A 143005-nucleotide genomic window follows, 5' to 3' on the forward strand; every position below is an offset into this window, starting at 1 on the left:
TAGACTCACTACACTGCATCCCCAGTGGTGCCAGTGCACTCTCTGGACTCACTGCACTGCATCCCCAGTGGTGCCAGGGCACTCTCTGCACTCACTGCACTGCATCCCCAGTGGTGCCAGTGCACTCTCTGGACTCACTGCACTGCATCCCCAGTGCTGACAGTGCACTCTCTGGACTCACTGCACTGCATCCCCAGTGGTGCCAGTGCACTCTCTGGACTCACTGCACTGCATCCCCAGTGGTGCCAGTGCACTCTATGGACTCACTGCACTGCATCTCCAGTGGTGTCACTGCACTCTCTGGACTCACTGCACTGCATTCCCAGTGGTGCCAGTGCACTCTCTGGACTCACTGCAGTGCATCCCCATTGGTGCCAGTACACTCTCTGGACTCACTGCACTGCATCCCCAGTGGTGCGAGTGCACTCTCTGGACTCACTGCACTGCATCCCCAGTGGTGCCAGTGCACTCTCTGCACTCACTGCACTGCATCCCCAGTGGTGCCAGTGCACTCTCTGGACTCACGGTACTGCATCCGCAGTGGTGCCAGTGCACTCTTTAGCGTCACTGCAGTGCATCCCCAGTGGTGCCAGTGCACTCTCTGCAGTGCATCCCCACTGGTGCCAGTGCACTCTCTGCACTCACTGCACTGCATCCCCAGTGGGGCCAGTGCACTCTCTGGACTCACTGCACTGCATCCCCAGTGGTGCCACTGCACTCTATGGCCTCACAGCACTGCATCCCCAATGGTGCCAGTGCACTCTCTGGACTCACTGCACTGCATCCACAGTGGTGCCAGGGCACTCTCTGGACTCACTGCACTGCATCCCCAGTGCTGACAGTGCACTCCCTGGACTCACAGCACTGCATCCGCAGTGGTGCCAGTGCACTCTGTTTACTCACTGCACTGCATCCCCAGTGGTGCCAGTGCACTCTCTGGACTCACTGCAGTGCATTCCCACTGGTCCCAGGGCACTCTCTGGACTCACTGCACTGCATCCCCAGTGGTGCCAGTGCACGCTCTGGAATCACTTCACTGCATCCCCAGTGTTGCCAGTGCACTCTCTGGACTCACTGCACTGCATCCCGAGTGGTGCCAGTGCACTCTCTGGACTCACTGCTCTGCATCCCCAAGGTGCAGTGCACGCTCTGGAATCACTTCACTGCATCCCCAGTGTTGCCAGTGCACTCTCTGGACTCACTGCACTGCATCCCAAGTCGTGCCAGTGCACTGTCTATACTCACTGCAGAGCATCCCCAGTGGTGCCAGTGCACTCTCTGGACTCACTGCAGTGCATCCCCAGTGTTGCCAGTGCACTCTGTGGACTCACGGCACTGCATTCCCAGTGGTGCCAGTGCACTCTCTGGACTCACTGCACTGCATTACCAGTGCTGCCAGAGCACTCTCTGGACTAACTGCAGTGCATCCCCAGTGTTGCCAGGGCACTCTCTGGACTCACAGCACTGCATTCCCAGTGGTGCCAGTGCACTCTCTGGACTCACAGCACTGCATCCCCAGTGCTGCTAGTGCACTCTCTGGACTCACTGCACTGCATCCCCAGTGGGGCAAGTGCACTCTCTGGACTCACGGCACTGCATCCCCAGTGGTGCCATTGAACTCTGTGGACTCACAGCACTGCATCCCCAGTGGTGCCAGTGCACTCTCTGGACTCACTGCACTGCATCACCAGTGGTGCCAGTACACTCTCTGGACTCACTGCACTGCATCCCCAGTGGTGCCAGTGCACTCTCTGGACTCACTGCACTGCATCCCCAGAGGTGCCAGTGCAATCTCTGGACTCACTACAGTACAGCTCCAGTGGTGCCAGTGCACTCTCTGGACTCACTGCACTGCATCCCCAGTGGTGCCAGTGCACTCTCTGGACTCACTGCACTGCATCCCCAGTGGTGCCAGTGCACTCTCTGGACTCACTGCAGTGTATTCACAGTGGTGCCAGTGCACTCTTTAGCGTCACTGCAGTGCATCCCCAGTGGTGCCAGTGCACTCACTGCAGTGCATCCCCACTGGTGCCAGTGCACTTACTGGACTCACTGCACTGCATCCCCAGTGGTGCCAGTGCACTCTCTGGACTCACTGCACTGCATCCCCAGTGGTGCCAGTGCACTCTATGGACTCACTGCACTGCATCCCCAGTGGTGTCACTGCACTCTCTGGACTCACTGCACTGCATTCCCAGTGGTACCAGTGCACTCTATGGACTCACTGCACTGCATCCCCAGTGGTGCCAGTGCACTCTCTGGACTCACTGCAGTGCATCCCCAGTGGTGCCAGTGCACTCTCTGGACTCACTGCACTGCATCCCCAGTGGCGCCAGTACACTCTCTGGACTCACTGCACTGCATCACCAGTGGTGCCAGTGCACTCTCTGGACTCACGGCACTGCATCACCAGTGGTGCCAGTGCACTCTGTTTACTCACTGCACTGCATCCCCAGTGGTGCCAGTGCGCTCTCTGGACTCACTGCACTGCATTCCCAGTTGTGCCAGGGCACTCTCTGGAGTCACTGCAGTGCATTCCCAGTGGTGCCAGTGCACTCTCAGGACTCACTGCACTGCATTACCAGTGGTGCCAGTGCACTCTCTGGACTCACTGCAGTGCATCCCCAATGTTGCCAGGGCACTCTCTGGACACAGAGCACTGCATTCCCAGTGGTGCCAGTGCACTCTCTGGACTAACGGCACTGCATCCCCAGTGCTCCTAGTGCACTCTCTGGAGTCACTGCACTGCATCCCCAGTGGTGCCAGTGCACTCTCTGGACTCACTGCACTGCATCCCCAGTGGTGCCAGTGCAATCTCTGGACTTACTACAGTACAGGTCCAGTGGTGCCAGTGCACTCTCTGGACTCACTGCACTGCATCCCCAGTGGTGCCAGTGCACTCTGTGCACTCACTGCAGTGCATCCCCAGTGGTGCCAGTGCACTCTCTGGACTCACTGCAGTGTATTCCCAGTGGTGCCAGTGCACTCTTTAGCGTCACTGCACTGCATCCCCAGTGGTGCCAGTGCACTCACTGCAGTGCATCCCCACTGGTGCCAGTGCACTTACTGGACTCACTGCACTGCATCCCCAGTGGTGCCAGTGCATTCTCTGGACACACTGCACTGCATCCCCAGTGGTGCCAGTTCACTCTATGGACTCACAGCACTGCATCCCCAGTGGTGTCACTGCACTCTCTGGACTCACTGCACTGCATTCCCAGTGGTGCCAGTGCACTCTATGGACTCACTGCACTGCATCCCCAGTGGTGCCAGTGCTCACACTGGACTCCCTGCAGTGCATCCCCAGTGGTGCCAGTGCACTCTCTGGACTCACTGCACTGCATCCCCAGTGGCGCCAGTGCACTCTCTGGACTCACTGCACTGCATCCCCAGTGGTGCCAGAGCACTCTCTGGACTCACGGCACTGCATCACCAGTGGTGCCAGTGCGCTCTGTTTACTCACTGCACTGCATCCCCAGTGGTGCCAGTGCGCTCTCTGGACTCACTGCACTGCATTCCCAGTTGTGCCAGGGCACTCTCTGGAGTCACTGCAGTGCATTCCCAGTGGTGCCAGTGCACTCTCTGGACTCACTGCACTGCATTACCAGTGGTGCCAGTGCACTCTCTGGACTCACTGCAGTGCATCGCCAGTGTTGCCAGGGCACTCTCTGGACTCACAGCACTGCATTCCCAGTGGTGCCAGTGCACTCTCTGGACTCACGGCACTGCATCCCCAGTGCTCCTAGTGCACTCTCTGGACTCACTGCAGTGCATCCCCAGTGGTGCCAGTACACTCTCTGGACTCACTGCACTGCATCCCCAGTGGTGCCAGTGCACTCTCTGGACTCACTGCACTGCATCCCCAGTGGTGCCAGTGCAATCTCTGGACTCACTACAGTACAGCTCCAATGGTGCCAGTGCACTCTCTGGACTCACTGCACTGCATCCCCAGTGGTGCCAGTGCACTCTATGGACTCACTGCACTGCATCACCAGTGGTGCCACTGCACTCTCTGGACTCACTGCACTGCATTCCCAGTGGTGCCAGTGCACTCTCTAGACTCACTGCACTGCATCCCCAGTGGTGCCAGTGCTCACACTGGACTCCCTGCAGTGCATCCCCAGTGGTGCCAGTGCACTCTCTGGACTCACTGCACTGCATCCCCAGTGGTGCAGGAGCACTCTCTGGACTCTCGGCACTGCATCACCAGTGGTGCCAGTGCACTCTGTTTACTCACTGCACTGCATCCCCAGTGGTGCCAGTGCGCTCTCTGGACTCACTGCACTGCATTCCCAGTTGTGCCAGGGCACTCTCTGGAGTCACTGCAGTGCATTCCCAGTGGTGCCAGTGTACTCTCTGGACTCACTGCACTGCATTACCAGTGGTGCCAGTGCAATCTCTGGACTCACTGCACTGCATCCCCAGTGGTGCCACTGCACTCTCTGGACTCACTGCAGTGTATTCCCAGTGGTGCCAGTGCACTCTTTAGCGTCACTGCAGTGCATCCCCAGTGGTGCCAGTGCACTCACTGCAGTGCATCCCCACTGGTACCAGAGCACGTACTAGACTCACTACACTGCATCCCCAGTGGTGCCAGTGCACTCTCTGGACTCACTGCACTGCATCCCCACTGGTGCCAGTGCACTCTCTGGACTCACTGCACTGCATCCCCGGTGGTGCCAGTGCACTCTCTGGACTCACTGCACTGCATCCCCAGTGGTGCCAGTGCACTCTCTGGACTCACTGCAGTGTATTCACAGTGGTGCCAGTGCACTCTTTAGCGTCACTGCAGTGCATCCCCAGTGGTGCCAGTGCACTCACTGCAGTGCATCCCCACTGGTGCCAGTGCACTTACTGGACTCACTGCACTGCATCCCCAGTGGTGCCAGTGCACTCTCTGGACTCACTGCACTGCATCCCCAGTGGTGCCAGTGCACTCTATGGACTCACTGCACTGCATCCCCAGTGGTGTCACTGCACTCTCTGGACTCACTGCACTGCATTCCCAGTGGTACCAGTGCACTCTATGGACTCACTGCACTGCATCCCCAGTGGTGCCAGTGCACTCTCTGGACTCACTGCAGTGCATCCCCAGTGGTGCCAGTGCACTCTCTGGACTCACTGCACTGCATCCCCAGTGGCGCCAGTGCACTCTCTGGACTCACTGCACTGCATCACCAGTGGTGCCAGTGCACTCTCTGGACTCACGGCACTGCATCACCAGTGGTGCCAGTGCACTCTGTTTACTCACTGCACTGCATCCCCAGTGGTGCCAGTGCGCTCTCTGGACTCACTGCACTGCATTCCCAGTTGTGCCAGGGCACTCTCTGGAGTCACTGCAGTGCATTCCCAGTGGTGCCAGTGCACTCTCAGGACTCACTGCACTGCATTACCAGTGGTGCCAGTGCACTCTCTGGACTCACTGCAGTGCATCCCCAATGTTGCCAGGGCACTCTCTGGACACAGAGCACTGCATTCCCAGTGGTGCCAGTGCACTCTCTGGACTAACGGCACTGCATCCCCAGTGCTCCTAGTGCACTCTCTGGAGTCACTGCACTGCATCCCCAGTGGTGCCAGTGCACTCTCTGGACTCACTGCACTGCATCCCCAGTGGTGCCAGTGCAATCTCTGGACTTACTACAGTACAGGTCCAGTGGTGCCAGTGCACTCTCTGGACTCACTGCACTGCATCCCCAGTGGTGCCAGTGCACTCTGTGCACTCACTGCAGTGCATCCCCAGTGGTGCCAGTGCACTCTCTGGACTCACTGCAGTGTATTCCCAGTGGTGCCAGTGCACTCTTTAGCGTCACTGCACTGCATCCCCAGTGGTGCCAGTGCACTCACTGCAGTGCATCCCCACTGGTGCCAGTGCACTTACTGGACTCACTGCACTGCATCCCCAGTGGTGCCAGTGCATTCTCTGGACACACTGCACTGCATCCCCAGTGGTGCCAGTTCACTCTATGGACTCACAGCACTGCATCCCCAGTGGTGTCACTGCACTCTCTGGACTCACTGCACTGCATTCCCAGTGGTGCCAGTGCACTCTATGGACTCACTGCACTGCATCCCCAGTGGTGCCAGTGCTCACACTGGACTCCCTGCAGTGCATCCCCAGTGGTGCCAGTGCACTCTCTGGACTCACTGCACTGCATCCCCAGTGGCGCCAGTGCACTCTCTGGACTCACTGCACTGCATCCCCAGTGGTGCCAGAGCACTCTCTGGACTCACGGCACTGCATCACCAGTGGTGCCAGTGCGCTCTGTTTACTCACTGCACTGCATCCCCAGTGGTGCCAGTGCGCTCTCTGGACTCACTGCACTGCATTCCCAGTTGTGCCAGGGCACTCTCTGGAGTCACTGCAGTGCATTCCCAGTGGTGCCAGTGCACTCTCTGGACTCACTGCACTGCATTACCAGTGGTGCCAGTGCACTCTCTGGACTCACTGCAGTGCATCGCCAGTGTTGCCAGGGCACTCTCTGGACTCACAGCACTGCATTCCCAGTGGTGCCAGTGCACTCTCTGGACTCACGGCACTGCATCCCCAGTGCTCCTAGTGCACTCTCTGGACTCACTGCAGTGCATCCCCAGTGGTGCCAGTACACTCTCTGGACTCACTGCACTGCATCCCCAGTGGTGCCAGTGCACTCTCTGGACTCACTGCACTGCATCCCCAGTGGTGCCAGTGCAATCTCTGGACTCACTACAGTACAGCTCCAATGGTGCCAGTGCACTCTCTGGACTCACTGCACTGCATCCCCAGTGGTGCCAGTGCACTCTATGGACTCACTGCACTGCATCACCAGTGGTGCCACTGCACTCTCTGGACTCACTGCACTGCATTCCCAGTGGTGCCAGTGCACTCTCTAGACTCACTGCACTGCATCCCCAGTGGTGCCAGTGCTCACACTGGACTCCCTGCAGTGCATCCCCAGTGGTGCCAGTGCACTCTCTGGACTCACTGCACTGCATCCCCAGTGGTGCAGGAGCACTCTCTGGACTCTCGGCACTGCATCACCAGTGGTGCCAGTGCACTCTGTTTACTCACTGCACTGCATCCCCAGTGGTGCCAGTGCGCTCTCTGGACTCACTGCACTGCATTCCCAGTTGTGCCAGGGCACTCTCTGGAGTCACTGCAGTGCATTCCCAGTGGTGCCAGTGTACTCTCTGGACTCACTGCACTGCATTACCAGTGGTGCCAGTGCAATCTCTGGACTCACTGCACTGCATCCCCAGTGGTGCCACTGCACTCTCTGGACTCACTGCAGTGTATTCCCAGTGGTGCCAGTGCACTCTTTAGCGTCACTGCAGTGCATCCCCAGTGGTGCCAGTGCACTCACTGCAGTGCATCCCCACTGGTACCAGAGCACGTACTAGACTCACTACACTGCATCCCCAGTGGTGCCAGTGCACTCTCTGGACTCACTGCACTGCATCCCCACTGGTGCCAGTGCACTCTCTGGACTCACTGCACTGCATCCCCGGTGGTGCCAGTGCACTCTCTGGACTCACTGCACTGCATCCCCAGTGGTGCCAGAGCACTCTCTGGACTCACGGCACTGCATCACCAGTGGTGCCAGTGCGCTCTGTTTACTCACTGCACTGCATCCCCAGTGGTGCCAGTGCGCTCTCTGGACTCACTGCACTGCATTCCCAGTTGTGCCAGGGCACTCTCTGGAGTCACTGCAGTGCATTCCCAGTGGTGCCAGTGCACTCTCTGGACTCACTGCACTGCATTACCAGTGGTGCCAGTGCACTCTCTGGACTCACTGCAGTGCATCGCCAGTGTTGCCAGGGCACTCTCTGGACTCACAGCACTGCATTCCCAGTGGTGCCAGTGCACTCTCTGGACTCACGGCACTGCATCCCCAGTGCTCCTAGTGCACTCTCTGGACTCACTGCAGTGCATCCCCAGTGGTGCCAGTACACTCTCTGGACTCACTGCACTGCATCCCCAGTGGTGCCAGTGCACTCTCTGGACTCACTGCACTGCATCCCCAGTGGTGCCAGTGCAATCTCTGGACTCACTACAGTACAGCTCCAATGGTGCCAGTGCACTCTCTGGACTCACTGCACTGCATCCCCAGTGGTGCCAGTGCACTCTATGGACTCACTGCACTGCATCACCAGTGGTGCCACTGCACTCTCTGGACTCACTGCACTGCATTCCCAGTGGTGCCAGTGCACTCTCTAGACTCACTGCACTGCATCCCCAGTGGTGCCAGTGCTCACACTGGACTCCCTGCAGTGCATCCCCAGTGGTGCCAGTGCACTCTCTGGACTCACTGCACTGCATCCCCAGTGGTGCAGGAGCACTCTCTGGACTCTCGGCACTGCATCACCAGTGGTGCCAGTGCACTCTGTTTACTCACTGCACTGCATCCCCAGTGGTGCCAGTGCGCTCTCTGGACTCACTGCACTGCATTCCCAGTTGTGCCAGGGCACTCTCTGGAGTCACTGCAGTGCATTCCCAGTGGTGCCAGTGTACTCTCTGGACTCACTGCACTGCATTACCAGTGGTGCCAGTGCAATCTCTGGACTCACTGCACTGCATCCCCAGTGGTGCCACTGCACTCTCTGGACTCACTGCAGTGTATTCCCAGTGGTGCCAGTGCACTCTTTAGCGTCACTGCAGTGCATCCCCAGTGGTGCCAGTGCACTCACTGCAGTGCATCCCCACTGGTACCAGAGCACGTACTAGACTCACTACACTGCATCCCCAGTGGTGCCAGTGCACTCTCTGGACTCACTGCACTGCATCCCCACTGGTGCCAGTGCACTCTCTGGACTCACTGCACTGCATCCCCGGTGGTGCCAGTGCACTCTCTGGACTCACTGCACTGCATCCCCAGTGGTGCCAGTGCACTCTCTGGACTCACTGCAGTGTATTCCCAGTGGTGCCAGTGCACTCTTTAGCGTCACTGCAGTGCATCCCCAGTGGTGCCAGTGCACTCACTGCAGTGCATCCCCACTGGTGCCAGTGCACTCTCTGGACTCACTGCAGTGCATCCCCAGTGGTGCCAGTGCACTCTCTGGACTCACGGCACTGCATCCGCAGTGGTGCCAGTACACTCTGTTTACTCACTGCACTGCATCACCAGTGGTGCCAGTGCATTCTCTGGACTCACTGCACTGCATTCCCAGAGGTGCCAGTGCACTCTCTGGGCTCACTATAGTACAGCTCCAGTGGTGCCAGTGCACTCTCTGGACTCACTGCACTGCATCCCCAGTGGTGCCAGTGCACTCTCTGGACTCACTGCACTGCATCCCCACTGGTGCCAGTGCACTCTCTGGACTCACTGCAGTGTATTCCCTGTGGTGCCAGTGCACTCTTTAGCGTCACTGCAGTGCATCCCCAGTGGTGCCAGTGCACTCACTGCAGTGCATCCCCACTGGTGCCAGTGCACTTACTGGACTCACTGCACTGCATCCCCAGTGGTGCCAGTGCACTCTCTGGACTCACTGCACTGCATCCCCAGTGGTGCCAGTGCACTCTATGGACTCACTGCACTGCATCCCCAGTGGTGTCACTGCACTCTCTGGACTCACTGCACTGCATTCCCAGTGGTACCAGTGCACTCTATGGACTCACTGCACTGCATCCCCAGTGGTGCCAGTGCTCACACTGGACTCACTGCAGTGCATCCCCAGTGGAGCCAGTGCACTCTCTGGACTCCCTGCACTGCATCCCCAGTGGCGCCAGTACACTCTCTGGACTCACTGCACTGCATCACCAGTAGTGCCAGTGCACTCTCTGGACTCACGGCACTGCATCACCAGTGGTGCCAGTGCACTCTGTTTACTCACTGCACTGCATCCCCAGTGGTGCCAGTGCGCTCTCTGGACTCACTGCACTGCATTCCCAGTTGTGCCAGGGCACTCTCTGGACTCACTGCAGTGCATCCCCAATGTTGCCAGGGCACTCTCTGGACACACAGCACTGCATTCCCAGTGGTGCCAGTGCACTCTCTGGACTCACGGCACTGCATCCCCAGTGCTCCTAGTGCACTCTCTGGAGTCACTGCACTGCATCCCCAGTGGTGCCAGTGCACTCTCTGGACTCACTGCACTGCATCCCCAGTGGTGCCAGTGCAATCTCTGGACTTACTACAGTACAGGTCCAGTGGTGCCAGTGCACTCTGTGCACTCACTGCAGTGCATCCCCAGTGGTGCCAGTGCACTCTCTGGACTCACTGCAGTGTATTCCCAGTGGTGCCAGTGCACTCTTTAGCGTCACTGCAGTGCATCCCCAGTGGTGCCAGTGCACTCACTGCAGTGCATCCCCACTGGTGCCAGTGCACTTACTGGACTCACTGCACTGCATCCCCAGTGGTGCCAGTGCACTCTCTGGACACACTGCACTGCATCCCCAGTGGTGCCAGTTCACTCTATGGACTCACTGCACTGCATCCCCAGTGGTGTCACTGCACTCTCTGGACTCACTGCACTGCATTCCCAGTGGTGCCAGTGCACTCTATGGACTCACTGCACTGCATCCCCAGTGGTGCCAGTGCTCACACTGGACTCCCTGCAGTGCATCCCCAGTGGTGCCAGTGCACTCTCTGGACTCACTGCACTGCATCTCCAGTGGCGCCAGTGCACTCTCTGGACTCACTGCACTGCATCCCCAGTGGTGCCAGAGCACTCTCTGGACTCACGGCACTGCATCACCAGTGGTGCCAGTGCGCTCTGTTTACTCACTGCAGTGCATCCCCAGTGGTGCCAGTGCGCTCTCTGGACTCACTGCACTGCATTCCCAGTTGTGCTAGGGCACTCTCTGGAGTCACTGCAGTGCATTCCCAGTGGTGCCAGTGCACTCTCTGGACTCACTGCACTGCATTACCAGTGGTGCCAGTGCACTCTCTGGACTCACTGCAGTGCATCGCCAGTGTTGCCAGGGCACTCTCTGGACTCACAGCACTGCATTCCCAGTGGTGCCAGTGCACTCTCTGGACTCCCTGCACTGCATTCCCAGTGCTCCTAGTGCACTCTCTGGACTCACTGCAGTGCATCCCCAGTGGTGCCAGTGCACTCTCTGGACTCACTGCACTGCATCCCCAGTGGTGCCAGTGCAATCTCTGGACTCACTACAGTACAGCTCCAATGGTGCCAGTGCACTCTCTGGAGTCACTGCACTGCATCCCCAGTGGTGCCAGTGCACTCTATGGACTCACTGCACTGCATCACCAGTGGTGCCACTGCACTCTCTGGACTCACTGCACTGCATTCCCAGTGGTGCCAGTGCACTCTCTGGACTCACTGCACTGCATCCCCAGTGGTGCCAGTGCTCACACTGGACTCCCTGCAGTGCATCCCCAGTGGTGCCAGTGCACTCTCTGGACTCACTGCACTGCATCACCAGTGGTGCAGGAGCACTCTCTGGACTCTCGGCACTGCATCACCAGTGGTGCCAGTGCACTCTGTTTACTCACTGCACTGCATCCCCAGTGGTGCCAGTGCGCTCTCTGGACTCACTGCACTGCATTCCCAGTTGTGCCAGGGCACTCTCTGGAGTCACTGCAGTGCATTCCCAGTGGTGCCAGTGCACTCTCTGGACTCACTGCACTGCATTACCAGTGGTGCCAGTGCACTCTCTGGACTCACTGCACTGCATCCCCAGTGGTGCCAGTGCACTCTCTGGACTCACTGCACTGCATCCCCAGTGGTGCCAGTGCACTCTCTGGACTCACTGCACTGCATCCCCAGTGCTGACAGTGCACTCTCTGGACTCACGGCACTGCATCCGCAGTGGTGCCAGTACACTCTGTTTACTCACTGCACTGCATCACCAGTGGTGCCAGTGCATTCTCTGGACTCACTGCACTGCATTCCCAGAGGTGCCAGTGCACTCTCTGGACTCACTATAGTACAGCTCCAGTGGTGCCAGTGCACTCTCTGGAGTCACTGCACTGCATCCCCAGTGGTGCCAGTGCACTCTATGGACTCACTGCACTGCATCACCAGTGGTGCCACTGCACTCTCTGGACTCACTGCACTGCATTCCCAGTGGTGCCAGTGCACTCTCTGGACTCACTGCACTGCATCCCCAGTGGTGCCAGTGCTCACACTGGACTCCCTGCAGTGCATCCCCAGTGGTGCCAGTGCACTCTCTGGACTCACTGCACTGCATCACCAGTGGTGCAGGAGCACTCTCTGGACTCTCGGCACTGCATCACCAGTGGTGCCAGTGCACTCTGTTTACTCACTGCACTGCATCCCCAGTGGTGCCAGTGCGCTCTCTGGACTCACTGCACTGCATTCCCAGTTGTGCCAGGGCACTCTCTGGAGTCACTGCAGTGCATTCCCAGTGGTGCCAGTGCACTCTCTGGACTCACTGCACTGCATTACCAGTGGTGCCAGTGCACTCTATGGACTCACTGCACTGCATCCCCAGTGGTGCCAGTGCACTCTCTGGACTCACTGCACTGCATCCCCAGTGGTGCCAGTGCACTCTCTGGACTCACTGCACTGCATCCCCAGTGCTGACAGTGCACTCTCTGGACTCACGGCACTGCATCCGCAGTGGTGCCAGTACACTCTGTTTACTCACTGCACTGCATCACCAGTGGTGCCAGTGCATTCTCTGGACTCACTGCACTGCATTCCCAGAGGTGCCAGTGCACTCTCTGGACTCACTATAGTACAGCTCCAGTGGTGCCAGTGCACTCTCTGGACTCACTGCACTGCATCCCCAGTGGTGCCAGTGCACTCTCTGGACTCACTGCACTGCATCCCCACTGGTGCCAGTGCACTCTCTGGACTCACTGCAGTGTATTCCCAGTGGTGCCAGTGCACTCTTTAGCGTCACTGCAGTGCATCCCCAGTGGTGCCAGTACACTCACTGCAGTGCATCCCCACTGTTGCCAGTGCACTCTCTGGACTCACTGCACTGCATCCCCAGTGGTGCCAGTGCACTCTCTGGACTCACAGCACTGCATCCCCAGTGGTGCCAGTGCACTCTATGGACTCACTGCACTGCATCCCCAGTGGTGCCAGTGCACTCTCTGGACTCACTGCACTGCATCCTCAGTGGTGCCAGTGCACACACTGGACTCCCTGCACTGCATCCACAGTGGTGCCAGTGCACTCTCTGGACTCACTGCACTGCATTCCCAGTGGTGCCAGTGCACTCTCTGGACTCACTACAGTACAGCTCCAGTGGTGCCAGTGCACTCTCTGGACTCACTGCACTGCATCCCCAGTGGTGCCAGTGCACTCTCTGGACTCACTGCACTGCATCTTCAATGGTGCCAGTGCACTCTTTGGACTCACTGCACTGCATCCCCAGTGGTGCCAGGGCACTCTCTGCACTCACTGCACTGCATCCCCAGTGGTGCCAGTGCACTCTCTGGACTCACTGCACTGCATCCCCAGTGGTGCCAGTGCACTCTCTGGACTCACTGCACTGCATCCCCAGTGGTGCCAGTGCACTCTCTAGAGTCACTGCAGTGCATCCCCAGTGGTGCCAGTGCACTCTTTGGACTCACTGCAGTGCATCCCCACTGGTGCCCGTGCACTCTCTGGACTCACTGCACTGCATCCCCAGTGGTGCCAGTGCACTCTCTGGACTCACTGCACTGCATCCCCAATGGTGCCAGTGCACTCTATGGACTCACTGCACTGCATCCCCAGTGGTGCCACTGAACTCTCTGGACTCACTGCACTGCATTCCCATTGCTGCCAGTGCACTCTTTGGACTCACTGCACTGCATCCCCAGTGGTGCCAGGGCACTCTCTGGGCTCACTGCAGTGCATCCCCAGTGGTGCCAGTGCACTCTCTGGACTCACTGCAGTGCATTCCCACTGGTCCCAGGGCACTCTCTGGACTCACTGCAGTGCATCGCCAGTGGTGCCAGTGCACTCTCTGGACTCCCTGCACTGCATCCCGAGTGGTGCCAGTGCACTCTCTGGACTCACTGCACTGCATCCCCAGTGGTACCAGTGCACTCTCTGGACTCACTGCACTGCATCCCCAGTGGTGCCAGTGTACTCTCTGGAGTCACTGCACTGCATCCCCAGTGGTGCCAGTGCACTCTTTGGACTCACTGCACTGCATCCCCAGTGGAGCCAGTGCACTCTCTGGACTCACTGCACTGCATCCCAATGGTGCCAGGGCAACCTCTGCACTCACTGCACTGCATCCCCAGTGGTGCCAGGGCACTCTCTGCACTCACTGCACTGCATCCCCAGTGGTGCCAGTGCACTCTCTGGACTCACTGCACTGCTTCCCCAGTGGTGCCAGTGCACTCTCTGGAATCACTGCAGTGCATCCGCAGTGGTGACAGTGCACTCTCTGGATTCACTGCACTACATCCCCAGTGGTGCCAGTGCACTCTCTGGACTCTCGGCACTGCATCACCAGTGGTGCCAGTGCACTCTGTTTACTCACTGCACTGCATCCCCAGTGGTGCCAGTGCGCTCTCTGGACTCACTGCACTGCATTCCCAGTTGTGCCAGGGCACTCTCTGGAGTCACTGCAGTGCATTCCCACTGGTCCCAGGGCACTCTCTGGACTCACTGCACTGCATCCCCAGTGGTGCCAGTGCACTCTCTGCACTCACTGCACTGCATCCCCAGTGGTGCCAGTGCACTCTCTGGACTCACTGCTCTGCATCCCCAAGGTGCCAGTGCACGCTCTGGAATCACTTCACTGCATCCCCAGTGTTGCCAGTGCACTCTCTGGACTCACTGCACTGCATCCCCAGTGGTGCCAGTGCACTCTTTGGACTCACTGCACTGCATCCCCAGTGGTGCCAGTGCACTATGTATACTCACTGCACTGCATCCCCAGTGGTGCCAGTGCACTCTCTGGACTCACTGCACTGCATTCCCAGTTGTGCCAGGGCACTCTCTGGAGTCACTGCAGTGCATTCCCAGTGGTGCCAGTGCACTCTCTGGACTCACTGCACTGCATTACCAGTGGTGCCAGTGCACTCTCTGGACTCACTGCAGTGCATCCCCAGTGTTGCCAAGGCACTCTCTGGACTTACAGGACTGCATTCCCAGTGGTGCCAGTGCACTCTCTGGACTCACGGCACTGCATCCCTTAGTGCTGCTAGTGCACTCTCTGAAGTCACTGCAGTGCATCCCCAATGGGGCCAGTGCACTCTCTGGACTCACGGCACTGCTACCCAGTGGTGCCATTGAACTCTGTGGACTCACTGCACTGCATCCCCAGTGGTGCCAGGGCACTCTCTGCACTCACTGCACTGCATCCCCAGTGGTGCCAGTGCACTCTCTGGACTCACTGCACTGCATTCCCAGTGGTGTCAGTGCACTCTCTGGACTCACTACAGTACAGCTCCAGTGGTGCCAGTGCACTCACTGCAGTGCATCCCCACTGGTACCTTTGCACTTACTGGACTCACTACACTGAATCCCCAGTGGTGCCAGTGCACTCTATGGACTCACTGCACTGCATCCCCAGTGGTGCCAGTGCACTCTCTGGACTCACTGCACTGCATCCCCAGTGGTGCCAGTGCACTCTCTGGACTCACTGCACTGCATCCCCAGTGCTGACAGTGCACTCTCTGGACTCACGGCACTGCATCCGCAGTGGTGCCAGTACACTCTGTTTACTCACTGCACTGCATCACCAGTGGTGCCAGTGCATTCTCTGGACTCACTGCACTGCATTCCCAGAGGTGCCAGTGCACTCTCTGGACTCACAAAAGTACAGCTCCAGTGGTGCCAGTGCACTCTCTGGACTCACTGCACTGCATCCCCAGTGGTGCCAGTGCACTCTCTGGACTCACTGCACTGCATCCCCACTGGTGCCAGTGCACTCTCTGGACTCACTGCAGTGTATTCCCAGTGGTGCCAGTGCACTCTTTAGCGTCACTGCAGTGCATCCCCAGTGGTGCCAGTGCACTCACTGCAGTGCATCCCCACTGGTGCCAGTGCACTCTCTGGACTCACTGCACTGCATCCCCAGTGGTGCCAGTGCACTCTCTGGACTCACAGCACTGCATCCCCAGTGGTGCCAGTGCACTCTATGGACTCACTGCACTGCATCCCCAGTGGTGCCAGTGCACTCTCTGGACTCACTGCACTGCATCCTCAGTGGTGCCAGTGCACACACTGGACTCCCTGCTCTGCATCCCCAGTGGTGCCAGTGCACTCTCTGGACTCACTGCACTGCATTCCCAGTGGTGCCAGTGCACTCTCTGGACTCACTACAGTACAGCTCCAGTGGTGCCAGTGCAATCTCTGGACTCACTGCACTGCATCCCCAGTGGTGCCAGTGCACTCTCTGGACTCACTGCACTGCATCTTCAATGGTGCCAGTGCACTCTTTGGACTCACTGCACTGCATCCCCAGTGGTGCCAGGGCACTCTCTGCACTCACTGCACTGCATCCCCAGTGGTGCCAGTGCACTCTCTGGACTCACTGCACTGCATCCCCAGTGGTGCCAGTGCACTCTCTGGACTCACTGCACTGCATCCCCAGTGGTGCCAGTGCACTCTCTAGAGTCACTGCAGTGCATCCCCAGTGGTGCCAGTGCACTCTTTGGACTCACTGCAGTGCATCCCCACTGGTGCCCGTGCACTCTCTGGACTCACTGCACTGCATCCCCAGTGGTGCCAGTGCACTCTCTGGACTCACTGCACTGCATCCCCAATGGTGCCAGTGCACTCTATGGACTCACTGCACTGCATCCCCAGTGGTGCCACTGCACTCTCTGGACTCACTGCACTGCATTCCCATTGCTGCCAGTGCACTCTGTGGACTCACTGCACTGCATCCCCAGTGGTGCCAGGGCACTCTCTGGGCTCACTGCAGTGCATCCCCAGTGGTGCCAGTGCACTCTCTGGACTCACTGCAGTGCATTCCCACTGGTCCCAGGGCACTCTCTGGACTCACAGCAGTGCATACCCAGTGGTGCCAGTGCACTCTCTGGACTCACTGCACTGCATCCCCAGTGGTGCCAGTGCACGCTCTGGACTCACTGCTCTGCATCCCCAAGGTGACAGTGCACGCTCTGGAATCACTTCACTGCATCACCAGTGTTGCCAGTGCACTCTCTGGACGCACTGCACTGCATCCCCAGTGGTGCCAGTGCACTCTTTGGACTCACTGCACTGCATCCCCAGTGGAGCCAGTGCACTCTCTGGACTCACTGCACTGCATCCCAATGGTGCCAGGGCAACCTCTGCACTCACTGCACTGCATCCCCAGTGGTGCCAGGGCACTCTCTGCACTCATTGCACTGCATCCCCAGTGGTGCCAGTGCACTCTCTGGACTCACTGCACTGCTTCACCAGTGGTGCCAGTGCACTCTCTGGAATCACTGCAGTGCATCCGCAGTGGTGACAGTGCACTCTCTGGATTCACTGCACTACATCCCCAGTGGTGCCAGTGCACTCTCTGGACTCTCGGCACTGCATCACCAGTGGTGCCAGTGCACTCTGTTTACTCACTGCACTGCATCCCCAGTGGTGCCAGTGCGCTCTCTGGACTCACTGCACTGCATTCCCAGTTGTGCCAGGGCACTCTCTGGAGTCACTGCAGTGCATTCCCACTGGTCCCAGGGCACTCTCTGTACTCACTGCACTGCATTACCAGTGGTGCCAGTGCACTCTCTGGACTCACTGCAGTGCATCCCCAGTGTTGCCAAGGCACTCTCTGGACTTACAGGACTGCATTCCCAGTGGTGCCCGTGCACTCTCTGGACTCACGGCACTGCATCCCTTAGTGCTGCTAGTGCACTCTCTGGAGTCACTGCACTGCATCCCCAGTGGGGCCAGTGCACTCTCTGGACTCACGGCACTGCTACCCAGTGGTGCCATTGAACTCTGTGGACTCACTGCACTGCATCCCCAGTGGTGCCAGGGCACTCTCTGCACTCACTGCACTGCATCCCCAGTGGTGCCAGTGCACTCTCTGGACTCACTGCAGTGTATTCCCAGTGGTGCCAGTGCACTCTTTAGCGTCACTGCAGTGCATCCCCAGTGGTGCCAGTGCACTCACTGCAGTGCATCCCCAGTGGTGCCAGTGCACTCTCTGGACTCACTGCAGTGCATCCCCAGTGGTGCCAGTACACTCTCTGGACTCACTGCACTGCATCCCCAGTGCTGACAGTGCACTCTATGGACTCACTGCACTGCATCCCCAGTGGTGCCAGTGCACTCTCTGGACTCACTGCACTGCATCCTCAGTGGTGCCAGTGCACACACTGGACTCCCTGCACTGCATCCCCAGTGGTGCCAGTGCACTCTCTGGACTCACTGCACTGCATTCCCAGTGGTGCCAGTGCACTCTCTGGACTCACTACAGTACAGCTCCAGTGGTGCCAGTGCACTCTCTGGACTCACTGCACTGCATCCCCAGTGGTGCCAGTGCACTCTCTGGACTCACTGCACTGCATGTTCAATGGTGCCAGTGCACTCTTTGGACTCACTGCACTGCATCCCCAGTGGTGCCAGGGCACTCTCTGCACTCACTGCACTGCATCCCCAGTGGTGCCAGTGCACTCTCTGGACTCACTGCACTGCATCCCCAGTGGTGCCAGTGCACTCTCTGGACTCACTGCAGTGCATCCCCAGTGGTGCCAGTGCACTCTCTAGAGTCACTGCAGTGCATCCCCAGTGGTGCCAGTGCACTCTCTGGACTCACTGCAGTGCATCCCCAGTGGTGCCAGTGCACTCTCTGGACTCACTGCACTGCATCCCCAGTGGTGCCAGTGCACTCTATGGACTCACTGCACTGCATCCCCAATGGTGCCACTGCACTCTCTGGACTCACTGCACTGCATTCCCATTGCTGCCAGTGCACTCTCTGGACTCACTGCACTGCATCCCCAGTGGTGCCAGGGCACTCTCTGGACTCACTGCACTGCATCCCCACTGGTGCCAGTGCACTCTCTGGACTCACTGCACTGCATCCCCAATGGTGCCAGGGCACTCTCTGCACTCACTACACTGCATCCCCGTGGTGCCAGGGCACTCTCTGCTCTCACTGCACTGCATCCCCAGTGGTGCCAGTGCACTCTCTGGAATCACTGCAGTGCATCCGCAGTGGTGACAGTGCACTCTCTGGATTCACTGCACTACATCCCCAGTGGTGCCAGTGCACTCTCTGGACTCTCGGCACTGCATCACCAGTGGTGCCAGTGCACTCTGTTTACTCACGGCACTGCATCCCCAGTGGTGCCAGTGCGCTCTCTGGACTCACTGCACTGCATTCCCAGTTGTGCCAGGGCACTCTCTGGAGTCACTGCAGTGCATTCCCACTGGTCCCAGGGCACTCTCTGGACTCACTGCACTGCATCCCCAGTGGTGCCAGTGCACTCTCTGGACTCACTGCACTGCATCCCGAGTGGTGCCAGTGCACTCTCTGGACTCACTGCTCTGCATCCCCAAGGTGCCAGTGCACGCTCTGGAATCACTTCACTGCATCCCGAGTGTTGCCAGTGCACTCTCTGGACTCACTGCACTGCATCCCCAGTGGTGCCAGTGCACTCTCTGGACTCACTGCACTGCATCCCCAGTGGTGCCAGTGCACTCTCTGGACTCTCGGCACTGCATCACCAGTGGTGCCAGTGCACTCTGTTTACTCACTGCACTGCATCACCAGTGGTGCCAGTGCACTCTGTTTACTCACTGCACTGCATCCCCAGTGGTGCCAGTGCACTCTCTGGACTCACTGCACTGCATCCCCAGTGGTGCCAGTGCACTCTCTGGACTCACTGCAGTGTATTCACAGTGGTGCCAGTGCACTCTTTAGCGTCACTGCAGTGCATCCCCAGTGGTGCCAGTGCACTCACTGCAGTGCATCCCCACTGGTGCCAGTGCACTTACTGGACTCACTGCACTGCATCACCAGTGGTGCCAGTGCACTCTCTGGACTCACTGCACTGCATCCCCAGTGGTGCCAGTGCACTCTATGGACTCACTGCACTGCATCCCCAGTGGCGCCAGTACACTCACTGCAGTGCATCCCCACTGGTGCCAGTGCACTTACTGGACTCACTGCACTGCATCCCCAGTGGTGCCAGTGCACTCTCTGGACTCACTGCACTGCATGCCCAGTGGTGCCAGTGCACTCTCTGGACTCACTGTACTGCATACCCACTGGTGCCAGTGCACTCTGTGGACTCACTGTACTGCATCCCCAGTGGTGCCAGTGCACTCTCTGGACTCACTGAAGTGCATCCCCAGTGGTGCCAGTGCACTCTCTGGACTCACTGCAGTGCATCCCCAGTGGTGCCAGTGCACTCTCTTGACTCACTGCACTGAAGCCCCAGTGGTGCCAGTGCACTCTCTGGACTCACTGCAGTGCATCCCCAGTGGTGCCAGTGCACTCTCTGGACTCACTGCACTGCATCCCCAGTGGTGCCAGTGCACTCTCTGGACTCACTGCAGGGCATCCCCAGTGGTGCCAGTGCACTGTCTGGACTCACTGCAGTGCATCCCCAGTGGTGCCAGTGCACTCTCTGGACTCACTGTACTGCACCCCCAGTGGTGCCAGTGCACTCACTGGACTGACTGCACTGCATCCCCAGTGGTGCCAGTGCACTCTCTGGACTCACTGCACTGCATCCCCACTGGTGCCAGTGTACTCTCTGGACTCACTGCACTGCATCCCCAGTGGTGCCAGTGCACTCACTGGACTCACTGGACACATCCCCAGTGGTGCCAGTGCACTCTCTGGACTCACTGCAGTGCATCCCCAGTGGTGCCAGTGCACTCTCTGGACTCACTGCACTGCATCCCCAGTGGTGCCAGTGTACTCTCAGGACTCACTGCAGTGCATCCCCAGTGGTGCCAGTGCACTCTCTGGACTCACTGCACTGCATCCCCACTGGTGCCAGTGCAGTCTCTGGACTCACTGAAGTGCATCCCCAGTTGTGCCAGTGCACTCTCTGGACTCAATGCACTGCATCCCCAGTGGTGCCAGTGCACTCTCTGGACTCACTGCACTGCATCCCCAGTGGTGCCAGTGCAATCTCTGGATTCACTGTAGTGCATCCCCAGTGGTGCCAGTGCACTCTCTGGACTCACTGCAGTGCATCCCCAGTGGTGCCAGTGTACTCTCTGGACTCACTGCAGTGCATTCCCAGTGGTGCCAGTGCACTCTTTGGACTCACTGCACTGCAGCCCCATTGGTGCCAGTGCATTCTCTGGACTCACTGCACTGCATCACAGGTGGTGCCAGTGCACTCTCTGGACTCACTGCATTGCATCCCCAATGGTGCCAGTGCACTCTCTGGACTCACTGCACTGCATCCCCAGTGGTGCCAGTGCACTCTCTGCACTCACTTCTCTGCATTCCCAGTGGTGCCAGTGAAGTCTCTGGACTCACTGCACTGCATCCACAGTGGTGCCAGTGCAATCTCTGGACTCACTGCAGTGCATCACCAGTGGTGCCAGTGCACTCTCTGGACTCACTGCACTGCATCCCCAGTGGTGCCAGTGCACTCTCTGGACTCACTGCACTGCATCCCCAGTGGTGCCAGTGCACTCTCTGGACTCACTGCACTGTATCCCCAGTGGTGCCAGTGCACTCACTGGATTCACTGCAGTGCATCCCCAGTGGTGCCAGTGCACTCTCTGGACTCACTGCACTGCATCCCCAGTGGTGCCAGTGCACTCTGTGGACTCACTGCACTGCATCCCCAGTGGTGACAGTGCACTCTCTGGACTCACTGCAGTGCATCCCCAGTGGTGCCAGTGCACTCTCTGGACTCACTGCACTGCATCCCCAGTGGTGCCAGTGCAGTCTCTGGAGTAACTGCAGTGCATCCCCACTGGTGCCAAAGCACTCTCTGGACTCCCGGCACCGCATCCCCAGTGGTGCCAGTGCACTCTCTGGACTCACTGCACTGCATCCCCAGTGGTGCCAGTGCACTCTCTGGAGTCACAGCACTGCATCCCCAGTGGTGCCAGTGCACTCTCTGGACTAACTGAAGTGCATCCCCAGTGGTGCCAGTGCACTCTCTGGACTCACTGAAGTGCATTCTCAGTGGTGCCAGTGCACTCTCCGGAGTCACAGCACTGCATCCCCAGTGGTGCCAGTGCACTCTCTGGACTCACTGCACTGCATCCCCAGTGGTGACAGTGCACTCTCTGGACTCACTGCAGTGCATCCCCAGTGGTGACAGTGCACTCTCTGGACTCACTGCAGTGCATCCCCAGTGGTGCCAGTGCACTCTCTGAACTCACTGCACTGCATCCCCAGTGGTGCCAGTGCAGTCTCTGGAGTAACTGCAGTGCATCCCCACTGGTGCCAAAGCACTCTCTGGACTCCCGGCACCGCATCCCCAGTGGTGCCAGTGCACTCTCTGGACTCACTAAACTGCATCCCCAGTGGTGCCAGTGCACTCTCTGGAGTCACAGCACTGCATCCCCAGTGGTGCCAGTGCACTCTCTGGACTCACTGCACTGCATCCCCAGTGGTGCCAGTGCACTCTGTGGACTCACTGCACTGCATCCCCAGTGGTGCCAGTGCACTCTCTGGACTCACTGTAGTGCATCCCCAGTGGTGCCACTGCACTCTCTGGACTCACTGCAGTGCATCCCCAGTGGTGCCAGTGCACTCTCTGGACTCATTGAAGTGCATTCTCAGTGGTGCCAGTGCACTCTCTGGACTCACTGCAGTGCATCCCCAGTGGTGCCAGTACACTCACTGGACTCACTGCACTGCATCCCCAGTGGTGCCAGTGCACTCTCTGGACTCACTAAACTGCATCACCAGTGGTGCCACTGCACTCTCTGGACTCACTGCACTGCTTCCCCAGTGGTGCCAGTGCACTCACTGGACTCACTGCAGTGCATTCCCACTGGTGCCAGTGCACTCTCTGGGCTCACTGCAGTGCATCCCCAGTGGTGCCAGTGCACTCTCTGGAGTCACAGCACTGCATCCCCAGTGGTACCAGTGCAAATCTCTGGACTCACTGCACTGCATCCCCAGTGGTGCCAGTGCACTCTCTGGACTCACTGCACTGCATCCCCGGTGGTGCCAGTGCAGTCTCTGGAGTAACTGCACTGCATCCCCAGTGGTGCCAGTGCAGTCTGTGGACTCACTGTACTGCATCCCCAGTGGTGCCAGTGCACTCACTGGACTCACTGGACACATCCCCAGTGGTGCCAGTGCACTCTCTGGACTCACTGCAGTGCATCCCCAGTGGTGCCAGTGCACTCTCTGGACTCACTGCAGTGCATCCCCAGTGGTGCCAGTGTACTCTCTGGACTCACTGCAGTGCATCCCCAGTGGTGCCAGTGCACTCTCTGGACTCACTGCACTGCATCCCCACTGGTGCCAGTGCACTCTCTGGACTCACTGCACTGCATCCCCACTGGTGCCAGTGCACTCTCTGGACTCACTGAAGTGCATCCCCAGTGGTGCCAGTGCACTCTCTGGACTCACTGCAGTGCATCCCCAGTGGAGCCAGTGCACTCTCTGGACTCACTGCAGTGCATCCGCAGTGGTGCCATTGCACTCTCTGGACTCACTGCACTGCATCTCCAGTGGTGCCAGTGCACTCTCTGGACTCACTGCACTGCATCCCCAGTGCTGCCAGTGCACTCTCTTGAGTCACTGCACTGCATCCCCTGTGGTGCAAGAGCACTCTCTGGACTCATAGCAGTGCATCACCAGTGGTGCCAGTGCACTCTCTGGACTCACTGCACTGCATCACCAGTGGTGCCAGTGCACTCTCTGGACTCACTGCACTGCATCCCCAGTGGCGCTAGTGCACTGTGTGGACTCACTGTACTGCAACCCCAGTGGTGCCAGAGCACTCTCTGGACTCACTGCAGTGCATCCCCAGTGGTGCCAGTGCACTCTCAGGACTCACTGCACTGCATCCTCAGTGGTGCCAGTGCACTCTCTGGACTCACTGCACTGCATCCCCAGTAGTGACAGTGCACTCTCTGGACTCACTGCAGTGCATCCCCAGTGGTGCCAGTGCACTCTCTGGACTTACTGCACTGCATCCCCAGTGGTGCCAGTGCACTCTCTGGACTCACTGCACTGCATCCCCAGTGGTGCCAGTGCACTCACTGGATTCACTGCACTGCATCCCCAGTGGTGCCAGTGCACTCTCTGGACTCACTGCACTGCATCCCCAGTGGTGCCAGTGCAGTCTGTGGACTCACTGTACTGCATCCCCAGTGGTGACAGTGCACTCTCTGAACTCACTGCACTGCATCCCCAGTGGTGCCAGTGCACTCTCTGGACTCACTGCAGTGCATCCCCACTGGTGCCAGTGCACTCTCTGGACTCACTGCACTGCATCCCCAGTGGTGCCAGTGCAGTCTCTGGAGTAACTGCAGTGCATCCCCACTGGTGCCAAAGCACTCTCTGGACTCACTGCAGTGCATCCCCAGTGGTGCCACTGCACTCTCTGGACTCACTGCAGTGCATCCCCAGTGGTGCCAGTGCACTCTCTGGACTCATTGAAGTGCATTCTCAGTGGTGCCAGTGCACTCTCTGGACTCACTGCAGTGCATCCCCAGTGGTGCCAGTGCACTCTCTGGACTCACTAAACTGCATCACCAGTGGTGCCACTGCACTCTCTGGACTCACTGCACTGCATCCCCACTGGTGCCAGTGTACTCACTGGACTCACTGCACTGCATCCCCAGTGGTGCCAGTGCACTCTCTGGACTCACTAAACTGCATCACCAGTGGTGCCACTGCACTCTCTGGACTCACTGCAGTGCATCACCAGTGGTGCCAGTGCACTCACTGGACTCACTGCAGTGCATCCCCGCTGGTGCCAGTGCACTCTCTGGGCTCACTGCACTGCATCCCCAGTGGTGCCAGTGCACTCTCTGGACTCACTGCACTGCATCCCCAGTGGTGCCAGTGCGCTCTCTGGAGTCACAGCACTGCATCCCCAGTGGTGCCAGTGCAAATATCTGGACTCACTGCACTGCATCCCCAGTGGTGCCAGTGCACTCTCTGGACTCACTGCACTGCATCCCCGGTGGTGCCAGTGCACTCTCTGGACTCACGGCACTGCATCCCCAGTGGTGCCAGTGCACTCACTGGACTCACTGTACTGCATCCCCAGTGGTGACAGTGCACTCTCTGGACTCACTGCAGTGCATCCCCAGTGGTGCCAGTGCACTCTCTGGACTCACTGCACTGCATCCCCACTGGTGCCAGTGCACTCTCTGGACTCACTGCACTGCATCCCCAGTGGTGCCAGTGCAGTCTCTGGAGTAACTGCAGTGCATCCCCACTGGTGCCAAAGCACTCTCTGGACTCACTGCAGTGCATCCCCAGTGGTGCCACTGCACTCTCTGGACTCACTGCACTGCATCCCCAGTGGTGCCAGTGCACTCTCTAGACTCAATGAAGTGCATTCTCAGTGGTGCCAGTGCACTCTCTGGACTCACAGCAGTGCATCCCCAGTGGTGCCAGTACACTCACTGGACTCACTGCACTGCATCCCCAGTGGTGCCAGTGCACTCTCTGGACTCACTAAACTGCATCACCAGTGGTGCCTCTGAACTCTCTGGACTCACTGCACTGCTTCTCCAGTGGTGCCAGTGCACTCACTGGACTCACTGCAGTGCATCCCCGCTGGTGCCAGTGCACTCTCTGGGCTCACTGCAGTGCATCCCCAGTGGTGACAGTGCACTCTCTGGACTCACTGCACTGCATCCCCAGTGGTGCCAGTGCGCTCTCTGGAGTCACAGCACTGCATCCCCAGTGGTGCCAGTGCAAATCTCTGGACTCACTGCACTGCATCCCCAGTGGTGCCAGTGCACTCTCTGGACTCACTGCACTGCATCCCCAGTGGTGCCAGTGCAGTCTCTGGAGTAACTGCACTGCATCCCCACTGGTGCCAAAGCACTCTCTGGACTCCCAGCACCGCATCCCCCGTGGTGCCAGTGCACTCTCTGGACTCACTGCACTGCATGCCCCAGTGGTGCCAGTGCACTCTCTGGACTCACTGTACTGCATACCCACTGGTGCCAGTGCACTCTGTGGACTCACTGTACTGCATCCCCAGTGGTGACAGTGCACTCTCTGGACTCACTGCAGTGCATCCCCAGTGGTGCCAGTGCACTCTCTGGACTCACTGCAGTGCATCCCCAGTGGTGCCAGTGCACTCTCTTGACTCACTGCACTGAAGCCCCAGTGTTGCCAGTGCACTCTCTGGACTCACTGCAGTGCATCCCCAGTGGTGCCAGTGCACTCTCTGAACTCACTGCACTGCATCCCCAGTGGTGCCAGTGCACTCTCTGGACTCACTGCAGGGCATCCCCAGTGGTGCCAGTGCACTGTCTGGACTCACAGCACTGCATCCCCAGTGGTGCCAGTGCACTCACTGGACTCACTGGACACATCCCCAGTGGTGCCAGTGCACTCTCTGGACTCACTGCAGTGCATCCCCAGTGGTGACAGTGCACTCTCTGGACTCACTGCAGTGCATCCCCAGTGGTGACAGTGCACTCTCTGGACTCACTGCAGTGCATCCCCAGTGGTGCCAGTGCACTCTCTGGACTCACTGCACTGCATCCCCAGTGGTGCCAGTGCAGTCTCTGGAGTAACTGCAGTGCATCCCCACTGGTGCCAAAGCACTCTCTGGACTCCCGGCACCGCATCCCCAGTGGTGCCAGTGCACTCTCTGGACTCACTAAACTGCATCCCCAGTGGTGCCAGTGCACTCTCTGGAGTCACAGCACTGCATCCCCAGTGGTGCCAGTGCACTCTCTGGACTCACTGACGTGCATCCCCAGTGGTGCCAGTGCACTCTCTGGACTCACTGAAGTGCATTCTCAGTGGTGCTAGTGCACTCTCCGGAGTCACAGCACTGCATCCCCAGTGGTGCCAGTGCACTCTCTGGACTCACTGCACTGCATCCCCAGTGGTGACAGTGCACTCTCTGGACTCACTGCAGTGCATCCCCAGTGGTGACAGTGCACTCTCTGGACTCACTGCAGTGCATCCCCAGTGGTGCCAGTGCACTCTCTGAACTCACTGCACTGCATCCCCAGTGGTGCCAGGGCAGTCTCTGGAGTAACTGCAGTGCATCCCCACTGGTGCCAAAGCACTCTCTGGACTCCCGGCACCGCATCCCCAGTGGTGCCAGTGCACTCTCTGGACTCACTGCACTGCATCCCCAGTGGTGCCAGTGCACTCTCTGGAGTCACAGCACTGCATCCCCAGTGGGGCCAGTGCACTCTCTGGACTCACTGAAGTGCATCCCCAGTGGTGCCAGTGCACTCTCTGGACTCACTGAAGTGCATTCTCAGTGGTGCCAGTGCACTCTCTGGACTCACTTCAGTGCATCCCCAGTGGTGCCAGTACACTCTCTGGACTCACTGCAGTGCATCCCCAGTGGTGCCAGTGCACTCTCTGGACTCACTGCAGTGCATCCCCAGTGGAGCCAGTGCACTCTCTGGACTCACTGCAGTGCATCCGCAGTGGTGCCATTGCACTCTCTGGACTCACTGCACTGCATCTCAAGTGGTGCCAGTGCACTCTCTACACTCACTGCACTGCATCCCCAGTGCTGCCAGTGCACTCTCTTGAGTCACTGCACTGCATCCCCTGTGGTGCAAGAGCACTCTCTGGACTCACAGCAGTGCATCACCAGTGGTGCCAGTGCACTCTCTGGACTCACTGCACTGCATCCCCAGTGGTGCCAGTGCACTCTCTGGACTCACTGCACTGCATCCCCAGTGGTGCTAGTGCACTGTGTGGACTCACTGTACTGCATCCCCAGTGGTGCCAGTGCAATCTCTGGACTCACTGCACTGCATCCCCAGTGCTGCCAGTGCACTCTCAGGACTCACTGCACTGCATCCCCAGTGGTGCCAGTGCACTCTCTGGACTCACTGCACTGCATCCCCAGTAGTGACAGTGCACTCTCTGGACTCACTGCAGTGCATCCCCAGTGGTGCCAGTGCAATCTCTGGACTCACTGCACTGCATCCCCAGTGGTGCCAGTGCACTCTCTGGACTCACTGCACTGCATCCCCGGTGGTGCCAGTGCAGTCTCTGGAGTAACTGCACTGCATCCCCACTGGTACCAAAGCACTCTCTGAACTCCCAGCACCGCATCCCCAGTGGTGCCAGTGCACTCTCTGGACTCACTGCACTGCATCCCCAGTGGTGCCAGTGCACTCTCTGGACTCACTGCACTGCATCCCCAGTGTTGCCAGTGCACTCTCTGGACTCACTGCAGTGCATCCCCAGTGGTGCCAGTGCACTCTCTGGACTCACTGCAGTGCATCCCCAGTGGTGCCAGTGCACTCTCTGGACTCACTGAAGTGCATTCTCAGTGGTGCCAGTACACTCACTGGACCCACTGCACTGCATCCCCAGTGGTGCCAGTGCACTCACTGGACTTACTGCAGTGCATCCCCACTGGTGCCAGTGCACTCTCTGGGCTCACTGCAGTGCATCCCCAGTGGTGCCAGTGCACTCTCTGGACTCACTGAAGTGCATCCCCAGTGGTGCCAGTGCACTCTCTGGACTCACTGCACTGCATCCCCAGTGGTGCCAGTGCACTCTCTGGACTCACTGCACTGCATCCCCAGTAGTGCTAGTGCACTCTGTGGACTCACTGCAGTGCATCCCCAGTGGTGCCAGTGCACTCTCTGGACTCACTGCAGTGCATCCCCAGTGGTGCCAGTGCACTCTCTGGACTCACTGCAGTGCATCCCCAGTGGTGCCAGTACACTCTCTGGACTCACTGCAGTGCATCCCCAGTGGTGCCAGTGCACTCTCTGGACTCACTGCAGTGCATCCCCAGTGGTGCCAGTGCACTCTCTGGTCTCACTGCACTGCATCCCCAGTGGTGCCAGTGCAGTCTCTGGAGTAACTGCAGTGCATCCCCACTGGTGCCAAAGCACTCTCTGGACTCCCGGCACCGCATCCCCAGTGGTGCCAGTGCACTCTCTGGACTCACTGCACTGCATCCCCAGTGGTGCCAGTGCACTCTCTGGAGTCACAGCACTGCATCCCCAGTGGTGCCAGTGCACTCTCTGGACTCACTGAAGTGCATCCCCAGTGGTGCCAGTGCACTCTCTGGACTCACTGAAGTGCATTCTCAGTGGTGCCAGTGCACTCTCTGGACTCACTTCAGTGCATCCCCAGTGGTGCCACTGCACTCTCTGGACTCACTGCAGTGCATCCCCAGTGGTGCCAGTGCACTCTCTGGAGTCACTGCAGTGCATCCCCAGTGGAGCCAGTGCACTCTCTGGACTCACTGCAGTGCATCACCAGTGGTGCCAGTGCACTCTCTGGACTCACTGCACTGCATCCCCAGTGGTGCCAGTGCACTCTCTGGACTCACTGCACTGCATCCCCAGTGGTGCTAGTGCACTGTGTGGACTCACTGTACTGCATCCCCAGTGGTGCCAGTGCAATCTCTGGACTCACTGCACTGCATCCCCAGTGGTGCCAGTGCACTCTCAGGACTCACTGCACTGCATCCCCAGTGGTGCCAGTGCACTCTCTGGACTCACTGCACTGCATCCCCAGTAGTGACAGTGCACTCTCTGGACTCACTGCAGTGCATCCCCAGTGGTGCCAGTGCACTCTCTGGACTCACTGCAGTGCTTCCCCAGTGGTGCCAGTGTACTCTCTGGACTCATTGAAATGCATTCTCAGTGGTGCCAGTGCACTCTCTGGACTCACTGCAGTGCATCCCCAGTGGTGCCAGTGCACTCTCTGGACTCACTGCACTGCATCCCCAGTGGTGCCAGTGCAATCTCTGGACTCACTGCAGTGCATCCCCAGTGGTGCCACTGCACTCTCTGGACTCACTGCACTGCTTCCCCAGTGGTGCCAGTGCACTCTCTGGACTCACTGCAGTGCATCCCCACTGGTGCCAGTGCACTCTCTGGGCTCACTGCAGTGCATCCCCAGTGGTGCCAGTGCACTCTCTGGACTCACTGCACTGCATCCCCAGTGGTGCCAGTTCGCTCTCTGGAGTCACAGCACTGCATCCCCAGTGGTGCCAGTGCACTCTCTGGACTCACTGCACTGCATCCCCAGTGGTGCCAGTGCACTCTCTGGACTCACTGCACTGCATCCCCGGTGGAGCCAGTGCAATCTCTGGAGTAACTGCACTGCATCCCCAGTGCTGCCAGTGCACTCTCTGGACTCACTGCACTGCATCCCCAGTAGTGCTAGTGCACTCTGTGGACTCACTGCAGTGCATCCCCAGTGGTGCCAGTGCACTCTCTGGACTCACTGCAGTGCATCCCCAGTGGTGCCAGTGCACTCTCTGGACTCACTGCAGTGCATCCCCAGTGGAGCCAGTGCACTCTCTGGACTCACTGCAGTGCATCCGCAGTGGTGCCATTGCACTCTCTGGACTCACTGCACTGCATCCCCAGTGGTGCCAGTGCACTCTCTGGACTCACTGCACTGCATCCCCAGTGCTGCCAGTGCACTCTCTTTAGTCACTGCACTGCATCCCCTGTGGTGCAAGAGCACTCTCTGGACTCACAGCAGTGCATCACCAGTGGTGCCAGTGCACTCTCTGGACTCAATGCACTGCATCCCCAGTGGTGCCAGTGCACTCTCTGGACTCACTGCACTGCATCCCTAGTGGTGCCAGGGCACTCTCTGCAGACACTGCAGTGCATCCCCAACGGTGACAGTGCACTCTCTGGACTCACTGCAGTGCATCCCCAGTGGTGCCAGTGCACTCTCTGGACTCACTGCACTGCATCCCCAGTGCTGCCAGTGCACTCTCTGGACTCACTGCACTGCATCCCCAGTAGTGCTAGTGCACTCTGTGGACTCACTGCAGTGCATCCCCTGTGGTGCCAGTGCACTCTCTGGACTCACTGCAGTGCATCCCCAGTGGTGCCAGTGCACTCTCTGGACTCACTGCACTGCATCCCCAGTGGTGCCAGTGCACTCTCTGGACTCATTGCAGTGCATCCCCAGTGGTGCCAGTGCACTCTCTGGACTCACTGCAGTGCATCCCCAGTGGAGCCAGTGCACTCTCTGGACTCACTGCAGTGCATCCGCAGTGGTGCCATTGCACTCTCTGGACTCACTGCACTGCATCCCCAGTGGTGCCAGTGCAATCTCTGGACTCACTGCACTGCATCCCCAGTGCTGCCAGTGCACTCTCTTGAGTCACTGCACTGCATCCCCTGTGGTGCAAGAGCACTCTCTGGACTCACAGCAGTGCATCACCAGTGGTGCCAGTGCACTCTCTGGACTCACTGCACTGCATCCCCAGTGGTGCTAGTGCACTGTGTGGACTCACTGTACTGCATCCCCAGTGGTGCCAGTGCAATCTCTGGACTCACTGCAGTGCATCCCCAGTGGTGCCAGGGCACTCTCTGGACTCACTGAAGTGCATTCTCAGTGGTGCCAGTGCACTCTCTGGACTCACTGCACTGCATCCCCAGTAGTGACAGTGCACTCTCTGGACTCACTGCAGTGCATCCCCAGTGGTGCCAGTGCACTCTCTGGACTCACTGCACTGCTTCCCCAGTGGTGCCAGTGCACTCTTTCGAGTCACTGCAGTGCATCCCCAGTGGTGCCAGTGCACTCTCTGGACTCACTGGAGTGCATCACCTGTGGTGCCAGTGCACTCTCTGGACTCACTGCAGTGCATCCCCAGTGCTGCCAGTGCACTCTCTGGACTCACTGCACTGCATCACCTGTGGTGCCAGTGCACTCTCTGGACTCACTGCACAGCATCCGCAGTGGTGCCAGTGCACTCTCTGGACTCACTGCACTGCATCCCCAGTGGTGCCAGTGCGCTCTCTGGAGTGACTGCACTGCATCCCCAGCGGTGCCAGTGCACTCTCTGGACTCGCGTCACTGCATCCCCAGTGGTGCCAGTGCACTCTCTGGACTCGCGTCACTGCATCCCCAGTGGTGCCAGTGCACTCTCTGGACTCACTGAAGTGCATCCCCAGTGGTGCTAGTGCACTCTGGACTCACTGCAGTGCATCCCCAGTGGTGCCAGTGCACTCCCTGGACTCACTGCAGTGCATTCCCGGTGGTGCCAGTGCACTCTCTGGACTCACTGCAGTGCATCCCCAGTGGTGCTAGTGCACTCTGGACTCACTGCAGTGCATCCCCAGTGGTGCCAGTGCACTCTCTGGACTCACTGCACTGCATACCCAGTGGTGCCAGTGCACTCTCTGGACTCACTGTACTGCATCCCCAGTGGTGCCAGTGCACTCTCTGGACTCACCGCACTGCACCCTGAGTGGTGCCAGTGCACTCTCTAGAGTCACTGCGCTGCATCCCCAGTGGTGCCAGTGCACTCTCTGGACTCACTGTACTGCATCCCCAGTGGTGCCAAAGCACTCTCTGGACTCCCGCCACCGCATCCCCAGTGGTTCCAGTGCACTCTCTGGACTCACTGCACTGCATCCCCTGTGGTGCCAGTGCACTCTCTGGACTCACTGCACCGCATCCCCAGTGGTGCCAGTGCACTCTCTGGAGTGACTGCAGTGCATCCCCAGTGGTGCCAGTGCACTCTCTGGACTCGCGTCAATGCATCCCCAGAGGAGCTAATGCACTCTGGACTCACTGCACTGCATCCCGAGTGGTGCCAGTGCACTCTCTGGACTCACTGCAGTGCATCCCTAGTGGTGCCAGTGCACTCTCTGGACTCACTGCACTGCATCCCCTGTGCTGCCAGGGCTCTCTCTGAACTCACTGCACTGCATCCACAGTGGTGCCAGTGCACTCTCTGGACGCACTGCAGTGCATCACCAGTGGTGCCAGTGCACTCTCTGGTCTCACTGCACTGCATCCCTAGTGGTGCCAGGGCACTCTCTGCAGACACTGCAGTGCATCCCCAACGGTGACAGTGCACTCTCTGGACTCACTGCACTGCATCCCCAGTGGTGCCACTGCACTCTCTGGACTCACTGCAGTGCATCCCCAGTGGTGCCAGTGCACACTCTGGACTCACTGCAGTGCATCCCCAGTGGTGCCAGTGCACTCTCTGGACTCACTGCACTGCATACCCAGTGGTGCCAGTGCACTCTCTGGACTCACTGCACTACTCCAGCCGCGGCAGTCGCTCCAGCCGCGGTAGCCGCTCCGTCCGCGGCATACGCGGCAGACTCTCCAACCGCGGCAGCCGCACCAGCCGCGAAAGCCGCGGCAGCCGCTCCAAACGCGGCAGGCGCTCCAACCGCGGCAACCGCTCCAGCCGTGGCAGCCGCTCCACTCGGTAGCGGCTGGAGCGGCTGCCGCGGCTGGAGCGTCTGCCGCGGCTGGAGGGGCTACCGCGGCTGGAGCGGTTGACGCGGCTGGAGCGGAAACCGAGGCTGGAGCGCCACTCTCTGGACTCACTGCACTGCATCCCCAGTGGCGCTAGTGCACTCTCTGGACTCACTGCAGTGCATCCCCAGTGGTGCCAGTGCACTCTCTGGACACACTGAAGTGCATTTTCAGTGGTGCCAGTGCACTCTCTGGACTCACTGCACTGCATCCCCAGTGCTGCCAGTGCACTCTCTGGACTCACTGCACTGCATCCCCAGTGGTGCCAGTGCACTCTCTGGACTCACTGCACTGCATCCCCAGTCCTGCCAGTGCACTCTCTTGACTCACTGCACTGCATCCCCAGCGGTGCCAGTGCACTCTCTGGACTCACTGAAGTGCATTCTCAGTGGAGCCAGTGCACTCTCTGGACTCACTGCACTGCATCCCCAGTGGTGCCAGTGCACTCTCTGGACTCACTGCAGTGCATCCCAAGTGGTGCCAATGCACTCTCTGGACTCACTGCAGTGCATCCCCAGTGGTGCCAGTACACTCACTGGACTCACTGCACTGCATCCCCAGTGGTGCCAGTGCAGTCTCTGCACTCACTGAAGTGCATCTCCAGTGGTGCCAGAGCACTCTCTGGACTCACTGCACTGCATCCCCACTGGTGCCAGTGCACTCTCTGGACTCACTGCACTGCATCCCCAGTGGTGCCAGTGCACTCTCTGGACTCACTGCACTGCATCTCCAATGGTGCCAGTGCACTCTCTGGACTCACTGCACTGCATCCCCAGTGGTGCCAATGCACTCTCTGGACTCACTGCTGTGCATCCCCAGTGGTGCCAGTACACTCACTGGACTGACTGAAGTGCATTCCCAGTGGTGACATTGAAGTCTTTGGACTCACTGCACTCCATCCCCACTGGTGCCTTTGCACTCCCTGGACTCACTGCACTGCTCCAGCCGCGGCAGCCGCTCCAGCCGCGGTAGCCCTCCAGCCGTGGCAGCCGCTCCACTCGGTAGCGGCTGGAGCGGCTGCCGCGGCTGGAGCGGCTGGAGCGGCTGCCGCGGCTGGAGCGGCTGCCGCGGATGGAGAGGCTGGCGCGGCTGGAGGGGCTGGAGCGGCTGCCGCGGCTGGAGCGGCTGGAGCGGCTGCCGCGGCTGGAGCGTCTGCCGCGGCTGGAGGGGCTACCGCGGGGTTGACTCGGCTGGAGCGGATGCCGAGGCTGGAACGGCACTCTCTGGACTCACTGAAATGCATTCTCAGTGGTGCCAGTGCACTCTCTGGACTCACTGCTCTGCATCCCCAGTGGTGCTAGTGCACTCTCTGGACTCACTGCAGTGCATCCCCAGTGGTGCCATTGCACTCTCTGGACTCACTGCACCGCATTCCCACTGGTGCCAGTGCGCTCTCTGGACTCACTGCACTGCATCCCCAGTGGTGCCAGTGCGCTCTCAGGACTCACTGCAGGGCATCCCCAGTGGTGCCAGTGCACTCTCTGGACTCACTGCACTGCATCCCCAGTCCTGCCAGTGCACTCTCTTGACTCACTGCAGTGCATCCCCAGTGGTGCCAGTACACTCACTGGACTGACTGAAGTGCATCCCCAGTGGTGTCAGTGCACTCACTGGAGTCACTGCACTGCATCCCCAGTGGTGCAAGTGCACTCCCTGGACTCACTGCACTGCATTCCCAGTGGTGACAGTGAAGTCTTTGGACTCACTGCACTCCATCCCCACTGGTGCCTTTGCACTCCCTGGACTCACTGCACTGCTCCAGCCGCGGCAGCCGCTCCAGCCGCGGTAGCCCTCCAGCCGTGGCAGCCGCTCCACTCGGTAGCGGCTGGAGCGGCTGCCGCGGTTGGAGCGGCTGGAGCGGCTGCCGCGGCTGGAGCGGCTGCCGCGGATGGAGAGGCTGGCGAGGCTGGAGGGGCTGGAGCGGCTGCCGCGGCTGGAGCGGCTGGAGCGGCTGCCGCGGCTGGAGCGTCTGCCGCGGCTGGAGGGCCTACCGCGGGGTTGACTCGGCTGGAGCGGATACCGAGGCTGGAACGGCACTCTCTGGACTCACTGAAATGCATTCTCAGTGGTGCCAGTGCACTCTCTGGACTCACTGCTCTGCATCCCCAGTGGTGCTAGTGCACTCTGGACTCACTGCAGTGCATCCCCAGTGGTGCCAGTGCACTCTCTGGACTCACTGCACCGCATTCCCACTGGTGTCAGTGCACTCTGTGGACTCACTGCACTGCATCCCCAGTGGTGTCAGTGCACTCTCTGGACTCCCGGCACCGTATCCCCAGTGGTGCCAGTGCATTCGCTGGACTCACGGCACTGCATCCACAGTGGTGCCAGTGCACTCTCTGGACTCACTGAAGTGCATTCTCAGTGGAGCCAGTGCACTCTCTGGACTCACTGCACTGCATCCCCAGTGGTGCCAGTGCACTCTCTGGACTCACTGCAGTGCATCCCAAGTGGTGCCAATGCACTCTCTGGACTCACTGCAGTGCATCCCCAGTGGTGCCAGTACACTCACTGGACTCACTGCACTGCATCCCCAGTGGTGCCAGTGCAGTCTCTGCACTCACTGAAGTGCATCTCCAGTGGTGCCAGAGCACTCTCTGGACTCACTGCAGTGCATCCCAGTGGTGCCAGTGCACTCTCTGGACACTCTGCACTGCATCCCCACTGGTGCCAGTGCACTCTCTGGACTCACTGCACTGCATCCCCAGTGGTGCCAGTGCACTCTCTGGACTCACTGCACTGCATCTCCAATGGTGCCAGTGCACTCTCTGGACTCACTGCACTGCATCCCCAGTGGTGCCAATGCACTCTCTGGACTCACTGCTGTGCATCCCCAGTGGTGCCAGTACACTCACTGGACTGACTGAAGTGCATTCCCAGTGGTGACATTGAAGTCTTTGGACTCACTGCACTCCATCCCCACTGGTGCCTTTGCACTCCCTGGACTCACTGCACTGCTCCAGCCGCGGCAGCCGCTCCACTCGGTAGCGGCTGGAGCGGCTGCCGCGGCTGGAGCGGCTGGAGCGGCTGCCGCGGCTGGAGCGGCTGCCGCGGATGGAGAGGCTGGCGCGGCTGGAGGGGCTGGAGCGGCTGCCGCGGCTGGAGCGGCTGGAGCGGCTGCCGCGGCTGGAGCGTCTGCCGCGGCTGGAGGGGCTACCGCGGGGTTGACTCGGCTGGAGCGGATGCCGAGGCTGGAACGGCACTCTCTGGACTCACTGAAATGCATTCTCAGTGGTGCCAGTGCACTCTCTGGACTCACTGCTCTGCATCCCCAGTGGTGCTAGTGCACTCTCTGGACTCACTGCAGTGCATCCCCAGTGGTGCCATTGCACTCTCTGGACTCACTGCACCGCATTCCCACTGGTGCCAGTGCGCTCTCTGGACTCACTGCACTGCATCCCCAGTGGTGCCAGTGCGCTCTCAGGACTCACTGCAGGGCATCCCCAGTGGTGCCAGTGCACTCTCTGGACTCACTGCACTGCATCCCCAGTCCTGCCAGTGCACTCTCTTGACTCACTGCAGTGCATCCCCAGTGGTGCCAGTACACTCACTGGACTGACTGAAGTGCATCCCCAGTGGTGTCAGTGCACTCACTGGAGTCACTGCACTGCATCCCCAGTGGTGCAAGTGCACTCCCTGGACTCACTGCACTGCATTCCCAGTGGTGACAGTGAAGTCTTTGGACTCACTGCACTCCATCCCCACTGGTGCCTTTGCACTCCCTGGACTCACTGCACTGCTCCAGCCGCGGCAGCCGCTCCAGCCGCGGTAGCCCTCCAGCCGTGGCAGCCGCTCCACTCGGTAGCGGCTGGAGCGGCTGCCGCGGTTGGAGCGGCTGGAGCGGCTGCCGCGGCTGGAGCGGCTGCCGCGGATGGAGAGGCTGGCGAGGCTGGAGGGGCTGGAGCGGCTGCCGCGGCTGGAGCGGCTGGAGCGGCTGCCGCGGCTGGAGCGTCTGCCGCGGCTGGAGGGCCTACCGCGGGGTTGACTCGGCTGGAGCGGATACCGAGGCTGGAACGGCACTCTCTGGACTCACTGAAATGCATTCTCAGTGGTGCCAGTGCACTCTCTGGACTCACTGCTCTGCATCCCCAGTGGTGCTAGTGCACTCTGGACTCACTGCAGTGCATCCCCAGTGGTGCCAGTGCACTCTCTGGACTCACTGCACCGCATTCCCACTGGTGTCAGTGCACTCTGTGGACTCACTGCACTGCATCCCCAGTGGTGTCAGTGCACTCTCTGGACTCCCGGCACCGTATCCCCAGTGGTGCCAGTGCATTCGCTGGACTCACGGCACTGCATCCACAGTGGTGCCAGTTCGCTCTCTGGACTCACTGAAGTGCATTCTCAGTGGAGCCAGTGCACTCTCTGGACTCACTGCACTGCATCCCCAGTGGTGCCAGTGCACTCTCTGGACTCACTGCAGTGCATCCCAAGTGGTGCCAATGCACTCTCTGGACTCACTGCAGTGCATCCCCAGTGGTGCCAGTACACTCACTGGACTCACTGCACTGCATCCCCAGTGGTGCCAGTGCAGTCTCTGCACTCACTGAAGTGCATCTCCAGTGGTGCCAGAGCACTCTCTGGACTCACTGCAGTGCATCCCAGTGGTGCCAGTGCACTCTCTGGACACTCTGCACTGCATCCCCACTGGTGCCAGTGCACTCTCTGGACTCACTGCACTGCATCCCCAGTGGTGCCAGTGCACTCTCTGGACTCACTGCACTGCATCTCCAATGGTGCCAGTGCACTCTCTGGACTCACTGCACTGCATCCCCAGTGGTGCCACTGCACTCTCTGGACTCACTGCAGTGCATCCCCAGTGGTGCCAGTGCACACTCTGGACTCACTGCAGTGCATCCCCAGTGGTGCCAGTGCACTCTCTGGACTCACTGCACTGCATACCCAGTGGTGCCAGTGCACTCTCTGGACTCACTGCACTACTCCAGCCGCGGCAGTCGCTCCAGCCGCGGTAGCCCTCCAGCCTCGGCAGCCGCGGCAGCCGCGGCAGCCGCTCCAGCCGCGGTAGCCGCTCCGTCCGCGGCATACGCGGCAGACTCTCCAACCGCGGCAGCCGCACCAGCCGCGAAAGCCGCGGCAGCCGCTCCAAACGCGGCAGGCGCTCCAACCGCGGCAACCGCTCCAGCCGTGGCAGCCGCTCCACTCGGTAGCGGCTGGAGCGGCTGCCGCGGCTGGAGCGGCTGCCGCGGCTGGAGGGGCTAACGCGGCTGGAGAGGCTGACGCGGTTGAAGCGTCTAGAGCGTCTGCCGCGGCTGGAGGGGCTACCGCGGCTGGAGCGGTTGACGCGGCTGGAGCGGAAACCGAGGCTGGAGCGCCACTCTCTGGACTCACTGCACTGCATCCCCAGTGGCGCTAGTGCACTCTCTGGACTCACTGCAGTGCATCCCCAGTGGTGCCAGTGCACTCTCTGGACACACTGAAGTGCATTTTCAGTGGTGCCAGTGCACTCTCTGGACTCACTGCACTGCATCCCCAGTGGTGCCAGTGCACTCTCTGGACTCACTGCACTGCATCCCCAGTGGTGCCAGTGCACTCTCTGGACTCACTGCACTGCATCCCCAGTCCTGCCAGTGCACTCTCTTGACTCACTGCACTGCATCCCCAGCGGTGCCAGTGCACTCTCTGGACTCACTGAAGTGCATTCTCAGTGGAGCCAGTGCACTCTCTGGACTCACTGCACTGCATCCCCAGTGGTGCCAGTGCACTCTCTGGACTCACTGCAGTGCATCCCAAGTGGTGCCAATGCACTCTCTGGACTCACTGCAGTGCATCTCCAGTGGTGCCAGAGCACTCTCTGGACTCACTGCACTGCATCCCCACTGGTGCCAGTGCACTCTCTGGACTCACTGCACTGCATCCCCAGTGGTGCCAGTGCACTCTCTGGACTCACTGCACTGCATCTCCAATGGTGCCAGTGCACTCTCTGGACTCACTGCACTGCATCCCCAGTGGTGCCAATGCACTCTCTGGACTCACTGCTGTGCATCCCCAGTGGTGCCAGTACACTCACTGGACTGACTGAAGTGCATTCCCAGTGGTGACATTGAAGTCTTTGGACTCACTGCACTCCATCCCCACTGGTGCCTTTGCACTCCCTGGACTCACTGCACTGCTCCAGCCGCGGCAGCCGCTCCAGCCGCGGTAGCCCTCCAGCCGTGGCAGCCGCTCCACTCGGTAGCGGCTGGAGCGGCTGCCGCGGCTGGAGCGGCTGGAGCGGCTGCCGCGGCTGGAGCGGCTGCCGCGGATGGAGAGGCTGGCGCGGCTGGAGGGGCTGGAGCGGCTGCCGCGGCTGGAGCGGCTGGAGCGGCTGCCGCGGCTGGAGCGTCTGCCGCGGCTGGAGGGGCTACCGCGGGGTTGACTCGGCTGGAGCGGATGCCGAGGCTGGAACGGCACTCTCTGGACTCACTGAAATGCATTCTCAGTGGTGCCAGTGCACTCTCTGGACTCACTGCTCTGCATCCCCAGTGGTGCTAGTGCACTCTCTGGACTCACTGCAGTGCATCCCCAGTGGTGCCATTGCACTCTCTGGACTCACTGCACCGCATTCCCACTGGTGCCAGTGCGCTCTCTGGACTCACTGCACTGCATCCCCAGTGGTGCCAGTGCGCTCTCAGGACTCACTGCAGGGCATCCCCAGTGGTGCCAGTGCACTCTCTGGACTCACTGCACTGCATCCCCAGTCCTGCCAGTGCACTCTCTTGACTCACTGCAGTGCATCCCCAGTGGTGCCAGTACACTCACTGGACTGACTGAAGTGCATCCCCAGTGGTGTCAGTGCACTCACTGGAGTCACTGCACTGCATCCCCAGTGGTGCAAGTGCACTCCCTGGACTCACTGCACTGCATTCCCAGTGGTGACAGTGAAGTCTTTGGACTCACTGCACTCCATCCCCACTGGTGCCTTTGCACTCCCTGGACTCACTGCACTGCTCCAGCCGCGGCAGCCGCTCCAGCCGCGGTAGCCCTCCAGCCGTGGCAGCCGCTCCACTCGGTAGCGGCTGGAGCGGCTGCCGCGGTTGGAGCGGCTGGAGCGGCTGCCGCGGCTGGAGCGGCTGCCGCGGATGGAGAGGCTGGCGAGGCTGGAGGGGCTGGAGCGGCTGCCGCGGCTGGAGCGGCTGGAGCGGCTGCCGCGGCTGGAGCGTCTGCCGCGGCTGGAGGGCCTACCGCGGGGTTGACTCGGCTGGAGCGGATACCGAGGCTGGAACGGCACTCTCTGGACTCACTGAAATGCATTCTCAGTGGTGCCAGTGCACTCTCTGGACTCACTGCTCTGCATCCCCAGTGGTGCTAGTGCACTCTGGACTCACTGCAGTGCATCCCCAGTGGTGCCAGTGCACTCTCTGGACTCACTGCACCGCATTCCCACTGGTGTCAGTGCACTCTGTGGACTCACTGCACTGCATCCCCAGTGGTGTCAGTGCACTCTCTGGACTCCCGGCACCGTATCCCCAGTGGTGCCAGTGCATTCGCTGGACTCACGGCACTGCATCCACAGTGGTGCCAGTGCACTCTCTGGACTCACTGAAGTGCATTCTCAGTGGAGCCAGTGCACTCTCTGGACTCACTGCACTGCATCCCCAGTGGTGCCAGTGCACTCTCTGGACTCACTGCAGTGCATCCCAAGTGGTGCCAATGCACTCTCTGGACTCACTGCAGTGCATCCCCAGTGGTGCCAGTACACTCACTGGACTCACTGCACTGCATCCCCAGTGGTGCCAGTGCAGTCTCTGCACTCACTGAAGTGCATCTCCAGTGGTGCCAGAGCACTCTCTGGACTCACTGCAGTGCATCCCAGTGGTGCCAGTGCACTCTCTGGACACTCTGCACTGCATCCCCACTGGTGCCAGTGCACTCTCTGGACTCACTGCACTGCATCCCCAGTGGTGCCAGTGCACTCTCTGGACTCACTGCACTGCATCTCCAATGGTGCCAGTGCACTCTCTGGACTCACTGCACTGCATCCCCAGTGGTGCCAATGCACTCTCTGGACTCACTGCTGTGCATCCCCAGTGGTGCCAGTACACTCACTGGACTGACTGAAGTGCATTCCCAGTGGTGACATTGAAGTCTTTGGACTCACTGCACTCCATCCCCACTGGTGCCTTTGCACTCCCTGGACTCACTGCACTGCTCCAGCCGCGGCAGCCGCTCCAGCCGCGGTAGCCCTCCAGCCGTGGCAGCCGCTCCACTCGGTAGCGGCTGGAGCGGCTGCCGCGGCTGGAGCGGCTGGAGCGGCTGCCGCGGCTGGAGCGGCTGCCGCGGATGGAGAGGCTGGCGCGGCTGGAGGGGCTGGAGCGGCTGCCGCGGCTGGAGCGGCTGGAGCGGCTGCCGCGGCTGGAGCGTCTGCCGCGGCTGGAGGGGCTACCGCGGGGTTGACTCGGCTGGAGCGGATGCCGAGGCTGGAACGGCACTCTCTGGACTCACTGAAATGCATTCTCAGTGGTGCCAGTGCACTCTCTGGACTCACTGCTCTGCATCCCCAGTGGTGCCATTGCACTCTCTGGACTCACTGCACCGCATTCCCACTGGTGCCAGTGCGCTCTCTGGACTCACTGCACTGCATCCCCAGTGGTGCCAGTGCGCTCTCAGGACTCACTGCAGGGCATCCCCAGTGGTGCCAGTGCACTCTCTGGACTCACTGCACTGCATCCCCAGTCCTGCCAGTGCACTCTCTTGACTCACTGCAGTGCATCCCCAGTGGTGCCAGTACACTCACTGGACTGACTGAAGTGCATCCCCAGTGGTGTCAGTGCACTCACTGGAGTCACTGCACTGCATCCCCAGTGGTGCAAGTGCACTCCCTGGACTCACTGCACTGCATTCCCAGTGGTGACAGTGAAGTCTTTGGACTCACTGCACTCCATCCCCACTGGTGCCTTTGCACTCCCTGGACTCACTGCACTGCTCCAGCCGCGGCAGCCGCTCCAGCCGCGGTAGCCCTCCAGCCGTGGCAGCCGCTCCACTCGGTAGCGGCTGGAGCGGCTGCCGCGGTTGGAGCGGCTGGAGCGGCTGCCGCGGCTGGAGCGGCTGCCGCGGATGGAGAGGCTGGCGAGGCTGGAGGGGCTGGAGCGGCTGCCGCGGCTGGAGCGGCTGGAGCGGCTGCCGCGGCTGGAGCGTCTGCCGCGGCTGGAGGGCCTACCGCGGGGTTGACTCGGCTGGAGCGGATACCGAGGCTGGAACGGCACTCTCTGGACTCACTGAAATGCATTCTCAGTGGTGCCAGTGCACTCTCTGGACTCACTGCTCTGCATCCCCAGTGGTGCTAGTGCACTCTGGACTCACTGCAGTGCATCCCCAGTGGTGCCAGTGCACTCTCTGGACTCACTGCACCGCATTCCCACTGGTGTCAGTGCACTCTGTGGACTCACTGCACTGCATCCCCAGTGGTGTCAGTGCACTCTCTGGACTCCCGGCACCGTATCCCCAGTGGTGCCAGTGCATTCGCTGGACTCACGGCACTGCATCCACAGTGGTGCCAGTGCACTCTCTGGACTCACTGAAGTGCATTCTCAGTGGTGCCAGTGCACTCTCTGGACTCACTGCACTGCATCCCCAGTGGTGCCAGTGCACTCTCTGGACTCACTGCAGTGCATCCCAAGTGGTGCCAATGCACTCTCTGGACTCACTGCAGTGCATCCCCAGTGGTGCCAGTACACTCACTGGACTCACTGCACTGCATCCCCAGTGGTGCCAGTGCAGTCTCTGCACTCACTGAAGTGCATCTCCAGTGGTGCCAGAGCACTCTCTGGACTCACTGCAGTGCATCCCAGTGGTGCCAGTGCACTCTCTGGACACTCTGCACTGCATCCCCACTGGTGCCAGTGCACTCTCTGGACTCACTGCACTGCATCCCCAGTGGTGCCAGTGCACTCTCTGGACTCACTGCACTGCATCTCCAATGGTGCCAGTGCACTCTCTGGACTCACTGCACTGCATCCCCAGTGGTGCCAATGCACTCTCTGGACTCACTGCTGTGCATCCCCAGTGGTGCCAGTACACTCACTGGACTGACTGAAGTGCATTCCCAGTGGTGACATTGAAGTCTTTGGACTCACTGCACTCCATCCCCACTGGTGCCTTTGCACTCCCTGGACTCACTGCACTGCTCCAGCCGCGGCAGCCGCTCCAGCCGCGGTAGCCCTCCAGCCGTGGCAGCCGCTCCACTCGGTAGCGGCTGGAGCGGCTGCCGCGGCTGGAGCGGCTGGAGCGGCTGCCGCGGCTGGAGCGGCTGCCGCGGATGGAGAGGCTGGCGCGGCTGGAGGGGCTGGAGCGGCTGCCGCGGCTGGAGCGGCTGGAGCGGCTGCCGCGGCTGGAGCGTCTGCCGCGGCTGGAGGGGCTACCGCGGGGTTGACTCGGCTGGAGCGGATGCCGAGGCTGGAACGGCACTCTCTGGACTCACTGAAATGCATTCTCAGTGGTGCCAGTGCACTCTCTGGACTCACTGCTCTGCATCCCCAGTGGTGCTAGTGCACTCTCTGGACTCACTGCAGTGCATCCCCAGTGGTGCCATTGCACTCTCTGGACTCACTGCACTGCATCCCCAGTGGTGCCAGTGCGCTCTCAGGACTCACTGCAGGGCATCCCCAGTGGTGCCAGTGCACTCTCTGGACTCACTGCACTGCATCCCCAGTCCTGCCAGTGCACTCTCTTGACTCACTGCAGTGCATCCCCAGTGGTGCCAGTACACTCACTGGACTGACTGAAGTGCATCCCCAGTGGTGTCAGTGCACTCACTGGAGTCACTGCACTGCATCCCCAGTGGTGCAAGTGCACTCCTGGACTCACTGCACTGCATTCCCAGTGGTGACAGTGAAGTCTTTGGACTCACTGCACTCCATCCCCACTGGTGCCTTTGCACTCCCTGGACTCACTGCACTGCTCCAGCCGCGGCAGCCGCTCCAGCCGCGGTAGCCCTCCAGCCGTGGCAGCCGCTCCACTCGGTAGCGGCTGGAGCGGCTGCCGCGGTTGGAGCGGCTGGAGCGGCTGCCGCGGCTGGAGCGGCTGCCGCGGATGGAGAGGCTGGCGAGGCTGGAGGGGCTGGAGCGGCTGCCGCGGCTGGAGCGGCTGGAGCGGCTGCCGCGGCTGGAGCGTCTGCCGCGGCTGGAGGGCCTACCGCGGGGTTGACTCGGCTGGAGCGGATACCGAGGCTGGAACGGCACTCTCTGGACTCACTGAAATGCATTCTCAGTGGTGCCAGTGCACTCTCTGGACTCACTGCTCTGCATCCCCAGTGGTGCTAGTGCACTCTGGACTCACTGCAGTGCATCCCCAGTGGTGCCAGTGCACTCTCTGGACTCACTGCACCGCATTCCCACTGGTGTCAGTGCACTCTGTGGACTCACTGCACTGCATCCCCAGTGGTGTCAGTGCACTCTCTGGACTCCCGGCACCGTATCCCCAGTGGTGCCAGTGCATTCGCTGGACTCACGGCACTGCATCCACAGTGGTGCCAGTGCACTCTCTGGACTCACTGAAGTGCATTCTCAGTGGAGCCAGTGCACTCTCTGGACTCACTGCACTGCATCCCCACTGGTGCCAGTGCACTCTCTGGACTCACTGCAGTGCATCCCAAGTGGTGCCAATGCACTCTCTGGACTCACTGCAGTGCATCCCCAGTGGTGCCAGTACACTCACTGGACTCACTGCACTGCATCCCCAGTGGTGCCAGTGCAGTCTCTGCACTCACTGAAGTGCATCTCCAGTGGTGCCAGAGCACTCTCTGGACTCACTGCAGTGCATCCCAGTGGTGCCAGTGCACTCTCTGGACACTCTGCACTGCATCCCCACTGGTGCCAGTGCACTCTCTGGACTCACTGCACTGCATCCCCAGTGGTGCCAGTGCACTCTCTGGACTCACTGCACTGCATCTCCAATGGTGCCAGTGCACTCTCTGGACTCACTGCACTGCATCCCCAGTGGTGCCAATGCACTCTCTGGACTCACTGCTGTGCATCCCCAGTGGTGCCAGTACACTCACTGGACTGACTGAAGTGCATTCCCAGTGGTGACATTGAAGTCTTTGGACTCACTGCACTCCATCCCCACTGGTGCCTTTGCACTCCCTGGACTCACTGCACTGCTCCAGCCGCGGCAGCCGCTCCAGCCGCGGTAGCCCTCCAGCCGTGGCAGCCGCTCCACTCGGTAGCGGCTGGAGCGGCTGCCGCGGCTGGAGCGGCTGGAGCGGCTGCCGCGGCTGGAGCGGCTGCCGCGGATGGAGAGGCTGGCGCGGCTGGAGGGGCTGGAGCGGCTGCCGCGGCTGGAGCGGCTGGAGCGGCTGCCGCGGCTGGAGCGTCTGCCGCGGCTGGAGGGGCTACCGCGGGGTTGACTCGGCTGGAGCGGATGCCGAGGCTGGAACGGCACTCTCTGGACTCACTGAAATGCATTCTCAGTGGTGCCAGTGCACTCTCTGGACTCACTGCTCTGCATCCCCAGTGGTGCTAGTGCACTCTCTGGACTCACTGCAGTGCATCCCCAGTGGTGCCATTGCACTCTCTGGACTCACTGCACCGCATTCCCACTGGTGCCAGTGCACTCTCTGGACTCACTGCACTGCATCCCCAGTGGTGCCAGTGCACTCACTGGACTCACTGCACTGCATCCCCAGTGGTGCCAGTGCAGTCTCTGCACTCACTGAAGTGCATCTCCAGTGGTGCCAGAGCACTCTCTGGACTCACTGCAGTGCATCCCAGTGGTGCCAGTGCACTCTCTGGACACTCTGCACTGCATCCCCACTGGTGCCAGTGCACTCTCTGGACTCACTGCACTGCATCCCCAGTGGTGCCAGTGCACTCTCTGGACTCACTGCACTGCATCTCCAATGGTGCCAGTGCACTCTCTGGACTCACTGCACTGCATCCCCAGTGGTGCCAATGCACTCTCTGGACTCACTGCTGTGCATCCCCAGTGGTGCCAGTACACTCACTGGACTGACTGAAGTGCATTCCCAGTGGTGACATTGAAGTCTTTGGACTCACTGCACTCCATCCCCACTGGTGCCTTTGCACTCCCTGGACTCACTGCACTGCTCCAGCCGCGGCAGCCGCTCCAGCCGCGGTAGCCCTCCAGCCGTGGCAGCCGCTCCACTCGGTAGCGGCTGGAGCGGCTGCCGCGGCTGGAGCGGCTGGAGCGGCTGCCGCGGCTGGAGCGGCTGCCGCGGATGGAGAGGCTGGCGCGGCTGGAGGGGCTGGAGCGGCTGCCGCGGCTGGAGCGGCTGGAGCGGCTGCCGCGGCTGGAGCGTCTGCCGCGGCTGGAGGGGCTACCGCGGGGTTGACTCGGCTGGAGCGGATGCCGAGGCTGGAACGGCACTCTCTGGACTCACTGAAATGCATTCTCAGTGGTGCCAGTGCACTCTCTGGACTCACTGCTCTGCATCCCCAGTGGTGCTAGTGCACTCTCTGGACTCACTGCAGTGCATCCCCAGTGGTGCCATTGCACTCTCTGGACTCACTGCACCGCATTCCCACTGGTGCCAGTGCGCTCTCTGGACTCACTGCACTGCATCCCCAGTGGTGCCAGTGCGCTCTCAGGACTCACTGCAGGGCATCCCCAGTGGTGCCAGTGCACTCTCTGGACTCACTGCACTGCATCCCCAGTCCTGCCAGTGCACTCTCTTGACTCACTGCAGTGCATCCCCAGTGGTGCCAGTACACTCACTGGACTGACTGAAGTGCATCCCCAGTGGTGTCAGTGCACTCACTGGAGTCACTGCACTGCATCCCCAGTGGTGCAAGTGCACTCCCTGGACTCACTGCACTGCATTCCCAGTGGTGACAGTGAAGTCTTTGGACTCACTGCACTCCATCCCCACTGGTGCCTTTGCACTCCCTGGACTCACTGCACTGCTCCAGCCGCGGCAGCCGCTCCAGCCGCGGTAGCCCTCCAGCCGTGGCAGCCGCTCCACTCGGTAGCGGCTGGAGCGGCTGCCGCGGTTGGAGCGGCTGGAGCGGCTGCCGCGGCTGGAGCGGCTGCCGCGGATGGAGAGGCTGGCGAGGCTGGAGGGGCTGGAGCGGCTGCCGCGGCTGGAGCGGCTGGAGCGGCTGCCGCGGCTGGAGCGTCTGCCGCGGCTGGAGGGCCTACCGCGGGGTTGACTCGGCTGGAGCGGATACCGAGGCTGGAACGGCACTCTCTGGACTCACTGAAATGCATTCTCAGTGGTGCCAGTGCACTCTCTGGACTCACTGCTCTGCATCCCCAGTGGTGCTAGTGCACTCTGGACTCACTGCAGTGCATCCCCAGTGGTGCCAGTGCACTCTCTGGACTCACTGCACCGCATTCCCACTGGTGTCAGTGCACTCTGTGGACTCACTGCACTGCATCCCCAGTGGTGTCAGTGCACTCTCTGGACTCCCGGCACCGTATCCCCAGTGGTGCCAGTGCATTCGCTGGACTCACGGCACTGCATCCACAGTGGTGCCAGTTCGCTCTCTGGACTCACTGAAGTGCATTCTCAGTGGAGCCAGTGCACTCTCTGGACTCACTGCACTGCATCCCCAGTGGTGCCAGTGCACTCTCTGGACTCACTGCAGTGCATCCCAAGTGGTGCCAATGCACTCTCTGGACTCACTGCAGTGCATCCCCAGTGGTGCCAGTACACTCACTGGACTCACTGCACTGCATCCCCAGTGGTGCCAGTGCAGTCTCTGCACTCACTGAAGTGCATCTCCAGTGGTGCCAGAGCACTCTCTGGACTCACTGCAGTGCATCCCAGTGGTGCCAGTGCACTCTCTGGACACTCTGCACTGCATCCCCACTGGTGCCAGTGCACTCTCTGGACTCACTGCACTGCATCCCCAGTGGTGCCAGTGCACTCTCTGGACTCACTGCACTGCATCTCCAATGGTGCCAGTGCACTCTCTGGACTCACTGCACTGCATCCCCAGTGGTGCCAATGCACTCTCTGGACTCACTGCTGTGCATCCCCAGTGGTGCCAGTACACTCACTGGACTGACTGAAGTGCATTCCCAGTGGTGACATTGAAGTCTTTGGACTCACTGCACTCCATCCCCACTGGTGCCTTTGCACTCCCTGGACTCACTGCACTGCTCCAGCCGCGGCAGCCGCTCCAGCCGCGGTAGCCCTCCAGCCGTGGCAGCCGCTCCACTCGGTAGCGGCTGGAGCGGCTGCCGCGGTTGGAGCGGCTGGAGCGGCTGCCGCGGCTGGAGCGGCTGCCGCGGATGGAGAGGCTGGCGCGGCTGGAGGGGCTGGAGCGGCTGCCGCGGCTGGAGCGGCTGGAGCGGCTGCCGCGGCTGGAGCGTCTGCCGCGGCTGGAGGGGCTACCGCGGGGTTGACTCGGCTGGAGCGGATGCCGAGGCTGGAACGGCACTCTCTGGACTCACTGAAATGCATTCTCAGTGGTGCCAGTGCACTCTCTGGACTCACTGCTCTGCATCCCCAGTGGTGCTAGTGCACTCTCTGGACTCACTGCAGTGCATCCCCAGTGGTGCCATTGCACTCTCTGGACTCACTGCACCGCATTCCCACTGGTGCCAGTGCGCTCTCTGGACTCACTGCACTGCATCCCCAGTGGTGCCAGTGCGCTCTCAGGACTCACTGCAGGGCATCCCCAGTGGTGCCAGTGCACTCTCTGGACTCACTGCACTGCATCCCCAGTCCTGCCAGTGCACTCTCTTGACTCACTGCAGTGCATCCCCAGTGGTGCCAGTACACTCACTGGACTGACTGAAGTGCATCCCCAGTGGTGTCAGTGCACTCACTGGAGTCACTGCACTGCATCCCCAGTGGTGCAAGTGCACTCCCTGGACTCACTGCACTGCATTCCCAGTGGTGACAGTGAAGTCTTTGGACTCACTGCACTCCATCCCCACTGGTGCCTTTGCACTGCCTGGACTCACTGCACTGCTCCAGCCGCGGCAGCCGCTCCAGCCGCGGTAGCCCTCCAGCCGTGGCAGCCGCTCCACTCGGTAGCGGCTGGAGCGGCTGCCGCGGTTGGAGCGGCTGGAGCGGCTGCCGCGGCTGGAGCGGCTGCCGCGGATGGAGAGGCTGGCGAGGCTGGAGGGGCTGGAGCGGCTGCCGCGGCTGGAGCGGCTGGAGCGGCTGCCGCGGCTGGAGCGTCTGCCGCGGCTGGAGGGCCTACCGCGGGGTTGACTCGGCTGGAGCGGATACCGAGGCTGGAACGGCACTCTCTGGACTCACTGAAATGCATTCTCAGTGGTGCCAGTGCACTCTCTGGACTCACTGCTCTGCATCCCCAGTGGTGCTAGTGCACTCTGGACTCACTGCAGTGCATCCCCAGTGGTGCCAGTGCACTCTCTGGACTCACTGCACCGCATTCCCACTGGTGTCAGTGCACTCTGTGGACTCACTGCACTGCATCCCCAGTGGTGTCAGTGCACTCTCTGGACTCCCGGCACCGTATCCCCAGTGGTGCCAGTGCATTCGCTGGACTCACGGCACTGCATCCACAGTGGTGCCAGTGCACTCTCTGGACTCACTGAAGTGCATTCTCAGTGGAGCCAGTGCACTCTCTGGACTCACTGCACTGCATCCCCAGTGGTGCCAGTGCACTCTCTGGACTCACTGCAGTGCATCCCAAGTGGTGCCAATGCACTCTCTGGACTCACTGCAGTGCATCCCCAGTGGTGCCAGTACACTCACTGGACTCACTGCACTGCATCCCCAGTGGTGCCAGTGCACTCTCTGGACACTCTGCACTGCATCCCCACTGGTGCCAGTGCACTCTCTGGACTCACTGCACTGCATCCCCAGTGGTGCCAGTGCACTCTCTGGACTCACTGCACTGCATCTCCAATGGTGCCAGTGCACTCTCTGGACTCACTGCACTGCATCCCCAGTGGTGCCAGTGCACTCTCTGGACTCACTGCTGTGCATCCCCAGTGGTGCCAGTACACTCACTGGACTGACTGAAGTGCATTCCCAGTGGTGACATTGAAGTCTTTGGACTCACTGCACTCCATCCCCACTGGTGCCTTTGCACTCCCTGGACTCACTGCACTGCTCCAGCCGCGGCAGCCGCTCCAGCCGCGGTAGCCCTCCAGCCGTGGCAGCCGCTCCACTCGGTAGCGGCTGGAGCGGCTGCCGCGGCTGGAGCGGCTGGAGCGGCTGCCGCGGCTGGAGCGGCTGCCGCGGATGGAGAGGCTGGCGCGGCTGGAGGGGCTGGAGCGGCTGCCGCGGCTGGAGCGGCTGGAGCGGCTGCCGCGGCTGGAGCGTCTGCCGCGGCTGGAGGGGCTACCGCGGGGTTGACTCGGCTGGAGCGGATGCCGAGGCTGGAACGGCACTCTCTGGACTCACTGAAATGCATTCTCAGTGGTGCCAGTGCACTCTCTGGACTCACTGCTCTGCATCCCCAGTGGTGCTAGTGCACTCTCTGGACTCACTGCAGTGCATCCCCAGTGGTGCCATTGCACTCTCTGGACTCACTGCACCGCATTCCCACTGGTGCCAGTGCGCTCTCTGGACTCACTGCACTGCATCCCCAGTGGTGCCAGTGCGCTCTCAGGACTCACTGCAGGGCATCCCCAGTGGTGCCAGTGCACTCTCTGGACTCACTGCACTGCATCCCCAGTCCTGCCAGTGCACTCTCTTGACTCACTGCAGTGCATCCCCAGTGGTGCCAGTACACTCACTGGACTGACTGAAGTGCATCCCCAGTGGTGTCAGTGCACTCACTGGAGTCACTGCACTGCATCCCCAGTGGTGCAAGTGCACTCCCTGGACTCACTGCACTGCATTCCCAGTGGTGACAGTGAAGTCTTTGGACTCACTGCACTCCATCCCCACTGGTGCCTTTGCACTCCCTGGACTCACTGCACTGCTCCAGCCGCGGCAGCCGCTCCAGCCGCGGTAGCCCTCCAGCCGTGGCAGCCGCTCCACTCGGTAGCGGCTGGAGCGGCTGCCGCGGTTGGAGCGGCTGGAGCGGCTGCCGCGGCTGGAGCGGCTGCCGCGGATGGAGAGGCTGGCGAGGCTGGAGGGGCTGGAGCGGCTGCCGCGGCTGGAGCGGCTGGAGCGGCTGCCGCGGCTGGAGCGTCTGCCGCGGCTGGAGGGCCTACCGCGGGGTTGACTCGGCTGGAGCGGATACCGAGGCTGGAACGGCACTCTCTGGACTCACTGAAATGCATTCTCAGTGGTGCCAGTGCACTCTCTGGACTCACTGCTCTGCATCCCCAGTGGTGCTAGTGCACTCTGGACTCACTGCAGTGCATCCCCAGTGGTGCCAGTGCACTCTCTGGACTCACTGCACCGCATTCCCACTGGTGTCAGTGCACTCTGTGGACTCACTGCACTGCATCCCCAGTGGTGTCAGTGCACTCTCTGGACTCCCGGCACCGTATCCCCAGTGGTGCCAGTGCATTCGCTGGACTCACGGCACTGCATCCACAGTGGTGCCAGTTCGCTCTCTGGACTCACTGAAGTGCATTCTCAGTGGAGCCAGTGCACTCTCTGGACTCACTGCACTGCATCCCCAGTGGTGCCAGTGCACTCTCTGGACTCACTGCAGTGCATCCCAAGTGGTGCCAATGCACTCTCTGGACTCACTGCAGTGCATCCCCAGTGGTGCCAGTACACTCACTGGACTCACTGCACTGCATCCCCAGTGGTGCCAGTGCAGTCTCTGCACTCACTGAAGTGCATCTCCAGTGGTGCCAGAGCACTCTCTGGACTCACTGCAGTGCATCCCAGTGGTGCCAGTGCACTCTCTGGACACTCTGCACTGCATCCCCACTGGTGCCAGTGCACTCTCTGGACTCACTGCACTGCATCCCCAGTGGTGCCAGTGCACTCTCTGGACTCACTGCACTGCATCTCCAATGGTGCCAGTGCACTCTCTGGACTCACTGCACTGCATCCCCAGTGGTGCCAATGCACTCTCTGGACTCACTGCTGTGCATCCCCAGTGGTGCCAGTACACTCACTGGACTGACTGAAGTGCATTCCCAGTGGTGACATTGAAGTCTTTGGACTCACTGCACTCCATCCCCACTGGTGCCTTTGCACTCCCTGGACTCACTGCACTGCTCCAGCCGCGGCAGCCGCTCCAGCCGCGGTAGCCCTCCAGCCGTGGCAGCCGCTCCACTCGGTAGCGGCTGGAGCGGCTGCCGCGGCTGGAGCGGCTGGAGCGGCTGCCGCGGCTGGAGCGGCTGCCGCGGATGGAGAGGCTGGCGCGGCTGGAGGGGCTGGAGCGGCTGCCGCGGCTGGAGCGGCTGGAGCGGCTGCCGCGGCTGGAGCGTCTGCCGCGGCTGGAGGGGCTACCGCGGGGTTGACTCGGCTGGAGCGGATGCCGAGGCTGGAACGGCACTCTCTGGACTCACTGAAATGCATTCTCAGTGGTGCCAGTGCACTCTCTGGACTCACTGCTCTGCATCCCCAGTGGTGCTAGTGCACTCTCTGGACTCACTGCAGTGCATCCCCAGTGGTGCCATTGCACTCTCTGGACTCACTGCACCGCATTCCCACTGGTGCCAGTGCGCTCTCTGGACTCACTGCACTGCATCCCCAGTGGTGCCAGTGCGCTCTCAGGACTCACTGCAGGGCATCCCCAGTGGTGCCAGTGCACTCTCTGGACTCACTGCACTGCATCCCCAGTCCTGCCAGTGCACTCTCTTGACTCACTGCAGTGCATCCCCAGTGGTGCCAGTACACTCACTGGACTGACTGAAGTGCATCCCCAGTGGTGTCAGTGCACTCACTGGAGTCACTGCACTGCATCCCCAGTGGTGCAAGTGCACTCCCTGGACTCACTGCACTGCATTCCCAGTGGTGACAGTGAAGTCTTTGGACTCACTGCACTCCATCCCCACTGGTGCCTTTGCACTCCCTGGACTCACTGCACTGCTCCAGCCGCGGCAGCCGCTCCAGCCGCGGTAGCCCTCCAGCCGTGGCAGCCGCTCCACTCGGTAGCGGCTGGAGCGGCTGCCGCGGTTGGAGCAGCTGGAGCGGCTGCCGCGGCTGGAGCGGCTGCCGCGGATGGAGAGGCTGGCGAGGCTGGAGGGGCTGGAGCGGCTGCCGCGGCTGGAGCGGCTGGAGCGGCTGCCGCGGCTGGAGCGTCTGCCGCGGCTGGAGGGCCTACCGCGGGGTTGACTCGGCTGGAGCGGATACCGAGGCTGGAACGGCACTCTCTGGACTCACTGAAATGCATTCTCAGTGGTGCCAGTGCACTCTCTGGACTCACTGCTCTGCATCCCCAGTGGTGCTAGTGCACTCTGGACTCACTGCAGTGCATCCCCAGTGGTGCCAGTGCACTCTCTGGACTCACTGCACCGCATTCCCACTGGTGTCAGTGCACTCTGTGGACTCACTGCACTGCATCCCCAGTGGTGTCAGTGCACTCTCTGGACTCCCGGCACCGTATCCCCAGTGGTGCCAGTGCATTCGCTGGACTCACGGCACTGCATCCACAGTGGTGCCAGTGCACTCTCTGGACTCACTGAAGTGCATTCTCAGTGGAGCCAGTGCACTCTCTGGACTCACTGCACTGCATCCCCAGTGGTGCCAGTGCACTCTCTGGACTCACTGCAGTGCATCCCAAGTGGTGCCAATGCACTCTCTGGACTCACTGCAGTGCATCCCCAGTGGTGCCAGTACACTCACTGGACTCACTGCACTGCATCCCCAGTGGTGCCAGTGCAGTCTCTGCACTCACTGAAGTGCATCTCCAGGGGTGCCAGAGCACTCTCTGGACTCACTGCAGTGCATCACCTGTGGTGCCAGTGCACTCTCTGGACACTCTGCACTGCATCCCCACTGGTGCCAGTGCACTCTCTGGACTCACTGCACTGCATCCCCAGTGGTGCCAGTGCACTCTCTGGACTCACTGCACTGCATCTCCAATGGTGCCAGTGCACTCTCTGGACTCACTGCACTGCATCCCCAGTGGTGCCAATGCACTCTCTGGACTCACTGCTGTGCATCCCCAGTGGTGCCAGTACACTCACTGGACTGACTGAAGTGCATTCCCAGTGGTGACATTGAAGTCTTTGGACTCACTGCACTCCATCCCCACTGGTGCCTTTGCACTCCCTGGACTCACTGCACTGCTCCAGCCGCGGCAGCCGCTCCAGCCGCGGTAGCCCTCCAGCCGTGGCAGCCGCTCCACTCGGTAGCGGCTGGAGCGGCTGCCGCGGCTGGAGCGGCTGCCGCGGCTGGAGCGGCTGCCGCGGATGGAGAGGCTGGCGCGGCTGGAGGGGCTGGAGCGGCTGCCGCGGCTGGAGCGGCTGGAGCGGCTGCCGCGGCTGGAGCGTCTGCCGCGGCTGGAGGGGCTACCGCGGGGTTGACTCGGCTGGAGCGGATGCCGAGGCTGGAACGGCACTCTCTGGACTCACTGAAATGCATTCTCAGTGGTGCCAGTGCACTCTCTGGACTCACTGCTCTGCATCCCCAGTGGTGCTAGTGCACTCTCTGGACTCACTGCAGTGCATCCCCAGTGGTGCCATTGCACTCTCTGGACTCACTGCACCGCATTCCCACTGGTGCCAGTGCGCTCTCTGGACTCACTGCACTGCATCCCCAGTGGTGCCAGTGCGCTCTCAGGACTCACTGCAGGGCATCCCCAGTGGTGCCAGTGCACTCTCTGGACTCACTGCACTGCATCCCCAGTGGTGCCAGTGCACTCTCTGGACTCACTGCAGTGCATCCCCAGTGGTGCCAGTACACTCACTGGACTGACTGAAGTGCATCCCCAGTGGTGCCAGTGCACTCTCTGGACTCACAGCACTGCATGCCCAGTGGTGCCAGTGCACTCTCTGGACTCACTGCATTGCATCCTCAGTGGTGCCAGTGCACTCTCTGGACTCACTGCACTGCATCCCCAGTCCTGCCAGTGCACTCTCTGGACTCACTGCACTGCATCCCCAATGGTGCCAGTGCACTCTCTGGACTCACAGCACTGCATGCCCATTGGTGCCAGTGCACTCTCTGGACTCACTGCATTGCATCCTCAGTGGTGCCAGTGCACTCTCTGGACTCACTGCAGTGCATCCCCAGTGGTGCCAGTGCACTCTCTGGACTCACTGCACTGCATCCCCAATGGTGCCAGTGCACTCTCTGGACTCACTGCACTGCTCCAGCCGCGGCAGCCTCTCCAGGCGCACCAGCCGCGGCATCCGCTCCAGCCTCGGCATCCGCTCCAGCCGCGTTAACCGCTCCAGCCGCGGTAGCTCCTCCAGCCGCGCCAGCCGCTCCAGCCGCGGCAGCCGCTCCAGCCGCTCCAGCCGCGGCATCCGCTCCAGCCGCTCCAGCCGCGGCAGCCGCTCCAACCGCGGCAGCCGCTCCAGTCGCGGCAGCCGCTCCAGCCGCTCCAGCCGCGGCAGCCGCTCCAGCCGCTACCGAGTGGAGCGGCTGCCACGGCTGGAGGGCTACCGCGGCTGGAGCGGCTGCCGCGGCTGGAGAGGCTGGCGCGGCTGGAGGGGCTGGAGCGGCTGCCGCGGCTGGAGCGGCTGGAGCGGCTGCCGCGGCTGGAGCGTCTGCCGCGGCTGGAGGGGCTACCGCGGGGTTGACTCGGCTGGAGCGGATGCCGAGGCTGGAACGGCACTCTCTGGACTCACTGAAATGCATTCTCAGTGGTGCCAGTGCACTCTCAGGACTCACTGCAGGGCATCCCCAGTGGTGCCAGTGCACTCTCTGGACTCACTGCACTGCATCCCCAGTCCTGCCAGTGCACTCTCTTGACTCACTGCAGTGCATCCCCAGTGGTGCCAGTACACTCACTGGACTGACTGAAGTGCATCCCCAGTGGTGTCAGTGCACTCACTGGAGTCACTGCACTGCATCCCCAGTGGTGCAAGTGCACTCCCTGGACTCACTGCACTGCATTCCCAGTGGTGACAGTGAAGTCTTTGGACTCACTGCACTCCATCCCCACTGGTGCCTTTGCACTCCCTGGACTCACTGCACTGCTCCAGCCGCGGCAGCCGCTCCAGCCGCGGTAGCCCTCCAGCCGTGGCAGCCGCTCCACTCGGTAGCGGCTGGAGCGGCTGCCGCGGTTGGAGCAGCTGGAGCGGCTGCCGCGGCTGGAGCGGCTGCCGCGGATGGAGAGGCTGGCGAGGCTGGAGGGGCTGGAGCGGCTGCCGCGGCTGGAGCGGCTGGAGCGGCTGCCGCGGCTGGAGCGTCTGCCGCGGCTGGAGGGCCTACCGCGGGGTTGACTCGGCTGGAGCGGATACCGAGGCTGGAACGGCACTCTCTGGACTCACTGAAATGCATTCTCAGTGGTGCCAGTGCACTCTCTGGACTCACTGCTCTGCATCCCCAGTGGTGCTAGTGCACTCTGGACTCACTGCAGTGCATCCCCAGTGGTGCCAGTGCACTCTCTGGACTCACTGCACCGCATTCCCACTGGTGTCAGTGCACTCTGTGGACTCACTGCACTGCATCCCCAGTGGTGTCAGTGCACTCTCTGGACTCCCGGCACCGTATCCCCAGTGGTGCCAGTGCATTCGCTGGACTCACGGCACTGCATCCACAGTGGTGCCAGTGCACTCTCTGGACTCACTGAAGTGCATTCTCAGTGGAGCCAGTGCACTCTCTGGACTCACTGCACTGCATCCCCAGTGGTGCCAGTGCACTCTCTGGACTCACTGCAGTGCATCCCAAGTGGTGCCAATGCACTCTCTGGACTCACTGCAGTGCATCCCCAGTGGTGCCAGTACACTCACTGGACTCACTGCACTGCATCCCCAGTGGTGCCAGTGCAGTCTCTGCACTCACTGAAGTGCATCTCCAGTGGTGCCAGAGCACTCTCTGGACTCACTGCAGTGCATCACCTGTGGTGCCAGTGCACTCTCTGGACACTCTGCACTGCATCCCCACTGGTGCCAGTGCACTCTCTGGACTCACTGCACTGCATCCCCAGTGGTGCCAGTGCACTCTCTGGACTCACTGCACTGCATCTCCAATGGTGCCAGTGCACTCTCTGGACTCACTGCACTGCATCCCCAGTGGTGCCAATGCACTCTCTGGACTCACTGCTGTGCATCCCCAGTGGTGCCAGTACACTCACTGGACTGACTGAAGTGCATTCCCAGTGGTGACATTGAAGTCTTTGGACTCACTGCACTCCATCCCCACTGGTGCCTTTGCACTCCCTGGACTCACTGCACTGCTCCAGCCGCGGCAGCCGCTCCAGCCGCGGTAGCCCTCCAGCCGTGGCAGCCGCTCCACTCGGTAGCGGCTGGAGCGGCTGCCGCGGCTGGAGCGGCTGCCGCGGCTGGAGCGGCTGCCGCGGATGGAGAGGCTGGCGCGGCTGGAGGGGCTGGAGCGGCTGCCGCGGCTGGAGCGGCTGGAGCGGCTGCCGCGGCTGGAGCGTCTGCCGCGGCTGGAGGGGCTACCGCGGAGTTGACTCGGCTGGAGCGGATGCCGAGGCTGGAACGGCACTCTCTGGACTCACTGAAATGCATTCTCAGTGGTGCCAGTGCACTCTCTGGACTCACTGCTCTGCATCCCCAGTGGTGCTAGTGCACTCTCTGGACTCACTGCAGTGCATCCCCAGTGGTGCCATTGCACTCTCTGGACTCACTGCACCGCATTCCCACTGGTGCCAGTGCGCTCTCTGGACTCACTGCACTGCATCCCCAGTGGTGCCAGTGCGCTCTCAGGACTCACTGCAGGGCATCCCCAGTGGTGCCAGTGCACTCTCTGGACTCACTGCACTGCATCCCCAGTCCTGCCAGTGCACTCTCTTGACTCACTGCAGTGCATCCCCAGTGGTGCCAGTACACTCACTGGACTGACTGAAGTGCATCCCCAGTGGTGCCAGTGCACTCTCTGGACTCACAGCACTGCATGCCCAGTGGTGCCAGTGCACTCTCTGGACTCACTGCATTGCATCCTCAGTGGTGCCAGTGCACTCTCTGGACTCACTGCACTGCATCCCCAGTCCTGCCAGTGCACTCTCTGGACTCACTGCACTGCATCCCCAATGGTGCCAGTGCACTCTCTGGACTCACTGCACTGCTCCAGCCGCGGCAGCCTCTCCAGGCGCACCAGCCGCGGCATCCGCTCCAGCCTCGGCATCCGCTCCAGCCGCGTTAACCGCTCCAGCCGCGGTAGCTCCTCCAGCCGCGCCAGCCGCTCCAGCCGCGGCAGCCGCTCCAGCCGCTCCAGCCGCGGCATCCGCTCCAGCCGCTCCAGCCGCGGCAGCCGCTCCAACCGCGGCAGCCGCTCCAGTCGCGGCAGCCGCTCCAGCCGCTCCAGCCGCGGCAGCCGCTCCAGCCGCTACCGAGTGGAGCGGCTGCCACGGCTGGAGGGCTACCGCGGCTGGAGCGGCTGCCGCGGCTGGAGAGGCTGGCGCGGCTGGAGGGGCTGGAGCGGCTGCCGCGGCTGGAGCGGCTGGAGCGGCTGCCGCGGCTGGAGCGTCTGCCGCGGCTGGAGGGGCTACCGCGGGGTTGACTCGGCTGGAGCGGATGCCGAGGCTGGAACGGCACTCTCTGGACTCACTGAAATGCATTCTCAGTGGTGCCAGTGCACTCTCAGGACTCACTGCAGGGCATCCCCAGTGGTGCCAGTGCACTCTCTGGACTCACTGCACTGCATCCCCAGTCCTGCCAGTGCACTCTCTTGACTCACTGCAGTGCATCCCCAGTGGTGCCAGTACACTCACTGGACTGACTGAAGTGCATCCCCAGTGGTGTCAGTGCACTCACTGGAGTCACTGCACTGCATCCCCAGTGGTGCAAGTGCACTCCCTGGACTCACTGCACTGCATTCCCAGTGGTGACAGTGAAGTCTTTGGACTCACTGCACTCCATCCCCACTGGTGCCTTTGCACTCCCTGGACTCACTGCACTGCTCCAGCCGCGGCAGCCGCTCCAGCCGCGGTAGCCCTCCAGCCGTGGCAGCCGCTCCACTCGGTAGCGGCTGGAGCGGCTGCCGCGGTTGGAGCGGCTGGAGCGGCTGCCGCGGCTGGAGCGGCTGCCGCGGATGGAGAGGCTGGCGAGGCTGGAGGGGCTGGAGCGGCTGCCGCGGCTGGAGCGGCTGGAGCGGCTGCCGCGGCTGGAGCGTCTGCCGCGGCTGGAGGGCCTACCGCGGGGTTGACTCGGCTGGAGCGGATACCGAGGCTGGAACGGCACTCTCTGGACTCACTGAAATGCATTCTCAGTGGTGCCAGTGCACTCTCTGGACTCACTGCTCTGCATCCCCAGTGGTGCTAGTGCACTCTGGACTCACTGCAGTGCATCCCCAGTGGTGCCAGTGCACTCTCTGGACTCACTGCACCGCATTCCCACTGGTGTCAGTGCACTCTGTGGACTCACTGCACTGCATCCCCAGTGGTGTCAGTGCACTCTCTGGACTCCCGGCACCGTATCCCCAGTGGTGCCAGTGCATTCGCTGGACTCACGGCACTGCATCCACAGTGGTGCCAGTGCACTCTCTGGACTCACTGAAGTGCATTCTCAGTGGAGCCAGTGCACTCTCTGGACTCACTGCACTGCATCCCCAGTGGTGCCAGTGCACTCTCTGGACTCACTGCAGTGCATCCCAAGTGGTGCCAATGCACTCTCTGGACTCACTGCAGTGCATCCCCAGTGGTGCCAGTACACTCACTGGACTCACTGCACTGCATCCCCAGTGGTGCCAGTGCATTCTCTGGACACTCTGCACTGCATCCCCACTGGTGCCAGTGCACTCTCTGGACTCACTGCACTGCATCCCCAGTGGTGCCAGTGCACTCTCTGGACTCACTGCACTGCATCTCCAATGGTGCCAGTGCACTCTCTGGACTCACTGCACTGCATCCCCAGTGGTGCCAATGCACTCTCTGGACTCACTGCTGTGCATCCCCAGTGGTGCCAGTACACTCACTGGACTGACTGAAGTGCATTCCCAGTGGTGACATTGAAGTCTTTGGACTCACTGCACTCCATCCCCACTGGTGCCTTTGCACTCCCTGGACTCACTGCACTGCTCCAGCCGCGGCAGCCGCTCCAGCCGCGGTAGCCCTCCAGCCGTGGCAGCCGCTCCACTCGGTAGCGGCTGGAGCGGCTGCCGCGGCTGGAGCGGCTGGAGCGGCTGCCGCGGCTGGAGCGTCTGCCGCGGCTGGAGGGGCTACCGCGGGGTTGACTCGGCTGGAGCGGATGCCGAGGCTGGAACGGCACTCTCTGGACTCACTGAAATGCATTCTCAGTGGTGCCAGTGCACTCTCTGGACTCACTGCTCTGCATCCCCAGTGGTGCTAGTGCACTCTCTGGACTCACTGCAGTGCATCCCCAGTGGTGCCATTGCACTCTCTGGACTCACTGCACCGCATTCCCACTGGTGCCAGTGCGCTCTCTGGACTCACTGCACTGCATCCCCAGTGGTGCCAGTGCGCTCTCAGGACTCACTGCAGGGCATCCCCAGTGGTGCCAGTGCACTCTCTGGACTCACTGCACTGCATCCCCAGTCCTGCCAGTGCACTCTCTTGACTCACTGCAGTGCATCCCCAGTGGTGCCAGTACACTCACTGGACTGACTGAAGTGCATCCCCAGTGGTGCCAGTGCACTCTCTGGACTCACAGCACTGCATGCCCATTGGTGCCAGTGCACTCTCTGGACTCACTGCATTGCATCCTCAGTGGTGCCAGTGCACTCTCTGGACTCACTGCACTGCATCCCCAGTCCTGCCAGTGCACTCTCTGGACTCACTGCACTGCATCCCCAATGGTGCCAGTGCACTCTCTGGACTCACTGCACTGCTCCAGCCGCGGCAGCCTCTCCAGGCGCACCAGCCGCGGCATCCGCTCCAGCCTCGGCATCCGCTCCAGCCGCGTTAACCGCTCCAGCCGCGGTAGCTCCTCCAGCCGCGCCAGCCGCTCCAGCCGCTCCAGCCGCTCCAGCCGCTCCAGCCGCGGCATCCGCTCCAGCCGCTCCAGCCGCGGCAGCCGCTCCAGCCGCGGCAGCCGCTCCAGCCGCTACCGAGTGGAGCGGCTGCCACGGCTGGAGGGCTACCGCGGCTGGAGCGGCTGCCGCGGCTGGAGAGGCTGGCGCGGCTGGAGGGGCTGGAGCGGCTGCCGCGGCTGGAGCGGCTGGAGCGGCTGCCGCGGCTGGAGCGTCTGCCGCGGCTGGAGGGGCTACCGCGGGGTTGACTCGGCTGGAGCGGATGCCGAGGCTGGAACGGCACTCTCTGGACTCACTGAAATGCATTCTCAGTGGTGCCAGTGCACTCTCTGGACTCACTGCAGTGCATCCCCAGTGGTGCCAGTGCACTCTCTGGACTCACTGCACTGCATCCCCAGTCCTGCCAGTGCACTCTCTTGACTCACTGCAGTGCATCCCCAGTGGTGCCAGTACACTCACTGGACTGACTGAAGTGCATTCCCAGTGGTGACATTGAAGTCTTTGGACTCACTGCACTCCATCCCCACTGGTGCCTTTGCACTCCCTGGACTCACTGCACTGCTCCAGCCGCGGCAGCCGCTCCAGCCGCGGTAGCCCTCCAGCCGTGGCAGCCGCTCCACTCGGTAGCGGCTGGAGCGGCTGCCGCGGTTGGAGCGGCTGGAGCGGCTGCCGCGGCTGGAGCGGCTGCCGCGGATGGAGAGGCTGGCGAGGCTGGAGGGGCTGGAGCGGCTGCCGCGGCTGGAGCGGCTGGAGCGGCTGCCGCGGCTGGAGCGTCTGCCGCGGCTGGAGGGGCTACCGCGGGGTTGACTCGGCTGGAGCGGATGCCGAGGCTGGAACGGCACTCTCTGGACTCACTGAAATGCATTCTCAGTGGTGCCAGTGCACTCTCTGGACTCACTGCAGTGCATCCCCAGTGGTGCCAGTGCACTCTCTGGACTCACTGCACTGCATCCCCAGTCCTGCCAGTGCACTCACTGGAGTCACTGCACTGCATCCCCAGTGGTGCAAGTGCACTCCCTGGACTCACTGCACTGCATTCCCAGTGGTGACAGTGAAGTCTTTGGACTCACTGCACTCCATCCCCACTGGTGCCTTTGCACTCCCTGGACTCACTGCACTGCTCCAGCCGCGGCAGCCGCTCCAGCCGCGGTAGCCCTCCAGCCGTGGCAGCCGCTCCACTCGTTAGCGGCTGGAGCGGCTGCCGCGGTTGGAGCGGCTGGAGCGGCTGCCGCGGCTGGAGCGGCTGCCGCGGATGGAGAGGCTGGCGAGGCTGGAGGGGCTGGAGCGGCTGCCGCGGCTGGAGCGGCTGGAGCGGCTGCCGCGGCTGGAGCGTCTGCCGCGGCTGGAGGGCCTACCGCGGGGTTGACTCGGCTGGAGCGGATACCGAGGCTGGAACGGCACTCTCTGGACTCACTGAAATGCATTCTCAGTGGTGCCAGTGCACTCTCTGGACTCACTGCTCTGCATCCCCAGTGGTGCTAGTGCACTCTGGACTCACTGCAGTGCATCCCCAGTGGTGCCAGTGCACTCTCTGGACTCACTGCACCGCATTCCCACTGGTGTCAGTGCACTCTGTGGACTCACTGCACTGCATCCCCAGTGGTGTCAGTGCACTCTCTGGACTCCCGGCACCGTATCCCCAGTGGTGCCAGTGCATTCGCTGGACTCACGGCACTGCATCCACAGTGGTGCCAGTGCACTCTCTGGACTCACTGAAGTGCATTCTCAGTGGAGCCAGTGCACTCTCTGGACTCACTGCACTGCATCCCCAGTGGTGCCAGTGCACTCTATGGACTCACTGCACTGCATCCCCAGTGGTGCCAGTGCACTCTCTGGACTCACTGCACTGCATCCCCAGTGGTGCCAGTGCACTCTCTGGACTCACTGCACTGCATCCCCAGTGGTGCCAGTGCACTCTCTGGACTCACTGCACTGCATCCCCAGTGGTGCCAGTGCGCTCTCAGGACTCACTGCAGGGCATCCCCAGTGGTGCCAGTGCACTCTCTGGACTCACTGCACTGCATCCCCAGTCCTGCCAGTGCACTCTCTTGACTCACTGCAGTGCATCCCCAGTGGTGCCAGTACACTCACTGGACTGACTGAAGTGCATCCCCAGTGGTGCCAGTGCACTCTCTGGACTCACAGCACTGCATGCCCAGTGGTGCCAGTGCACTCTCTGGACTCACTGCATTGCATCCTCAGTGGTGCCAGTGCACTCTCTGGACTCACTGCACTGCATCCCCAGTCCTGCCAGTGCACTCTCTGGACTCACTGCACTGCATCCCCAATGGTGCCAGTGCACTCTCTGGACTCATTGCACTGCTCCAGCCGCGGCAGCCTCTCCAGGCGCACCAGCCGCGGCATCCGCTCCAGCCTCGGCATCCGCTCCAGCCGCGTTAACCGCTCCAGCCGCGGTAGCTCCTCCAGCCGCGCCAGCCGCTCCAGCCGCGGCAGCCGCTCCAGCCGCTCCAGCCGCGGCATCCGCTCCAGCCGCTCCAGCCGCGGCAGCCGCTCCAACCGCGGCAGCCGCTCCAGTCGCGGCAGCCGCTCCAGCCGCTCCAGCCGCGGCAGCCGCTCCAGCCGCTACCGAGTGGAGCGGCTGCCACGGCTGGAGGGCTACCGCGGCTGGAGCGGCTGCCGCGGCTGGAGAGGCTGGCGCGGCTGGAGGGGCTGGAGCGGCTGCCGCGGCTGGAGCGGCTGGAGCGGCTGCCGCGGCTGGAGCGTCTGCCGCGGCTGGAGGGGCTACCGCGGGGTTGACTCGGCTGGAGCGGATGCCGAGGCTGGAACGGCACTCTCTGGACTCACTGAAATGCATTCTCAGTGGTGCCAGTGCACTCTCAGGACTCACTGCAGGGCATCCCCAGTGGTGCCAGTGCACTCTCTGGACTCACTGCACTGCATCCCCAGTCCTGCCAGTGCACTCTCTTGACTCACTGCAGTGCATCCCCAGTGGTGCCAGTACACTCACTGGACTGACTGAAGTGCATCCCCAGTGGTGTCAGTGCACTCACTGGAGTCACTGCACTGCATCCCCAGTGGTGCAAGTGCACTCCCTGGACTCACTGCACTGCATTCCCAGTGGTGACAGTGAAGTCTTTGGACTCACTGCACTCCATCCCCACTGGTGCCTTTGCACTCCCTGGACTCACTGCACTGCTCCAGCCGCGGCAGCCGCTCCAGCCGCGGTAGCCCTCCAGCCGTGGCAGCCGCTCCACTCGGTAGCGGCTGGAGCGGCTGCCGCGGTTGGAGCAGCTGGAGCGGCTGCCGCGGCTGGAGCGGCTGCCGCGGATGGAGAGGCTGGCGAGGCTGGAGGGGCTGGAGCGGCTGCCGCGGCTGGAGCGGCTGGAGCGGCTGCCGCGGCTGGAGCGTCTGCCGCGGCTGGAGGGCCTACCGCGGGGTTGACTCGGCTGGAGCGGATACCGAGGCTGGAACGGCACTCTCTGGACTCACTGAAATGCATTCTCAGTGGTGCCAGTGCACTCTCTGGACTCACTGCTCTGCATCCCCAGTGGTGCTAGTGCACTCTGGACTCACTGCAGTGCATCCCCAGTGGTGCCAGTGCACTCTCTGGACTCACTGCACCGCATTCCCACTGGTGTCAGTGCACTCTGTGGACTCACTGCACTGCATCCCCAGTGGTGTCAGTGCACTCTCTGGACTCCCGGCACCGTATCCCCAGTGGTGCCAGTGCATTCGCTGGACTCACGGCACTGCATCCACAGTGGTGCCAGTGCACTCTCTGGACTCACTGAAGTGCATTCTCAGTGGAGCCAGTGCACTCTCTGGACTCACTGCACTGCATCCCCAGTGGTGCCAGTGCACTCTCTGGACTCACTGCAGTGCATCCCAAGTGGTGCCAATGCACTCTCTGGACTCACTGCAGTGCATCCCCAGTGGTGCCAGTACACTCACTGGACTCACTGCACTGCATCCCCAGTGGTGCCAGTGCAGTCTCTGCACTCACTGAAGTGCATCTCCAGTGGTGCCAGAGCACTCTCTGGACTCACTGCAGTGCATCACCTGTGGTGCCAGTGCACTCTCTGGACACTCTGCACTGCATCCCCACTGGTGCCAGTGCACTCTCTGGACTCACTGCACTGCATCCCCAGTGGTGCCAGTGCACTCTCTGGACTCACTGCACTGCATCTCCAATGGTGCCAGTGCACTCTCTGGACTCACTGCACTGCATCCCAAGTGGTGCCAATGCACTCTCTGGACTCACTGCAGTGCATCCCCAGTGGTGCCAGTACACTCACTGGACTCACTGCACTGCATCCCCAGTGGTGCCAGTGCATTCTCTGGACACTCTGCACTGCATCCCCACTGGTGCCAGTGCACTCTCTGGACTCACTGCACTGCATCCCCAGTGGTGCCAGTGCACTCTCTGGACTCACTGCACTGCATCTCCAATGGTGCCAGTGCACTCTCTGGACTCACTGCACTGCATCCCCAGTGGTGCCAATGCACTCTCTGGACTCACTGCTGTGCATCCCCAGTGGTGCCAGTACACTCACTGGACTGACTGAAGTGCATTCCCAGTGGTGACATTGAAGTCTTTGGACTCACTGCACTCCATCCCCACTGGTGCCTTTGCACTCCCTGGACTCACTGCACTGCTCCAGCCGCGGCAGCCGCTCCAGCCGCGGTAGCCCTCCAGCCGTGGCAGCCGCTCCACTCGGTAGCGGCTGGAGCGGCTGCCGCGGCTGGAGCGGCTGGAGCGGCTGCCGCGGCTGGAGCGTCTGCCGCGGCTGGAGGGGCTACCGCGGGGTTGACTCGGCTGGAGCGGATGCCGAGGCTGGAACGGCACTCTCTGGACTCACTGAAATGCATTCTCAGTGGTGCCAGTGCACTCTCTGGACTCACTGCTCTGCATCCCCAGTGGTGCTAGTGCACTCTCTGGACTCACTGCAGTGCATCCCCAGTGGTGCCAGTGCACTCTCTGGACTCACTGCACCGCATTCCCACTGGTGCCAGTGCGCTCTCTGGACTCACTGCACTGCATCCCCAGTGGTGCCAGTGCGCTCTCAGAACTCACTGCAGGGCATCCCCAGTGGTGCCAGTGCACTCTCTGGACTCACTGCACTGCATCCCCAGTCCTGCCAGTGCACTCTCTTGACTCACTGCAGTGCATCCCCAGTGGTGCCAGTACACTCACTGGACTGACTGAAGTGCATCCCCAGTGGTGCCAGTGCACTCTCTGGACTCACAGCACTGCATGCCCATTGGTGCCAGTGCACTCTCTGGACTCACTGCATTGCATCCTCAGTGGTGCCAGTGCACTCTCTGGACTCACTGCACTGCATCCCCAGTCCTGCCAGTGCACTCTCTGGACTCACTGCACTGCATCCCCAATGGTGCCAGTGCACTCTCTGGACTCACTGCACTGCTCCAGCCGCGGCAGCCTCTCCAGGCGCACCAGCCGCGGCATCCGCTCCAGCCTCGGCATCCGCTCCAGCCGCGTTAACCGCTCCAGCCGCGGTAGCTCCTCCAGCCGCGCCAGCCGCTCCAGCCGCGGCAGCCGCTCCAGCCGCTCCAGCCGCGGCATCCGCTCCAGCCGCTCCAGCCGCGGCAGCCGCTCCAACCGCGGCAGCCGCTCCAGTCGCGGCAGCCGCTCCAGCCGCTCCAGCCGCGGCAGCCGCTCCAGCCGCTACCGAGTGGAGCGTCTGCCACGGCTGGAGGGCTACCGCGGCTGGAGCGGCTGCCGCGGCTGGAGAGGCTGGCGCGGCTGGAGGGGCTGGAGCGGCTGCCGCGGCTGGAGCGGCTGGAGCGGCTGCCGCGGCTGGAGCGTCTGCCGCGGCTGGAGGGGCTACCGCGGGGTTGACTCGGCTGGAGCGGAGGCCGAGGCTGGAACGGCACTCTCTGGACTCACTGAAATGCATTCTCAGTGGTGCCAGTGCACTCTCTGGACTCACTGCAGTGCATCCCCAGTGGTGCCAGTGCACTCTCTGGACTCACTGCACTGCATCCCCAGTCCTGCCAGTGCACTCTCTTGACTCACTGCAGTGCATCCCCAGTGGTGCCAGTACACTCACTGGACTGACTGAAGTGCATCCCCAGTGGTGTCAGTGCACTCACTGGAGTCACTGCACTGCATCCCCAGTGGTGCAAGTGCACTCCCTGGACTCACTGCACTGCATTCCCAGTGGTGACAGTGAAGTCTTTGGACTCACTGCACTCCATCCCCACTGGTGCCTTTGCACTCCCTGGACTCACTGCACTGCTCCAGCCGCGGCAGCCGCTCCAGCCGCGGTAGCCCTCCAGCCGTGGCAGCCGCTCCACTCGGTAGCGGCTGGAGCGGCTGCCGCGGTTGGAGCGGCTGGAGCGGCTGCCGCGGCTGGAGCGGCTGCCGCGGATGGAGAGGCTGGCGAGGCTGGAGGGGCTGGAGCGGCTGCCGCGGCTGGAGCGGCTGGAGCGGCTGCCGCGGCTGGAGCGTCTGCCGCGGCTGGAGGGCCTACCGCGGGGTTGACTCGGCTGGAGCGGATACCGAGGCTGGAACGGCACTCTCTGGACTCACTGAAATGCATTCTCAGTGGTGCCAGTGCACTCTCTGGACTCACTGCTCTGCATCCCCAGTGGTGCTAGTGCACTCTGGACTCACTGCAGTGCATCCCCAGTGGTGCCAGTGCACTCTCTGGACTCACTGCACCGCATTCCCACTGGTGTCAGTGCACTCTGTGGACTCACTGCACTGCATCCCCAGTGGTGTCAGTGCACTCTCTGGACTCCCGGCACCGTATCCCCAGTGGTGCCAGTGCATTCGCTGGACTCACGGCACTGCATCCACAGTGGTGCCAGTGCACTCTCTGGACTCACTGAAGTGCATTCTCAGTGGAGCCAGTGCACTCTCTGGACTCACTGCACTGCATCCCCAGTGGTGCCAGTGCACTCTCTGGACTCACTGCAGTGCATCCCAAGTGGTGCCAATGCACTCTCTGGACTCACTGCAGTGCATCCCCAGTGGTGCCAGTACACTCACTGGACTCACTGCACTGCATCCCCAGTGGTGCCAGTGCAGTCTCTGCACTCACTGAAGTGCATCTCCAGTGGTGCCAGAGCACTCTCTGGACTCACTGCAGTGCATCCCAGTGGTGCCAGTGCACTCTCTGGACACTCTGCACTGCATCCCCACTGGTGCCAGTGCACTCTCTGGACTCACTGCACTGCATCCCCAGTGGTGCCAGTGCACTCTCTGGACTCACTGCACTGCATCTCCAATGGTGCCAGTGCACTCTCTGGACTCACTGCACTGCATCCCCAGTGGTGCCAATGCACTCTCTGGACTCACTGCTGTGCATCCCCAGTGGTGCCAGTACACTCACTGGACTGACTGAAGTGCATTCCCAGTGGTGACATTGAAGTCTTTGGACTCACTGCACTCCATCCCCACTGGTGCCTTTGCACTCCCTGGACTCACTGCACTGCTCCAGCCGCGGCAGCCGCTCCAGCCGCGGTAGCCCTCCAGCCGTGGCAGCCGCTCCACTCGGTAGCGGCTGGAGCGGCTGCCGCGGCTGGAGCGGCTGGAGCGGCTGCCGCGGCTGGAGCGGCTGCCGCGGATGGAGAGGCTGGCGCGGCTGGAGGGGCTGGAGCGGCTGCCGCGGCTGGAGCGGCTGGAGCGGCTGCCGCGGCTGGAGCGTCTGCCGCGGCTGGAGGGCCTACCGCGGGGTTGACTCGGCTGGAGCGGATACCGAGGCTGGAACGGCACTCTCTGGACTCACTGAAATGCATTCTCAGTGGTGCCAGTGCACTCTCTGGACTCACTGCTCTGCATCCCCAGTGGTGCTAGTGCACTCTGGACTCACTGCAGTGCATCCCCAGTGGTGCCAGTGCACTCTCTGGACTCACTGCACCGCATTCCCACTGGTGTCAGTGCACTCTGTGGACTCACTGCACTGCATCCCCAGTGGTGTCAGTGCACTCTCTGGACTCCCGGCACCGTATCCCCAGTGGTGCCAGTGCATTCGCTGGACTCACTGCACTGCATCCACAGTGGTGCCAGTGCACTCTCTGGACTCACTGAAGTGCATTCTCAGTGGAGCCAGTGCACTCTCTGGACTCACTGAAGTGCATTCTCAGTGGAGCCAGTGCACTCTCTGGACTCACTGCAGTGCGTCCCCAGTGGTGCCAGTGCACTCTCTGGACTCACTGCACCGCATTCCCACTGGTGTCAGTGCACTCTCTGGACTCACTGCACTGCATCCCCAGTGGTGCCAGTGCACTCTCTGGACTCACTGCACTGCATCCCCAGTGGTGCCAGTGCACTCTCTGGACTCACTGCACTGCATCTCCAATGGTGCCAGTGCACTCTCTGGACTCACTGCACTGCATCCCCAGTGGTGCCAGTGCACTCTCTGGACTCACTGCACTGCATCTCCAATGGTGCCAGTGCACTCTCTGGACTCACTGCACTGCATCCCCACTGGTGCCAGTGCACTCTCTGGACTCACTGCAGTGCATCCCAAGTGGTGCCAATGCACTCTCTGGACTCACTGCAGTGCATCCCCAGTGGTGCCAGTACACTCACTGGACTCACTGCACTGCATCCCCAGTGGTGCCAGTGCAGTCTCTGCACTCACTGAAGTGCATCTCCAGTGGTGCCAGAGCACTCTCTGGACTCACTGCACTGAATCCCCAGTGGTGCCAGTGCACTCTCTGGACTCACTGCACTGCATCTCCAATGGTGCCAGTGCACTCTCTGGACTCACTGCACTGCATCCCCAGTGGTGCCAATGCACTCTCTGGACTCACTGCTGTGCATCCCCAGTGGTGCCAGTACACTCACTGGACTGACTGAAGTGCATTCCCAGTGGTGACATTGAAGTCTTTGGACTCACTGCACTCCATCCCCACTGGTGCCTTTGCACTCCCTGGACTCACTGCACTGCTCCAGCCGCGGCAGCCGCTCCAGCCGCGGTATCCCTCCAGCCGTGGCAGCCGCTCCACTCGGTAGCGGCTGGAGCGGCTGCCGCGGCTGGAGCGGCTGGAGCGGCTGCCGCGGCTGGAGCGTCTGCCGCGGCTGGAGGGGCTACCGCGGGGTTGACTCGGCTGGAGCGGATGCCGAGGCTGGAACGGCACTCTCTGGACTCACTGAAATGCATTCTCAGTGGTGCCAGTGCACTCTCTGGACTCACTGCTCTGCATCCCCAGTGGTGCTAGTGCACTCTCTGGACTCACTGCAGTGCATCCCCAGTGGTGCCATTGCACTCTCTGGACTCACTGCACCGCATTCCCACTGGTGCCAGTGCGCTCTCTGGACTCACTGCACTGCATCCCCAGTGGTGCCAGTGCGCTCTCAGGACTCACTGCAGGGCATCCCCAGTGGTGCCAGTGCACTCTCTGGACTCACTGCACTGCATCCCCAGTCCTGCCAGTGCACTCTCTTGACTCACTGCAGTGCATCCCCAGTGGTGCCAGTACACTCACTGGACTGACTGAAGTGCATCCCCAGTGGTGCCAGTGCACTCTCTGGACTCACAGCACTGCATGCCCATTGGTGCCAGTGCACTCTCTGGACTCACTGCATTGCATCCTCAGTGGTGCCAGTGCACTCTCTGGACTCACTGCACTGCATCCCCAGTCCTGCCAGTGCACTCTCTGGACTCACTGCACTGCATCCCCAATGGTGCCAGTGCACTCTCTGGACTCACTGCACTGCTCCAGCCGCGGCAGCCTCTCCAGGCGCACCAGCCGCGGCATCCGCTCCAGCCTCGGCATCCGCTCCAGCCGCGTTAACCGCTCCAGCCGCGGTAGCTCCTCCAGCCGCGCCAGCCGCTCCAGCCGCGGCAGCCGCTCCAGCCGCTCCAGCCGCGGCATCCGCTCCAGCCGCTCCAGCCGCGGCAGCCGCTCCAACCGCGGCAGCCGCTCCAGTCGCGGCAGCCGCTCCAGCCGCTCCAGCCGCGGCAGCCGCTCCAGCCGCTACCGAGTGGAGCGGCTGCCACGGCTGGAGGGCTACCGCGGCTGGAGCGGCTGCCGCGGCTGGAGAGGCTGGCGCGGCTGGAGGGGCTGGAGCGGCTGCCGCGGCTGGAGCGGCTGGAGCGGCTGCCGCGGCTGGAGCGTCTGCCGCGGCTGGAGGGGCTACCGCGGGGTTGACTCGGCTGGAGCGGATGCCGAGGCTGGAACGGCACTCTCTGGACTCACTGAAATGCATTCTCAGTGGTGCCAGTGCACTCTCTGGACTCACTGCAGTGCATCCCCAGTGGTGCCAGTGCACTCTCTGGACTCACTGCACTGCATCCCCAGTCCTGCCAGTGCACTCTCTTGACTCACTGCAGTGCATCCCCAGTGGTGCCAGTACACTCACTGGACTGACTGAAGTGCATCCCCAGTGGTGTCAGTGCACTCACTGGAGTCACTGCACTGCATCCCCAGTGGTGCAAGTGCACTCCCTGGACTCACTGCACTGCATTCCCAGTGGTGACAGTGAAGTCTTTGGACTCACTGCACTCCATCCCCACTGGTGCCTTTGCACTCCCTGGACTCACTGCACTGCTCCAGCCGCGGCAGCCGCTCCAGCCGCGGTAGCCCTCCAGCCGTGGCAGCCGCTCCACTCGGTAGCGGCTGGAGCGGCTGCCGCGGTTGGAGCGGCTGGAGCGGCTGCCGCGGCTGGAGCGGCTGCCGCGGATGGAGAGGCTGGCGAGGCTGGAGGGGCTGGAGCGGCTGCCGCGGCTGGAGCGGCTGGAGCGGCTGCCGCGGCTGGAGCGTCTGCCGCGGCTGGAGGGCCTACCGCGGGGTTGACTCGGCTGGAGCGGATACCGAGGCTGGAACGGCACTCTCTGGACTCACTGAAATGCATTCTCAGTGGTGCCAGTGCACTCTCTGGACTCACTGCTCTGCATCCCCAGTGGTGCTAGTGCACTCTGGACTCACTGCAGTGCATCCCCAGTGGTGCCAGTGCACTCTCTGGACTCACTGCACCGCATTCCCACTGGTGTCAGTGCACTCTGTGGACTCACTGCACTGCATCCCCAGTGGTGTCAGTGCACTCTCTGGACTCCCGGCACCGTATCCCCAGTGGTGCCAGTGCATTCGCTGGACTCACGGCACTGCATCCACAGTGGTGCCAGTGCACTCTCTGGACTCACTGAAGTGCATTCTCAGTGGAGCCAGTGCACTCTCTGGACTCACTGCACTGCATCCCCAGTGGTGCCAGTGCACTCTCTGGACTCACTGCAGTGCATCCCAAGTGGTGCCAATGCACTCTCTGGACTCACTGCAGTGCATCCCCAGTGGTGCCAGTACACTCACTGGACTCACTGCACTGCATCCCCAGTGGTGCCAGTGCAGTCTCTGCACTCACTGAAGTGCATCTCCAGTGGTGCCAGAGCACTCTCTGGACTCACTGCAGTGCATCCCAGTGGTGCCAGTGCACTCTCTGGACACTCTGCACTGCATCCCCACTGGTGCCAGTGCACTCTCTGGACTCACTGCACTGCATCCCCAGTGGTGCCAGTGCACTCTCTGGACTCACTGCACTGCATCTCCAATGGTGCCAGTGCACTCTCTGGACTCACTGCACTGCATCCCCAGTGGTGCCAATGCACTCTCTGGACTCACTGCTGTGCATCCCCAGTGGTGCCAGTACACTCACTGGACTGACTGAAGTGCATTCCCAGTGGTGACATTGAAGTCTTTGGACTCACTGCACTCCATCCCCACTGGTGCCTTTGCACTCCCTGGACTCACTGCACTGCTCCAGCCGCGGCAGCCGCTCCAGCCGCGGTAGCCCTCCAGCCGTGGCAGCCGCTCCACTCGGTAGCGGCTGGAGCGGCTGCCGCGGCTGGAGCGGCTGGAGCGGCTGCCGCGGCTGGAGCGGCTGCCGCGGATGGAGAGGCTGGCGCGGCTGGAGGGGCTGGAGCGGCTGCCGCGGCTGGAGCGGCTGGAGCGGCTGCCGCGGCTGGAGCGTCTGCCGCGGCTGGAGGGCCTACCGCGGGGTTGACTCGGCTGGAGCGGATACCGAGGCTGGAACGGCACTCTCTGGACTCACTGAAGTGCATTCTCAGTGGAGCCAGTGCACTCTCTGGACTCACTGAAGTGCATTCTCAGTGGAGCCAGTGCACTCTCTGGACTCACTGCAGTGCGTCCCCAGTGGTGCCAGTGCACTCTCTGGACTCACTGCACCGCATTCCCACTGGTGTCAGTGCACTCTCTGGACTCACTGCACTGCATCCCCAGTGGTGCCAGTGCACTCTCTGGACTCACTGCACTGCATCCCCAGTGGTGCCAGTGCACTCTCTGGACTCACTGCACTGCATCTCCAATGGTGCCAGTGCACTCTCTGGACTCACTGCACTGCATCCCCAGTGGTGCCAGTGCACTCTCTGGACTCACTGCACTGCATCTCCAATGGTGCCAGTGCACTCTCTGGACTCACTGCACTGCATCCCCACTGGTGCCAGTGCACTCTCTGGACTCACTGCAGTGCATCCCAAGTGGTGCCAATGCACTCTCTGGACTCACTGCAGTGCATCCCCAGTGGTGCCAGTACACTCACTGGACTCACTGCACTGCATCCCCAGTGGTGCCAGTGCAGTCTCTGCACTCACTGAAGTGCATCTCCAGTGGTGCCAGAGCACTCTCTGGACTCACTGCACTGAATCCCCACTGGTGCCAGTGCACTCTCTGGACTCACTGCACTGCATCCCCACTGGTGCCAGTGCACTCTCTGGACTCACTGCACTGCATCCCCAGTGGTGCCAGTGCACTCTCTGGACTCACTGCACTGCATCTCCAATGGTGCCAGTGCACTCTCTGGACTCACTGCACTGCATCCCCAGTGGTGCCAATGCACTCTCTGGACTCACTGCTGTGCATCCCCAGTGGTGCCAGTACACTCACTGGACTGACTGAAGTGCATTCCCAGTGGTGACAGTGAAGTCTTTGGACTCACTGCACTCCATCCGCACTGGTGCCTTTGCACTCCCTGGACTCACTGCACTGCTCCAGCCGCGGCAGCCGCTCCAGCCGCGGTAGCCCTCCAGCCGTGGCAGCCGCTCCACTCGGTAGCGGCTGGAGCGGCTGCCGCGGTTGGAGCGGCTGGAGCGGCTGCCGCGGCTGGAGCGGCTGCCGCGGATGGAGAGGCTGGCGAGGCTGGAGGGGCTGGAGCGGCTGCCGCGGCTGGAGCGGCTGGAGCGGCTGCCGCGGCTGGAGCGTCTGCCGCGGCTGGAGGGCCTACCGCGGGGTTGACTCGGCTGGAGCGGATACCGAGGCTGGAACGGCACTCTCTGGACTCACTGAAATGCATTCTCAGTGGTGCCAGTGCACTCTCTGGACTCACTGCTCTGCATCCCCAGTGGTGCTAGTGCACTCTGGACTCACTGCAGTGCATCCCCAGTGGTGCCAGTGCACTCTCTGGACTCACTGCACCGCATTCCCACTGGTGTCAGTGCACTCTGTGGACTCACTGCACTGCATCCCCAGTGGTGTCAGTGCACTCTCTGGACTCCCGGCACCGTATCCCCAGTGGTGCCAGTGCATTCGCTGGACTCACGGCACTGCATCCCCAGTGGTGCCAGTGCACTCTCTGGACTCACTGCAGTGCATCCCAAGTGGTGCCAATGCACTCTCTGGACTCACTGCAGTGCATCCCCAGTGGTGCCAGTACACTCACTGGACTCACTGCACTGCATCCCCAGTGGTGCCAGTGCAGTCTCTGCACTCACTGAAGTGCATCTCCAGTGGTGCCAGAGCACTCTCTGGACTCACTGCAGTGCATCCCAGTGGTGCCAGTGCACTCTCTGGACACTCTGCACTGCATCCCCACTGGTGCCAGTGCACTCTCTGGACTCACTGCACTGCATCCCCAGTGGTGCCAGTGCACTCTCTGGACTCACTGCACTGCATCTCCAATGGTGCCAGTGCACTCTCTGGACTCACTGCACTGCATCCCCAGTGGTGCCAATGCACTCTCTGGACTCACTGCTGTGCATCCCCAGTGGTGCCAGTACACTCACTGGACTGACTGAAGTGCATTCCCAGTGGTGACATTGAAGTCTTTGGACTCACTGCACTCCATCCCCACTGGTGCCTTTGCACTCCCTGGACTCACTGCACTGCTCCAGCCGCGGCAGCCGCTCCAGCCGCGGTAGCCCTCCAGCCGTGGCAGCCGCTCCACTCGGTAGCGGCTGGAGCGGCTGCCGCGGCTGGAGCGGCTGGAGCGGCTGCCGCGGCTGGAGCGGCTGCCGCGGATGGAGAGGCTGGCGCGGCTGGAGGGGCTGGAGCGGCTGCCGCGGCTGGAGCGGCTGGAGCGGCTGCCGCGGCTGGAGCGTCTGCCGCGGCTGGAGGGGCTACCGCGGGGTTGACTCGGCTGGAGCGGATGCCGAGGCTGGAACGGCACTCTCTGGACTCACTGAAATGCATTCTCAGTGGTGCCAGTGCACTCTCTGGACTCACTGCTCTGCATCCCCAGTGGTGCTAGTGCACTCTCTGGACTCACTGCAGTGCATCCCCAGTGGTGCCATTGCACTCTCTGGACTCACTGCACCGCATTCCCACTGGTGCCAGTGCGCTCTCTGGACTCACTGCACTGCATCCCCAGTGGTGCCAGTGCGCTCTCAGGACTCACTGCAGGGCATCCCCAGTGGTGCCAGTGCACTCTCTGGACTCACTGCACTGCATCCCCAGTCCTGCCAGTGCACTCTCTTGACTCACTGCAGTGCATCCCCAGTGGTGCCAGTACACTCACTGGACTGACTGAAGTGCATCCCCAGTGGTGTCAGTGCACTCACTGGAGTCACTGCACTGCATCCCCAGTGGTGCAAGTGCACTCCCTGGACTCACTGCACTGCATTCCCAGTGGTGACAGTGAAGTCTTTGGACTCACTGCACTCCATCCCCACTGGTGCCTTTGCACTCCCTGGACTCACTGCACTGCTCCAGCCGCGGCAGCCGCTCCAGCCGCGGTAGCCCTCCAGCCGTGGCAGCCGCTCCACTCGGTAGCGGCTGGAGCGGCTGCCGCGGTTGGAGCGGCTGGAGCGGCTGCCGCGGCTGGAGCGGCTGCCGCGGATGGAGAGGCTGGCGAGGCTGGAGGGGCTGGAGCGGCTGCCGCGGCTGGAGCGGCTGGAGCGGCTGCCGCGGCTGGAGCGTCTGCCGCGGCTGGAGGGCCTACCGCGGGGTTGACTCGGCTGGAGCGGATACCGAGGCTGGAACGGCACTCTCTGGACTCACTGAAATGCATTCTCAGTGGTGCCAGTGCACTCTCTGGACTCACTGCTCTGCATCCCCAGTGGTGCTAGTGCACTCTGGACTCACTGCAGTGCATCCCCAGTGGTGCCAGTGCACTCTCTGGACTCACTGCACCGCATTCCCACTGGTGTCAGTGCACTCTGTGGACTCACTGCACTGCATCCCCAGTGGTGTCAGTGCACTCTCTGGACTCCCGGCACCGTATCCCCAGTGGTGCCAGTGCATTCGCTGGACTCACGGCACTGCATCCACAGTGGTGCCAGTGCACTCTCTGGACTCACTGAAGTGCATTCTCAGTGGAGCCAGTGCACTCTCTGGACTCACTGCACTGCATCCCCAGTGGTGCCAGTGCACTCTCTGGACTCACTGCAGTGCATCCCAAGTGGTGCCAATGCACTCTCTGGACTCACTGCAGTGCATCCCCAGTGGTGCCAGTACACTCACTGGACTCACTGCACTGCATCCCCAGTGGTGCCAGTGCAGTCTCTGCACTCACTGAAGTGCATCTCCAGTGGTGCCAGAGCACTCTCTGGACTCACTGCAGTGCATCACCTGTGGTGCCAGTGCACTCTCTGGACACTCTGCACTGCATCCCCACTGGTGCCAGTGCACTCTCTGGACTCACTGCACTGCATCCCCAGTGGTGCCAGTGCACTCTCTGGACTCACTGCACTGCATCTCCAATGGTGCCAGTGCACTCTCTGGACTCACTGCACTGCATCCCCAGTGGTGCCAATGCACTCTCTGGACTCACTGCTGTGCATCCCCTGTGGTGCCAGTACACTCACTGGACTGACTGAAGTGCATTCCCAGTGGTGACATTGAAGTCTTTGGACTCACTGCACTCCATCCCCACTGGTGCCTTTGCACTCCCTGGACTCACTGCACTGCTCCAGCCGCGGCAGCCGCTCCAGCCGCGGTAGCCCTCCAGCCGTGGCAGCCGCTCCACTCGGTAGCGGCTGGAGCGGCTGCCGCGGCTGGAGCGGCTGCCGCGGCTGGAGCGGCTGCCGCGGATGGAGAGGCTGGCGCGGCTGGAGGGGCTGGAGCGGCTGCCGCGGCTGGAGCGGCTGGAGCGGCTGCCGCGGCTGGAGCGTCTGCCGCGGCTGGAGGGGCTACCGCGGGGTTGACTCGGCTGGAGCGGATGCCGAGGCTGGAACGGCACTCTCTGGACTCACTGAAATGCATTCTCAGTGGTGCCAGTGCACTCTCTGGACTCACTGCTCTGCATCCCCAGTGGTGCTAGTGCACTCTCTGGACTCACTGCAGTGCATCCCCAGTGGTGCCATTGCACTCTCTGGACTCACTGCACCGCATTCCCACTGGTGCCAGTGCGCTCTCTGGACTCACTGCACTGCATCCCCAGTGGTGCCAGTGCGCTCTCAGGACTCACTGCAGGGCATCCCCAGTGGTGCCAGTGCACTCTCTGGACTCACTGCACTGCATCCCCAGTCCTGCCAGTGCACTCTCTTGACTCACTGCAGTGCATCCCCAGTGGTGCCAGTACACTCACTGGACTGACTGAAGTGCATCCCCAGTGGTGTCAGTGCACTCACTGGAGTCACTGCACTGCATCCCCAGTGGTGCAAGTGCACTCCCTGGACTCACTGCACTGCATTCCCAGTGGTGACAGTGAAGTCTTTGGACTCACTGCACTCCATCCCCACTGGTGCCTTTGCACTCCCTGGACTCACTGCACTGCTCCAGCCGCGGCAGCCGCTCCAGCCGCGGTAGCCCTCCAGCCGTGGCAGCCGCTCCACTCGGTAGCGGCTGGAGCGGCTGCCGCGGTTGGAGCGGCTGGAGCGGCTGCCGCGGCTGGAGCGGCTGCCGCGGATGGAGAGGCTGGCGAGGCTGGAGGGGCTGGAGCGGCTGCCGCGGCTGGAGCGGCTGGAGCGGCTGCCGCGGCTGGAGCGTCTGCCGCGGCTGGAGGGCCTACCGCGGGGTTGACTCGGCTGGAGCGGATACCGAGGCTGGAACGGCACTCTCTGGACTCACTGAAATGCATTCTCAGTGGTGCCAGTGCACTCTCTGGACTCACTGCTCTGCATCCCCAGTGGTGCTAGTGCACTCTGGACTCACTGCAGTGCATCCCCAGTGGTGCCAGTGCACTCTCTGGACTCACTGCACCGCATTCCCACTGGTGTCAGTGCACTCTGTGGACTCACTGCACTGCATCCCCAGTGGTGTCAGTGCACTCTCTGGACTCCCGGCACCGTATCCCCAGTGGTGCCAGTGCATTCGCTGGACTCACGGCACTGCATCCACAGTGGTGCCAGTGCACTCTCTGGACTCACTGAAGTGCATTCTCAGTGGAGCCAGTGCACTCTCTGGACTCACTGCACTGCATCCCCAGTGGTGCCAGTGCACTCTCTGGACTCACTGCAGTGCATCCCAAGTGGTGCCAATGCACTCTCTGGACTCACTGCAGTGCATCCCCAGTGGTGCCAGTACACTCACTGGACTCACTGCACTGCATCCCCAGTGGTGCCAGTGCAGTCTCTGCACTCACTGAAGTGCATCTCCAGTGGTGCCAGAGCACTCTCTGGACTCACTGCAGTGCATCCCAGTGGTGCCAGTGCACTCTCTGGACACTCTGCACTGCATCCCCACTGGTGCCAGTGCACTCTCTGGACTCACTGCACTGCATCCCCAGTGGTGCCAGTGCACTCTCTGGACTCACTGCACTGCATCTCCAATGGTGCCAGTGCACTCTCTGGACTCACTGCACTGCATCCCCAGTGGTGCCAATGCACTCTCTGGACTCACTGCTGTGCATCCCCAGTGGTGCCAGTACACTCACTGGACTGACTGAAGTGCATTCCCAGTGGTGACATTGAAGTCTTTGGACTCACTGCACTCCATCCCCACTGGCGCCTTTGCACTCCCTGGACTCACTGCACTGCTCCAGCCGCGGCAGCCGCTCCAGCCGCGGTAGCCCTCCAGCCGTGGCAGCCGCTCCACTCGGTAGCGGCTGGAGCGGCTGCCGCGGCTGGAGCGGCTGGAGCGGCTGCCGCGGCTGGAGCGGCTGCCGCGGTTGGAGCGGCTGGAGCGGCAGCCGCGGCTGGAGCGGCTGCCGCGGATGGAGAGGCTGGCGCGGCTGGAGGGGCTGGAGCGGCTGCCGCGGCTGGAGCGGCTGGAGCGGCTGCCGCGGCTGGAGCGTCTGCCGCGGCTGGAGGGGCTACCGCGGGGTTGACTCGGCTGGAGCGGATGCCGAGGCTGGAACGGCACTCTCTGGACTCACTGAAATGCATTCTCAGTGGTGCCAGTGCACTCTCTGGACTCACTGCTCTGCATCCCCAGTGGTGCTAGTGCACTCTCTGGACTCACTGCAGTGCATCCCCAGTGGTGCCATTGCACTCTCTGGACTCACTGCACCGCATTCCCACTGGTGCCAGTGCGCTCTCTGGACTCACTGCACTGCATCCCCAGTGGTGCCAGTGCGCTCTCAGGACTCACTGCAGGGCATCCCCAGTGGTGCCAGTGCACTCTCTGGACTCACTGCACTGCATCCCCAGTCCTGCCAGTGCACTCTCTTGACTCACTGCAGTGCATCCCCAGTGGTGCCAGTACACTCACTGGACTGACTGAAGTGCATCCCCAGTGGTGTCAGTGCACTCACTGGAGTCACTGCACTGCATCCCCAGTGGTGCAAGTGCACTCCCTGGACTCACTGCACTGCATTCCCAGTGGTGACAGTGAAGTCTTTGGACTCACTGCACTCCATCCCCACTGGTGCCTTTGCACTCCCTGGACTCACTGCACTGCTCCAGCCGCGGCAGCCGCTCCAGCCGCGGTAGCCCTCCAGCCGTGGCAGCCGCTCCACTCGGTAGCGGCTGGAGCGGCTGCCGCGGTTGGAGCGGCTGGAGCGGCTGCCGCGGCTGGAGCGGCTGCCGCGGATGGAGAGGCTGGCGAGGCTGGAGGGGCTGGAGCGGCTGCCGCGGCTGGAGCGGCTGGAGCGGCTGCCGCGGCTGGAGCGTCTGCCGCGGCTGGAGGGCCTACCGCGGGGTTGACTCGGCTGGAGCGGATACCGAGGCTGGAACGGCACTCTCTGGACTCACTGAAATGCATTCTCAGTGGTGCCAGTGCACTCTCTGGACTCACTACTCTGCATCCCCAGTGGTGCTAGTGCACTCTGGACTCACTGCAGTTCATCCCCAGTGGTGCCAGTGCACTCTCTGGACTCACTGCACCGCATTCCCACTGGTGTCAGTGCACTCTGTGGACTCACTGCACTGCATCCCCAGTGGTGTCAGTGCACTCTCTGGACTCCCGGCACCGTATCCCCAGTGGTGCCAGTGCATGCGCTGGACTCACGGCACTGCATCCACAGTGGTGCCAGTGCACTCTCTGGACTCACTGAAGTGCATTCTCAGTGGAGCCAGTGCACTCTCTGGACTCACTGCACTGCATCCCCAGTGGTGCCAGTGCACTCTCTGGACTCACTGCAGTGCATCCCAAGTGGTGCCAATGCACTCTCTGGACTCACTGCAGTGCATCCCCAGTGGTGCCAGTACACTCACTGGACTCACTGCACTGCATCCCCAGTGGTGCCAGTGCAGTCTCTGCACTCACTGAAGTGCATCTCCAGTGGTGCCAGAGCACTCTCTGGACTCACTGCAGTGCATCCCAGTGGTGCCAGTGCACTCTCTGGACACTCTGCACTGCATCCCCACTGGTGCCAGTGCACTCTCTGGACTCACTGCACTGCATCCCCAGTGGTGCCAGTGCACTCTCTGGACTCACTGCACTGCATCTCCAATGGTGCCAGTGCACTCTCTGGACTCACTGCACTGCATCCCCAGTGGTGCCAATGCACTCTCTGGACTCACTGCTGTGCATCCCCAGTGGTGCCAGTACACTCACTGGACTGACTGAAGTGCATTCCCAGTGGTGACATTGAAGTCTTTGGACTCACTGCACTCCATCCCCACTGGTGCCTTTGCACTCCCTGGACTCACTGCACTGCTCCAGCCGCGGCAGCCGCTCCAGCCGCGGTAGCCCTCCAGCCGTGGCAGCCGCTCCACTCGGTAGCGGCTGGAGCGGCTGCCGCGGCTGGAGCGGCTGGAGCGGCTGCCGCGGCTGGAGCGGCTGCCGCGGATGGAGAGGCTGGCGCGGCTGGAGGGGCTGGAGCGGCTGCCGCGGCTGGAGCGGCTGGAGCGGCTGCCGCGGCTGGAGCGTCTGCCGCGGCTGGAGGGGCTACCGCGGGGTTGACTCGGCTGGAGCGGATGCCGAGGCTGGAACGGCACTCTCTGGACTCACTGAAATGCATTCTCAGTGGTGCCAGTGCACTCTCTGGACTCACTGCTCTGCATCCCCAGTGGTGCTAGTGCACTCTCTGGACTCACTGCAGTGCATCCCCAGTGGTGCCATTGCACTCTCTGGACTCACTGCACCGCATTCCCACTGGTGCCAGTGCGCTCTCTGGACTCACTGCACTGCATCCCCAGTGGTGCCAGTGCGCTCTCAGGACTCACTGCAGGGCATCCCCAGTGGTGCCAGTGCACTCTCTGGACTCACTGCACTGCATCCCCAGTCCTGCCAGTGCACTCTCTTGACTCACTGCAGTGCATCCCCAGTGGTGCCAGTACACTCACTGGACTGACTGAAGTGCATCCCCAGTGGTGTCAGTGCACTCACTGGAGTCACTGCACTGCATCCCCAGTGGTGCAAGTGCACTCCCTGGACTCACTGCACTGCATTCCCAGTGGTGACAGTGAAGTCTTTGGACTCACTGCACTCCATCCCCACTGGTGCCTTTGCACTCCCTGGACTCACTGCACTGCTCCAGCCGCGGCAGCCGCTCCAGCCGCGGTAGCCCTCCAGCCGTGGCAGCCGCTCCACTCGGTAGCGGCTGGAGCGGCTGCCGCGGTTGGAGCGGCTGGAGCGGCTGCCGCGGCTGGAGCGGCTGCCGCGGATGGAGAGGCTGGCGAGGCTGGAGGGGCTGGAGCGGCTGCCGCGGCTGGAGCGGCTGGAGCGGCTGCCGCGGCTGGAGCGTCTGCCGCGGCTGGAGGGCCTACCGCGGGGTTGACTCGGCTGGAGCGGATACCGAGGCTGGAACGGCACTCTCTGGACTCACTGAAATGCATTCTCAGTGGTGCCAGTGCACTCTCTGGACTCACTGCTCTGCATCCCCAGTGGTGCTAGTGCACTCTGGACTCACTGCAGTGCATCCCCAGTGGTGCCAGTGCACTCTCTGGACTCACTGCACCGCATTCCCACTGGTGTCAGTGCACTCTGTGGACTCACTGCACTGCATCCCCAGTGGTGTCAGTGCACTCTCTGGACTCCCGGCACCGTATCCCCAGTGGTGCCAGTGCATTCGCTGGACTCACGGCACTGCATCCACAGTGGTGCCAGTGCACTCTCTGGACTCACTGAAGTGCATTCTCAGTGGAGCCAGTGCACTCTCTGGACTCACTGCACTGCATCCCCAGTGGTGCCAGTGCACTCTCTGGACTCACTGCAGTGCATCCCAAGTGGTGCCAATGCACTCTCTGGACTCACTGCAGTGCATCCCCAGTGGTGCCAGTACACTCACTGGACTCACTGCACTGCATCCCCAGTGGTGCCAGTGCAGTCTCTGCACTCACTGAAGTGCATCTCCAGTGGTGCCAGAGCACTCTCTGGACTCACTGCAGTGCATCCCAGTGGTGCCAGTGCACTCTCTGGACACTCTGCACTGCATCCCCACTGGTGCCAGTGCACTCTCTGGACTCACTGCACTGCATCCCCAGTGGTGCCAGTGCACTCTCTGGACTCACTGCACTGCATCTCCAATGGTGCCAGTGCACTCTCTGGACTCACTGCACTGCATCCCCAGTGGTGCCAATGCACTCTCTGGACTCACTGCTGTGCATCCCCAGTGGTGCCAGTACACTCACTGGACTGACTGAAGTGCATTCCCAGTGGTGACATTGAAGTCTTTGGACTCACTGCACTCCATCCCCACTGGTGCCTTTGCACTCCCTGGACTCACTGCACTGCTCCAGCCGCGGCAGCCGCTCCACTCGGTAGCGGCTGGAGCGGCTGCCGCGGCTGGAGCGGCTGGATCGGCTGCCGCGGCTGGAGCGGCTGCCGCGGATGGAGAGGCTGGCGCGGCTGGAGGGGCTGGAGCGGCTGCCGCGGCTGGAGCGGCTGGAGCGGCTGCCGCGGCTGGAGCGTCTGCCGCGGCTGGAGGGGCTACCGCGGGGTTGACTCGGCTGGAGCGGATGCCGAGGCTGGAACGGCACTCTCTGGACTCACTGAAATGCATTCTCAGTGGTGCCAGTGCACTCTCTGGACTCACTGCTCTGCATCCCCAGTGGTGCTAGTGCACTCTCTGGACTCACTGCAGTGCATCCCCAGTGGTGCCATTGCACTCTCTGGACTCACTGCACCGCATTCCCACTGGTGCCAGTGCGCTCTCTGGACTCACTGCACTGCATCCCCAGTGGTGCCAGTGCGCTCTCAGGACTCACTGCAGGGCATCCCCAGTGGTGCCAGTGCACTCTCTGGACTCACTGCACTGCATCCCCAGTCCTGCCAGTGCACTCTCTTGACTCACTGCAGTGCATCCCCAGTGGTGCCAGTACACTCACTGGACTGACTGAAGTGCATCCCCAGTGGTGTCAGTGCACTCACTGGAGTCACTGCACTGCATCCCCAGTGGTGCAAGTGCACTCCCTGGACTCACTGCACTGCATTCCCAGTGGTGACAGTGAAGTCTTTGGACTCACTGCACTCCATCCCCACTGGTGCCTTTGCACTCCCTGGACTCACTGCACTGCTCCAGCCGCGGCAGCCGCTCCAGCCGCGGTAGCCCTCCAGCCGTGGCAGCCGCTCCACTCGGTAGCGGCTGGAGCGGCTGCCGCGGCTGGAGCGGCTGGAGCGGCTGCCGCGGCTGGAGCGGCTGCCGCGGATGGAGAGGCTGGCGCGGCTGGAGGGGCTGGAGCGGCTGCCGCGGCTGGAGCGGCTGGAGCGGCTGCCGCGGCTGGAGCGTCTGCCGCGGCTGGAGGGGCTACCGCGGGGTTGACTCGGCTGGAGCGGATGCCGAGGCTGGAACGGCACTCTCTGGACTCACTGAAATGCATTCTCAGTGGTGCCAGTGCACTCTCTGGACTCACTGCTCTGCATCCCCAGTGGTGCTAGTGCACTCTCTGGACTCACTGCAGTGCATCCCCAGTGGTGCCATTGCACTCTCTGGACTCACTGCACTGCATCCCCAGTGGTGCCAGTGCGCTCTCAGGACTCACTGCAGGGCATCCCCAGTGGTGCCAGTGCACTCTCTGGACTCACTGCACTGCATCCCCAGTCCTGCCAGTGCACTCTCTTGACTCACTGCAGTGCATCCCCAGTGGTGCCAGTACACTCACTGGACTGACTGAAGTGCATCCCCAGTGGTGTCAGTGCACTCACTGGAGTCACTGCACTGCATCCCCAGTGGTGCAAGTGCACTCCCTGGACTCACTGCACTGCATTCCCAGTGGTGACAGTGAAGTCTTTGGACTCACTGCACTCCATCCCCACTGGTGCCTTTGCACTCCCTGGACTCACTGCACTGCTCCAGCCGCGGCAGCCGCTCCAGCCGCGGTAGCCCTCCAGCCGTGGCAGCCGCTCCACTCGGTAGCGGCTGGAGCGGCTGCCGCGGTTGGAGCGGCTGGAGCGGCTGCCGCGGCTGGAGCGGCTGCCGCGGATGGAGAGGCTGGCGAGGCTGGAGGGGCTGGAGCGGCTGCCGCGGCTGGAGCGGCTGGAGCGGCTGCCGCGGCTGGAGCGTCTGCCGCGGCTGGAGGGCCTACCGCGGGGTTGACTCGGCTGGAGCGGATACCGAGGCTGGAACGGCACTCTCTGGACTCACTGAAATGCATTCTCAGTGGTGCCAGTGCACTCTCTGGACTCACTGCTCTGCATCCCCAGTGGTGCTAGTGCACTCTGGACTCACTGCAGTGCATCCCCAGTGGTGCCAGTGCACTCTCTGGACTCACTGCACCGCATTCCCACTGGTGTCAGTGCACTCTGTGGACTCACTGCACTGCATCCCCAGTGGTGTCAGTGCACTCTCTGGACTCCCGGCACCGTATCCCCAGTGGTGCCAGTGCATTCGCTGGACTCACGGCACTGCATCCACAGTGGTGCCAGTGCACTCTCTGGACTCACTGAAGTGCATTCTCAGTGGAGCCAGTGCACTCTCTGGACTCACTGCACTGCATCCCCAGTGGTGCCAGTGCACTCTCTGGACTCACTGCAGTGCATCCCAAGTGGTGCCAATGCACTCTCTGGACTCACTGCAGTGCATCCCCAGTGGTGCCAGTACACTCACTGGACTCACTGCACTGCATCCCCAGTGGTGCCAGTGCAGTCTCTGCACTCACTGAAGTGCATCTCCAGTGGTGCCAGAGCACTCTCTGGACTCACTGCAGTGCATCCCAGTGGTGCCAGTGCACTCTCTGGACACTCTGCACTGCATCCCCACTGGTGCCAGTGCACTCTCTGGACTCACTGCACTGCATCCCCAGTGGTGCCAGTGCACTCTCTGGACTCACTGCACTGCATCTCCAATGGTGCCAGTGCACTCTCTGGACTCACTGCACTGCATCCCCAGTGGTGCCAATGCACTCTCTGGACTCACTGCTGTGCATCCCCAGTGGTGCCAGTACACTCACTGGACTGACTGAAGTGCATTCCCAGTGGTGACATTGAAGTCTTTGGACTCACTGCACTCCATCCCCACTGGTGCCTTTGCACTCCCTGGACTCACTGCACTGCTCCAGCCGCGGCAGCCGCTCCAGCCGCGGTAGCCCTCCAGCCGTGGCAGCCGCTCCACTCGGTAGCGGCTGGAGCGGCTGCCGCGGCTGGAGCGGCTGGAGCGGCTGCCGCGGCTGGAGCGGCTGCCGCGGATGGAGAGGCTGGCGCGGCTGGAGGGGCTGGAGCGGCTGCCGCGGCTGGAGCGGCTGGAGCGGCTGCCGCGGCTGGAGCGTCTGCCGCGGCTGGAGGGGCTACCGCGGGGTTGACTCGGCTGGAGCGGATGCCGAGGCTGGAACGGCACTCTCTGGACTCACTGAAATGCATTCTCAGTGGTGCCAGTGCACTCTCTGGACTCACTGCTCTGCATCCCCAGTGGTGCTAGTGCACTCTCTGGACTCACTGCAGTGCATCCCCAGTGGTGCCATTGCACTCTCTGGACTCACTGCACCGCATTCCCACTGGTGCCAGTGCGCTCTCTGGACTCACTGCACTGCATCCCCAGTGGTGCCAGTGCGCTCTCAGGACTCACTGCAGGGCATCCCCAGTGGTGCCAGTGCACTCTCTGGACTCACTGCACTGCATCCCCAGTCCTGCCAGTGCACTCTCTTGACTCACTGCAGTGCATCCCCAGTGGTGCCAGTACACTCACTGGACTGACTGAAGTGCATCCCCAGTGGTGTCAGTGCACTCACTGGAGTCACTGCACTGCATCCCCAGTGGTGCAAGTGCACTCCCTGGACTCACTGCACTGCATTCCCAGTGGTGACAGTGAAGTCTTTGGACTCACTGCACTCCATCCCCACTGGTGCCTTTGCACTCCCTGGACTCACTGCACTGCTCCAGCCGCGGCAGCCGCTCCAGCCGCGGTAGCCCTCCAGCCGTGGCAGCCGCTCCACTCGGTAGCGGCTGGAGCGGCTGCCGCGGTTGGAGCGGCTGGAGCGGCTGCCGCGGCTGGAGCGGCTGCCGCGGATGGAGAGGCTGGCGAGGCTGGAGGGGCTGGAGCGGCTGCCGCGGCTGGAGCGGCTGGAGCGGCTGCCGCGGGGTTGACTCGGCTGGAGCGGATACCGAGGCTGGAACGGCACTCTCTGGACTCACTGAAATGCATTCTCAGTGGTGCCAGTGCACTCTCTGGACTCACTGCTCTGCATCCCCAGTGGTGCTAGTGCACTCTGGACTCACTGCAGTGCATCCCCAGTGGTGCCAGTGCACTCTCTGGACTCACTGCACCGCATTCCCACTGGTGTCAGTGCACTCTGTGGACTCACTGCACTGCATCCCCAGTGGTGTCAGTGCACTCTCTGGACTCCCGGCACCGTATCCCCAGTGGTGCCAGTGCATTCGCTGGACTCACGGCACTGCATCCACAGTGGTGCCAGTGCACTCTCTGGACTCACTGAAGTGCATTCTCAGTGGAGCCAGTGCACTCTCTGGACTCACTGCACTGCATCCCCAGTGGTGCCAGTGCACTCTCTGGACTCACTGCAGTGCATCCCAAGTGGTGCCAATGCACTCTCTGGACTCACTGCAGTGCATCCCCAGTGGTGCCAGTACACTCACTGGACTCACTGCACTGCATCCCCATTGGTGCCAGTGCAGTCTCTGCACTCACTGAAGTGCATCTCCAGTGGTGCCAGAGCACTCTCTGGACTCACTGCAGTGCATCCCAGTGGTGCCAGTGCACTCTCTGGACACTCTGCACTGCATCCCCACTGGTGCCAGTGCACTCTCTGGACTCACTGCACTGCATCCCCAGTGGTGCCAGTGCACTCTCTGGACTCACTGCACTGCATCTCCAATGGTGCCAGTGCACTCTCTGGACTCACTGCACTGCATCCCCAGTGGTGCCAATGCACTCTCTGGACTCACTGCTGTGCATCCCCAGTGGTGCCAGTACACTCACTGGACTGACTGAAGTGCATTCCCAGTGGTGACATTGAAGTCTTTGGACTCACTGCACTCCATCCCCACTGGTGCCTTTGCACTCCCTGGACTCACTGCACTGCTCCAGCCGCGGCAGCCGCTCCAGCCGCGGTAGCCCTCCAGCCGTGGCAGCCGCTCCACTCGGTAGCGGCTGGAGCGGCTGCCGCGGCTGGAGCGGCTGGAGCGGCTGCCGCGGCTGGAGCGGCTGCCGCGGTTGGAGCGGCTGGAGCGGCTGCCGCGGCTGGAGCGGCTGCCGCGGATGGAGAGGCTGGCGCGGCTGGAGGGGCTGGAGCGGCTGCCGCGGCTGGAGCGGCTGGAGCGGCTGCCGCGGCTGGAGCGTCTGCCGCGGCTGGAGGGGCTACCGCGGGGTTGACTCGGCTGGAGCGGATGCCGAGGCTGGAACGGCACTCTCTGGACTCACTGAAATGCATTCTCAGTGGTGCCAGTGCACTCTCTGGACTCACTGCTCTGCATCCCCAGTGGTGCTAGTGCACTCTCTGGACTCACTGCAGTGCATCCCCAGTGGTGCCATTGCACTCTCTGGACTCACTGCACCGCATTCCCACTGGTGCCAGTGCGCTCTCTGGACTCACTGCACTGCATCCCCAGTGGTGCCAGTGCGCTCTCAGGACTCACTGCAGGGCATCCCCAGTGGTGCCAGTGCACTCTCTGGACTCACTGCACTGCATCCCCAGTCCTGCCAGTGCACTCTCTTGACTCACTGCAGTGCATCCCCAGTGGTGCCAGTACACTCACTGGACTGACTGAAGTGCATCCCCAGTGGTGTCAGTGCACTCACTGGAGTCACTGCACTGCATCCCCAGTGGTGCAAGTGCACTCCCTGGACTCACTGCACTGCATTCCCAGTGGTGACAGTGAAGTCTTTGGACTCACTGCACTCCATCCCCACTGGTGCCTTTGCACTCCCTGGACTCACTGCACTGCTCCAGCCGCGGCAGCCGCTCCAGCCGCGGTAGCCCTCCAGCCGTGGCAGCCGCTCCACTCGGTAGCGGCTGGAGCGGCTGCCGCGGTTGGAGCGGCTGGAGCGGCTGCCGCGGCTGGAGCGGCTGCCGCGGATGGAGAGGCTGGCGAGGCTGGAGGGGCTGGAGCGGCTGCCGCGGCTGGAGCGGCTGGAGCGGCTGCCGCGGCTGGAGCGTCTGCCGCGGCTGGAGGGCCTACCGCGGGGTTGACTCGGCTGGAGCGGATACCGAGGCTGGAACGGCACTCTCTGGACTCACTGAAATGCATTCTCAGTGGTGCCAGTGCACTCTCTGGACTCACTACTCTGCATCCCCAGTGGTGCTAGCGCACTCTGGACTCACTGCAGTTCATCCCCAGTGGTGCCAGTGCACTCTCTGGACTCACTGCACCGCATTCCCACTGGTGTCAGTGCACTCTGTGGACTCACTGCACTGCATCCCCAGTGGTGTCAGTGCACTCTCTGGACTCCCGGCACCGTATCCCCAGTGGTGCCAGTGCATTCGCTGGACTCACGGCACTGCATCCACAGTGGTGCCAGTGCACTCTCTGGACTCACTGAAGTGCATTCTCAGTGGAGCCAGTGCACTCTCTGGACTCACTGCACTGCATCCCCAGTGGTGCCAGTGCACTCTCTGGACTCACTGCAGTGCATCCCAAGTGGTGCCAATGCACTCTCTGGACTCACTGCAGTGCATCCCCAGTGGTGCCAGTACACTCACTGGACTCACTGCACTGCATCCCCAGTGGTGCCAGTGCAGTCTCTGCACTCACTGAAGTGCATCTCCAGTGGTGCCAGAGCACTCTCTGGACTCACTGCAGTGCATCCCAGTGGTGCCAGTGCACTCTCTGGACACTCTGCACTGCATCCCCACTGGTGCCAGTGCACTCTCTGGACTCACTGCACTGCATCCCCAGTGGTGCCAGTGCACTCTCTGGACTCACTGCACTGCATCTCCAATGGTGCCAGTGCACTCTCTGGACTCACTGCACTGCATCCCCAGTGGTGCCAATGCACTCTCTGGACTCACTGCTGTGCATCCCCAGTGGTGCCAGTACACTCACTGGACTGACTGAAGTGCATTCCCAGTGGTGACATTGAAGTCTTTGGACTCACTGCACTCCATCCCCACTGGTGCCTTTGCACTCCCTGGACTCACTGCACTGCTCCAGCCGCGGCAGCCGCTCCAGCCGCGGTAGCCCTCCAGCCGTGGCAGCCGCTCCACTCGGTAGCGGCTGGAGCGGCTGCCGCGGCTGGAGCGGCTGGAGCGGCTGCCGCGGCTGGAGCGGCTGCCGCGGATGGAGAGGCTGGCGCGGCTGGAGGGGCTGGAGCGGCTGCCGCGGCTGGAGCGGCTGGAGCGGCTGCCGCGGCTGGAGCGTCTGCCGCGGCTGGAGGGGCTACCGCGGGGTTGACTCGGCTGGAGCGGATGCCGAGGCTGGAACGGCACTCTCTGGACTCACTGAAATGCATTCTCAGTGGTGCCAGTGCACTCTCTGGACTCACTGCTCTGCATCCCCAGTGGTGCTAGTGCACTCTCTGGACTCACTGCAGTGCATCCCCAGTGGTGCCATTGCACTCTCTGGACTCACTGCACCGCATTCCCACTGGTGCCAGTGCGCTCTCTGGACTCACTGCACTGCATCCCCAGTGGTGCCAGTGCGCTCTCAGGACTCACTGCAGGGCATCCCCAGTGGTGCCAGTGCACTCTCTGGACTCACTGCACTGCATCCCCAGTCCTGCCAGTGCACTCTCTTGACTCACTGCAGTGCATCCCCAGTGGTGCCAGTACACTCACTGGACTCACTACACTGCATCCCCAGTGGTGCCAGTGCACTCTCTGGACTCACTGCACTGCATCCCCACTGGTGCCAGTGCACTCTCTGGACTCACTGCACTGCATCCCCACTGGTGCCAGTGCACTCTCTGGAGTCACTGCACTGCATCCCCACTGGTGCCAGTGCACTCTCTGGACTCACTGCACTGCATCCCCAGTGGTGCCAGTGCACTCTCTGGACTCACTGCACTGCATCCCCACTGGTGCCAGTGCACTCTCTGGACTCACTGCACTGCATCCCCAGTGGTGCCAGTGCACTCTCTGGACTCACTGCACTGCATTCCCACTGGTGCCAGTGCGCTCTCTGGACACTCTGCACTGCATCCCCACTGGTGCCAGTGCACTCTCTGGACTCACTGCACTGCATCCCCACTGGTGCCAGTGCACTCTCTGGACACTCTGCACTGCATCCCCACTGGTGCCAGTGCGCTCTCTGGACTCACTGCACTGCATCCCCACTGGTGCCAGTGCACTCACTGGACTCACTGCACTGCATCCCCACTGGTGCCAGTGCACTCTCTGGACACTCTGCACTGCATCCCCACTGGTGCCAGTGCACTCTCTGGACTCACTGCACTGCATCCCCACTGGTGCCAGTGCACTCTCTGGAGTCACTGCACTGCATCCCCACTGGTGCCAGTGCACTCTCTGGACTCACTGCACTGCATCCCCAGTGGTGCCAGTGCACTCTCTGGACTCACTGCACTGCATCCCCACTGGTGCCAGTGCACTCTCTGGACTCACTGCACTGCATCCCCAGTGGTGCCAGTGCACTCTCTGGACTCACTGCACTGCATCCCCACTGGTGCCAGTGCACTCTCTGGACACTCTGCACTGCATCCCCACTGGTGCCAGTGCACTCTCTGGACTCACTGCACTGCATCCCCACTGGTGCCAGTGCACTCACTGGACTCACTACACTGCATCCCCACTGGTGCCAGTGCACTCTCTGGACTCACTGCACTGCATCCCCACTGGTGCCAGTGCACTCTCTGGACACTCTGCACTGCATCCCCACTGGTGCCAGTGCACTCTCTGGACTCACTGCACTGCATCCCCAGTGGTGCCAGTGCACTCTCTGGACTCACTGCACTGCATCCCCACTGGTGCCAGTGCACTCTCTGGACTCACTGCACTGCATCCCCAGTGGTGCCAGTGCACTCTCTGGACTCACTGCACTGCATCCCCACTGGTGCCAGTGCACTCTCTGGACTCACTGCACTGCATCCCCAGTGGTGTCAGTGCACTCACTGGAGTCACTGCACTGCATCCCCAGTGGTGCAAGTGCACTCCCTGGACTCACTGCACTGCATTCCCAGTGGTGACAGTGAAGTCTTTGGACTCACTGCACTCCATCCCCACTGGTGCCTTTGCACTCCCTGGACTCACTGCACTGCTCCAGCCGCGGCAGCCGCTCCAGCCGCGGTAGCCCTCCAGCCGTGGCAGCCGCTCCACTCGGTAGCGGCTGGAGCGGCTGCCGCGGTTGGAGCGGCTGGAGCGGCTGCCGCGGCTGGAGCGGCTGCCGCGGATGGAGAGGCTGGCGAGGCTGGAGGGGCTGGAGCGGCTGCCGCGGCTGGAGCGGCTGGAGCGGCTGCCGCGGCTGGAGCGTCTGCCGCGGCTGGAGGGCCTACCGCGGGGTTGACTCGGCTGGAGCGGATACCGAGGCTGGAACGGCACTCTCTGGACTCACTGAAATGCATTCTCAGTGGTGCCAGTGCACTCTCTGGACTCACTGCTCTGCATCCCCAGTGGTGCTAGTGCACTCTGGACTCACTGCAGTGCATCCCCAGTGGTGCCAGTGCACTCTCTGGACTCACTGCACCGCATTCCCACTGGTGTCAGTGCACTCTGTGGACTCACTGCACTGCATCCCCAGTGGTGTCAGTGCACTCTCTGGACTCCCGGCACCGTATCCCCAGTGGTGCCAGTGCATTCGCTGGACTCACGGCACTGCATCCACAGTGGTGCCAGTGCACTCTCTGGACTCACTGAAGTGCATTCTCAGTGGAGCCAGTGCACTCTCTGGACTCACTGCACTGCATCCCCAGTGGTGCCAGTGCACTCTCTGGACTCACTGCAGTGCATCCCAAGTGGTGCCAATGCACTCTCTGGACTCACTGCAGTGCATCCCCAGTGGTGCCAGTACACTCACTGGACTCACTGCACTGCATCCCCAGTGGTGCCAGTGCAGTCTCTGCACTCACTGAAGTGCATCTCCAGTGGTGCCAGAGCACTCTCTGGACTCACTGCAGTGCATCCCAGTGGTGCCAGTGCACTCTCTGGACACTCTGCACTGCATCCCCACTGGTGCCAGTGCACTCTCTGGACTCACTGCACTGCATCCCCAGTGGTGCCAGTGCACTCTCTGGACTCACTGCACTGCATCTCCAATGGTGCCAGTGCACTCTCTGGACTCACTGCACTGCATCCCCAGTGGTGCCAATGCACTCTCTGGACTCACTGCTGTGCATCCCCAGTGGTGCCAGTACACTCACTGGACTGACTGAAGTGCATTCCCAGTGGTGACATTGAAGTCTTTGGACTCACTGCACTCCATCCCCACTGGTGCCTTTGCACTCCCTGGACTCACTGCACTGCTCCAGCCGCGGCAGCCGCTCCAGCCGCGGTAGCCCTCCAGCCGTGGCAGCCGCTCCACTCGGTAGCGGCTGGAGCGGCTGCCGCGGCTGGAGCGGCTGGAGCGGCTGCCGCGGCTGGAGCGGCTGCCGCGGATGGAGAGGCTGGCGCGGCTGGAGGGGCTGGAGCGGCTGCCGCGGCTGGAGCGGCTGGAGCGGCTGCCGCGGCTGGAGCGGCTGCCGCGGCTGGAGGGGCTACCGCGGGGTTGACTCGGCTGGAGCGGATGCCGAGGCTGGAACGGCACTCTCTGGACTCACTGAAATGCATTCTCAGTGGTGCCAGTGCACTCTCTGGACTCACTGCTCTGCATCCCCAGTGGTGCCAGTGCACTCTCTGGACTCACTGCACCGCATTCCCACTGGTGTCAGTGCACTCTGTGGACTCACTGCACTGCATCCCCAGTGGTGTCAGTGCACTCTCTGGACTCCCGGCACCGTATCCCCAGTGGTGCCAGTGCATTCGCTGGACTCACGGCACTGCATCCACAGTGGTGCCAGTGCACTCTCTGGACTCACTGAAGTGCATTCTCAGTGGTGCCAGTGCACTCTCTGGACTCACTGCACTGCATCCCCAGTGGTGCCAGTGCACTCTCTGGACTCACTGAAGTGCATCTCCAGTGGTGCCAGAGCACTCTCTGGACTCACTGCAGTGCATCCCAGTGGTGCCAGTGCACTCTCTGGACACTCTGCACTGCATCCCCACTGGTGCCAGTGCACTCTCTGGACTCACTGCACTGCATCCCCAGTGGTGCCAGTGCACTCTCTGGACACTCTGCACTGCATCCCCACTGGTGCCAGTGCACTCTCTGGACTCACTGCACTGCATCCCCAGTGGTGCCAGTGCACTCTCTGGACTCACTGCACTGCATCTCCAATGGTGCCAGTGCACTCTCTGGACTCACTGCACTGCATCCCCAGTGGTGCCAATGCACTCTCTGGACTCACTGCTGTGCATCCCCAGTGGTGCCAGTACACTCACTGGACTGACTGAAGTGCATTCCCAGTGGTGACATTGAAGTCTTTGGACTCACTGCACTCCATCCCCACTGGTGCCTTTGCACTCCCTGGACTCACTGCACTGCTCCAGCCGCGGCAGCCGCTCCAGCCGCGGTAGCCCTCCAGCCGTGGCAGCCGCTCCACTCGGTAGCGGCTGGAGCGGCTGCCGCGGCTGGAGCGGCTGGAGCGGCTGCCGCGGCTGGAGCGGCTGCCGCGGATGGAGAGGCTGGCGCGGCTGGAGGGGCTGGAGCGGCTGCCGCGGCTGGAGCGGCTGGAGCGGCTGCCGCGGCTGGAGCGTCTGCCGCGGCTGGAGGGGCTACCGCGGGGTTGACTCGGCTGGAGCGGATGCCGAGGCTGGAACGGCACTCTCTGGACTCACTGAAATGCATTCTCAGTGGTGCCAGTGCACTCTCTGGACTCACTGCTCTGCATCCCCAGTGGTGCTAGTGCACTCTCTGGACTCACTGCAGTGCATCCCCAGTGGTGCCATTGCACTCTCTGGACTCACTGCACTGCATCCCCAGTGGTGCCAGTGCGCTCTCAGGACTCACTGCAGGGCATCCCCAGTGGTGCCAGTGCACTCTCTGGACTCACTGCACTGCATCCCCAGTCCTGCCAGTGCACTCTCTTGACTCACTGCAGTGCATCCCCAGTGGTGCCAGTACACTCACTGGACTGACTGAAGTGCATCCCCAGTGGTGTCAGTGCACTCACTGGAGTCACTGCACTGCATCCCCAGTGGTGCAAGTGCACTCCCTGGACTCACTGCACTGCATTCCCAGTGGTGACAGTGAAGTCTTTGGACTCACTGCACTCCATCCCCACTGGTGCCTTTGCACTCCCTGGACTCACTGCACTGCTCCAGCCGCGGCAGCCGCTCCAGCCGCGGTAGCCCTCCAGCCGTGGCAGCCGCTCCACTCGGTAGCGGCTGGAGCGGCTGCCGCGGTTGGAGCGGCTGGAGCGGCTGCCGCGGCTGGAGCGGCTGCCGCGGATGGAGAGGCTGGCGAGGCTGGAGGGGCTGGAGCGGCTGCCGCGGCTGGAGCGGCTGGAGCGGCTGCCGCGGCTGGAGCGTCTGCCGCGGCTGGAGGGCCTACCGCGGGGTTGACTCGGCTGGAGCGGATACCGAGGCTGGAACGGCACTCTCTGGACTCACTGAAATGCATTCTCAGTGGTGCCAGTGCACTCTCTGGACTCACTGCTCTGCATCCCCAGTGGTGCTAGTGCACTCTGGACTCACTGCAGTGCATCCCCAGTGGTGCCAGTGCACTCTCTGGACTCACTGCACCGCATTCCCACTGGTGTCAGTGCACTCTGTGGACTCACTGCACTGCATCCCCAGTGGTGTCAGTGCACTCTCTGGACTCCCGGCACCGTATCCCCAGTGGTGCCAGTGCATTCGCTGGACTCACGGCACTGCATCCACAGTGGTGCCAGTGCACTCTCTGGACTCACTGAAGTGCATTCTCAGTGGAGCCAGTGCACTCTCTGGACTCACTGCACTGCATCCCCAGTGGTGCCAGTGCACTCTCTGGACTCACTGCAGTGCATCCCAAGTGGTGCCAATGCACTCTCTGGACTCACTGCAGTGCATCCCCAGTGGTGCCAGTACACTCACTGGACTCACTGCACTGCATCCCCAGTGGTGCCAGTGCAGTCTCTGCACTCACTGAAGTGCATCTCCAGTGGTGCCAGAGCACTCTCTGGACTCACTGCAGTGCATCACCTGTGGTGCCAGTGCACTCTCTGGACACTCTGCACTGCATCCCCACTGGTGCCAGTGCACTCTCTGGACTCACTGCACTGCATCTCCAATGGTGCCAGTGCACTCTCTGGACTCACTGCACTGCATCCCCAGTGGTGCCAATGCACTCTCTGGACTCACTGCTGTGCATCCCCAGTGGTGCCAGTACACTCACTGGACTGACTGAAGTGCATTCCCAGTGGTGACATTGAAGTCTTTGGACTCACTGCACTCCATCCCCACTGGTGCCTTTGCACTCCCTGGACTCACTGCACTGCTCCAGCCGCGGCAGCCGCTCCAGCCGCGGTAGCCCTCCAGCCGTGGCAGCCGCTCCACTCGGTAGCGGCTGGAGCGGCTGCCGCGGCTGGAGCGGCTGGAGCGGCTGCCGCGGCTGGAGCGGCTGCCGCGGATGGAGAGGCTGGCGCGGCTGGAGGGGCTGGAGCGGCTGCCGCGGCTGGAGCGGCTGGAGCGGCTGCCGCGGCTGGAGCGTCTGCCGCGGCTGGAGGGGCTACCGCGGGGTTGACTCGGCTGGAGCGGATGCCGAGGCTGGAACGGCACTCTCTGGACTCACTGAAATGCATTCTCAGTGGTGCCAGTGCACTCTCTGGACTCACTGCTCTGCATCCCCAGTGGTGCTAGTGCACTCTCTGGACTCACTGCAGTGCATCCCCAGTGGTGCCATTGCACTCTCTGGACTCACTGCACCGCATTCCCACTGGTGCCAGTGCGCTCTCTGGACTCACTGCACTGCATCCCCAGTGGTGCCAGTGCGCTCTCAGGACTCACTGCAGGGCATCCCCAGTGGTGCCAGTGCACTCTCTGGACTCACTGCACTGCATCCCCAGTCCTGCCAGTGCACTCTCTTGACTCACTGCAGTGCATCCCCAGTGATGCCAGTACACTCACTGGACTGACTGAAGTGCATCCCCAGTGGTGTCAGTGCACTCACTGGAGTCACTGCACTGCATCCCCAGTGGTGCAAGTGCACTCCCTGGACTCACTGCACTGCATTCCCAGTGGTGACAGTGAAGTCTTTGGACTCACTGCACTCCATCCCCACTGGTGCCTTTGCACTCCCTGGACTCACTGCACTGCTCCAGCCGCGGCAGCCGCTCCAGCCGCGGTAGCCCTCCAGCCGTGGCAGCCGCTCCACTCGGTAGCGGCTGGAGCGGCTGCCGCGGTTGGAGCGGCTGGAGCGGCTGCCGCGGCTGGAGCGGCTGCCGCGGATGGAGAGGCTGGCGAGGCTGGAGGGGCTGGAGCGGCTGCCGCGGCTGGAGCGGCTGGAGCGGCTGCCGCGGCTGGAGCGTCTGCCGCGGCTGGAGGGCCTACCGCGGGGTTGACTCGGCTGGAGCGGATACCGAGGCTGGAACGGCACTCTCTGGACTCACTGAAATGCATTCTCAGTGGTGCCAGTGCACTCTCTGGACTCACTGCTCTGCATCCCCAGTGGTGCTAGTGCACTCTGGACTCACTGCAGTGCATCCCCAGTGGTGCCAGTGCACTCTCTGGACTCACTGCACCGCATTCCCACTGGTGTCAGTGCACTCTGTGGACTCACTGCACTGCATCCCCAGTGGTGTCAGTGCACTCTCTGGACTCCCGGCACCGTATCCCCAGTGGTGCCAGTGCATTCGCTGGACTCACGGCACTGCATCCACAGTGGTGCCAGTTCGCTCTCTGGACTCACTGAAGTGCATTCTCAGTGGAGCCAGTGCACTCTCTGGACTCACTGCACTGCATCCCCAGTGGTGCCAGTGCACTCTCTGGACTCACTGCAGTGCATCCCAAGTGGTGCCAATGCACTCTCTGGACTCACTGCAGTGCATCCCCAGTGGTGCCAGTACACTCACTGGACTCACTGCACTGCATCCCCAGTGGTGCCAGTGCAGTCTCTGCACTCACTGAAGTGCATCTCCAGTGGTGCCAGAGCACTCTCTGGACTCACTGCAGTGCATCCCAGTGGTGCCAGTGCACTCTCTGGACACTCTGCACTGCATCCCCACTGGTGCCAGTGCACTCTCTGGACTCACTGCACTGCATCCCCAGTGGTGCCAGTGCACTCTCTGGACTCACTGCACTGCATCTCCAATGGTGCCAGTGCACTCTCTGGACTCACTGCACTGCATCCCCAGTGGTGCCAATGCACTCTCTGGACTCACTGCTGTGCATCCCCAGTGGTGCCAGTACACTCACTGGACTGACTGAAGTGCATTCCCAGTGGTGACATTGAAGTCTTTGGACTCACTGCACTCCATCCCCACTGGTGCCTTTGCACTCCCTGGACTCACTGCACTGCTCCAGCCGCGGCAGCCGCTCCAGCCGCGGTAGCCCTCCAGCCGTGGCAGCCGCTCCACTCGGTAGCGGCTGGAGCGGCTGCCGCGGCTGGAGCGGCTGGAGCGGCTGCCGCGGCTGGAGCGGCTGCCGCGGATGGAGAGGCTGGCGCGGCTGGAGGGGCTGGAGCGGCTGCCGCGGCTGGAGCGGCTGGAGCGGCTGCCGCGGCTGGAGCGTCTGCCGCGGCTGGAGGGGCTACCGCGGGGTTGACTCGGCTGGAGCGGATGCCGAGGCTGGAACGGCACTCTCTGGACTCACTGAAATGCATTCTCAGTGGTGCCAGTGCACTCTCTGGACTCACTGCTCTGCATCCCCAGTGGTGCTAGTGCACTCTCTGGACTCACTGCAGTACATCCCCAGTGGTGCCATTGCACTCTCTGGACTCACTGCACCGCATTCCCACTGGTGCCAGTGCGCTCTCTGGACTCACTGCACTGCATCCCCAGTGGTGCCAGTGCGCTCTCAGGACTCACTGCAGGGCATCCCCAGTGGTGCCAGTGCACTCTCTGGACTCACTGCACTGCATCCCCAGTCCTGCCAGTGCACTCTCTTGACTCACTGCAGTGCATCCCCAGTGGTGCCAGTACACTCACTGGACTGACTGAAGTGCATCCCCAGTGGTGTCAGTGCACTCACTGGAGTCACTGCACTGCATCCCCAGTGGTGCAAGTGCACTCCCTGGACTCACTGCACTGCATTCCCAGTGGTGACAGTGAAGTCTTTGGACTCACTGCACTCCATCCCCACTGGTGCCTTTGCACTCCCTGGACTCACTGCACTGCTCCAGCCGCGGCAGCCGCTCCAGCCGCGGTAGCCCTCCAGCCGTGGCAGCCGCTCCACTCGGTAGCGGCTGGAGCGGCTGCCGCGGCTGGAGCGGCTGCCGCGGCTGGAGCGGCTGCCGCGGATGGAGAGGCTGGCGCGGCTGGAGGGGCTGGAGCGGCTGCCGCGGCTGGAGCGGCTGGAGCGGCTGCCGCGGCTGGAGCGTCTGCCGCGGCTGGAGGGGCTACCGCGGGGTTGACTCGGCTGGAGCGGATGCCGAGGCTGGAACGGCACTCTCTGGACTCACTGAAATGCATTCTCAGTGGTGCCAGTGCACTCTCTGGACTCACTGCTCTGCATCCCCAGTGGTGCTAGTGCACTCTCTGGACTCACTGCAGTGCATCCCCAGTGGTGCCATTGCACTCTCTGGACTCACTGCACCGCATTCCCACTGGTGCCAGTGCGCTCTCTGGACTCACTGCACTGCATCCCCAGTGGTGCCAGTGCGCTCTCAGGACTCACTGCAGGGCATCCCCAGTGGTGCAAGTGCACTCTCTGGACTCACTGCACTGCATCCCCAGTCCTGCCAGTGCACTCTCTTGACTCACTGCAGTGCATCCCCAGTGGTGCCAGTACACTCACTGGACTGACTGAAGTGCATCCCCAGTGGTGCCAGTGCACTCTCTGGACTCACAGCACTGCATGCCCAGTGGTGCCAGTGCACTCTCTGGACTCACTGCATTGCATCCTCAGTGGTGCCAGTGCACTCTCTGGACTCACTGCACTGCATCCCCAGTCCTGCCAGTGCACTCTCTGGACTCACTGCACTGCATCCCCAATGGTGCCAGTGCACTCTCTGGACTCACTGCACTGCTCCAGCCGCGGCAGCCTCTCCAGGCGCACCAGCCGCGGCATCCGCTCCAGCCTCGGCATCCGCTCCAGCCGCGTTAACCGCTCCAGCCGCGGTAGCTCCTCCAGCCGCGCCAGCCGGTCCAGCCGCGGCAGCCGCTCCAGCCGCTCCAGCCGCGGCATCCGCTCCAGCCGCTCCAGCCGCGGCAGCCGCTCCAACCGCGGCAGCCGCTCCAGTCGCGGCAGCCGCTCCAGCCGCTCCAGCCGCGGCAGCCGCTCCAGCCGCTACCGAGTGGAGCGGCTGCCACGGCTGGAGGGCTACCGCGGCTGGAGCGGCTGCCGCGGCTGGAGAGGCTGGCGCGGCTGGAGGGGCTGGAGCGGCTGCCGCGGCTGGAGCGGCTGGAGCGGCTGCCGCGGCTGGAGCGTCTGCCGCGGCTGGAGGGGCTACCGCGGGGTTGACTCGGCTGGAGCGGATGCCGAGGCTGGAACGGCACTCTCTGGACTCACTGAAATGCATTCTCAGTGGTGCCAGTGCACTCTCAGGACTCACTGCAGGGCATCCCCAGTGGTGCCAGTGCACTCTCTGGACTCACTGCACTGCATCCCCAGTCCTGCCAGTGCACTCTCTTGACTCACTGCAGTGCATCCCCAGTGGTGCCAGTACACTCACTGGACTGACTGAAGTGCATCCCCAGTGGTGTCAGTGCACTCACTGGAGTCACTGCACTGCATCCCCAGTGGTGCAAGTGCACTCCCTGGACTCACTGCACTGCATTCCCAGTGGTGACAGTGAAGTCTTTGGACTCACTGCACTCCATCCCCACTGGTGCCTTTGCACTCCCTGGACTCACTGCACTGCTCCAGCCGCGGCAGCCGCTCCAGCCGCGGTAGCCCTCCAGCCGTGGCAGCCGCTCCACTCGGTAGCGGCTGGAGCGGCTGCCGCGGTTGGAGCGGCTGGAGCGGCTGCCGCGGCTGGAGCGGCTGCCGCGGATGGAGAGGCTGGCGAGGCTGGAGGGGCTGGAGCGGCTGCCGCGGCTGGAGCGGCTGGAGCGGCTGCCGCGGCTGGAGCGTCTGCCGCGGCTGGAGGGCCTACCGCGGGGTTGACTCGGCTGGAGCGGATGCCGAGGCTGGAACGGCACTCTCTGGACTCACTGAAATGCATTCTCAGTGGTGCCAGTGCACTCTCTGGACTCACTGCTCTGCATCCCCAGTGGTGCTAGTGCACTCTGGACTCACTGCAGTGCATCCCCAGTGGTGCCAGTGCACTCTCTGGACTCACTGCACCGCATTCCCACTGGTGTCAGTGCACTCTGTGGACTCACTGCACTGCATCCCCAGTGGTGTCAGTGCACTCTCTGGACTCCCGGCACCGTATCCCCAGTGGTGCCAGTGCATTCGCTGGACTCACGGCACTGCATCCACAGTGGTGCCAGTGCACTCTCTGGACTCACTGAAGTGCATTCTCAGTGGAGCCAGTGCACTCTCTGGACTCACTGCACTGCATCCCCAGTGGTGCCAGTGCACTCTCTGGACTCACTGCAGTGCATCCCAAGTGGTGCCAATGCACTCTCTGGACTCACTGCAGTGCATCCCCAGTGGTGCCAGTACACTCACTGGACTCACTGCACTGCATCCCCAGTGGTGCCAGTGCAGTCTCTGCACTCACTGAAGTGCATCTCCAGTGGTGCCAGAGCACTCTCTGGACTCACTGCAGTGCATCACCTGTGGTGCCAGTGCACTCTCTGGACACTCTGCACTGCATCCCCACTGGTGCCAGTGCACTCTCTGGACTCACTGCACTGCATCCCCAGTGGTGCCAGTGCACTCTCTGGACTCACTGCACTGCATCTCCAATGGTGCCAGTGCACTCTCTGGACTCACTGCACTGCATCCCCAGTGGTGCCAATGCACTCTCTGGACTCACTGCTGTGCATCCCCAGTGGTGCCAGTACACTCACTGGACTGACTGAAGTGCATTCCCAGTGGTGACATTGAAGTCTTTGGACTCACTGCACTCCATCCCCACTGGTGCCTTTGCACTCCCTGGACTCACTGCACTGCTCCAGCCGCGGCAGCCGCTCCAGCCGCGGTAGCCCTCCAGCCGTGGCAGCCGCTCCACTCGGTAGCGGCTGGAGCGGCTGCCGCGGCTGGAGCGGCTGCCGCGGCTGGAGCGGCTGCCGCGGATGGAGAGGCTGGCGCGGCTGGAGGGGCTGGAGCGGCTGCCGCGGCTGGAGCGGCTGGAGCGGCTGCCGCGGCTGGAGCGTCTGCCGCGGCTGGAGGGGCTACCGCGGGGTTGACTCGGCTGGAGCGGATGCCGAGGCTGGAACGGCACTCTCTGGACTCACTGAAATGCATTCTCAGTGGTGCCAGTGCACTCTCTGGACTCACTGCTCTGCATCCCCAGTGGTGCTAGTGCACTCTCTGGACTCACTGCAGTGCATCCCCAGTGGTGCCATTGCACTCTCTGGACTCACTGCACCGCATTCCCACTGGTGCCAGTGCGCTCTCTGGACTCACTGCACTGCATCCCCAGTGGTGCCAGTGCGCTCTCAGGACTCACTGCAGGGCATCCCCAGTGGTGCCAGTGCACTCTCTGGACTCACTGCACTGCATCCCCAGTCCTGCCAGTGCACTCTCTTGACTCACTGCAGTGCATCCCCAGTGGTGCCAGTACACTCACTGGACTGACTGAAGTGCATCCCCAGTGGTGCCAGTGCACTCTCTGGACTCACAGCACTGCATGCCCAGTGGTGCCAGTGCACTCTCTGGACTCACTGCATTGCATCCTCAGTGGTGCCAGTGCACTCTCTGGACTCACTGCACTGCATCCCCAGTCCTGCCAGTGCACTCTCTGGACTCACTGCACTGCATCCCCAATGGTGCCAGTGCACTCTCTGGACTCACTGCACTGCTCCAGCCGCGGCAGCCTCTCCAGGCGCACCAGCCGCGGCATCCGCTCCAGCCTCGGCATCCGCTCCAGCCGCGTTAACCGCTCCAGCCGCGGTAGCTCCTCCAGCCGCGCCAGCCGCTCCAGCCGCGGCAGCCGCTCCAGCCGCTCCAGCCGCGGCATCCGCTCCAGCCGCTCCAGCCGCGGCAGCCGCTCCAACCGCGGCAGCCGCTCCAGTCGCGGCAGCCGCTCCAGCCGCTCCAGCCGCGGCAGCCGCTCCAGCCGCTACCGAGTGGAGCGGCTGCCACGGCTGGAGGGCTACCGCGGCTGGAGCGGCTGCCGCGGCTGGAGAGGCTGGCGCGGCTGGAGGGGCTGGAGCGGCTGCCGCGGCTGGAGCGGCTGGAGCGGCTGCCGCGGCTGGAGCGTCTGCCGCGGCTGGAGGGGCTACCGCGGGGTTGACTCGGCTGGAGCGGATGCCGAGGCTGGAACGGCACTCTCTGGACTCACTGAAATGCATTCTCAGTGGTGCCAGTGCACTCTCTGGACTCACTGCACTGCATCCCCAGTGGTGCCAGTGCACTCTCTGGACTCACTGCACTGCATCCCCAGTGGTGCCAGTGCACTCTCTTGACTCACTGCAGTGCATCCCCAGTGGTGCCAGTACACTCACTGGACTGACTGAAGTGCATCCCCAGTGGTGTCAGTGCACTCACTGGAGTCACTGCACTGCATCCCCAGTGGTGCAAGTGCACTCCCTGGACTCACTGCACTGCATTCCCAGTGGTGACAGTGAAGTCTTTGGACTCACTGCACTCCATCCCCACTGGTGCCTTTGCACTCCCTGGACTCACTGCACTGCTCCAGCCGCGGCAGCCGCTCCAGCCGCGGTAGCCCTCCAGCCGTGGCAGCCGCTCCACTCGGTAGCGGCTGGAGCGGCTGCCGCGGTTGGAGCGGCTGGAGCGGCTGCCGCGGCTGGAGCGGCTGCCGCGGATGGAGAGGCTGGCGAGGCTGGAGGGGCTGGAGCGGCTGCCGCGGCTGGAGCGGCTGGAGCGGCTGCCGCGGCTGGAGCGTCTGCCGCGGCTGGAGGGCCTACCGCGGGGTTGACTCGGCTGGAGCGGATACCGAGGCTGGAACGGCACTCTCTGGACTCACTGAAATGCATTCTCAGTGGTGCCAGTGCACTCTCTGGACTCACTGCTCTGCATCCCCAGTGGTGCTAGTGCACTCTGGACTCACTGCAGTGCATCCCCAGTGGTGCCAGTGCACTCTCTGGACTCACTGCACCGCATTCCCACTGGTGTCAGTGCACTCTGTGGACTCACTGCACTGCATCCCCAGTGGTGTCAGTGCACTCTCTGGACTCCCGGCACCGTATCCCCAGTGGTGCCAGTGCATTCGCTGGACTCACGGCACTGCATCCACAGTGGTGCCAGTGCACTCTCTGGACTCACTGAAGTGCATTCTCAGTGGAGCCAGTGCACTCTCTGGACTCACTGCACTGCATCCCCAGTGGTGCCAGTGCACTCTCTGGACTCACTGCAGTGCATCCCAAGTGGTGCCAATGCACTCTCTGGACTCACTGCAGTGCATCCCCAGTGGTGCCAGTACACTCACTGGACTCACTGCACTGCATCCCCAGTGGTGCCAGTGCAGTCTCTGCACTCACTGAAGTGCATCTCCAGTGGTGCCAGAGCACTCTCTGGACTCACTGCAGTGCATCCCAGTGGTGCCAGTGCACTCTCTGGACACTCTGCACTGCATCCCCACTGGTGCCAGTGCACTCTCTGGACTCACTGCACTGCATCCCCAGTGGTGCCAGTGCACTCTCTGGACTCACTGCACTGCATCTCCAATGGTGCCAGTGCACTCTCTGGACTCACTGCACTGCATCCCCAGTGGTGCCAATGCACTCTCTGGACTCACTGCTGTGCATCCCCAGTGGTGCCAGTACACTCACTGGACTGACTGAAGTGCATTCCCAGTGGTGACATTGAAGTCTTTGGACTCACTGCACTCCATCCCCACTGGTGCCTTTGCACTCCCTGGACTCACTGCACTGCTCCAGCCGCGGCAGCCGCTCCAGCCGCGGTAGCCCTCCAGCCGTGGCAGCCGCTCCACTCGGTAGCGGCTGGAGCGGCTGCCGCGGCTGGAGCGGCTGGAGCGGCTGCCGCGGCTGGAGCGGCTGCCGCGGATGGAGAGGCTGGCGCGGCTGGAGGGGCTGGAGCGGCTGCCGCGGCTGGAGCGGCTGGAGCGGCTGCCGCGGCTGGAGCGTCTGCCGCGGCTGGAGGGGCTACCGCGGGGTTGACTCGGCTGGAGCGGATGCCGAGGCTGGAACGGCACTCTCTGGACTCACTGAAATGCATTCTCAGTGGTGCCAGTGCACTCTCTGGACTCACTGCTCTGCATCCCCAGTGGTGCTAGTGCACTCTCTGGACTCACTGCAGTGCATCCCCAGTGGTGCCATTGCACTCTCTGGACTCACTGCACCGCATTCCCACTGGTGCCAGTGCGCTCTCTGGACTCACTGCACTGCATCCCCAGTGGTGCCAGTGCGCTCTCAGGACTCACTGCAGGGCATCCCCAGTGGTGCCAGTGCACTCTCTGGACTCACTGCACTGCATCCCCAGTCCTGCCAGTGCACTCTCTTGACTCACTGCAGTGCATCCCCAGTGGTGCCAGTACACTCACTGGACTGACTGAAGTGCATCCCCAGTGGTGTCAGTGCACTCACTGGAGTCACTGCACTGCATCCCCAGTGGTGCAAGTGCACTCCCTGGACTCACTGCACTGCATTCCCAGTGGTGACAGTGAAGTCTTTGGACTCACTGCACTCCATCCCCACTGGTGCCTTTGCACTCCCTGGACTCACTGCACTGCTCCAGCCGCGGCAGCCGCTCCAGCCGCGGTAGCCCTCCAGCCGTGGCAGCCGCTCCACTCGGTAGCGGCTGGAGCGGCTGCCGCGGTTGGAGCGGCTGGAGCGGCTGCCGCGGCTGGAGCGGCTGCCGCGGATGGAGAGGCTGGCGAGGCTGGAGGGGCTGGAGCGGCTGCCGCGGCTGGAGCGGCTGGAGCGGCTGCCGCGGCTGGAGCGTCTGCCGCGGCTGGAGGGCCTACCGCGGGGTTGACTCGGCTGGAGCGGATACCGAGGCTGGAACGGCACTCTCTGGACTCACTGAAATGCATTCTCAGTGGTGCCAGTGCACTCTCTGGACTCACTGCTCTGCATCCCCAGTGGTGCTAGTGCACTCTGGACTCACTGCAGTGCATCCCCAGTGGTGCCAGTGCACTCTCTGGACTCACTGCACCGCATTCCCACTGGTGTCAGTGCACTCTGTGGACTCACTGCACTGCATCCCCAGTGGTGTCAGTGCACTCTCTGGACTCCCGGCACCGTATCCCCAGTGGTGCCAGTGCATTCGCTGGACTCACGGCACTGCATCCCCAGTGGTTCCAGTGCACTCTCTGGACTCACTGCAGTGCATCCCAAGTGGTGCCAATGCACTCTCTGGACTCACTGCAGTGCATCCCCAGTGGTGCCAGTACACTCACTGGACTCACTGCACTGCATCCCCAGTGGTGCCAGTGCAGTCTCTGCACTCACTGAAGTGCATCTCCAGTGGTGCCAGAGCACTCTCTGGACTCACTGCAGTGCATCCCAGTGGTGCCAGTGCACTCTCTGGACACTCTGCACTGCATCCCCACTGGTGCCAGTGCACTCTCTGGACTCACTGCACTGCATCCCCAGTGGTGCCAGTGCACTCTCTGGACTCACTGCACTGCATCTCCAATGGTGCCAGTGCACTCTCTGGACTCACTGCACTGCATCCCCAGTGGTGCCAATGCACTCTCTGGACTCACTGCTGTGCATCCCCAGTGGTGCCAGTACACTCACTGGACTGACTGAAGTGCATTCCCAGTGGTGACATTGAAGTCTTTGGACTCACTGCACTCCATCCCCACTGGTGCCTTTGCACTCCCTGGACTCACTGCACTGCTCCAGCCGCGGCAGCCGCTCCAGCCGCGGTAGCCCTCCAGCCGTGGCAGCCGCTCCACTCGGTAGCGGCTGGAGCGGCTGCCGCGGCTGGAGCGGCTGGAGCGGCTGCCGCGGCTGGAGCGGCTGCCGCGGATGGAGAGGCTGGCGCGGCTGGAGGGGCTGGAGCGGCTGCCGCGGCTGGAGCGGCTGGAGCGGCTGCCGCGGCTGGAGCGTCTGCCGCGGCTGGAGGGGCTACCGCGGGGTTGACTCGGCTGGAGCGGATGCCGAGGCTGGAACGGCACTCTCTGGACTCACTGAAATGCATTCTCAGTGGTGCCAGTGCACTCTCTGGACTCACTGCTCTGCATCCCCAGTGGTGCTAGTGCACTCTCTGGACTCACTGCAGTGCATCCCCAGTGGTGCCATTGCACTCTCTGGACTCACTGCACCGCATTCCCACTGGTGCCAGTGCGCTCTCTGGACTCACTGCACTGCATCCCCAGTGGTGCCAGTGCGCTCTCAGGACTCACTGCAGGGCATCCCCAGTGGTGCCAGTGCACTCTCTGGACTCACTGCACTGCATCCCCAGTCCTGCCAGTGCACTCTCTTGACTCACTGCAGTGCATCCCCAGTGGTGCCAGTACACTCACTGGACTGACTGAAGTGCATCCCCAGTGGTGTCAGTGCACTCACTGGAGTCACTGCACTGCATCCCCAGTGGTGCAAGTGCACTCCCTGGACTCACTGCACTGCATTCCCAGTGGTGACAGTGAAGTCTTTGGACTCACTGCACTCCATCCCCACTGGTGCCTTTGCACTCCCTGGACTCACTGCACTGCTCCAGCCGCGGCAGCCGCTCCAGCCGCGGTAGCCCTCCAGCCGTGGCAGCCGCTCCACTCGGTAGCGGCTGGAGCGGCTGCCGCGGTTGGAGCGGCTGGAGCGGCTGCCGCGGCTGGAGCGGCTGCCGCGGATGGAGAGGCTGGCGAGGCTGGAGGGGCTGGAGCGGCTGCCGCGGCTGGAGCGGCTGGAGCGGCTGCCGCGGCTGGAGCGTCTGCCGCGGCTGGAGGGCCTACCGCGGGGTTGACTCGGCTGGAGCGGATACCGAGGCTGGAACGGCACTCTCTGGACTCACTGAAATGCATTCTCAGTGGTGCCAGTGCACTCTCTGGACTCACTGCTCTGCATCCCCAGTGGTGCTAGTGCACTCTGGACTCACTGCAGTGCATCCCCAGTGGTGCCAGTGCACTCTCTGGACTCACTGCACCGCATTCCCACTGGTGTCAGTGCACTCTGTGGACTCACTGCACTGCATCCCCAGTGGTGTCAGTGCACTCTCTGGACTCCCGGCACCGTATCCCCAGTGGTGCCAGTGCATTCGCTGGACTCACGGCACTGCATCCACAGTGGTGCCAGTGCACTCTCTGGACTCACTGAAGTGCATTCTCAGTGGAGCCAGTGCACTCTCTGGACTCACTGCACTGCATCGCCAGTGGTGCCAGTGCACTCTCTGGACTCACTGCAGTGCATCCCAAGTGGTGCCAATGCACTCTCTGGACTCACTGCAGTGCATCCCCAGTGGTGCCAGTACACTCACTGGACTCACTGCACTGCATCCCCAGTGGTGCCAGTGCAGTCTCTGCACTCACTGAAGTGCATCTCCAGTGGTGCCAGAGCACTCTCTGGACTCACTGCAGTGCATCACCTGTGGTGCCAGTGCACTCTCTGGACACTCTGCACTGCATCCCCACTGGTGCCAGTGCACTCTCTGGACTCACTGCACTGCATCCCCAGTGGTGCCAGTGCACTCTCTGGACTCACTGCACTGCATCTCCAATGGTGCCAGTGCACTCTCTGGACTCACTGCACTGCATCCCCAGTGGTGCCAATGCACTCTCTGGACTCACTGCTGTGCATCCCCAGTGGTGCCAGTACACTCACTGGACTGACTGAAGTGCATTCCCAGTGGTGACATTGAAGTCTTTGGACTCACTGCACTCCATCCCCACTGGTGCCTTTGCACTCCCTGGACTCACTGCACTGCTCCAGCCGCGGCAGCCGCTCCAGCCGCGGTAGCCCTCCAGCCGTGGCAGCCGCTCCACTCGGTAGCGGCTGGAGCGGCTGCCGCGGCTGGAGCGGCTGCCGCGGCTGGAGCGGCTGCCGCGGATGGAGAGGCTGGCGCGGCTGGAGGGGCTGGAGCGGCTGCCGCGGCTGGAGCGGCTGGAGCGGCTGCCGCGGCTGGAGCGTCTGCCGCGGCTGGAGGGGCTACCGCGGGGTTGACTCGGCTGGAGCGGATGCCGAGGCTGGAACGGCACTCTCTGGACTCACTGAAATGCATTCTCAGTGGTGCCAGTGCACTCTCTGGACTCAGTGCTCTGCATCCCCAGTGGTGCTAGTGCACTCTCTGGACTCACTGCAGTGCATCCCCAGTGGTGCCATTGCACTCTCTGGACTCACTGCACCGCATTCCCACTGGTGCCAGTGCGCTCTCTGGACTCACTGCACTGCATCCCCAGTGGTGCCAGTGCGCTCTCAGGACTCACTGCACTGCATTCCCAGTGGTGCCAGTGCACTCTCTGGACTCACTGCAGTGCATCCCAAGTGGTGCCAATGCACTCTCTGGACTCACTGCAGTGCATCCCCAGTGGTGCCAGTACACTCACTGGACTCACTGCACTGCATCCCCAGTGGTGCCAGTGCAGTCTCTGCACTCACTGAAGTGCATCTCCAGTGGTGCCAGTGCACTCTCTGGACTCACTGCATTGCATCCTCAGTGGTGCCAGTGCACTCTCTGGACACTCTGCACTGCATCCCCACTGGTGCCAGTGCACTCTCTGGACTCACTGCACTGCATCCCCAGTGGTGCCAGTGCACTCTCTGGACTCACTGCACTGCATCTCCAATGGTGCCAGTGCACTCTCTGGACTCACTGCACTGCATCCCCAGTGGTGCCAATGCACTCTCTGGACTCACTGCTGTGCATCCCCTGTGGTGCCAGTACACTCACTGGACTGACTGAAGTGCATTCCCAGTGGTGACATTGAAGTCTTTGGACTCACTGCACTCCATCCCCACTGGTGCCTTTGCACTCCCTGGACTCACTGCACTGCTCCAGCCGCGGCAGCCGCTCCAGCCGCGGTAGCCCTCCAGCCGTGGCAGCCGCTCCACTCGGTAGCGGCTGGAGCGGCTGCCGCGGTTGGAGCGGCTGGAGCGGCTGCCGCGGCTGGAGCGGCTGCCGCGGATGGAGAGGCTGGCGAGGCTGGAGGGGCTGGAGCGGCTGCCGCGGCTGGAGCGGCTGGAGCGGCTGCCGCGGCTGGAGCGTCTGCCGCGGCTGGAGGGCCTACCGCGGGGTTGACTCGGCTGGAGCGGATACCGAGGCTGGAACGGCACTCTCTGGACTCACTGAAATGCATTCTCAGTGGTGCCAGTGCACTCTCTGGACTCACTGCTCTGCATCCCCAGTGGTGCTAGTGCACTCTCTGGACTCACTGCAGTGCATCCCCAGTGGTGCCAGTGCACTCTCTGGACTCACTGCACCGCATTCCCACTGGTGCCAGTGCACTCTGTGGACTCACTGCACTGCATCCCCAGTGGTGTCAGTGCACTCTCTGGACTCACTGCAGTGCATCCCAAGTGGTGCCAATGCACTCTCTGGACTCACTGCAGTGCATCCCCAGTGGTGCCAGTACACTCACTGGACTCACTGCACTGCATCCCCAGTGGTGCCAGTGCAGTCTCTGCACTCACTGAAGTGCATCTCCAGTGGTGCCAGAGCACTCTCTGGACTCACTGCAGTGCATCCCAGTGGTGCCAGTGCACTCTCTGGACACTCTGCACTGCATCCCCACTGGTGCCAGTGCACTCTCTGGACTCACTGCACTGCATCCCCAGTGGTGCCAGTGCACTCTCTGGACTCACTGCACTGCATCTCCAATGGTGCCAGTGCACTCTCTGGACTCACTGCACTGCATCCCCAGTGGTGCCAATGCACTCTCTGGACTCACTGCTGTGCATCCCCAGTGGTGCCAGTACACTCACTGGACTGACTGAAGTGCATTCCCAGTGGTGACATTGAAGTCTTTGGACTCACTGCACTCCATCCCCACTGGTGCCTTTGCACTCCCTGGACTCACTGCACTGCTCCAGCCGCGGCAGCCGCTCCAGCCGCGGTAGCCCTCCAGCCGTGGCAGCCGCTCCACTCGGTAGCGGCTGGAGCGGCTGCCGCGGCTGGAGCGGCTGGAGCGGCTGCCGCGGCTGGAGCGGCTGCCGCGGATGGAGAGGCTGGCGCGGCTGGAGGGGCTGGAGCGGCTGCCGCGGCTGGAGCGGCTGGAGCGGCTGCCGCGGCTGGAGCGTCTGCCGCGGCTGGAGGGGCTACCGCGGGGTTGACTCGGCTGGAGCGGATGCCGAGGCTGGAACGGCACTCTCTGGACTCACTGAAATGCATTCTCAGTGGTGCCAGTGCACTCTCTGGACTCACTGCTCTGCATCCCCAGTGGTGCTAGTGCACTCTCTGGACTCACTGCAGTGCATCCCCAGTGGTACCATTGCACTCTCTGGACTCACTGCACCGCATTCCCACTGGTGCCAGTGCGCTCTCTGGACTCACTGCACTGCATCTCCAGTGGTGCCAGTGCGCTCTCAGGACTCACTGCAGGGCATCCCCAGTGGTGCCAGTGCACTCTCTGGACTCACTGCACTGCATCCCCAGTCCTGCCAGTGCACTCTCTTGACTCACTGCAGTGCATCCCCAGTGGTGCCAGTACACTCACTGGACTGACTGAAGTGCATCCCCAGTGGTGTCAGTGCACTCACTGGAGTCACTGCACTGCATCCCCAGTGGTGCAAGTGCACTCCCTGGACTCACTGCACTGCATTCCCAGTGGTGACAGTGAAGTCTTTGGACTCACTGCACTCCATCCCCACTGGTGCCTTTGCACTCCCTGGACTCACTGCACTGCTCCAGCCGCGGCAGCCGCTCCAGCCGCGGTAGCCCTCCAGCCGTGGCAGCCGCTCCACTCGGTAGCGGCTGGAGCGGCTGCCGCGGTTGGAGCGGCTGGAGCGGCTGCCGCGGCTGGAGCGGCTGCCGCGGATGGAGAGGCTGGCGCGGCTGGAGGGGCTGGAGCGGCTGCCGCGGCTGGAGCGGCTGGAGCGGCTGCCGCGGCTGGAGCGTCTGCCGCGGCTGGAGGGCCTACCGCGGGGTTGACTCGGCTGGAGCGGATACCGAGGCTGGAACGGCACTCTCTGGACTCACTGAAATGCATTCTCAGTGGTGCCAGTGCACTCTCTGGACTCACTGCTCTGCATCCCCAGTGGTGCTAGTGCACTCTGGACTCACTGCAGTGCATCCCCAGTGGTGCCAGTGCACTCTCTGGACTCACTGCACCGCATTCCCACTGGTGTCAGTGCACTCTGTGGACTCACTGCACTGCATCCCCAGTGGTGTCAGTGCACTCTCTGGACTCCCGGCACCGTATCCCCAGTGGTGCCAGTGCATTCGCTGGACTCACGGCACTGCATCCACAGTGGTGCCAGTGCACTCTCTGGACTCACTGAAGTGCATTCTCAGTGGAGCCAGTGCACTCTCTGGACTCACTGCACTGCATCCCCAGTGGTGCCAGTGCACTCTCTGGACTCACTGCAGTGCATCCCAAGTGGTGCCAATGCACTCTCTGGACTCACTGCAGTGCATCCCCAGTGGTGCCAGTACACTCACTGGACTCACTGCACTGCATCCCCAGTGGTGCCAGTGCAGTCTCTGCACTCACTGAAGTGCATCTCCAGTGGTGCCAGAGCACTCTCTGGACTCACTGCAGTGCATCCCAGTGGTGCCAGTGCACTCTCTGGACACTCTGCACTGCATCCCCACTGGTGCCAGTGCACTCTCTGGACTCACTGCACTGCATCCCCAGTGGTGCCAGTGCACTCTCTGGACTCACTGCACTGCATCTCCAATGGTGCCAGTGCACTCTCTGGACTCACTGCACTGCATCCCCAGTGGTGCCAATGCACTCTCTGGACTCACTGCTGTGCATCCCCAGTGGTGCCAGTACACTCACTGGACTGACTGAAGTGCATTCCCAGTGGTGACATTGAAGTCTTTGGACTCACTGCACTCCATCCCCACTGGTGCCTTTGCACTCCCTGGACTCACTGCACTGCTCCAGCCGCGGCAGCCGCTCCAGCCGCGGTAGCCCTCCAGCCGTGGCAGCCGCTCCACTCGGTAGCGGCTGGAGCGGCTGCCGCGGCTGGAGCGGCTGGAGCGGCTGCCGCGGCTGGAGCGGCTGCCGCGGATGGAGAGGCTGGCGCGGCTGGAGGGGCTGGAGCGGCTGCCGCGGCTGGAGCGGCTGGAGCGGCTGCCGCGGCTGGAGCGTCTGCCGCGGCTGGAGGGGCTACCGCGGGGTTGACTCGGCTGGAGCGGATGCCGAGGCTGGAACGGCACTCTCTGGACTCACTGAAATGCATTCTCAGTGGTGCCAGTGCACTCTCTGGACTCACTGCTCTGCATCCCCAGTGGTGCTAGTGCACTCTCTGGACTCACTGCAGTGCATCCCCAGTGGTGCCATTGCACTCTCTGGACTCACTGCACCGCATTCCCACTGGTGCCAGTGCGCTCTCTGGACTCACTGCACTGCATCCCCAGTGGTGCCAGTGCGCTCTCAGGACTCACTGCAGGGCATCCCCAGTGGTGCCAGTGCACTCTCTGGACTCACTGCACTGCATCCCCAGTCCTGCCAGTGCACTCTCTTGACTCACTGCAGTGCATCCCCAGTGGTGCCAGTACACTCACTGGACTGACTGAAGTGCATCCCCAGTGGTGTCAGTGCACTCACTGGAGTCACTGCACTGCATCCCCAGTGGTGCAAGTGCACTCCCTGGACTCACTGCACTGCATTCCCAGTGGTGACAGTGAAGTCTTTGGACTCACTGCACTCCATCCCCACTGGTGCCTTTGCACTCCCTGGACTCACTGCACTGCTCCAGCCGCGGCAGCCGCTCCAGCCGCGGTAGCCCTCCAGCCGTGGCAGCCGCTCCACTCGGTAGCGGCTGGAGCGGCTGCCGCGGTTGGAGCGGCTGGAGCGGCTGCCGCGGCTGGAGCGGCTGCCGCGGATGGAGAGGCTGGCGAGGCTGGAGGGGCTGGAGCGGCTGCCGCGGCTGGAGCGGCTGGAGCGGCTGCCGCGGCTGGAGCGTCTGCCGCGGCTGGAGGGCCTACCGCGGGGTTGACTCGGCTGGAGCGGATACCGAGGCTGGAACGGCACTCTCTGGACTCACTGAAATGCATTCTCAGTGGTGCCAGTGCACTCTCTGGACTCACTGCTCTGCATCCCCAGTGGTGCTAGTGCACTCTGGACTCACTGCAGTGCATCCCCAGTGGTGCCAGTGCACTCTCTGGACTCACTGCACCGCATTCCCACTGGTGTCAGTGCACTCTGTGGACTCACTGCACTGCATCCCCAGTGGTGTCAGTGCACTCTCTGGACTCCCGGCACCGTATCCCCAGTGGTGCCAGTGCATTCGCTGGACTCACGGCACTGCATCCACAGTGGTGCCAGTGCACTCTCTGGACTCACTGAAGTGCATTCTCAGTGGTGCCAGTGCACTCTCTGGACTCACTGCACTGCATCCCCAGTGGTGCCAGTGCACTCTCTGGACTCACTGCAGTGCATCCCAAGTGGTGCCAATGCACTCTCTGGACTCACTGCACTGCATCCCCAGTGGTGCCAGTACACTCACTGGACTCACTGCACTGCATCCCCAGTGGTGCCAGTGCAGTCTCTGCACTCACTGAAGTGCATCTCCAGTGGTGCCAGAGCACTCTCTGGACTCACTGCAGTGCATCCCAGTGGTGCCAGTGCACTCTCTGGACACTCTGCACTGCATCCCCACTGGTGCCAGTGCACTCTCTGGACTCACTGCACTGCATCCCCAGTGGTGCCAGTGCACTCTCTGGACTCACTGCACTGCATCTCCAATGGTGCCAGTGCACTCTCTGGACTCACTGCACTGCATCCCCAGTGGTGCCAATGCACTCTCTGGACTCACTGCTGTGCATCCCCAGTGGTGCCAGTACACTCACTGGACTGACTGAAGTGCATTCCCAGTGGTGACATTGAAGTCTTTGGACTCACTGCACTCCATCCCCACTGGTGCCTTTGCACTCCCTGGACTCACTGCACTGCTCCAGCCGCGGCAGCCGCTCCAGCCGCGGTAGCCCTCCAGCCGTGGCAGCCGCTCCACTCGGTAGCGGCTGGAGCGGCTGCCGCGGCTGGAGCGGCTGGAGCGGCTGCCGCGGCTGGAGCGGCTGCCGCGGATGGAGAGGCTGGCGCGGCTGGAGGGGCTGGAGCGGCTGCCGCGGCTGGAGCGGCTGGAGCGGCTGCCGCGGCTGGAGCGTCTGCCGCGGCTGGAGGGGCTACCGCGGGGTTGACTCGGCTGGAGCGGATGCCGAGGCTGGAACGGCACTCTCTGGACTCACTGAAATGCATTCTCAGTGGTGCCAGTGCACTCTCTGGACTCACTGCTCTGCATCCCCAGTGGTGCTAGTGCACTCTCTGGACTCACTGCAGTGCATCCCCAGTGGTACCATTGCACTCTCTGGACTCACTGCACCGCATTCCCACTGGTGCCAGTGCGCTCTCTGGACTCACTGCACTGCATCCCCAGTGGTGCCAGTGCGCTCTCAGGACTCACTGCAGGGCATCCCCAGTGGTGCCAGTGCACTCTCTGGACTCACTGCACTGCATCCCCAGTCCTGCCAGTGCACTCTCTTGACTCACTGCAGTGCATCCCCAGTGGTGCCAGTACACTCACTGGACTGACTGAAGTGCATCCCCAGTGGTGTCAGTGCACTCACTGGAGTCACTGCACTGCATCCCCAGTGGTGCAAGTGCACTCCCTGGACTCACTGCACTGCATTCCCAGTGGTGACAGTGAAGTCTTTGGACTCACTGCACTCCATCCCCACTGGTGCCTTTGCACTCCCTGGACTCACTGCACTGCTCCAGCCGCGGCAGCCGCTCCAGCCGCGGTAGCCCTCCAGCCGTGGCAGCCGCTCCACTCGGTAGCGGCTGGAGCGGCTGCCGCGGTTGGAGCGGCTGGAGCGGCTGCCGCGGCTGGAGCGGCTGCCGCGGATGGAGAGGCTGGCGAGGCTGGAGGGGCTGGAGCGGCTGCCGCGGCTGGAGCGGCTGGAGCGGCTGCCGCGGCTGGAGCGTCTGCCGCGGCTGGAGGGCCTACCGCGGGGTTGACTCGGCTGGAGCGGATACCGAGGCTGGAACGGCACTCTCTGGACTCACTGAAATGCATTCTCAGTGGTGCCAGTGCACTCTCTGGACTCACTGCTCTGCATCCCCAGTGGTGCTAGTGCACTCTGGACTCACTGCAGTGCATCCCCAGTGGTGCCAGTGCACTCTCTGGACTCACTGCACCGCATTCCCACTGGTGTCAGTGCACTCTGTGGACTCACTGCACTGCATCCCCAGTGGTGTCAGTGCACTCTCTGGACTCCCGGCACCATATCCCCAGTGGTGCCAGTGCATTCGCTGGACTCACGGCACTGCATCCACAGTGGTGCCAGTGCACTCTCTGGACTCACTGAAGTGCATTCTCAGTGGAGCCAGTGCACTCTCTGGACTCACTGCACTGCATCCCCAGTGGTGCCAGTACACTCACTGGACTCACTGCACTGCATCCCCAGTGGTGCCAGTGCAGTCTCTGCACTCACTGAAGTGCATCTCCAGTGGTGCCAGAGCACTCTCTGGACTCACTGCAGTGCATCCCAGTGGTGCCAGTGCACTCTCTGGACACTCTGCACTGCATCCCCACTGGTGCCAGTGCACTCTCTGGACTCACTGCACTGCATCCCCAGTGGTGCCAGTGCACTCTCTGGACTCACTGCACTGCATCTCCAATGGTGCCAGTGCACTCTCTGGACTCACTGCACTGCATCCCCAGTGGTGCCAATGCACTCTCTGGACTCACTGCTGTGCATCCCCAGTGGTGCCAGTACACTCACTGGACTGACTGAAGTGCATTCCCAGTGGTGACATTGAAGTCTTTGGACTCACTGCACTCCATCCCCACTGGTGCCTTTGCACTCCCTGGACTCACTGCACTGCTCCAGCCGCGGCAGCCGCTCCAGCCGCGGTAGCCCTCCAGCCGTGGCAGCCGCTCCACTCGGTAGCGGCTGGAGCGGCTGCCGCGGCTGGAGCGGCTGGAGCGGCTGCCGCGGCTGGAGCGGCTGCCGCGGATGGAGAGGCTGGCGCGGCTGGAGGGGCTGGAGCGGCTGCCGCGGCTGGAGCGGCTGGAGCGGCTGCCGCGGCTGGAGCGTCTGCCGCGGCTGGAGGGGCTACCGCGGGGTTGACTCGGCTGGAGCGGATGCCGAGGCTGGAACGGCACTCTCTGGACTCACTGAAATGCATTCTCAGTGGTGCCAGTGCACTCTCTGGACTCACTGCTCTGCATCCCCAGTGGTGCTAGTGCACTCTCTGGACTCACTGCAGTGCATCCCCAGTGGTGCCATTGCACTCTCTGGACTCACTGCACCGCATTCCCACTGGTGCCAGTGCGCTCTCTGGACTCACTGCACTGCATCCCCAGTGGTGCCAGTGCGCTCTCAGGACTCACTGCAGGGCATCCCCAGTGGTGCAAGTGCACTCTCTGGACTCACTGCACTGCATCCCCAGTCCTGCCAGTGCACTCTCTTGACTCACTGCAGTGCATCCCCAGTGGTGCCAGTACACTCACTGGACTGACTGAAGTGCATCCCCAGTGGTGTCAGTGCACTCACTGGAGTCACTGCACTGCATCCCCAGTGGTGCAAGTGCACTCCCTGGACTCACTGCACTGCATTCCCAGTGGTGACAGTGAAGTCTTTGGACTCACTGCACTCCATCCCCACTGGTGCCTTTGCACTCCCTGGACTCACTGCACTGCTCCAGCCGCGGCAGCCGCTCCAGCCGCGGTAGCCCTCCAGCCGTGGCAGCCGCTCCACTCGGTAGCGGCTGGAGCGGCTGCCGCGGTTGGAGCGGCTGGAGCGGCTGCCGCGGCTGGAGCGGCTGCCGCGGATGGAGAGGCTGGCGAGGCTGGAGGGGCTGGAGCGGCTGCCGCGGCTGGAGCGGCTGGAGCGGCTGCCGCGGCTGGAGCGTCTGCCGCGGCTGGAGGGCCTACCGCGGGGTTGACTCGGCTGGAGCGGATACCGAGGCTGGAACGGCACTCTCTGGACTCACTGAAATGCATTCTCAGTGGTGCCAGTGCACTCTCTGGACTCACTGCTCTGCATCCCCAGTGGTGCTAGTGCACTCTGGACTCACTGCAGTGCATCCCCAGTGGTGCCAGTGCACTCTCTGGACTCACTGCACCGCATTCCCACTGGTGTCAGTGCACTCTGTGGACTCACTGCACTGCATCCCCAGTGGTGTCAGTGCACTCTCTGGACTCCCGGCACCGTATCCCCAGTGGTGCCAGTGCATTCGCTGGACTCACGGCACTGCATCCACAGTGGTGCCAGTGCACTCTCTGGACTCACTGAAGTGCATTCTCAGTGGAGCCAGTGCACTCTCTGGACTCACTGCACTGCATCCCCAGTGGTGCCAGTGCACTCTCTGGACTCACTGCAGTGCATCCCAAGTGGTGCCAATGCACTCTCTGGACTCACTGCAGTGCATCCCCAGTGGTGCCAGTACACTCACTGGACTCACTGCACTGCATCCCCAGTGGTGCCAGTGCAGTCTCTGCACTCACTGAAGTGCATCTCCAGTGGTGCCAGAGCACTCTCTGGACTCACTGCAGTGCATCCCAGTGGTGCCAGTGCACTCTCTGGACACTCTGCACTGCATCCCCACTGGTGCCAGTGCACTCTCTGGACTCACTGCACTGCATCCCCAGTGGTGCCAGTGCACTCTCTGGACTCACTGCACTGCATCTCCAATGGTGCCAGTGCACTCTCTGGACTCACTGCACTGCATCCCCAGTGGTGCCAATGCACTCTCTGGACTCACTGCTGTGCATCCCCAGTGGTGCCAGTACACTCACTGGACTGACTGAAGTGCATTCCCAGTGGTGACATTGAAGTCTTTGGACTCACTGCACTCCATCCCCACTGGTGCCTTTGCACTCCCTGGACTCACTGCACTGCTCCAGCCGCGGCAGCCGCTCCAGCCGCGGTAGCCCTCCAGCCGTGGCAGCCGCTCCACTCGGTAGCGGCTGGAGCGGCTGCCGCGGCTGGAGCGGCTGCCGCGGCTGGAGCGGCTGCCGCGGATGGAGAGGCTGGCGCGGCTGGAGGGGCTGGAGCGGCTGCCGCGGCTGGAGCGGCTGGAGCGGCTGCCGCGGCTGGAGCGTCTGCCGCGGCTGGAGGGGCTACCGCGGGGTTGACTCGGCTGGAGCGGATGCCGAGGCTGGAACGGCACTCTCTGGACTCACTGAAATGCATTCTCAGTGGTGCCAGTGCACTCTCTGGACTCACTGCTCTGCATCCCCAGTGGTGCCAGTGCACTCTCTGGACTCACTGCACTGCATCCCCAGTGGTGCCATTGCACTCTCTGGACTCACTGCACCGCATTCCCACTGGTGCCAGTGCGCTCTCTGGACTCACTGCACTGCATCCCCAGTGGTGCCAGTGCGCTCTCAGGACTCACTGCAGGGCATCCCCAGTGGTGCCAGTGCACTCTCTGGACTCACTGCACTGCATCCCCAGTCCTGCCAGTGCACTCTCTTGACTCACTGCAGTGCATCCCCAGTGGTGCCAGTACACTCACTGGACTGACTGAAGTGCATCCCCAGTGGTGCCAGTGCACTCTCTGGACTCACAGCACTGCATGCCCAGTGGTGCCAGTGCACTCTCTGGACTCACTGCATTGCATCCTCAGTGGTGCCAGTGCACTCTCTGGACTCACTGCACTGCATCCCCAGTCCTGCCAGTGCACTCTCTGGACTCACTGCACTGCATCCCCAATGGTGCCAGTGCACTCTCTGGACTCACTGCACTGCTCCAGCCGCGGCAGCCTCTCCAGGCGCACCAGCCGCGGCATCCGCTCCAGCCTCGGCATCCGCTCCAGCCGCGTTAACCGCTCCAGCCGCGGTAGCTCCTCCAGCCGCGCCAGCCGCTCCAGCCGCGGCAGCCGCTCCAGCCGCTCCAGCCGCGGCATCCGCTCCAGCCGCTCCAGCCGCGGCAGCCGCTCCAACCGCGGCAGCCGCTCCAGTCGCGGCAGCCGCTCCAGCCGCTCCAGCCGCGGCAGCCGCTCCAGCCGCTACCGAGTGGAGCGGCTGCCACGGCTGGAGGGCTACCGCGGCTGGAGCGGCTGCCGCGGCTGGAGAGGCTGGCGCGGCTGGAGGGGCTGGAGCGGCTGCCGCGGCTGGAGCGGCTGGAGCGGCTGCCGCGGCTGGAGCGTCTGCCGCGGCTGGAGGGGCTACCGCGGGGTTGACTCGGCTGGAGCGGATGCCGAGGCTGGAACGGCACTCTCTGGACTCACTGAAATGCATTCTCAGTGGTGCCAGTGCACTCTCAGGACTCACTGCAGGGCATCCCCAGTGGTGCCAGTGCACTCTCTGGACTCACTGCACTGCATCCCCAGTCCTGCCAGTGCACTCTCTTGACTCACTGCAGTGCATCCCCAGTGGTGCCAGTACACTCACTGGACTGACTGAAGTGCATCCCCAGTGGTGTCAGTGCACTCACTGGAGTCACTGCACTGCATCCCCAGTGGTGCAAGTGCACTCCCTGGACTCACTGCACTGCATTCCCAGTGGTGACAGTGAAGTCTTTGGACTCACTGCACTCCATCCCCACTGGTGCCTTTGCACTCCCTGGACTCACTGCACTGCTCCAGCCGCGGCAGCCGCTCCAGCCGCGGTAGCCCTCCAGCCGTGGCAGCCGCTCCACTCGGTAGCGGCTGGAGCGGCTGCCGCGGTTGGAGCGGCTGGAGCGGCTGCCGCGGCTGGAGCGGCTGCCGCGGATGGAGAGGCTGGCGAGGCTGGAGGGGCTGGAGCGGCTGCCGCGGCTGGAGCGGCTGGAGCGGCTGCCGCGGCTGGAGCGTCTGCCGCGGCTGGAGGGCCTACCGCGGGGTTGACTCGGCTGGAGCGGATGCCGAGGCTGGAACGGCACTCTCTGGACTCACTGAAATGCATTCTCAGTGGTGCCAGTGCACTCTCTGGACTCACTGCTCTGCATCCCCAGTGGTGCTAGTGCACTCTGGACTCACTGCAGTGCATCCCCAGTGGTGCCAGTGCACTCTCTGGACTCCCGGCACCGTATCCCCAGTGGTGCCAGTGCATTCGCTGGACTCACGGCACTGCATCCACAGTGGTGCCAGTGCACTCTCTGGACTCACTGAAGTGCATTCTCAGTGGAGCCAGTGCACTCTCTGGACTCACTGCACTGCATCCCCAGTGGTGCCAGTGCACTCTCTGGACTCACTGCAGTGCATCCCAAGTGGTGCCAATGCACTCTCTGGACTCACTGCAGTGCATCCCCAGTGGTGCCAGTACACTCACTGGACTCACTGCACTGCATCCCCAGTGGTGCCAGTGCAGTCTCTGCACTCACTGAAGTGCATCTCCAGTGGTGCCAGAGCACTCTCTGGACTCACTGCAGTGCATCACCTGTGGTGCCAGTGCACTCTCTGGACACTCTGCACTGCATCCCCACTGGTGCCAGTGCACTCTCTGGACTCACTGCACTGCATCCCCAGTGGTGCCAGTGCACTCTCTGGACTCACTGCACTGCATCTCCAATGGTGCCAGTGCACTCTCTGGACTCACTGCACTGCATCCCCAGTGGTGCCAATGCACTCTCTGGACTCACTGCTGTGCATCCCCAGTGGTGCCAGTACACTCACTGGACTGACTGAAGTGCATTCCCAGTGGTGACATTGAAGTCTTTGGACTCACTGCACTCCATCCCCACTGGTGCCTTTGCACTCCCTGGACTCACTGCACTGCTCCAGCCGCGGCAGCCGCTCCAGCCGCGGTAGCCCTCCAGCCGTGGCAGCCGCTCCACTCGGTAGCGGCTGGAGCGGCTGCCGCGGCTGGAGCGGCTGCCGCGGCTGGAGCGGCTGCCGCGGATGGAGAGGCTGGCGCGGCTGGAGGGGCTGGAGCGGCTGCCGCGGCTGGAGCGGCTGGAGCGGCTGCCGCGGCTGGAGCGTCTGCCGCGGCTGGAGGGGCTACCGCGGGGTTGACTCGGCTGGAGCGGATGCCGAGGCTGGAACGGCACTCTCTGGACTCACTGAAATGCATTCTCAGTGGTGCCAGTGCACTCTCTGGACTCACTGCTCTGCATCCCCAGTGGTGCTAGTGCACTCTCTGGACTCACTGCAGTGCATCCCCAGTGGTGCCATTGCACTCTCTGGACTCACTGCACCGCATTCCCACTGGTGCCAGTGCGCTCTCTGGACTCACTGCACTGCATCCCCAGTGGTGCCAGTGGCTCTCAGGACTCACTGCAGGGCATCCCCAGTGGTGCCAGTGCACTCTCTGGACTCACTGCACTGCATCCCCAGTCCTGCCAGTGCACTCTCTTGACTCACTGCAGTGCATCCCCAGTGGTGCCAGTACACTCACTGGACTGACTGAAGTGCATCCCCAGTGGTGCCAGTGCACTCTCTGGACTCACAGCACTGCATGCCCAGTGGTGCCAGTGCACTCTCTGGACTCACTGCATTGCATCCTCAGTGGTGCCAGTGCACTCTCTGGACTCACTGCACTGCATCCCCAGTCCTGCCAGTGCACTCTCTGGACTCACTGCACCGCATTCCCACTGGTGCCAGTGCACTCTGTGGACTCACTGCACTGCTCCAGCCGCGGCAGCCTCTCCAGGCGCACCAGCCGCGGCATCCGCTCCAGCCTCGGCATCCGCTCCAGCCGCGTTAACCGCTCCAGCCGCGGTAGCTCCTCCAGCCGCGCCAGCCGCTCCAGCCGCGGCAGCCGCTCCAGCCGCTCCAGCCGCGGCAGCCGCTCCAACCGCGGCAGCCGCTCCAGTCGCGGCAGCCGCTCCAGCCGCTCCAGCCGCGGCAGCCGCTCCAGCCGCTACCGAGTGGAGCGGCTGCCACGGCTGGAGGGCTACCGCGGCTGGAGCGGCTGCCGCGGCTGGAGAGGCTGGCGCGGCTGGAGGGGCTGGAGCGGCTGCCGCGGCTGGAGCGGCTGGAGCGGCTGCCGCGGCTGGAGCGTCTGCCGCGGCTGGAGGGGCTACCGCGGGGTTGACTCGGTTGGAGCGGATGCCGAGGCTGGAACGGCACTCTCTGGACTCACTGAAATGCATTCTCAGTGGTGCCAGTGCACTCTCAGGACTCACTGCAGGGCATCCCCAGTGGTGCCAGTGCACTCTCTGGACTCACTGCACTGCATCCCCAGTCCTGCCAGTGCACTCTCTTGACTCACTGCAGTGCATCCCCAGTGGTGCCAGTACACTCACTGGACTGACTGAAGTGCATCCCCAGTGGTGTCAGTGCACTCACTGGAGTCACTGCACTGCATCCCCAGTGGTGCAAGTGCACTCCCTGGACTCACTGCACTGCATTCCCAGTGGTGACAGTGAAGTCTTTGGACTCACTGCACTCCATCCCCACTGGTGCCTTTGCACTCCCTGGACTCACTGCACTGCTCCAGCCGCGGCAGCCGCTCCAGCCGCGGTAGCCCTCCAGCCGTGGCAGCCGCTCCACTCGGTAGCGGCTGGAGCGGCTGCCGCGGTTGGAGCGGCTGGAGCGGCTGCCGCGGCTGGAGCGGCTGCCGCGGATGGAGAGGCTGGCGAGGCTGGAGGGGCTGGAGCGGCTGCCGCGGCTGGAGCGGCTGGAGCGGCTGCCGCGGCTGGAGCGTCTGCCGCGGCTGGAGGGCCTACCGCGGGGTTGACTCGGCTGGAGCGGATGCCGAGGCTGGAACGGCACTCTCTGGACTCACTGAAATGCATTCTCAGTGGTGCCAGTGCACTCTCTGGACTCACTGCTCTGCATCCCCAGTGGTGCTAGTGCACTCTGGACTCACTGCAGTGCATCCCCAGTGGTGCCAGTGCACTCTCTGGACTCACTGCACCGCATTCCCACTGGTGTCAGTGCACTCTGTGGACTCACTGCACTGCATCCCCAGTGGTGTCAGTGCACTCTCTGGACTCCCGGCACCGTATCCCCAGTGGTGCCAGTGCATTCGCTGGACTCACGGCACTGCATCCACAGTGGTGCCAGTGCACTCTCTGGACTCACTGAAGTGCATTCTCAGTGGAGCCAGTGCACTCTCTGGACTCACTGCACTGCATCCCCAGTGGTGCCAGTGCACTCTCTGGACTCACTGCAGTGCATCCCAAGTGGTGCCAATGCACTCTCTGGACTCACTGCAGTGCATCCCCAGTGGTGCCAGTACACTCACTGGACTCACTGCACTGCATCCCCAGTGGTGCCAGTGCAGTCTCTGCACTCACTGAAGTGCATCTCCAGTGGTGCCAGAGCACTCTCTGGACTCACTGCAGTGCATCACCTGTGGTGCCAGTGCACTCTCTGGACACTCTGCACTGCATCCCCACTGGTGCCAGTGCACTCTCTGGACTCACTGCACTGCATCCCCAGTGGTGCCAGTGCACTCTCTGGACTCACTGCACTGCATCTCCAATGGTGCCAGTGCACTCTCTGGACTCACTGCACTGCATCCCCAGTGGTGCCAATGCACTCTCTGGACTCACTGCTGTGCATCCCCAGTGGTGCCAGTACACTCACTGGACTGACTGAAGTGCATTCCCAGTGGTGACATTGAAGTCTTTGGACTCACTGCACTCCATCCCCACTGGTGCCTTTGCACTCCCTGGACTCACTGCACTGCTCCAGCCGCGGCAGCCGCTCCAGCCGCGGTAGCCCTCCAGCCGTGGCAGCCGCTCCACTCGGTAGCGGCTGGAGCGGCTGCCGCGGCTGGAGCGGCTGCCGCGGCTGGAGCGGCTGCCGCGGATGGAGAGGCTGGCGCGGCTGGAGGGGCTGGAGCGGCTGCCGCGGCTGGAGCGGCTGGAGCGGCTGCCGCGGCTGGAGCGTCTGCCGCGGCTGGAGGGGCTACCGCGGGGTTGACTCGGCTGGAGCGGATGCCGAGGCTGGAACGGCACTCTCTGGACTCACTGAAATGCATTCTCAGTGGTGCCAGTGCACTCTCTGGACTCACTGCTCTGCATCCCCAGTGGTGCTAGTGCACTCTCTGGACTCACTGCAGTGCATCCCCAGTGGTGCCATTGCACTCTCTGGACTCACTGCACCGCATTCCCACTGGTGCCAGTGCGCTCTCTGGACTCACTGCACTGCATCCCCAGTGGTGCCAGTGCGCTCTCAGGACTCACTGCAGGGCATCCCCAGTGGTGCCAGTGCACTCTCTGGACTCACTGCACTGCATCCCCAGTCCTGCCAGTGCACTCTCTTGACTCACTGCAGTGCATCCCCAGTGGTGCCAGTACACTCACTGGACTGACTGAAGTGCATCCCCAGTGGTGCCAGTGCACTCTCTGGACTCACAGCACTGCATGCCCAGTGGTGCCAGTGCACTCTCTGGACTCACTGCATTGCATCCTCAGTGGTGCCAGTGCACTCTCTGGACTCACTGCACTGCATCCCCAGTCCTGCCAGTGCACTCTCTGGACTCACTGCACTGCATCCCCAATGGTGCCAGTGCACTCTCTGGACTCACTGCACTGCTCCAGCCGCGGCAGCCTCTCCAGGCGCACCAGCCGCGGCATCCGCTCCAGCCTCGGCATCCGCTCCAGCCGCGTTAACCGCTCCAGCCGCGGTAGCTCCTCCAGCCGCGCCAGCCGCTCCAGCCGCGGCAGCCGCTCCAGCCGCTCCAGCCGCGGCATCCGCTCCAGCCGCTCCAGCCGCGGCAGCCGCTCCAACCGCGGCAGCCGCTCCAGTCGCGGCAGCCGCTCCAGCCGCTCCAGCCGCGGCAGCCGCTCCAGCCGCTACCGAGTGGAGCGGCTGCCACGGCTGGAGGGCTACCGCGGCTGGAGCGGCAGCCGCGGCTGGAGAGGCTGGCGCGGCTGGAGGGGCTGGAGCGGCTGCCGCGGCTGGAGCGGCTGGAGCGGCTGCCGCGGCTGGAGCGTCTGCCGCGGCTGGAGGGGCTACCGCGGGGTTGACTCGGCTGGAGCGGATGCCGAGGCTGGAACGGCACTCTCTGGACTCACTGAAATGCATTCTCAGTGGTGCCAGTGCACTCTCTGGACTCACTGCACTGCATCCCCAGTGGTGCCAGTGCACTCTCTGGACTCACTGCACTGCATCCCCAGTCCTGCCAGTGCACTCTCTTGACTCACTGCAGTGCATCCCCAGTGGTGCCAGTACACTCACTGGACTGACTGAAGTGCATCCCCAGTGGTGTCAGTGCACTCACTGGAGTCACTGCACTGCATCCCCAGTGGTGCAAGTGCACTCCCTGGACTCACTGCACTGCATTCCCAGTGGTGACAGTGAAGTCTTTGGACTCACTGCACTCCATCCCCACTGGTGCCTTTGCACTCCCTGGACTCACTGCACTGCTCCAGCCGCGGCAGCCGCTCCAGCCGCGGTAGCCCTCCAGCCGTGGCAGCCGCTCCACTCGGTAGCGGCTGGAGCGGCTGCCGCGGTTGGAGCGGCTGGAGCGGCTGCCGCGGCTGGAGCGGCTGCCGCGGATGGAGAGGCTGGCGAGGCTGGAGGGGCTGGAGCGGCTGCCGCGGCTGGAGCGGCTGGAGCGGCTGCCGCGGCTGGAGCGTCTGCCGCGGCTGGAGGGCCTACCGCGGGGTTGACTCGGCTGGAGCGGATACCGAGGCTGGAACGGCACTCTCTGGACTCACTGAAATGCATTCTCAGTGGTGCCAGTGCACTCTCTGGACTCACTGCTCTGCATCCCCAGTGGTGCTAGTGCACTCTGGACTCACTGCAGTGCATCCCCAGTGGTGCCAGTGCACTCTCTGGACTCACTGCACCGCATTCCCACTGGTGTCAGTGCACTCTGTGGACTCACTGCACTGCATCCCCAGTGGTGTCAGTGCACTCTCTGGACTCCCGGCACCGTATCCCCAGTGGTGCCAGTGCATTCGCTGGACTCACGGCACTGCATCCACAGTGGTGCCAGTGCACTCTCTGGACTCACTGAAGTGCATTCTCAGTGGAGCCAGTGCACTCTCTGGACTCACTGCACTGCATCCCCAGTGGTGCCAGTGCACTCTCTGGACTCACTGCAGTGCATCCCAAGTGGTGCCAATGCACTCTCTGGACTCACTGCAGTGCATCCCCAGTGGTGCCAGTACACTCACTGGACTCACTGCACTGCATCCCCAGTGGTGCCAGTGCAGTCTCTGCACTCACTGAAGTGCATCTCCAGTGGTGCCAGAGCACTCTCTGGACTCACTGCAGTGCATCCCAGTGGTGCCAGTGCACTCTCTGGACTCACTGCACTGCATCCCCAGTGGTGCCAGTGCACTCTCTGGACTCACTGCACTGCATCTCCAATGGTGCCAGTGCACTCTCTGGACTCACTGCACTGCATCCCCAGTGGTGCCAATGCACTCTCTGGACTCACTGCTGTGCATCCCCAGTGGTGCCAGTACACTCACTGGACTGACTGAAGTGCATTCCCAGTGGTGACATTGAAGTCTTTGGACTCACTGCACTCCATCCCCACTGGTGCCTTTGCACTCCCTGGACTCACTGCACTGCTCCAGCCGCGGCAGCCGCTCCAGCCGCGGTAGCCCTCCAGCCGTGGCAGCCGCTCCACTCGGTAGCGGCTGGAGCGGCTGCCGCGGCTGGAGCGGCTGGAGCGGCTGCCGCGGCTGGAGCGGCTGCCGCGGATGGAGAGGCTGGCGCGGCTGGAGGGGCTGGAGCGGCTGCCGCGGCTGGAGCGGCTGGAGCGGCTGCCGCGGCTGGAGCGTCTGCCGCGGCTGGAGGGGCTACCGCGGGGTTGACTCGGCTGGAGCGGATGCCGAGGCTGGAACGGCACTCTCTGGACTCACTGAAATGCATTCTCAGTGGTGCCAGTGCACTCTCTGGACTCACTGCTCTGCATCCCCAGTGGTGCTAGTGCACTCTCTGGACTCACTGCAGTGCATCCCCAGTGGTGCCATTGCACTCTCTGGACTCACTGCACCGCATTCCCACTGGTGCCAGTGCGCTCTCTGGACTCACTGCACTGCATCCCCAGTGGTGCCAGTGCGCTCTCAGGACTCACTGCAGGGCATCCCCAGTGGTGCCAGTGCACTCTCTGGACTCACTGCACTGCATCCCCAGTCCTGCCAGTGCACTCTCTTGACTCACTGCAGTGCATCCCCAGTGGTGCCAGTACACTCACTGGACTGACTGAAGTGCATCCCCAGTGGTGTCAGTGCACTCACTGGAGTCACTGCACTGCATCCCCAGTGGTGCAAGTGCACTCCCTGGACTCACTGCACTGCATTCCCAGTGGTGACAGTGAAGTCTTTGGACTCACTGCACTCCATCCCCACTGGTGCCTTTGCACTCCCTGGACTCACTGCACTGCTCCAGCCGCGGCAGCCGCTCCAGCCGCGGTAGCCCTCCAGCCGTGGCAGCCGCTCCACTCGGTAGCGGCTGGAGCGGCTGCCGCGGTTGGAGCGGCTGGAGCGGCTGCCGCGGCTGGAGCGGCTGCCGCGGATGGAGAGGCTGGCGAGGCTGGAGGGGCTGGAGCGGCTGCCGCGGCTGGAGCGGCTGGAGCGGCTGCCGCGGCTGGAGCGTCTGCCGCGGCTGGAGGGCCTACCGCGGGGTTGACTCGGCTGGAGCGGATACCGAGGCTGGAACGGCACTCTCTGGACTCACTGAAATGCATTCTCAGTGGTGCCAGTGCACTCTCTGGACTCACTGCTCTGCATCCCCAGTGGTGCTAGTGCACTCTGGACTCACTGCAGTGCATCCCCAGTGGTGCCAGTGCACTCTCTGGACTCACTGCACCGCATTCCCACTGGTGTCAGTGCACTCTGTGGACTCACTGCACTGCATCCCCAGTGGTGTCAGTGCACTCTCTGGACTCCCGGCACCGTATCCCCAGTGGTGCCAGTGCATTCGCTGGACTCACGGCACTGCATCCACAGTGGTGCCAGTGCACTCTCTGGACTCACTGAAGTGCATTCTCAGTGGAGCCAGTGCACTCTCTGGACTCACTGCACTGCATCCCCAGTGGTGCCAGTGCACTCTCTGGACTCACTGCAGTGCATCCCAAGTGGTGCCAATGCACTCTCTGGACTCACTGCAGTGCATCCCCAGTGGTGCCAGTACACTCACTGGACTCACTGCACTGCATCCCCAGTGGTGCCAGTGCAGTCTCTGCACTCACTGAAGTGCATCTCCAGTGGTGCCAGAGCACTCTCTGGACTCACTGCAGTGCATCACCTGTGGTGCCAGTGCACTCTCTGGACACTCTGCACTGCATCCCCACTGGTGCCAGTGCACTCTCTGGACTCACTGCACTGCATCCCCAGTGGTGCCAGTGCACTCTCTGGACTCACTGCACTGCATCTCCAATGGTGCCAGTGCACTCTCTGGACTCACTGCACTGCATCCCCAGTGGTGCCAATGCACTCTCTGGACTCACTGCTGTGCATCCCCAGTGGTGCCAGTACACTCACTGGACTGACTGAAGTGCATTCCCAGTGGTGACATTGAAGTCTTTGGACTCACTGCACTCCATCCCCACTGGTGCCTTTGCACTCCCTGGACTCACTGCACTGCTCCAGCCGCGGCAGCCGCTACAGCCGCGGTAGCCCTCCAGCCGTGGCAGCCGCTCCACTCGGTAGCGGCTGGAGCGGCTGCCGCGGCTGGAGCGGCTGCCGCGGCTGGAGCGGCTGCCGCGGATGGAGAGGCTGGCGCGGCTGGAGGGGCTGGAGCGGCTGCCGCGGCTGGAGCGGCTGGAGCGGCTGCCGCGGCTGGAGCGTCTGCCGCGGCTGGAGGGGCTACCGCGGGGTTGACTCGGCTGGAGCGGATGCCGAGGCTGGAACGGCACTCTCTGGACTCACTGAAATGCATTCTCAGTGGTGCCAGTGCACTCTCTGGACTCACTGCTCTGCATCCCCAGTGGTGCTAGTGCACTCTCTGGACTCACTGCAGTGCATCCCCAGTGGTGCCATTGCACTCTCTGGACTCACTGCACCGCATTCCCACTGGTGCCAGTGCTCTCTCTGGACTCACTGCACTGCATCCCCAGTGGTGCCAGTGCGCTCTCAGGACTCACTGCAGGGCATCCCCAGTGGTGCCAGTGCACTCTCTGGACTCACTGCACTGCATCCCCAGTCCTGCCAGTGCACTCTCTTGACTCACTGCAGTGCATCCCCAGTGGTGCCAGTACACTCACTGGACTGACTGAAGTGCATCCCCAGTGGTGCCAGTGCACTCTCTGGACTCACAGCACTGCATGCCCAGTGGTGCCAGTGCACTCTCTGGACTCACTGCATTGCATCCTCAGTGGTGCCAGTGCACTCTCTGGACTCACTGCACTGCATCCCCAGTCCTGCCAGTGCACTCTCTGGACTCACTGCACTGCATCCCCAATGGTGCCAGTGCACTCTCTGGACTCACTGCACTGCTCCAGCCGCGGCAGCCTCTCCAGGCGCACCAGCCGCGGCATCCGCTCCAGCCTCGGCATCCGCTCCAGCCGCGTTAACCGCTCCAGCCGCGGTAGCTCCTCCAGCCGCGCCAGCCGCTCCAGCCGCGGCAGCCGCTCCAGCCGCTCCAGCCGCGGCATCCGCTCCAGCCGCTCCAGCCGCGGCAGCCGCTCCAACCGCGGCAGCCGCTCCAGTCGCGGCAGCCGCTCCAGCCGCTCCAGCCGCGGCAGCCGCTCCAGCCGCTACCGAGTGGAGCGGCTGCCACGGCTGGAGGGCTACCGCGGCTGGAGCGGCTGCCGCGGCTGGAGAGGCTGGCGCGGCTGGAGGGGCTGGAGCGGCTGCCGCGGCTGGAGCGGCTGGAGCGGCTGCCGCGGCTGGAGCGTCTGCCGCGGCTGGAGGGGCTACCGCGGGGTTGACTCGGCTGGAGCGGATGCCGAGGCTGGAACGGCACTCTCTGGACTCACTGAAATGCATTCTCAGTGGTGCCAGTGCACTCTCTGGACTCACTGCTCTGCATCCCCAGTGGTGCTAGTGCACTCTCTGGACTCACTGCAGTGCATCCCCAGTGGTGCCATTGCACTCTCTGGACTCACTGCACCGCATTCCCACTGGTGCCAGTGCGCTCTCTGGACTCACTGCACTGCATCCCCAGTGGTGCCAGTGCGCTCTCAGGACTCACTGCAGGGCATCCCCAGTGGTGCCAGTGCACTCTCTGGACTCACTGCACTGCATCCCCAGTCCTGCCAGTGCACTCTCTTGACTCACTGCAGTGCATCCCCAGTGGTGCCAGTACACTCACTGGACTGACTGAAGTGCATCCCCAGTGGTGCAAGTGCACTCCCTGGACTCACTGCACTGCATTCCCAGTGGTGACAGTGAAGTCTTTGGACTCACTGCACTCCATCCCCACTGGTGCCTTTGCACTCCCTGGACTCACTGCACTGCTCCAGCCGCGGCAGCCGCTCCAGCCGCGGTAGCCCTCCAGCCGTGGCAGCCGCTCCACTCGGTAGCGGCTGGAGCGGCTGCCGCGGTTGGAGCGGCTGGAGCGGCTGCCGCGGCTGGAGCGGCTGCCGCGGATGGAGAGGCTGGCGAGGCTGGAGGGGCTGGAGCGGCTGCCGCGGCTGGAGCGGCTGGAGCGGCTGCCGCGGCTGGAGCGTCTGCCGCGGCTGGAGGGCCTACCGCGGGGTTGACTCGGCTGGAGCGGATACCGAGGCTGGAACGGCACTCTCTGGACTCACTGAAATGCATTCTCAGTGGTGCCAGTGCACTCTCTGGACTCACTGCTCTGCATCCCCAGTGGTGCTAGTGCACTCTGGACTCACTGCAGTGCATCCCCAGTGGTGCCAGTGCACTCTCTGGACTCACTGCACCGCATTCCCACTGGTGTCAGTGCACTCTGTGGACTCACTGCACTGCAACCCCAGTGGTGTCAGTGCACTCTCTGGACTCCCGGCACCGTATCCCCAGTGGTGCCAGTGCATTCGCTGGACTCACGGCACTGCATCCACAGTGGTGCCAGTGCACTCTCTGGACTCACTGAAGTGCATTCTCAGTGGAGCCAGTGCACTCTCTGGACTCACTGCACTGCATCCCCAGTGGTGCCAGTGCACTCTCTGGACTCACTGCAGTGCATCCCAAGTGGTGCCAATGCACTCTCTGGACTCACTGCAGTGCATCCCCAGTGGTGCCAGTACACTCACTGGACTCACTGCACTGCATCCCCAGTGGTGCCAGTGCAGTCTCTGCACTCACTGAAGTGCATCTCCAGTGGTGCCAGAGCACTCTCTGGACTCACTGCAGTGCATCCCAGTGGTGCCAGTGCACTCTCTGGACACTCTGCACTGCATCCCCACTGGTGCCAGTGCACTCTCTGGACTCACTGCACTGCATCCCCAGTGGTGCCAGTGCACTCTCTGGACTCACTGCACTGCATCTCCAATGGTGCCAGTGCACTCTCTGGACTCACTGCACTGCATCCCCAGTGGTGCCAATGCACTCTCTGGACTCACTGCTGTGCATCCCCAGTGGTGCCAGTACACTCACTGGACTGACTGAAGTGCATTCCCAGTGGTGACATTGAAGTCTTTGGACTCACTGCACTCCATCCCCACTGGTGCCTTTGCACTCCCTGGACTCACTGCACTGCTCCAGCCGCGGCAGCCGCTCCAGCCGCGGTAGCCCTCCAGCCGTGGCAGCCGCTCCACTCGGTAGCGGCTGGAGCGGCTGCCGCGGCTGGAGCGGCTGGAGCGGCTGCCGCGGCTGGAGCGGCTGCCGCGGATGGAGAGGCTGGCGCGGCTGGAGGGGCTGGAGCGGCTGCCGCGGCTGGAGCGGCTGGAGCGGCTGCCGCGGCTGGAGCGTCTGCCGCGGCTGGAGGGCCTACCGCGGGGTTGACTCGGCTGGAGCGGATGCCGAGGCTGGAACGGCACTCTCTGGACTCACTGAAATGCATTCTCAGTGGTGCCAGTGCACTCTCTGGACTCACTGCTCTGCATCCCCAGTGGTGCTAGTGCACTCTCTGGACTCACTGCAGTGCATCCCCAGTGGTGCCATTGCACTCTCTGGACTCACTGCACCGCATTCCCACTGGTGCCAGTGCGCTCTCTGGACTCACTGCACTGCATCCCCAGTGGTGCCAGTGCGCTCTCAGGACTCACTGCAGGGCATCCCCAGTGGTGCCAGTGCACTCTCTGGACTCACTGCACTGCATCCCCAGTCCTGCCAGTGCACTCTCTTGACTCACTGCAGTGCATCCCCAGTGGTGCCAGTACACTCACTGGACTGACTGAAGTGCATCCCCAGTGGTGTCAGTGCACTCACTGGAGTCACTGCACTGCATCCCCAGTGGTGCAAGTGCACTCCCTGGACTCACTGCACTGCATTCCCAGTGGTGACAGTGAAGTCTTTGGACTCACTGCACTCCATCCCCACTGGTGCCTTTGCACTCCCTGGACTCACTGCACTGCTCCAGCCGCGGCAGCCGCTCCAGCCGCGGTAGCCCTCCAGCCGTGGCAGCCGCTCCACTCGGTAGCGGCTGGAGCGGCTGCCGCGGTTGGAGCGGCTGGAGCGGCTGCCGCGGCTGGAGCGGCTGCCGCGGATGGAGAGGCTGGCGAGGCTGGAGGGGCTGGAGCGGCTGCCGCGGCTGGAGCGGCTGGAGCGGCTGCCGCGGCTGGAGCGTCTGCCGCGGCTGGAGGGCCTACCGCGGGGTTGACTCGGCTGGAGCGGATACCGAGGCTGGAACGGCACTCTCTGGACTCACTGAAATGCATTCTCAGTGGTGCCAGTGCACTCTCTGGACTCACTGCTCTGCATCCCCAGTGGTGCTAGTGCACTCTGGACTCACTGCAGTGCATCCCCAGTGGTGCCAGTGCACTCTCTGGACTCACTGCACCGCATTCCCACTGGTGTCAGTGCACTCTGTGGACTCACTGCACTGCATCCCCAGTGGTGTCAGTGCACTCTCTGGACTCCCGGCACCGTATCCCCAGTGGTGCCAGTGCATTCGCTGGACTCACGGCACTGCATCCCCAGTGGTGCCAGTGCACTCTCTGGACTCACTGCAGTGCATCCCAAGTGGTGCCAATGCACTCTCTGGACTCACTGCAGTGCATCCCCAGTGGTGCCAGTACACTCACTGGACTCACTGCACTGCATCCCCAGTGGTGCCAGTGCAGTCTCTGCACTCACTGAAGTGCATCTCCAGTGGTGCCAGAGCACTCTCTGGACTCACTGCAGTGCATCCCAGTGGTGCCAGTGCACTCTCTGGACACTCTGCACTGCATCCCCACTGGTGCCAGTGCACTCTCTGGACTCACTGCACTGCATCCCCAGTGGTGCCAGTGCACTCTCTGGACTCACTGCACTGCATCTCCAATGGTGCCAGTGCACTCTCTGGACTCACTGCACTGCATCCCCAGTGGTGCCAATGCACTCTCTGGACTCACTGCTGTGCATCCCCAGTGGTGCCAGTACACTCACTGGACTGACTGAAGTGCATTCCCAGTGGTGACATTGAAGTCTTTGGACTCACTGCACTCCATCCCCACTGGTGCCTTTGCACTCCCTGGACTCACTGCACTGCTCCAGCCGCGGCAGCCGCTCCAGCCGCGGTAGCCCTCCAGCCGTGGCAGCCGCTCCACTCGGTAGCGGCTGGAGCGGCTGCCGCGGCTGGAGCGGCTGGAGCGGCTGCCGCGGCTGGAGCGGCTGCCGCGGATGGAGCGGCTGGAGCGGCTGCCGCGGCTGGAGCGTCTGCCGCGGCTGGAGGGGCTACCGCGGGGTTGACTCGGCTGGAGCGGATGCCGAGGCTGGAACGGCACTCTCTGGACTCACTGAAATGCATTCTCAGTGGTGCCAGTGCACTCTCTGGACTCAGTGCTCTGCATCCCCAGTGGTGCTAGTGCACTCTCTGGACTCACTGCAGTGCATCCCCAGTGGTGCCATTGCACTCTCTGGACTCACTGCACCGCATTCCCACTGGTGCCAGTGCGCTCTCTGGACTCACTGCACTGCATCCCCAGTGGTGCCAGTGCGCTCTCAGGACTCACTGCAGGGCATCCCCAGTGGTGCCAGTGCACTCTCTGGACTCACTGCACTGCATCCCCAGTCCTGCCAGTGCACTCTCTTGACTCACTGCAGTGCATCCCCAGTGGTGCCAGTACACTCACTGGACTGACTGAAGTGCATCCCCAGTGGTGTCAGTGCACTCACTGGAGTCACTGCACTGCATCCCCAGTGGTGCAAGTGCACTCCCTGGACTCACTGCACTGCATTCCCAGTGGTGACAGTGAAGTCTTTGGACTCACTGCACTCCATCCCCACTGGTGCCTTTGCACTCCCTGGACTCACTGCACTGCTCCAGCCGCGGCAGCCGCTCCAGCCGCGGTAGCCCTCCAGCCGTGGCAGCCGCTCCACTCGGTAGCGGCTGGAGCGGCTGCCGCGGTTGGAGCGGCTGGAGCGGCTGCCGCGGCTGGAGCGGCTGCCGCGGATGGAGAGGCTGGCGAGGCTGGAGGGGCTGGAGCGGCTGCCGCGGCTGGAGCGGCTGGAGCGGCTGCCGCGGCTGGAGCGTCTGCCGCGGCTGGAGGGCCTACCGCGGGGTTGACTCGGCTGGAGCGGATACCGAGGCTGGAACGGCACTCTCTGGACTCACTGAAATGCATTCTCAGTGGTGCCAGTGCACTCTCTGGACTCACTGCTCTGCATCCCCAGTGGTGCTAGTGCACTCTGGACTCACTGCAGTGCATCCCCAGTGGTGCCAGTGCACTCTCTGGACTCACTGCACCGCATTCCCACTGGTGTCAGTGCACTCTGTGGACTCACTGCACTGCATCCCCAGTGGTGTCAGTGCACTCTCTGGACTCCCGGCACCGTATCCCCAGTGGTGCCAGTGCATTCGCTGGACTCACGGCACTGCATCCACAGTGGTGCCAGTGCACTCTCTGGACTCACTGAAGTGCATTCTCAGTGGAGCCAGTGCACTCTCTGGACTCACTGCACTGCATCCCCAGTGGTGCCAGTGCACTCTCTGGACTCACTGCAGTGCATCCCAAGTGGTGCCAATGCACTCTCTGGACTCACTGCAGTGCATCCCCAGTGGTGCCAGTACACTCACTGGACTCACTGCACTGCATCCCCAGTGGTGCCAGTGCAGTCTCTGCACTCACTGAAGTGCATCTCCAGTGGTGCCAGAGCACTCTCTGGACTCACTGCAGTGCATCCCAGTGGTGCCAGTGCACTCTCTGGACACTCTGCACTGCATCCCCACTGGTGCCAGTGCACTCTCTGGACTCACTGCACTGCATCCCCAGTGGTGCCAGTGCACTCTCTGGACTCACTGCACTGCATCTCCAATGGTGCCAGTGCACTCTCTGGACTCACTGCACTGCATCCCCAGTGGTGCCAATGCACTCTCTGGACTCACTGCTGTGCATCCCCAGTGGTGCCAGTACACTCACTGGACTGACTGAAGTGCATTCCCAGTGGTGACATTGAAGTCTTTGGACTCACTGCACTCCATCCCCACTGGTGCCTTTGCACTCCCTGGACTCACTGCACTGCTCCAGCCGCGGCAGCCGCTCCAGCCGCGGTAGCCCTCCAGCCGTGGCAGCCGCTCCACTCGGTAGCGGCTGGAGCGGCTGCCGCGGCTGGAGCGGCTGGAGCGGCTGCCGCGGCTGGAGCGGCTGCCGCGGTTGGAGCGGCTGGAGCGGCTGCCGCGGCTGGAGCGGCTGCCGCGGATGGAGAGGCTGGCGCGGCTGGAGGGGCTGGAGCGGCTGCCGCGGCTGGAGCGGCTGGAGCGGCTGCCGCGGCTGGAGCGTCTGCCGCGGCTGGAGGGGCTACCGCGGGGTTGACTCGGCTGGAGCGGATGCCGAGGCTGGAACGGCACTCTCTGGACTCACTGAAATGCATTCTCAGTGGTGCCAGTGCACTCTCTGGACTCACTGCTCTGCATCCCCAGTGGTGCTAGTGCACTCTCTGGACTCACTGCAGTGCATCCCCAGTGGTGCCATTGCACTCTCTGGACTCACTGCACCGCATTCCCACTGGTGCCAGTGCGCTCTCTGGACTCACTGCACTGCATCCCCAGTGGTGCCAGTGCGCTCTCAGGACTCACTGCAGGGCATCCCCAGTGGTGCCAGTGCACTCTCTGGACTCACTGCACTGCATCCCCAGTCCTGCCAGTGCACTCTCTTGACTCACTGCAGTGCATCCCCAGTGGTGCCAGTACACTCACTGGACTGACTGAAGTGCATCCCCAGTGGTGTCAGTGCACTCACTGGAGTCACTGCACTGCATCCCCAGTGGTGCAAGTGCACTCCCTGGACTCACTGCACTGCATTCCCAGTGGTGACAGTGAAGTCTTTGGACTCACTGCACTCCATCCCCACTGGTGCCTTTGCACTCCCTGGACTCACTGCACTGCTCCAGCCGCGGCAGCCGCTCCAGCCGCGGTAGCCCTCCAGCCGTGGCAGCCGCTCCACTCGGTAGCGGCTGGAGCGGCTGCCGCGGTTGGAGCGGCTGGAGCGGCTGCCGCGGCTGGAGCGGCTGCCGCGGATGGAGAGGCTGGCGAGGCTGGAGGGGCTGGAGCGGCTGCCGCGGCTGGAGCGGCTGGAGCGGCTACCGCGGCTGGAGCGTCTGCCGCGGCTGGAGGGCCTACCGCGGGGTTGACTCGGCTGGAGCGGATACCGAGGCTGGAACGGCACTCTCTGGACTCACTGAAATGCATTCTCAGTGGTGCCAGTGCACTCTCTGGACTCACTGCTCTGCATCCCCAGTGGTGCTAGTGCACTCTGGACTCACTGCAGTGCATCCCCAGTGGTGCCAGTGCACTCTCTGGACTCACTGCACCGCATTCCCACTGGTGTCAGTGCACTCTGTGGACTCACTGCACTGCATCCCCAGTGGTGTCAGTGCACTCTCTGGACTCACTGCAGTGCATCCCAAGTGGTGCCAATGCACTCTCTGGACTCACTGCAGTGCATCCCCAGTGGTGCCAGTACACTCACTGGACTCACTGCACTGCATCCCCAGTGGTGCCAGTGCAGTCTCTGCACTCACTGAAGTGCATCCCCAGTGGTGCCAGAGCACTCTCTGGACTCACTGCAGTGCATCCCAGTGGTGCCAGTGCACTCTCTGGACACTCTGCACTGCATCCCCACTGGTGCCAGTGCACTCTCTGGACTCACTGCACTGCATCCCCAGTGGTGCCAGTGCACTCTCTGGACTCACTGCACTGCATCTCCAATGGTGCCAGTGCACTCTCTGGACTCACTGCACTGCATCCCCAGTGGTGCCAATGCACTCTCTGGACTCACTGCTGTGCATCCCCAGTGGTGCCAGTACACTCACTGGACTGACTGAAGTGCATTCCCAGTGGTGACATTGAAGTCTTTGGACTCACTGCACTCCATCCCCACTGGTGCCTTTGCACTCCCTGGACTCACTGCACTGCTCCAGCCGCGGCAGCCGCTCCAGCCGCGGTAGCCCTCCAGCCGTGGCAGCCGCTCCACTCGGTAGCGGCTGGAGCGGCTGCCGCGGCTGGAGCGGCTGCCGCGGCTGGAGCGGCTGCCGCGGATGGAGAGGCTGGCGCGGCTGGAGGGGCTGGAGCGGCTGCCGCGGCTGGAGCGGCTGGAGCGGCTGCCGCGGCTGGAGCGTCTGCCGCGGCTGGAGGGGCTACCGCGGGGTTGACTCGGCTGGAGCGGATGCCGAGGCTGGAACGGCACTCTCTGGACTCACTGAAATGCATTCTCAGTGGTGCCAGTGCACTCTCTGGACTCACTGCTCTGCATCCCCAGTGGTGCTAGTGCACTCTCTGGACTCACTGCAGTGCATCCCCAGTGGTGCCATTGCACTCTCTGGACTCACTGCACCGCATTCCCACTGGTGCCAGTGCGCTCTCTGGACTCACTGCACTGCATCCCCAGTGGTGCCAGTGCGCTCTCAGGACTCACTGCAGGGCATCCCCAGTGGTGCCAGTGCACTCTCTGGACTCACTGCACTGCATCCCCAGTCCTGCCAGTGCACTCTCTTGACTCACTGCAGTGCATCCCCAGTGGTGCCAGTACACTCACTGGACTGACTGAAGTGCATCCCCAGTGGTGCCAGTGCACTCTCTGGACTCACAGCACTGCATGCCCAGTGGTGCCAGTGCACTCTCTGGACTCACTGCATTGCATCCTCAGTGGTGCCAGTGCACTCTCTGGACTCACTGCACTGCATCCCCAGTCCTGCCAGTGCACTCTCTGGACTCACTGCACTGCATCCCCACTGGTGCCAGTGCACTCTCTGGACTCACTGCACTGCTCCAGCCGCGGCAGCCTCTCCAGGCGCACCAGCCGCGGCATCCGCTCCAGCCTCGGCATCCGCTCCAGCCGCGTTAACCGCTCCAGCCGCGGTAGCTCCTCCAGCCGCGCCAGCCGCTCCAGCCGCGGCAGCCGCTCCAGCCGCTCCAGCCGCGGCATCCGCTCCAGCCGCTCCAGCCGCGGCAGCCGCTCCAACCGCGGCAGCCGCTCCAGTCGCGGCAGCCGCTCCAGCCGCTCCAGCCGCGGCAGCCGCTCCAGCCGCTACCGAGTGGAGCGGCTGCCACGGCTGGAGGGCTACCGCGGCTGGAGCGGCTGCCGCGGCTGGAGAGGCTGGCGCGGCTGGAGGGGCTGGAGCGGCTGCCGCGGCTGGAGCGGCTGGAGCGGCTGCCGCGGCTGGAGCGTCTGCCGCGGCTGGAGGGGCTACCGCGGGGTTGACTCGGCTGGAGCGGATGCCGAGGCTGGAACGGCACTCTCTGGACTCACTGAAATGCATTCTCAGTGGTGCCAGTGCACTCTCAGGACTCACTGCAGGGCATCCCCAGTGGTGCCAGTGCACTCTCTGGACTCACTGCACTGCATCCCCAGTCCTGCCAGTGCACTCTCTTGACTCACTGCAGTGCATCCCCAGTGGTGCCAGTACACTCACTGGACTGACTGAAGTGCATCCCCAGTGGTGTCAGTGCACTCACTGGAGTCACTGCACTGCATCCCCAGTGGTGCAAGTGCACTCCCTGGACTCACTGCACTGCATTCCCAGTGGTGACAGTGAAGTCTTTGGACTCACTGCACTCCATCCCCACTGGTGCCTTTGCACTCCCTGGACTCACTGCACTGCTCCAGCCGCGGCAGCCGCTCCAGCCGCGGTAGCCCTCCAGCCGTGGCAGCCGCTCCACTCGGTAGCGGCTGGAGCGGCTGCCGCGGTTGGAGCGGCTGGAGCGGCTGCCGCGGCTGGAGCGGCTGCCGCGGATGGAGAGGCTGGCGAGGCTGGAGGGGCTGGAGCGGCTGCCGCGGCTGGAGCGGCTGGAGCGGCTGCCGCGGCTGGAGCGTCTGCCGCGGCTGGAGGGCCTACCGCGGGGTTGACTCGGCTGGAGCGGATGCCGAGGCTGGAACGGCACTCTCTGGACTCACTGAAATGCATTCTCAGTGGTGCCAGTGCACTCTCTGGACTCACTGCTCTGCATCCCCAGTGGTGCTAGTGCACTCTGGACTCACTGCAGTGCATCCCCAGTGGTGCCAGTGCACTCTCTGGACTCACTGCACCGCATTCCCACTGGTGTCAGTGCACTCTGTGGACTCACTGCACTGCATCCCCAGTGGTGTCAGTGCACTCTCTGGACTCCCGGCACCGTATCCCCAGTGGTGCCAGTGCATTCGCTGGACTCACGGCACTGCATCCACAGTGGTGCCAGTGCACTCTCTGGACTCACTGAAGTGCATTCTCAGTGGAGCCAGTGCACTCTCTGGACTCACTGCACTGCATCCCCAGTGGTGCCAGTGCACTCTCTGGACTCACTGCAGTGCATCCCAAGTGGTGCCAATGCACTCTCTGGACTCACTGCAGTGCATCCCCAGTGGTGCCAGTACACTCACTGGACTCACTGCACTGCATCCCCAGTGGTGCCAGTGCAGTCTCTGCACTCACTGAAGTGCATCTCCAGTGGTGCCAGAGCACTCTCTGGACTCACTGCAGTGCATCACCTGTGGTGCCAGTGCACTCTCTGGACACTCTGCACTGCATCCCCACTGGTGCCAGTGCACTCTCTGGACTCACTGCACTGCATCCCCAGTGGTGCCAGTGCACTCTCTGGACTCACTGCACTGCATCTCCAATGGTGCCAGTGCACTCTCTGGACTCACTGCACTGCATCCCCAGTGGTGCCAATGCACTCTCTGGACTCACTGCTGTGCATCCCCAGTGGTGCCAGTACACTCACTGGACTGACTGAAGTGCATTCCCAGTGGTGACATTGAAGTCTTTGGACTCACTGCACTCCATCCCCACTGGTGCCTTTGCACTCCCTGGACTCACTGCACTGCTCCAGCCGCGGCAGCCGCTCCAGCCGCGGTAGCCCTCCAGCCGTGGCAGCCGCTCCACTCGGTAGCGGCTGGAGCGGCTGCCGCGGCTGGAGCGGCTGCCGCGGCTGGAGCGGCTGCCGCGGATGGAGAGGCTGGCGCGGCTGGAGGGGCTGGAGCGGCTGCCGCGGCTGGAGCGGCTGGAGCGGCTGCCGCGGCTGGAGCGTCTGCCGCGGCTGGAGGGGCTACCGCGGGGTTGACTCGGCTGGAGCGGATGCCGAGGCTGGAACGGCACTCTCTGGACTCACTGAAATGCATTCTCAGTGGTGCCAGTGCACTCTCTGGACTCACTGCTCTGCATCCCCAGTGGTGCTAGTGCACTCTCTGGACTCACTGCAGTGCATCCCCAGTGGTGCCATTGCACTCTCTGGACTCACTGCACCGCATTCCCACTGGTGCCAGTGCGCTCTCTGGACTCACTGCACTGCATCCCCAGTGGTGCCAGTGCGCTCTCAAGACTCACTGCAGGGCATCCCCAGTGGTGCCAGTGCACTCTCTGGACTCACTGCACTGCATCCCCAGTCCTGCCAGTGCACTCTCTTGACTCACTGCAGTGCATCCCCAGTGGTGCCAGTACACTCACTGGACTGACTGAAGTGCATCCCCAGTGGTGCCAGTGCACTCTCTGGACTCACAGCACTGCATGCCCAGTGGTGCCAGTGCACTCTCTGGACTCACTGCATTGCATCCTCAGTGGTGCCAGTGCACTCTCTGGACTCACTGCACTGCATCCCCAGTCCTGCCAGTGCACTCTCTGGACTCACTGCACTGCATCCCCAATGGTGCCAGTGCACTCTCTGGACTCACTGCACTGCTCCAGCCGCGGCAGCCTCTCCAGGCGCACCAGCCGCGGCATCCGCTCCAGCCTCGGCATCCGCTCCAGCCGCGTTAACCGCTCCAGCCGCGGTAGCTCCTCCAGCCGCGCCAGCCGCTCCAGCCGCGGCAGCCGCTCCAGCCGCTCCAGCCGCGGCATCCGCTCCAGCCGCTCCAGCCGCGGCAGCCGCTCCAACCGCGGCAGCCGCTCCAGTCGCGGCAGCCGCTCCAGCCGCTCCAGCCGCGGCAGCCGCTCCAGCCGCTACCGAGTGGAGCGGCTGCCACGGCTGGAGGGCTACCGCGGCTGGAGCGGCTGCCGCGGCTGGAGAGGCTGGCGCGGCTGGAGGGGCTGGAGCGGCTGCCGCGGCTGGAGCGGCTGGAGCGGCTGCCGCGGCTGGAGCGTCTGCCGCGGCTGGAGGGGCTACCGCGGGGTTGACTCGGCTGGAGCGGATGCCGAGGCTGGAACGGCACTCTCTGGACTCACTGAAATGCATTCTCAGTGGTGCCAGTGCACTCTCTGGACTCACTGCACTGCATCCCCAGTGGTGCCAGTGCACTCTCTGGACTCACTGCACTGCATCCCCAGTCCTGCCAGTGCACTCTCTTGACTCACTGCAGTGCATCCCCAGTGGTGCCAGTACACTCACTGGACTGACTGAAGTGCATCCCCAGTGGTGTCAGTGCACTCACTGGAGTCACTGCACTGCATCCCCAGTGGTGCAAGTGCACTCCCTGGACTCACTGCACTGCATTCCCAGTGGTGACAGTGAAGTCTTTGGACTCACTGCACTCCATCCCCACTGGTGCCTTTGCACTCCCTGGACTCACTGCACTGCTCCAGCCGCGGCAGCCGCTCCAGCCGCGGTAGCCCTCCAGCCGTGGCAGCCGCTCCACTCGGTAGCGGCTGGAGCGGCTGCCGCGGTTGGAGCGGCTGGAGCGGCTGCCGCGGCTGGAGCGGCTGCCGCGGATGGAGAGGCTGGCGAGGCTGGAGGGGCTGGAGCGGCTGCCGCGGCTGGAGCGGCTGGAGCGGCTGCCG

This window comes from Anser brachyrhynchus (genome assembly GCF_964034855.1).
Source record: "Anser brachyrhynchus genome assembly, contig: SCAFFOLD_189, whole genome shotgun sequence".
In the NCBI taxonomy this organism is placed as follows: domain Eukaryota; kingdom Metazoa; phylum Chordata; class Aves; order Anseriformes; family Anatidae; genus Anser; species Anser brachyrhynchus.